Genomic DNA, 144179 nt, shown 5'->3' with positions numbered 1-144179 from the left:
GGAGCAGGACACCCCGAAGTGTCTGTGGCCGTGGATAAGCCCATGCCAGAGCAGGTATATCTCAAAGCATCTGTGGCCATGGTTATGTCTGTGCTGCAGCAGGTATACCTCTGAAGGGATTGTGGCCAAAGGATAAGTCCACACTGGAGAAGGTACATCTCGAAGTGACTGTGGCTGTGGATAAGTCCATGCTGCAGCAGGTACACCTTGAAGCATCAGTGGCTGTGCATGAGGTCATGCGGGAGCACCTCAAAGTGTGTGGCCATGGAGAAGCCCTCGACAGTGCAGGTACATTCCTGGAGGGACTGGAACTGTGGGTAAGGCCACGCTGGAGCAGATATATCTCTGGAGGCATTGTGGCCCATGGAGGAGGCCATTTTGGAAGAGGTGCACCTCGAAGTGACTGTGACCGTGGATAAGTCTATGCCATAGCAGATATACCCCTGGAGAGACTGTGGCTCATGGAAGGGACTGCAGTGTGTGGATAAGTCCAAGCTGGAGCAGGGGCAAGGGGAGGAGTTCATTGCAATGTTAAACCCTATGGTCCAGTCCAAAGGGCCCAGGGGTGGAGACTGTAATGGAAATACCTTTAAATTGTTGTAACCCATGATATGAGTTGCTTGTTATAGGAACTACTATAGCAGGAATCACCTGAACCAATGGAGGACAAGCCTTACAAGAAGCAGTGCAAATGCAGCAGTGACCTGATCTTAGTTGGCTTTGGTGCCCAGTAACTCCACGCAACACCCCACCTCTCCTGTCGTGAGTGACCACCATAAGAGATGGAGCCCAAAGTCATGGACTAAATGAATTCAGTGGACATTTCATGGACATTTGTGGACATTTCAGGGACATTTTACAGGGATGGTCTATGGACTAAGGGGACAATAATCTGTGTATTATATCAAAGATGGGAAGTGGGGGGTGGTCAATGAGGTTGTATTGGATAGTCTGGTACCTGAGCATAACATAAATGGTATGGAATAAGGGGTGGATACTGTCCTGGTTTCAGCCAGGGTAGAGTTAATTTTCTTCATAGAACCTAGTGTGAGGCTGTGTTTTGGATTTGGGATGAAAAAAATGTTGATAACATGCTGATGTTTTGAGCTGTTGCTAAGTAGTCAAGGAAAGTCCAGCTTCTCTTTCTGGCCTGCTAGCAAGAAGGCTGGGGGTGCACGGGAAGCTGGGAGGGGACACAGCTGGGACAGCTGACCCAAGCTGGCCAAAGAGATATTCCCTACCATATGACATCATGCTCAGTATATAAAGCTGGGACGAAGAAGAAGGAAGGGGTGGAGGGACATTCGGAGTGATGGCATCTGTCTTCCCAAGAAACCATTATGCATGATGGAGCCCTGCTTCCCTGGAGATGGCTGAACACCTGCCTGCCCATGGGAAGCAGTGAATGAATTCCTTGTTTTGCTCTGCTTGCATGCGTGGCTTTTGCTTTACCTATTAAACTGTCTTTATCTCAAACCATGAGTTTCCTCACTTTTACTCTTCCGAGTCTCTCCCCTGGCCCACCTTGGGGGAGTGAGCGAGCGAGCAGCTGCGTGGTGCTTAGTTGCTGGCTGGGGTTAAACCACAACAAAAGGTAAAGTCTTTAAACAAAAGCGACTATTAACCTTTTGTCTAAGATTGTATTTCCTGCTCTTTCCAGAAGGTTTAAAAAACATTTACTGGGAAATGTTAATTACAAGTAGAAGTAGCAAAATATTTGCACTTCAGAAGGAGGTTACAGTAAAACCTGTTTTAAATGATCAGGAGAAATGTCTTTTTCCTTACAAGATGTCACCTTTAAAGTAGACAGTGGGTAGTCTGTTAGAGGTGGACATCAGGATGGCATTTACTGTACTTCCATGCTTAGGGAAAGGAAATCAAATGAGGTAAGATAAAGACAGAAACATTATAAAGCCTTCTTTAAATGGAGCCTTAAAGACTTCCAGACCGCATATATTTGATATAAAATCAAATAGTTCTAAGTCCTGAGCAATTTACAAAAGGTAAAATTTAACTTCAGATTCAACTACTCCTGGTGCACTTAAGGCTGTGCAGTCTGAATAAAATGACCATTAGATGGTGGAGTTTGGGTCCTGAGAGGAGGGAACAAAGGAAATAGCAGGATCACAACCCTGGACTTCAGGAGAGCAGACCTTTGCCTGCTCATGGACTAGAAGCCCATGGGAGATGGTTCTAAAAAGATTGTGCTGGTTTGGGCTGGGATAGAGTTGATTTTCTTCACAGTAGCTAGTATGGGGCTATGTTTTCAATTTGTGCTGAAAACAGCGTTGATAATACAGGGATGTTTTCGTTGCTGCTGAGCAGTGCTTACACAGAGTCAAGGTCTTTTCTGATTCTCACACCAACCCACCAGCAAGTAGGCTGAGTGTGCACAAGAAGTTGGGAAGGGACACAGCTCAGACAGCTGACCCCAACTGACCAAAGGGATATTCCATACCAAGGACGTCATGCTCAGCATATAAAGCTAGGGGAAGAAGGAAGGGGGGGGCACACGTTCAGGGTTAAGGTGTTTTGTCTTCCCAAGTAACTGTTACGTGTGATGGAGCCCTGCTTTCCTGGAAATGGCTGAACACCTGCCTGCCGATGGGAAGTAGTGAATGAACTCCTTTTTTTTGCTCTGCTTGCATGCACAGCTTTTGCTTTGCCTATTAAACTGTCTTTATCTTAACCCACAAGTTTTCTCACTTTTACTCTTCTGATTCTCTCCCCCATCCCACCTTGGGGGAGTGAGCAAGTGGCTACATGGTGCTTAGTTGCTGTCTGGGGTTAAACCATGACACAGAAGCAGCAAAAAAAGAAAAAAAGCCATGTGCAAGCTACAGAAATCTCTTCCAAAATGATAAAGTGTGGATGAAAATAACTGATTATAGAATGGCAACCTCTATAGCCAAGCAAGAAAGATTAATTCCCTGTTGCCTGGCAGAGAACCTTATGTATTAATTAGAGGCATTTTGCAGTGTTGTATTGTAACAACTTTGTGTATCTATCTCAATATATCACTTTTATTTATTTATTTTTAATTCTCAGAGGATAGTGCTTATATACTGAGTAACAAATTTCCTTTGTGAGGCCATGCTGGTGGGACTGTATAATTAAATGCACCTGGACTATTAATGATCCCATTGTTTTTAATAGTCCTACAATCCTGAGGAAGAGAGCTGTGGGTGAATGGAGCATATGATCTACTGCACTAAACTGCTAATTTGATTTTCATTGTTACCTCAGGAAACTTTTACTAGAATGTAATAATGCTGTAGGGGGAGTGAGCGAGCAGCTGCGTGATGCTTAGTTGGCTGGGGTTAAACGAGGACACCCTGTCTTTGTACACTCAGATAGCGTCTCTGTATTCCTTCTGGGTGATCTGACCCTGCTTCTACCTCACGTATGATTCTTTATTATGTTTTACTTCTGTCAGGAGCTCCTAGTTTACTTCTACAAGCCTCCTACCACCTAGGCTAACTCCATCCCAGCCAAAACCAGCACACAGGTTTAGGAAAGCCAAAGCCCATCTAGAGTTGAATCAAGTGAGGGAGGTGAATAGCGACAAGACAGCCTTCTTACAAACATAGCAGCAGCAGAAGGAAGACAAGGGAAAGTATGGGCCTGCTGCTGAATGGGGCAGGGGTCCTGGTGACAATGTATATGGAAAAGGCTAGAGTACTTAATGCCTTCTTCATCTCAGTCTTTACTGGTAAGACTTGCTTCTGGAAATTGCAAGCCCCTGAGACCAGTGGGAAAGTCTGGAGCAAGGAAGATGTACCTTTGACAGAGCAGAATCAGATTAGGGAATATGTAAATGAATTGGACATACACAAGTCCATGGGACCTGATGGGATGTTTCTATGGGTGTTGGGGAATCTAGCCAATGTTACTGCGAGACCACCATTAATTATCTTTGAATGGTTGTGGTGTTTGGGGGAGGTGAATGTCACCCCTAGATTCCAGAAGAAGGAGCAGCTATAGGCCAGTCAGCCTCACCTCAATCCCTGGGAAAGTGACAGAGCAAATCCTCCTGCAAGCTGTTTTCAAATATATTATGGACAAGAAGGTGATTGGGAGTTATGAGCATGGATTTATGGAGAGAAAATCATGCCTGACCAACCTGATAGCCTACAATGAAATGACTGGCTCCATGAATGAGGGGAGAACAGCTGATAGTGTTTATCTTGACTTTAGCAAGGCTTTTGTGACTGCATCCCATAACATCCTCATAGACAAACTGATGAAGTGCAGACTAGATGATGGGCAATCAGGTGCAATGGCAGCCGGCTGAACTGCCCTGCTCAAAGGGTAGGGATCAGTGGCACAAAATCCAGCTGGTGATGAGTCAATAGTGGTGTACTCCAGGGTCAATACTGGGTCCAATGCATCTTCATTAATGGTCTGGCCAGCGGGGCAGAGTGCGACCTCAGCAGGTTTGCAGATGATATACAGAATTCAGAGAAGCGGCTGATACACCAGAGTGTACGTGCTACCATTCAGAGGGACCTCAAAAGACTGGAGAAATGACAGGCATCTCATCTTGTTGAGCAAAGGGAAATGCAAAGTCCTGTACCTGGGCAGAAATAATCCCATGCACCAGTACATGCTGGAGGCCAACTGGCTGGAAAGCCAGCTGGCAGAAAAGGACCTGGGAATCCTGTTGAACAAGTTTAACATGAGCAAGTAATTCACCCTTGTTGCAAAGGTGGCCAACAGCCCCCTGGGCTGCATTAGCAAGATCAGCAGCAGCAGATTGAGGATGGTGATCCTTGCCCTCTACTCAGCACTGGTGAAGCCACATCTGGAATGCTGTGTCCAGTGCTGAGCTCTTCAGCTCAGGAGGATTCTTATCAATGTGAATAAGTACCAGATGGAAGAGTATAAACAAGACAGCCAGACTCTTCTCAGTGGTGTCCAATGACAGGACGAGGCAATGGGCACAAACTGAAATATGGGAATATTAGATATTATATATTCAAAACCTGACTTGTTGTGGCCCTGAGTAACCTGCTCTAATTGACCTTGTTTTGAGCAGGGTGGGGTTGGACTGGGTGATCTCCAGAGGTCCCTTCCAGCCTCAGGTATTCTGTGATTCTGTGAGAATAAAAGGTGGTTTCCTGAACTGAGTACACTTATTCACTGGGCAATCACCAACCGTATAAAACTTAACAAGAGCAGGTGCCAGATTCTGCACCTGGGACAGGGTAATCCTGATTATACATACAAACTGAGCTCAAAACATCAGCACGTTATCAACATTTTCTCATCCCAAATCCAAAACATAGCCTCATGCTAGCTTCTGTGAAGAAAACCAGCTCTATCCTGGATGAAACCAGGACAAGGGGAAAAAAAAATAATGTCACAGCAATTGCAGCCAGAGAGAGGAGTGAGAATATGTGTGAGAGACAACTCTGCAGACACCAAGGTCAGTGAAGAAGGAGAGGGAGAAGGTGCTCCATGCACTGGAGCAGAGATTCCCCTACATCCCCTGGTGAAGACCATGGTGAGGCAGGATGTCCCCCTGCAACCCATAGAGGTCCATGGAGGAGCAGATATTCACCTGCAGCCCATGGAGGATCCCATGCCAGAGCAGGTGGATGCCCAAAGGAGGCTGTGATCCCAAGGGAAGCCCATGCTGGAGCAGGCTCCTAGCAGGACCTGTGGACCCATGGAGAAAGGAGCCCACGTTGGAGCAGGTTTGCTGGCAGGACTTGTGACCCTGTGGGGGACCCACACTGGAGCAGTCTGTTCCTGAAGGACTGCACCCCATGGAAGGGACCCAGGCTGAAGCAGTTTGTGAAGAACTGCAGCCCGTGGGAAGGACCCACATTGGAGAAGTTGGTGGAGGACTGTCTCACATGGGAGGGACCCCACGCTAGAGCAGGAGGTCTTCCACCTGAGGAGGAAGGAGAGAGTCCTGGTTTCAGCTGGGATAGAGTTAATTTTCTTCAAAGAAGTTAGTATGAGGCTATGTTTTGGATTTGGGATGAGAAAATGTTGATAACGTGCTGATGTTTTCAGTTGTTGCTAATCAGTCAAGGACAGTCCAGCTTATCATGCTGGCCTGCCAGCAAGAATGCTGGAGGTGCACGGGAAGCTGGGAGGGGACACAGCCAGGACAGCTGACCCAGGCTGGCCAAAGAGATATTCCATACCATGTGGTGTCATGCTCGGTATATCAAGCTGGGGGGAAGAAGAAGGAGTGGTGAGGGGGCACATGTTCAGAGTTATGGCATTTTGTCTTCCCAAGTAACTGTTACATGTGATGGAGCCCTGCTTTCCTGGAGATGGCTGAACACCTTCCTACTGATGGGAAGTAGCAAATTAATTCCTTGTTTTGCTTTGCTTGTGCGTCTTTTGCTTTACCTGTTAAATTGTCTTTGTCTCAATCCATGAGTTTTCTCACTGTTACTCTTCCAATTCTCTCCCCCATCCCACCGTGGGGGAGTGAGCGAGCGGCTGTGTGACGCTTAGTTGCTGGCTGGGGTTAAACCACGACAGAGCAGCAGAAACGACGTGTGATGAACTGATCGTAACCCACATTCCCTGTCCCCCTGTTCCGCTTGGGGGGAGGAGGTAGAGAAATTGGGAGTGAAGTTGAGTGCAGGAAGAAGGGAGGGGTGGGCAAAAGGTGTTTTAAGATTTGGGTTTAGATCTCATTACCCTACTCTGATTTTGATTGGCAATAAATTAAATTAATTTCCCCAAGTCTAGTCTGTTTTGTCCATGACGGTAGTTGCTGAGTGATCAGTCCCTGTCCTTATCTCGAACCACAAGCTTTTTGTTAAAGTGATAGAGCAGCTTTGGTGGACACCTGGCATCCAGCCAGGGGCAACCCACCACACCTGGTTAATGTTGTAGCAAACAATGTTTGGAATTGCTCAGTAAATCATATAAAGTAATACTTTGTATTGGCCCAGCAGCATATAGAATATCAAGCATATTATTGTCCACCTAAGTACAACTGTAAGATAGTCTACAAAGAGCTTTGTCTGAGAAACCTTTTGTGGGTACATGAAAATCTCAATGAATTTACATCACTGTGAGCAAAACCAGCTAATCTCAGAGATTTGTATCTGTCAAAGTATTTGCCTGTATGTCAAACTGCTTTTCCCACTCATCATAACATTTTTCTCAATCACCAGGTATTCTTTTTGTGGTGTTGTAGCACCTGTTACCTTGTAAAGTTTAAAATACTGCCATCATTTAACCATAGCTAGCACCTTTAGGTCTCATTAAAGCATTCAAGCTGTGTTTAGTATACTACTTTTAATTTTTTTAAGATGGTGAATTTATATATTTAACTTAATCTTTCAGTATATCAGTGATTAAAATGACATGTATCAATATGGTGAAAAGATCCAAATAAAATAAATAAAAATAAAGCCTTTTTCTTCCGAATGTTCTTCCACAAGCAATACTAAAGTGCCACGAAAAGCCAGTGTATTTGTATAGCTTTTGCTACGTAAGTTTGTTTCCATACATGATAACTTTACACCATTTGCCTTATCGTACAACCAGAATTCCAATGTTTTGCATAGGTGGGGGATGTAGAACACAGGAAACAAATGTGTCTTTTAAAACACAAATATTCCTTCTCTTGTGAATTAATTGAGAGGCATAATATTCAAATGCCAGTCTCCTACTCACAGTACACTGCCTGCTCAAGCCAACTTCTGATAATAATTTTATCAGTTTTTGACTAGACACGTGCCCCAGGTCAGGATATTTTTCTGGCTCTCATAATCAGTCAGGAATTTTAATCAATGTATAAATTCATGCAGAGATGCTTGCCAAGTTCTGCATGTGGCCAAAACCTCAGTTCTTGATAGTATGAACTGTTTCTCATCGAAGTAGGCATTTAACATGAAATCTGAAAACAACAGTATATGTTTTCCCTACATCTACAGTTGTTTCAGCAAATTTATTTTGTTTTTAATAAAGCCATGCATGGAAGTAGGACTTTTGAAATAGCTAATGCAATTCAGATACACACCGCAGTTCAACGTGAACTAACTTTCAAATACAGACAAAACAGAAAACATTAACTTTATAGTGTTTCACAGACAATAGACGTCATTCTAAACTCTTACAAACCCACAGCTCTTCCCAAATGCTAGAAATTACTTTTATACCCTTTCCATCTGATACATATATGTACTTTCTGGAAGGTTATTGATTACATGATTAGTTTAACTTTTAAAGATTCCTTTAGCCTAATAACTGTGTGATTATGTTTAACAACCTACTCTCATAGTCCTTAGGCCACACTTGCCTCAATGCTAACATTTCAGCTACATGTAAAGAGTTAAATCACAAGAAATGCGTGCGTGTAGAACCAAGAGGCCTCATGGAATTAAAACAAAGAAGAGTTAAGGAGTTAAGGACTGAGAGATTAATGAGTACAGAGAAGATATCTTATCCTTGAGAATAGAAACATCCTAGCAGGAGTGCTCAAACAAGGATGATAAGAAAGAATCACTTGGCTGAACAACAGAAGGAGCAAACATCCAAGGAGAAGAAACTATCTTCAGGACACCCGTGACCATAAAAGGGAAAAAGGAGTAGGGGGCTAACTCCCCAAACGACCACTGATGACCACCCGAGACCCCCGTGCATGCATAGTGTGGTTTTGCAACGCCAGCATTATGTAAATGTAGTAGATAGGCAGGGAGGTGAAGATTTCCTGGAAAATATGTGAACATTCATGTCTTTAACATATATAAAGGATGAACTTTTGTTTCAGGGCATGCACGTTAGGTGGAGCAATCCCCCATACATCCAGCGCTGCAATAAAGAATGCCTGCCTTCTAAAACTTCAAACTAATTGTTAGAGGGTTTTCTTGCTGACTTTTTGGTAAAACATCATCATACGTTTCAGATTTATCAGATAAGTGCTCTCTTTTTAGTATATACTGTAATTTTTTTTTCTAATGAGACTGTTGTGTAGTAGAGGAAAACATCTTACAGAACACAAACTCCTAATTCTGTGAAGTAATCTCTAATCCACCACACCTGTAACCTCAAAAATGAAATAAAAAGCGTTTAACACCACCTGTTTTTCACAAAGTATGAGACTGATTTCATATCCATACCCAGAAAAATTCTAGAAAGATTTTCCTAGCATAAAATTTCTCTAGTAGTGTTGTACATGTTTGTTTGGTTTTCCCCGGAAAAAAAACTTGTGTTTGAAATCTTAAAATCCTACCTACATTGAGACTAACAGATGAACACTGCATAATCAATGTTGGCAGTTGAAACCTGCTTCTAGATGGCAGTCAACTATATAACCCTGCATGGTAAACTGAAACAGCTGTGGGATTTTGGCATCTGCTTTCTATCTGGTTTATGGAAAACATGTGAAAAAAGCTAGGATTGTTGTATTTAGCATAGCAGTATCAATTATAAGAGTCACATTAGCAGCTATATGAGTGTGTTTTATAATAAAGTTTCCTTTTTCCCTATAAAAATTTTTAAATCAAAGATGGAGTAGCATTTCTCAGCTTTCAGTTCTTTTTGAACTTACTCCAAAATAAGATGAGGGATTTAGCTGACAACCAATAGCATCTAGGTAGTACTTTTATCTCTGGATCTCCAAGTGCATATTAACAAAGGAAAATTATCACGACCGTTTACAAATTGGGAAAATGTGCCCAAGCAGGTAAACATCTGAGAACTGATTCTGCATCCAATTATCATTTCAGGGCAGCATTTCTTCAGTCACTTATGAAATCTAGTATTTGTTTTCCAGACAACACTACTTGGATTACAGAAGCACTTCTTCAAAAGGGGTTTTTAGAAAATCATCTTTTAAGCTGTATAAAATTTTACATATTAATTTTTAACTTTATATTAAACTAAAACTTTTATTATGTACTTCTAAAACCAGTATGTGTAAATATGTATGTGTAGGAGAAGGAAAATAAAAAGTCAACAATCAGCTTTTTTAAAAAATATTTGTTTAATTGAGTGTCTGCTGACGGATCTGCTACGTGTTCTTTTTCTGGCAGGACATGCTATTGGAACTGTTCAGGTCCCTGCTATTTCTGGAGGAAAACCAGCATCTTTTTCCTTTGCTTTGACATTCATCCTGCTGTGAGTCACAGTATATAACTCTACATAAAAGGAGATGTTTTTAAATCTCAAAAATACCTATCTGAACAGGATAGTTCAAAGGAGTTGGATAGAAAATTCTGGAATCCACTGAGAAGAATTTCCTCTGCCTTCCAGCCACAGTTTGTAGGATCAGGGCAAGAAGTTTAAATACACTTAGGACACTGACACCAAAGTCTCATTCCTCTAAAGCCAAATAATTTCACATATAGTGGAGAAAACAAGGAAATGAGCCTTTCTATTTTTAGTGCTTGACTCCGGTGCACAAGCACAGTTCCAGTGTACCCATTAGATAAAAGATTTCCTTTTTTTGGTGCAATATTTGAATTACTGTCATCATACATATTGGTTTGGTAAACTGGAGTTAAGAGTGTATCATCTTCAGCTGGATAATATCACCTGGAACTGGAAAATCACAACAGTAGTGAGTTTTCGGTTTAGGGATATTGTTTTGAAGGATCATAATCCAGGTACTGTCACAGCTAAAGCGTCTGCTTTACTTTGCTCTCACATGCTGAATTAAAAAAAATATTTCTTTTGCCTTAAATTGGAAAAATAATATCAGTATTGCTCATATCAGTCAAACAAATTCTTTTTAGCCGACACATAGAAAAAAGATGAATAATGGCAGATTGCACACTTAAAAAAATCTGATCATGCATGTCTTGCTGCATTTCAAAATGAGGAGGTTTGGGCGCAATCACACTTTGCCAGTAGTTCTAGTTCCCAGACTTGTTCACGGCATCAGAATATAGGCTTCCACTGACAATAAAAGGATTAGAACATTTATAACTGTGAAGTTAGAAAATATACCAGAATATAACTCAGTGCGAATAAACATAACATTCCCTGGGAACTACCGACCTGTCAGCCTCACCTCTGTGCCTGGGAAGATCATGGAGCAGATCCTCCTAGAAGCTATGTTAAGGCACATGGAGGACAAGGAGGTGATTCAAGACAGCCAGCATGGCTTCACCAAGGACAAATCCTGCCTGACCAACCTAGTGGCCTTCTATGATGGAGTGACTACATTAGTGGACAAGGGAAGAGCTACGGATGTCGTCTCTCTGGACTTCTGTAAGGCCTTTGACATGGTCCCCCACTACATCCTTCTCTCTAAATCATAGAGATATGGATTTGATGTGTGGACTGTTGGGCAGATGAGGAACTGGTCGGACAGTCGCATCCACAAGGTAGTGGTCAATGGCTTAATGTCCAGACGGAGACTGGTGATGAGTGGTGTCCCTCAGGGGTCCGTACTGGGACCAGTATTGTTTAATATCTTCATCAAGGACACGGTCAGTGGCATTGAATGCACCCTCAGCAAGTTTGCAGACAACACCAGGCTGAGTGGTGCAGTTGACACACCTGAGGGACAGGATGCCATCCAGAGGGACCTAGACAAGCTTGAGGAATGGGCCTGTGTGAACCTCATGAGGTTCCACAAGGCCAAGTGCAGGGTCCTGCAGCTGGGTCAGGGCAACCCCCGGTATCAGTACAGGCTGGGGCATGAAGGGACTGAGAGCAGCCCTGCCGAGAAGGACTTGGGGGTACTGGTGGATGAAAAGCTGGACATGAGCCAGCCATGTGTGCTTGGAGCCCAGAAGGCCAACCGTATCCTGGGCTGCATCCAAAGAAGCATGGCCAGCAGGTCGAGGGAGGTGATTCTGCCCCTCTACTCCACTCTGGTGAGACCCCACCTGGAGTGCCGCATCCAGCTCTGGAGCCCTCAGCACAGGAAAGACATGGACCTGTTGGAGAGGGTCCAGAGGAGGGCCACAAAAACGATCAGAGGGATGGAACACCTCAAGTCAACTGTTCGTTGCTGGGAGCATGCAACTTGCAACTACTATCTGGGCTGAGCATAACTCTGTGTACTTTATATTGCTTTAGTATTAATAGTAGTTTTATTGTTTTATTAAATCTGTTTCTATTTCAGCCCATTTGAACCCATGAGTTTCCTTTTTTCCCCGATTTCCCTTTCTCGTCTGAGAGGGGGTTTTCAGGGGATAGAGCAAGTGCTTGCCTTTGGTCTGGAGGTGGGCTAAAACAAGACAAATGCTTATTTCATGTTTTTTCCTCTTTTAGGCCAATTTTTTTCTTTTTTTCTGTACTTAATTCTTGTCCTTAATACAAAACAGTATTTCAAATTACAGTATGGAAATGCAAGTCATGTTCTTGCAGACAATATCAGGAAAAGCAAACAGAAGGCGCCAGACAGCCAGAAATCAGGGAGTGCGACATAGGAGAGGGGCTGGACTGCAAGGAGTGGGGATGCCATACTTGAAACGAGGCTCTTATAGAAAATGGTAGAAGAGAGGGAACTCCTGGGAACCCTCTGAGTACCTGCGGCTGCCAAGTATGGACAAGGCAAGGGGAGCCACAAGGCTGCATGCCTAGGGAAGCTCTGGCAGCTTTTAGCAAGTGTGGACAGCTGCCCTTGATGCAGCATGCCTGAAGCCTTTGTGGCAGCTACCCCTGCTTTGGAGGGTGAAGCTCCCACCCTTTTATAGCTGGTGCTAGGGAGAGGTCTGTCTCAGAGCTTGGTGGATCAGAGGGAGTATCTGGGGCTTCTCCCAGACCGTTCCTGCAGGAGGTGCACTACTGTTGGAGAGCTGTGTTGCCAAGTGGAGAAGTTATGGAAGGCAGCAGGCTGCACAGCATCAGAGACAGGATCTCCTCAGATATCCTACAGCTTCACAGAATCCCAGAATCCCAGAATGGTAAGGATTGGAAGGGACCTCTGAAGATCATCTGGTCCAACCCCCCTGCCAAGGCAGGATCACCTAGGGCAGGTTGCACAGGAACGCATCCAGTTGGGTTTTGAAGGTCTCCAGAGAAGGAGACTCCACAACCTCTCTGGGCAGCCTGTTCCAGTGCTCCGTCACCCTCACAGTAAAGAAGTTTTTCCTCATGTTGAGGTGGAACTTCCTGTGCTGCAGTTTGTGCCCATTGCCCCTCGTCCTATCACTGGGCACTACTAAAAAGAGACTGGCTCCATCCTCCTGACAGCCACCCTTCAGATATTTATAGACATTGATAAGGTCCCCTCTCAGCCTTCTCTTTGCCAGATTGAACTGCCCCAGGTCTCTCAGCCTTTCCTCATACGAGAGATGTTCCAGTCCCTTAATCATCCTCATAGCCCTCCGTTGGACTCTCTCCAAAAGTTCCCTGTGTCTCTTGAACTGGGGAGCCCAGGACTGGACACAGTACTCCAGATGAGGCCTCACCAGCGCAGAGTAGAGGGGGAGGATAACCCCTCTCGACCTGCTGGTCACACTCTTCTTAATGCACCCCAGCATACCATTGGCCCTCTCGGCCACCAGGGCACATTGCTGTCCCATGGATAACTTATTGTCTACCAGGACTCCAAGGTCCTTCTCCATGGAGCTGCTTTCCAGCAGGTCAGCCCCTAACCTGTACTGGTGCATGGGGTTGTTCCTCCCCAGGTGCAGAACTCTACACTTGTCCTTGTTACATTTCACGAGGTTCCCCTCCGCCCAACTCTCCAGTCGGTCCAAATCCCGTTGAATGGCAGCACAGCCTCCTGGTGTATCAGCCACTCCTCCCAGTTTTGTATCATCAGCAAACTTGCTGAGGGTACATTCCAACCCTTCATCTAGGTCATTGATGAAGATGTTGAACAAAACCGGACCCAGTACTGATCCCTGGGGAACACCACTATCTACAGGCCTCCAACTGGACTCTGCACCGCTGACCACAAGACAGACCCTTTGAGTTCTGTTGCTTAGCCAGTTCTCGATCCATCTCACAGTCCACTCATCCAACCCATACTTCCTGAGCTTCACTATGAGGATGTTATGGGAGACAGTGTCAAAAGCCTTACTGAAGTCAAGGTAAACCACATCCACCGCTCTCCCTTCATCTACCCAGCTAGTCACTCCATCATAGAAGGCTATCAGATTGGTCAAGCATGATCTCCCCTTGGTGAACCCATGCTGACTACTGCTAACTTTCTTTTCATCCACGTGCCTAGAGATGGCCTCCAGAAGGAGCTGTTCCATCACCTTCCCAGGGTTGGAGGTGAGGCTGACCGGTCTATAATTTCCCGGGTCTTCCTTCTTGCCCTTTTTGAAGACTGGGATGACATTGGCTTTCCTCCAGTCCTCAGGCACCTCTCCCGTTCAAGAACCCTGGACCTCCAGCACAGTGCAGACCTGGGCAGAGCCTGTCACTAGCAGAACTGCAAGTGGAAAATCTGTGGAAGGTGACAGCTGGAAGCTGGTGTCTTCTGGCACCACATCATATAATGTTCCTGCTCCACCTGCGGTTCATTGCTCTCAAAGCTGAGGAAGACCTGGGGTGCTGTCCTGGTTTCAGCCAGGATAGAGCTGGTTTTCTTCACATACATTGATGACATCATCGTATGGGACAACACAGCAGAAGAAGTTTTCGAGAAAGGGAAGAAAATATTTCAAATCCTTCTGAAAGCTGGTTTTGCTATAAAACAAAGTAAGGTCAAAGGACCTGCACAAGAGATCCAGTCTTTAGGAATAAAATGGCAAGATGGACGTCGTCAGATCCCAACGGATGTGATCAACAAAATAACAGCTATGTCTCCACCAACTAGCAAAAAAGAAACACAAGCATTTCTGGGCATTGTGGGTTTCTGGAGAATGCATATTCCAAGTTACAGTCTGATTGTAAGCCCTCTTTATCAAGTGACCCGAAAGAAGAATGATTTTAAATGGGGCCCTGAGCAACGACAAGCCTTCGAACAAATCAAACAGGAGATAGTTCATGCCGTAGCCCTCGGGCCAGTCCGGGCAGGACAAGATGTTAAAAATGTGCTCTACATGGCAACCGGGGAGAATGGCCCTACCTAGAGTCTCTGGCAGAAGGCACCAGGAGAGACTCGAGGTCGACCTCTAGGGTTTTGGAGTCGAGGATATAGGGGATCTGAGTCCCACTATACTCCAACTGAAAAGGAGATATTGGCAGCATATGAAGGAGTCCGAGCTGCCTCAGAAGTGGTTGGTAGTGAAGCACAGCTCCTCCTGGCACCCCGACTGCCGGTGCTGGGCTGGATGTTCAAAGGGAGGGTCCCCTCTACACATCATGCGACTGATGCTACGTGGAGTAAGTGGGTCGCGCTTATTACACAGCGGGCTCGAATAGGAAATCTTAATCGCCCGGGAATCTTGGAAGTGATCGTGGACTGGCCAGAAGGCAAAGATTTTGGAGTATCACCAGAAGAGGAAGTGGTGCGTGCTGAAGAGGCTCCACCATATAATGAACTGCCAGAGAATGAAAGGCGATATGCCCTGTTTACTGATGGGTCCTGTCGTATTGTAGGCAAACATCGAAGGTGGAAAGCTGCTGTATGGAGCCCTATATGACGAGTTGCAGAAGTGGCTGAAGGACAAGGTGAATCAAGTCAGTTTGCAGAGGTGAAAGCCATCCAGCTGGCTTTAGATATTGCCGAACGAGAAAAATGGCCAATACTCTATCTTTATACTGACTCATGGATGGTGGCAAATGCTCTATGGGGGTGGCTACAGCAATGGAAGCAGAGCAACTGGCAGCGCAGAGGCAAGCCCATCTGGGCTGCTGAATTGTGGCAAGATATTGCTGCCCGACTAGAGAATCTCGTCATAAAAGTACGCCATGTAGATGCTCACGTACCTAAAGAGTCGGGCCACTGAAGAACATCAAAACAACCATCAGGTGGATGAGGCTGCTAAGATTGAAGTGGCTCAGGTGGATCTGGACTGGCAACATAAGGGTGAATTATTTATAGCTCAGTGGGCCCTTGACACCTCAGGCCATCAGGGAAGAGATGCAACATATAGATGGGCTCGGGATCGAGGGGTGGACCTGACCATGGATGCTATTGCACAGGTTATCCATGAATGTGAAACGTGTGCTGCGATCAAACAAGCCAAGCGGTTAAAGCCTCTCTGGTATGAAGGACGATGGTTGAAATATAAATATGGGGAGGCCTGGCAGATTGACTATATCACACTTACACAAACTCGCCAAGGCAAACGCTATGTGCTTCCCATGGTGGAAGCAACCACCGGATGGCTGGAAACATACCCTGTGCCCCATGCCACCGCCCGGAACACTATCCTGGGCCTTGAAAAGCAAGTTTTATGGCGACATGGCACCCCCGAAAGAATTGAGTCAGATAACGGGACTCATTTCCGAAACAACCTCATAGACACCTGGGCCAAAGAGCATGGCATTGAGTGGGTATATCACATCCCCTATCATGCACCAGCTTCTGGAAAAATTGAACGATACAACGGACTGTTAAAGACTACCCTGAGAGCAATGGGTGACGGGACATTCAAACATTGGGATAAACATTTAGCAAAAGGCACCTGGTTAGTCAACACTAGGGGATCTACTAATAGAGCCGGCCCTGCCCAATCAAAACTTTTACGTACTGTAGAAGGGGATAAAGTCCCTGTGGTGCATGTGAGAAATATGCTGGGGAAGACAGTCTGGGTTACTCCTGCCTCAGGCAAAAGCAAACCCGTTCCTGGCATTGCCTTTGCCCAGGGACCTGGGTGCACTTGGTGGGTAATGCGGAAGGATGGGGAAGTCCAATGTGTACCTCAAGGAGACTTGATTTTGGGTGAAAATAGTCAATGATTTGAATTGTATTATGTTAATTGTTACACAATACAGTATGACATTACTACTATGGTTGCTATCTACCATATACATATCAATGGTATTACAGTAAGAATCACCCAGACTGATGAAGAATGAGCTTCACTGAAACCGAGCAATGTGCAGCAGTGATGGAACCAGAACTGGCTTCAGCAGCTTGCGCCCACCAATTTCCTTGAGATTGACATCTTCGACCTGCAGATCATGGACATGGACCGTGCCAGATGACAATCCAACACCACATACCATCTCCCCTGCCCTGAGAGACTGCTATGATGGATGAAGCCCAGAGTCATGGACCAAATGAACTCCAAAGACATTTTGAAGTGATGGCCCATGGACTAAGAAAGTGATATCTGTGTGTATATATTAAAAGACAGGAAGAGTAATAATGAATAATTGGAATGTATTGAAAAGTACAGGACCCGGGCATGACGTAAATGGTATGGAATAAGGGGTGGATACTGTCCTGGTTTCAGCCAGGATAGAGCTGGTTTTCTTCACAGAAGCTAGTGTGAAACTGTTGATAATGTGCTGATGTTTTGGGTTGTTGCTAAGCAGTCAAGGACAGTCCAGCCTCTTGTGCTGGCCTGCTAGCAAGCAGGCTGGGGGTGCACGGGGAGCTGGGAGGGGACACAGCCGGGACAGCTGACCCAGACTGGCCAAAGAGATATTCCCTACCATACGATGACATGCCCAGTACATAAACTGGAGTTGGCCGGGGGGTGGAAATCGCTGCTCGGGGACGGGCTGTCGATCACGGGGTGGTGAGCAATTGCTGTATTGGGCATCACTTGTTCTTGTACATTCCCTTGTTGGTATTATCATTGTTGTCTCCTTCTTTCTTTCTGTCCTATTAAACCGTGTTTATCTCAATCCACGAGTTTTTTCCCATTTCTCTCCCCCGTCCCACTGGGTGAAGGGGGAGTGAGCGAGCAGCTGCGTGGTGCTTAGTTGCCGGCTGGGGCTAAACCACGACAGGTGCTTTCAAGCAAAGCATCTGGACAGACTGACCTGAGCCATGCCAGACACCTGGAGGAAGCAGTGAGTGATGTAGTGGGCATCTCCCAGCTGTTTGGCACAGAGGCACCCTCCTGCCAACCTCACCTTCTGGCTAGAGAAGCTTGATGTTTGCCGGGGGCCCAGATCCAGGACGCTGTGGAGAGACTGCCAAAGTTTGTCCAACCCTCTGACTATGACCCCTTGCTGTTCTTCCATGTGGGCACCAGCAATATCTCCAGGGCAAACAGGAGAGGATCTAACCCCTCCTAGTCTCTGGGGGGAATGGTCAGGGGTCCCAGGTGCTTTTCTCAGTCTTGCTAGAGAGGGGAGAGGGCATGAGGAGGAGGGGACTGATACTGAGCATCAACAATTGGTCAGCAACATAGGTTTGGTTTCTATCACCATAGGACCCTCTTTGAGGATCAATGTCTGCTTGGAGAAATGGGATCCACCTCACTAAGCACTGGTGGGGATGTAGCAACTCTTAATATTCACATAATTAAATAATCATATAATCTCTATGTTGCAGGTGAATTATTAAGAGTGTTATCATTGTGGGGTTAACTAAAAGGGTTTTATTAATGATTAAATGATGAAAAAAAGGTAATTAATTGATGGTTGAATGAAAATCGAATGGTGATTAAGCAATAATTGAATGATAATTAAACAGTGATTTTACAATGATTTAAATGATTATTTAGACAGTGATTAGACAATGATTTAGACAATGATTTAAGCAGCGGTCAAACACTCTACTATTTACCACATTTCAAATAATTAAGCTATAGCTGGATATATAAATGATGCTAGCATACAATATACTTTTTGTAAAATGTTGCTTACCTTGTTATAGATATCAGATGCCAGGTAAGGAGTTTCAGCCTTGAGGAGTAACCTTGAGAGGTGTCCCTGCTCAAGGGGGAGATTGCTGTGCAGCCTGCTGCTGTACAGGACAGCTCAATTGGAGGGGGGGGCTACAGATATTTATAGCATAAAGTGATTAACTCATAGTCAAACCCCCCTTTGGTGTATGTGCAGGTGTGCAGCTGTAGCAGTTTTAGTTTTGTCTAGTCCCAGCTCAGGCTGGTACTGTTAGCTCCTGATAAAATGTGGCCTAGACTCCTTGGCTTCTGAGAAGATATGGCCTAGCACAATTCTCAAGGTTTGCACAGCAAGGCTAATTTCAGTCAGGCCTACTTGTCGGTGATGCCTGAACCAAAATACTGTTCACTCAGAGTCGGTGCATCCATCACACTCTAGCCATCACTTTAAAAAATGTGACAAGTCTAGAAATTTAAAATCTTTTCACTATTGGAACATACATCTGTACAGAAATGGTGTGTGCACCTCCTCTGTGTAACCTGAAAGCCCTGACTACTGATTGAATAACATGGATAGTTGTGGAAAGCTTAATTTCTTAAACAAAGATGAACTGCAAATACAGCAATATTGTTGAAGGTATGCGAGGAATGAAGCTGAGGGTACTGTTTAGTCTCTGTGAGTAGTTAATGAGGCACAACCTTGAGGGAAGGAACAAGATAACCAAGGTGTGCTAGCTTTGTGGACCTACCACCTAGCACCCAACCCTGCGCAGATTTGGAATAAAAGCAAGTATTGACTCTGTGTGGTTTTTTTGGCACTCTGCACACCAGGTGGAAGAACCCATATTTGGGACAACAATATGATGTGAAATGTGATATGAAATTGATTTTTATCAGCTTCCAGTGGCTTTTTTTCTTATCTCACCATTATAAAAGCTTCCTCTCCCTGCCAGCAGTCATCAATAGTTTTCTTTAGTCTTCATAATTGTAAGAATCAGATGGAGTCATGTCACAGAAAATTAAATCATGTATTTTATTGCTTACTTGTTGAGGATGAATAAGAATGTGAATTAAAAACAGTGGGTTCCTAAGCCTAGAAGCGACTGCCTCATAGATATATAATGCTTTTAGCAGCTTGTTGAAGTAATACTTCTGTACATTGGAGATAATTCTGCTTAGTGAAACAGTAACATTTAGCATTTCAGGAACACTGTCAGTTCAAGTATAAAAAAATAAATTCTTAAAGAACCTTCACTGTTATATGGGCAAAGCAAGAACTACCTAATGACCTCTGCTGTGATAAGTATGCATCGATGCTTTAGTGGAACAGCACATTAGGTTTATTCACTCTTGACAAATGTGAACGTACTCTTAAACTTTCTCAACTGGAGTGAGATTATACAAGATGTCACTTAAAACACAATTCTGTGGAACAAATAAAGACAAACCCATTTTTTCCAAGATTGCCTCCTGTGGCATGAGATAAGGTTTTCTTTTTGGATGTTTACTTTCAAATCCAAGTTGTAAGGCAGAACTTGATGTTCATTTGGCATTAGCCAATCATTCGAGTAGCTCTTCACTTCCTTTACCACATAACCCTAGTAGATCTCATTAGAGCACTCCAAGACGCTCTTAATTTTAACCCTGCTCCTTGACTTAACCACCCCTCTCTGCTACTGAAATTTCTTAATTTGCATCAAAGACTACTCATCTCTTCAGGAGAGCAGCCACTGGCTGCCCTAGCTGATTTCATTGCAAGATTGGATTCTTCACAAAGGTATTCTGAATAACCTGGTCTTGCAATGAAATCTGCTAGAGCAGACCACCGGGCACTGAGATGCACAGAGCCAGAAACACAATAAGCCTTTACTAACAGATATTGATAGAGGACTAAGGTCTACAGAAACTATAGAAGAATAAAATCACGTTATGGAGAATTACCTCTAAGTTAAAGAAGTCAATTACACTCAGCTTTAAAGAGCATTAGTTTATTATCTGTTCTCTGTGTTACCTCAGAAACAGTCTAATTATATAAAAAAATTTGGAATGTTGAATAAATGCTGATCAGTAAAAACATTTCATAGCTGTTGACAATATTTCTAAACAAAACCAAAATAACCATAAAGGTTTGATTCTGTGTGTTGCTTATTGCTACATTTGTGTTCATAGAATGCTTTCAAGTATATACATATTTTTTTAACTCCAGTCCAAAAAAGAAATTAAAAAATATTTACATAATAAATATGTGGGAGACTTCATCTCTTCATTACATCAGTCGAACTGATTCTTTAATGGCCTATTAAGAGTAGAAAGAATTAACAGAGTTTGCATCAACTCATTGTCATGCTGAGTAACTTAGGCTGCTGATGGATTTTATTCTATTCAAAATGTAGTTTAAGATGCATTCAAAATGAAAAGTGCCAATATTGTCTCCTCCTGCTGAACCCTGTCTGGACGAGTTCAGGAGATGTCTTTCTCCCACTCTCTGCAAAATCATCTAGTTTCACATGTGTTTACCTGTACAAACAGACACTGAAGGAACAAACACATTTCAATCCACTGAAAACTCCAATATTTACTGAATAATCCATGTTTTATTAGATAGTTAATTTGCTAATTTACTGAAGACAAGCTTTGACCAAGTATTTATATTTTCTAAGTATGTAAATAGCCAGAGGATGTCTAAGGAAAACATTGTCCCAATACTTGTTGAAGATGGTCACTTGACAAACAGGGATGAAGAAAAAGCAGAGGCATTCAATGTGTTTTTTTCCTCAGTCTTTAATAATACTGACAGATCTTGGGCTGCTCAGTACTCTGTCAGAGGACCACGAGTGTGGGAACAGTGACTGAAATTGTAAGGGACCAGCTGTATCAGCTGAATGTTCACAAGTCCATGGGGCCTGATGGGATTCATCCCAGAGAACTGAAGGAGCTAGCGGATGTTATGGCAGGACCCCTCTCGATCATCTACCAAAGGTCTTGGGAGTCTGGGGAGGTCCCTGCTGACTTATTCCAATTTACAGGAGCGTGAGGGAAGACCTGGGAAACTACAGACCTGTTAGTCTAACCTCAGTTCCTGGAAAAACTGCGGAGATCATGCTGGGTACTATTGAAAGGCATTTAAAGAACAATGCAATCATCAGGCACAGTCAACATGGGTTCACAACAGCGAAAGTCCTGTTTAACTAATTTGATATCCTTCTATGACAAGGTTATCCACCTAGTGGATAAAGGGAAGGCAGTGGATGTAGTTTTTCTGGATTTTAGTAAGGCTTTTGATACTGTCCCTCACAGCATCCTTCTGGACAAGTTGTCCAACTGTGGGATGAGCGGGTTCATGGTGTGCTGGGTGAAGAACTGGCTGAATGGCAGGGCTCAAAGAGTTCTAGTGAATGGGGCTGCATCTGGCTGGTGACCAGTCACCAGTGATGTTCCTCAGGGCTCAATTGTAGGGCCAGTTCTGTTCAATATTTTTATCAACGATCTGGATGCAGGAGTTGAATACACCATTAGCAAGTTTGCTGATGATACCAAACTGGGAGGTACTGTTGACTCTTGCAAGGGACAAGAGGCCTTGCAGAGGGATCTAGGTAGATTGGAGCATTGGGCAATCATCAGTGGCATGAAATTTAACAAGAACAAATGCTGGATTCTGCACCGGGGATGGAGTAAATTAGCAACGGTATAAATTGGGAGAGGAGTGGCTGGAAAGCAGCCCTGCAGAAAGGGACCTGGGGGTGCTGGTTGACAGCAGGCTCAACATGAGTCAGCAGTGTGCCCTAGCAGCCAAGAGGGCAAACTGCATCCTGGGGTGCATCAAACACAATATAACCAGCCAGTCAAGAAAGGTGATTATCCTGCTGTATTCAGTGTTGGTGCAGCCTCACCTTGAGTACTGTGTGCAGTTCTGGGCCCCATAATTTAAGGCAGCTGTTAAGGTCCTTGAATGCATCCAGAGGAGGGCAACAAAGCTGGTGAAAGGGCTGGAAGGCATGTCCTATGAGGAGCAGCTAAGGACTCTGGGGTTCTCTAGTTTGGAGAAAAGGAGGCTGAGGGGTGATCTCATTGCTCTCTGCAGCTTCCTGAGGAGGGAAAGCGGAGAGGGAGGTGCTGATCTCTTCTCCTGGGTATCCAGTGACAGGATGCGTGGGAATGGTTCGAAGCTGCACCAGGGGAGGTTTAGACTTGACATTAGGAAGCATTTCTTCACCAAGAAGGTGGTAAAACACTGGAACAGGATTCCTAGAGAGGTGGTTGATGCCCCATGCCTGTCAGTGTTTAAGAGGCATTTGGACAATGCCCTTCATAACATGCTTTAATTTTTAGTCAGCCCTGAATTGGTAGGCAGTTGGACTAGATGATCGTTGTAGGTCCCTTCCAACTATTCTATTCTATTCTATTCTATTCTATTCTATTCTATTCTATTCTATTCTATTCTATTCTATTCTATTCTATTCTATTCATTTCCACAAGAAGTACTAAACTTCTTGCTATAAATCTCTACTCCTACAGTTCTACCAGAGCCAAACAGTTTTTGGTAGAATTTTCCTGTGGTGCGTAAATCTGAAAATTAAGTTTTAAACTTCTGTTACCATTAAAGCAAAATACAATACAATATAATTCCTCAGTGATACATTTAAATGTACTGCAAAATGTATAAAAAGTCAGCCCAAGATCAGTAAAGAATCAGTTCTGCTTTTTGGACTTTTCCCCTTCCAAAGATACAGGTTATGTAGAAGACCAAGTTAATTTAGGACTTGTCTGTATGCATTCCCTTTAAAAGGCAGTGTGAACATTTTGCATTTTCAATTAAAAAAATAGAAACTAAACAACAACAAAACATATCTTAGAAGGGGAACACCAAAGCCTGCCACTATATAGCTATGTTTCTCATTCTTTTCTTTCAATATTAACAGCACACAGAAAATAAGTGAATTTTATCAAAATACAGCACATTTCTGCTAATATAAAAAAAAAATAATTTCCTATGTAAATATTACCAAAAATCAACTAAAAAGAATTAAAATATACAAAGAGTTGCTAAAGGGTTTCAATTAAAATTATTAGAACTATACACAATACAATAAGCAATAGTTAACATCTTTGAAAGAAGTGCAATATTATTGGAGTTCACTTCTTTATGTACTGCCTGTTTATTACCACTAGCTATGTAAAATTCCTGTCTCTTCCAGCTCATTGTCCCAAAACTACAGGAGGCTGGTGTTTTTGCTAGCTTTATTAAAAGCATTTACTTTTGTACACATGGGTTGAAAAAAGCAACTTATACCTGTTTCAAACTACCAATTTATATGTAATTAAAAATGAACGGCAACAAATGAATATTGCTCTAATGACAGGCTAATCATTAGCCCTGATTAAAAACAGTTATTGGTCTTCTATGGCACTTTTCCCTGGTCCATAACAACTGCATATTAATTATCATTGCAGATTATGCAGTCTCTATTCAATTACAAAGGAGAAAGAGAAAAATAAAGTTAATGTTTCTGGTAAACAAAATTACCAAAAGCATAATTGGATATTTTATACAGTAATAAGGAACAAAGGTAGCCTGTGCTAAATCACTATTACATTAATATAGTTATAAACCCTTTAAAGACTCTGAAGTGTCTAGTTCACATTTAATGTTACCTGTAGGAACAGCCCTTTAAGAAACATCATTATGAACTGGTGGGTTGTAAGTACACCCTGCCTTTGCTCTCCATCTCACCACAGCAATTCTCTATCACTGTTCAAACTTTCACAAACTTGCTTTGGTTACCTAGCTCCATATGTATGGTTTTCTTTTTGATTAACAAGGCAACGAAAGGCCAAACAAAATTGAGATGACTTTCATAACCTTTCCTGCATCATTTACTTTGTGTTTAAATATATATTACAGGCAACAACCTTAAAAACTGGCCATTTCAGTTTCATTTTTAAAATCTATAAGGTTAAAATGGAGTACTTTATAAAAAGATAAGTATCACCATTTGCACAAAATTGGGTATTTCCATGGCAGAGAAAAACCTCTGGGCCCATTTCCACAGTACAGTTGAAAAAATTCCGTATGCAAGAAAACCCAACTAAACATGAATCACGTGGCAAATGAATATTCAATGACTACATTAAGAACAAATCCTGTAGAATATCACAAATTTGTAGTTATAGTCTTCCTAAAAAAAACACCATAAGCTTTTATTGCATTTTATATTGGTAGACATAACTCCAGAACTAAACACCTTTTCTTCTTTCTTGATTCTAGATTTAGATAGCAGATAGATAGTTGTTTCACCTAACCTTTATTCTGTCCAACCAGCACCACCTTCCATCCACCCATTCATCTATACAATGTGCACACAGCAAAACCAACGTTTCATATCTCCTGTCCATATCTACAGAAGTGGTTTCAGCATAACACATTAATATCTGGTGAATAAAAAGAAAGGCAATAAACAGCTACAGGACAGACAGTCCTGCCATCTGTCCATTGGCTACAACCAAGGCTTCACAAAGTCTCGCACAAAGTTTAGTAATGTGTATGAATTAACCAAAAATAAACCTACCATTGTACAAAAAACCAACACAGGTTTGTTCTTGGAGGAGTGATCCTTACATTGCTATAATGCTTAAAAACAAGTTTATTCACCATATGATTTTACAAAGTGATTTCTTGAATGTTCTATATTTTTCCCCCTTTAACCACAAGTTCAGGATTTAATTTCCTGTATAAATTTTGATCATAATTCTTTTCAAGTTCCTTTTGTGCATAAAAAGAGGCAAAATATTAAATTTCCCACAAGTCTTTCAGTGAATCTTGCTGGCTTTTCCCCTCAATCCACAGTATTTATAAAGAAACTTCTCGTACAATGATGAGTTCCACTGCATTCTGAAAAGTCTTTAGCAAAGATACTGCTTGTCCATGATCAATATTGATGAAGCTATATCCATTAGCCTGAAAAGAAAATTAAAAAAAAAATTAAACTTTAAAATGACAGTCTCATATTTCATGTTAGTTTAAGCTTGAACTAAGTTTAAAGTAATCAAATTTTATATGAATGCAGACAATAAAACACTGCAGATTTGCAGATTACATTGTTGATGCAAGATGAACATGTACCTATATGCTACAAGAAATTAAACTATTGTGTTAGCCTTGGAAGAATTTTGCCCCAAAGTTACTGAATATATTTGCAAATAACCAAAAGAGAAAGCTGAACTTTAAGCCATTAACATCAGACATCGAATTCACTAGCCTTAATACAGCCATGCCAAAAAAAGAAAATGCAATACAAATGATACACCCCAGTTTAAATACTAGAAACGGCATTTGTGATAAATTAAAACTATTGAAGCCTTTAACAAAAAAACATTAATGGCATTGGGAGCCATTTTAGTAGGACTTTACTCCCCTTTCTAGCACTCCAATTTCTTCCCACGCTTTGAGTATTCTCCTCTATGTTCCTCTGTATCTTCAAAAATCCAGTACCTTTAATTCCTTATGAAGTATGTATCTAGGGGAACTCTCACCTTTCATGTTAGGGGCTGATTTCACAAGAAGGAGAGCATGTTATTGTTCAGCAATTAAATCCAGAAAATTCAAACAGGCAATCTGGTAGGAACTGATCCAACTTACCACAAGGCCTGCTACTATAGCTTGGGAGTTGAGACAGCAGTAATAGGAAGTACAAAAGAACTTAGAATACTTGTTACTAACACTAATACAATTATATTGTGACACACTAATTCCACACCCCCACCAGTCTACTCCTTTGTGGAACACAGTTCAGACTGGATGTAATGAAAATTCCCATCCCCCTGCCATGTCTAGCAGTGGACCAGGTTGCTCTGAGAGGTTATGCAGTCTTTGTCCTTGGAAGTTTTCTAAGATCTTCCTGAATAAACCCCCGAGTAACCTGTTCCGACCTACTATGTGACCCTGCTTTGAGCAGGAGGTTGGACGTGAGACCTCCTGAGGTCATGCTCAGCTTGGATTTTCCTGTGACTCTAAGCACCAATGTCATTCTTGGGACAGGTTTGGCTTGGTAAACACAAGCAAGCTTAAGTGGCCTACAAAAGACAGGGAAAACATGGCTACGGTTCAACTTCTTAGGGTGTGTTACTGCAAATTCACATTCCGACTGGGTGGTAAAATCTTGCAGAATGACAGATTTGTCCAGTATAAACTGTTACTGCTTCCAGTTGTGCATCCCACCTTTCTCCATGAGCTACTGCCCCTTATATGGCAACAGAGAGAACTGATCGTGCAATCTGTGCCTTAGCTGTGCCATTTTAGAGTTGCAGCTGCTTATCCCATCACCAAACACTTGCTGTTGCTACCAGCTGAATCCTTTGTTGTAAAGGTAGTGATTTTTAAATCTGTCTAGGGTTGCAGAGAAAGTTTTACATATAGACTGTTCAGAGACCAAAAGTGGCAATAATCCTTCCAAATCATCATCTGTAAAGAATGTCCTAGTCATAACCTAATGCAACAATATCCTAAGACTTACATGCAATTATCTACCCACTAGTCACATAGAATATTTTTATTAGACATATGTATTAGACACACATTATAATATGCGTGTCTAATGCATGTTTTACAGAGATACCAGGGCAACCCCCAGTATCAATACAGGATGGGGGATGAAGGGACTGAGAGTAGCCCTGCCGAGAAGGACTTGGGGGTACTGGTGGATGAAAAGCTGGACATGATCTGGCAATGTGCGCTCACAGCCCAGAAGGCCAACCGTATCCTGGGCTGCATCCAAAGCAGCATGGCCAGCAGGTCAAGGGAGGTGATTCTGCCCCTCTCCTCTGCTCTGGTGAGACCCCACCCGGAGTTCTGCATCCAGCTCTGGAGCCCTCAGCACAGGAAAGACATGGACCTGTTGGAGAGGGTCCAGAGGAGGGCCACAATAATGATCAGAGGGATGGAACACCTCTCCTATGAGGAAAGGCTGAGAGAGTTGGGGTTGTTCAGCCTGGAGAATAGAAGGCTCCAGGGAGACCTTATTGCAGCCTTCCAGTACTTAAAGGGGGCTTATAAGAAAGATGGGGACAGTCTTTTTAGCAGGGCCTGTTGCCATAGGACAAGGGGTAATGGTTTTAAACTAAAAGAGGGTAGATTCAGACTAGATATAAGGAAGAAATGTTTCACAATGAGGGTGGTGAAACACTGGCACAGGTTGCCCAGAGAGGTGGTAGATGCCCCATCCCTGGAGACATTCAAGGTCAGTTTGAATGGAGCTCTGAGCAAGCTGATTTAGTTGAAGATGTCCCTGCTCATTGCAAAGGGGTTGGACTAGATGACCTTTAAAGGTCCCTTCCATCCCTATGGTCCTATCATTCGAATGTTGCAAAATCAAGCGTAGCAAAGTAATTTTGGGAGAGATGATATTCAGTCAAAAATTGCAGATATTGTCTAAGTGGCAACAAGACAGTAGGACTGTTGTTACATTGTTACTGGGATTATCATGACTATAAAGAATATGCTATTACACACAAAAAATGTTGTTAGTTATGAGAAATGAAACAGGCTATAATTTTCTAAGCATGCAAATGCAACTTCTTCAGCTCTTTTTCAAACTATGAATTCCTCATTAAACAAAAAGCAAAACCCAAATAGAGTGCTAGCATGACAAAAGGAAACTTCATTATAAATATCACACAGAGAAATTAAATTCCATAAATACAGGAATAAACCATTAAAACTAAAGTCACCCTTTCACACAAATTCCACTCTATAAATATGTAACAAATTTGCTGCCATTATTTTCAAAGGTTTAACATGCTTCTTGTTCCTGTATGGAGTGTTGGAGGGTTCCCCTCCTTCCTTAAAGTTGTCTACATCAGTAAGAGAACTGGGACTTAAAGCCAGCTTTCTTTTGCCCCAGTGAGGAAGAACAAGTACAGAACTATTTGCCACACTCAAAAACAAGTTATTGTTTAGTTGGAACAACTTGATCTTAAGTTTGGTGTTTTTTTCTGTGTGCTTGTTGGCTTTTTCTTTCATTGGAAGAACTATGCTGTGTGTTCAGTTTGGCTTTGTTTTAGAAAGTTCACACGAGGCTGTGGTTTAATTAAGATAATAGTGGGGGGGATTGTAGGTGGTTTGTTTTTTTTTTTTTTTAGAAAACAAATGCAGCAGAGTTGACTCTATAAGCATTCTCAAACTAGCAATGTGGTGAATAATTAATAATTTTTAACAAGCTCTGCAACTTTAAGGGTGGCTACAGCACTGTTCAAATATCCTCTTAGCCTGTTTCTCTAAGAAAGTAAGGCTTATATAATCCCTTTGTCCATTTCCTTGACCCCTTCCCAAATAACTTATGAGCCCATCAGACAAATTTCAATACAATAGATACAGTAGAGGTCTGAAAGGTACTGACTTCCTACAGAAAAGAACTACACAGCTGCAGCCCAGAAGCCATGGCTCCTGAAGCAATCTACTTGGCTTGCCTGCAGCAGATGGGGCAGCCAGGAGGCACATTCTGTGACAAGACAGATATCAGCCAGCCAAGAGGGAGCTTCTGCCAGCGCTTGTACATGTCCAGCCTGTCAGATTGGGGAGAGGCAGCAAAGACTGGCAAGAACTGCAGGATGGAGGGGGGTGTAAGAGTTGCAGCTGGGGAGAGTGGTTGTGGGGGTAACTGCTGGTGTTCAGACAGCGCATTATTCAGAAAATTGCATGTGAATAACCACAAGTTAAATAACTGAATGATAGTAAAGCCTAATGAAGACACTGATGTTCCATCTTGAATGACAAACATTAGGCCTGTTTTTTCTGTCTTTAAAAGTGTGAAAAATGTCCAGAATTTGAAAAATTATTCAGTCTGTATCACCTATCCTAATGTTAGGTGGAAGAAAACTAAAAGCATCATCCCAGAATATAAGAATGCTTCTAGAAAAGATACTGGCAATCTATATAAAAATTAAATATTCTTCTCTTAGAAAAGGTGCAAACTAAAAATGAACTGGTATATTACACAGGCTAGTTAATTAGATGACTACAGTACCTGAACTATTTTATCTCCAGGCTGCAACAACTTAGACGCTGGTCCTTCTGGTTGCACTCTGGTAACAAATATACCCTTGAAAAACAGAGGTGGAAAACATTTTTAACAACTTGTTTAATAAATATTGTGGTAGCATGAAACATGCAATTCAAAACATCTCAGTTTTCCATCCTAAGTAGAAGAGAATGTGATATTATTCTACAGATCTACTGGCTTTTGTGACTGCCTTCCTTTTCTGATGTTAAATCCAGGAGAATTACCTTTAAAAGAATACTGCAAGGCAAATTCTGATCTGCCTTTTTTTAATTTGGCAGATGTATGTGTCAAGATGAATTATCAACCACTAGAAATAAGGCTGTAGGCTAAATCATGTTCTCTTTTAAGAGGCTTCCTAAATGTAAACTCCATAATTCACTATCTCAAACCTGTTGACTGATATCTAGAACAGTGCAAGAAGCACTCAGACAGAATAATTCTCTGTGTTTTCATGTGACCACAGTGGTTGCCTACCACCTTGATTTTCCTTAATAATTTGTCTTCAATTTTCTCCCATCAAGCCCTGGAATTGAGTGGCTTGGGTTTGGGGGATATACATATTTTTTAATTTGGTAAAAACTAGGTAAAAAAAGTTAATCAGAAAGATTTTAAGATGCATTAGTATAAAATACTCACATCATCTTCAGGTCTGAATGGATTCCCTCTACCACCAACACCTCCTGATATACTAAATCCAAGTTCTGGATCCTTGTCAATTCTCACTTGAATCTAAATAGTTACAACCAAAGTTAGAACTGGCTGAAAATTTGCATCCAAAGCTATCGTAATGAAATTATTATTAAGGAATTCAGATGAACAAAAGTTTTTAAAAAGAAAAAAAACTAAAAACACCCCCAACATTTATCACAATTCAATCTGATATCATAATATTAATTCAGAAGAAGATTCCAATATAACAACATCTTGTATCACTGTACACAAGTTTTACTCCAATGTATATGGATAATCGCTATGAATATAATCACAGTAGTTGTCATGGTTTAACTGGGCAGGTAGCTAAAACAACCACACAGCCGTTCACTCATCCCCCCCGACCCCGCGGGACAGGTGAGGGAATCAGAAAAAAGGGAGAACTCATTGGTTGAGTTGAACTCATTGGAATCTCGGTTGGTGTGATATTGCCGCCGGTGCACTGTTGTGGTAGCGATCAGCACCTGTTGTTCTTTGACCCTCAGCAACCCCACAACAGAAGGGTCCTCTGAGAGACCAGGCAAGGTGGACAGCTGTTTAATTTCTTCCATCTCCAAGGCAGCTATACCAAAAGCCCACCGGTACCCTTTTGGGTCCTTGAAATACCCTCTCCTGAGGTAGTCTATGCCAAGGATACATGGAGCCTCTGGGCCAGTCACAATGGGGTGCTTTTGCCACTCATTGCTGTAGGGAGGAGGAGAGATTTTCTTCATATTGCTGGAGTTGGACAGCCAATTCATCCACCATTGGTCCGTCTCTGTCTTTCCAGATCATTACTGCCAATGAGTTGGCATACGACGATGGTGCACTCCATACAAACTTCTGCCACATGGATCATGTGCACCTGACTTCATCTGGATCTGTGTTGTCCGGGTTATTAAAAATCACCTCCATCACAGCTAATTCCCTCACGTACTGGATACCTCTCTCCATGGTGGTCCACTTGCCTGGGTGACATACAACACCTTCCTTGAAAGGATACCTTTCCTTCACGCCTGACAGGAGTCGTCTCCAGAGGCTGAGGGCTTGTGTCTTTTTTGTCAATGCCCCCTTCCCTAGGAAGGGACCCCAGCTGCTTGGCTTCCCTACCCTCTAATTCCAGGCTACTGGCCCCGTTATCCCAGCATCGGAGCATCCAGGTGACAATGTGCTCACCTGGACAACGGCCGAAGTCTTCTCGCATATGTCACAGCTCACTCAGGGACAGGGATCGGGTGGTTATCTCTGGTTCTGTCTCTTCCTCCTCTGGTTCTCGTGATGGCCCTTCTTCATCATCCTTCACTAAATGAGCTGACTTTCGTGTCAATTTCTTCTTGTGTATAGGGGCAACTGACACAGGCACGGGTTGGCTCTCTGGTTCATCTGCAGTGTCTGTCGCCAGGATCTGAGTGGCCACAGTGCCTGTCGCCGGGCTGGAGTAGCCGCAGTGCCTGTTGCAGGGGTTTGAGTAGCTACAGTGCCCCTTGCGGGGGTGGTATTTTTAAATAGTTGTTTAACATTAAACAAGACCTGAAACACATTCAGGAGCAGGAGCAAGAGGAACATGCTGGTTTGAACATCCCAAGGATATCCAAAATTCTCAAGAACTATTGTAACTAGCCTTGAGGAGAAGGGGAAGGTGAGGGAATGTGTCTCCCATGTAAATTTGCTCTCCAAGGAGAAAAGGTAAACAGTATGGTTATTAACAGTTTCCAAGAGATGGGTCACAAAGTACAGAGGTGACGGCAATGCTGAGTACAAATACCAGATTAGTGTCACGACCAGCCATTTTATCATATCATAAGCCACTGTTACAAAGTACAACACAATGATAAACTTGATCCAGTTCCCAGAGATGATAAACAGCACAACAGGGAACATATACAGCAAATAAGGTGTCAGATAACACACCCCTGAGAACAAGCACAAGAACTCCAAGAGAAATAAATCAACATTGTGACCAGTGACTATCAAATTAATATAATGAAAGCTTATAAGAAATTTGTTCTAAGAAACTCTGGTCAGATTTGTCATTATCTCAACCTGTCGTTCCACATGTTGGGCGCCAAAAAAGACTGTGGTGGTTTAACCCAGAAGGTAGCTAAAACAACCACACAGCCTTTGCTCACCCTTCCTGCCCTGCCCCCCAGCAGGATGCAGGAGAGAACTGGGGAAAAAAAAAGGTAGAACTCATGGATTGGGATAAAGACAGTTTAATAGACCAGAAAAAAAAGAATAATAATGATAATACTAATGATAAAAGAACGTACAATACAAGTGATGCACAGCACAATTGCTCACCACACGCTGACCGATGCCCAGTTAGTTCCTGAGCCACAGTGTCTCCCCGGCCAATTCCCCCAGTTTATATACTGAGCATAACGGCAGATGGTATGGAATATCCCTTTGGCCACTTTGGGTCAGCTGTCCTGGCTGTGTACCCTCCCAGCTTCACGTGCATCCCCCGCCTTCTCACTGGCAGGCCAGAGCATGAGAAGCTGAACAGTCCTTGACTGCTTAGTAACAACTAAAAACATCAGTACTTTATCAACATTATTTGCATTCCAAATCCAAAACGCAGCACTATACCAGCTATCAGGAAGAAAATTAACTCTATCCCAGCTGAAACCAGAACAGTAGTCCATGTAGGCTTTAAATTCAGAGATATTTAGATACTGTGTAAATGACTTTAATGCCCCCAGCAATATATTGTTTATATGAATATGAACACATTGCCGAGGGGAGCTGCTCTGGAGCTGGTTCGACCTGCTGCACAGCTAATCTTGGTGCACAGGGGGTTTCCTGAGGTGGGGAAACACCAGGGCAACGGAGACCCACCAGGAGCCAGCAGCTCTTGGGGGAAACGCTGACAAGGCCTGGGCATTGCCAGAGCAACAGCAACCCACCCCCACTTCCCTTGGAGTAGGGAAGTGATCGTGCCTCTGTACTCGGCACTGGTGAGGCTGCACCTTGAATACTGTGTTCAGTTTTGGGCCCCTCACTACAAGAAGGACACTGAGGTGCTGGAGCATGTCCAGAGAAGGGCAATGAAGCTGGTGAGGGGTCTGGAGAACAAGTCTTATGAGGAGCGGCTGAGGGAACAGGGGTTGTTCAGTCTGGAGAAGAGGAGGCTGAGGGGAGACCTCATCGCTCTCTACAACTACCTGAAAGGGGGTTGTGGTGAGGTGGGGGTTAGTCTCTTCTCCCAAGTAACGAGTGATAGGACAAGAGGAAATGGCCTCAAGTTGCACCAGGGAAGGTTTAGATTGGATATCAGGAAAAATTTCTTTACGGAGAGAGTGGTGAAGCATTGGAACAGGCTGCACAGGGAGGTGGTGGAGTCATCATCACTGGAAGTGTTCAAAAAACGTGTAAACATGGCACTTCGGGACATGGTTTAGTGGGCATGGTGGTGTTGGGTTAATGGTTGAACTTGATGATCTTAAAGGTCTTTTCCAACCTTAATGATTCTATGATTCTATGAAAACGCAGCCTGGGGAGTGCTAGGAACCAGGAGTATGGCCTATCAGTTCGAGTCGAAGGGCGTGAAGGGAGGGTGTAGTGGCCCCACCAACTCTAGAGGTGAGTTCAGTTGGTGGTCACCACCCTCTCAGGAGGAGCTTAGCTATGGTAGCCACTCAGCAGAAAGCCATGTCCTCTGCACTTGCCAGAATGGATGTGGCAACTCAGAGCTCCCATGAAAACATGCAGCCATCCAGGTCTCAGGCTGCAGAGAGTGACAGAGCCTCTCACTGATAACTGATGGCAGTAGTGAGAACAGCTGTGTGAGGTGTGACCAGGTGGGTGATCTGCTCAGTCTGGTGGCAGAGCTATGAGAGGAGGTAGAAAGACTGAGGAGCATCAAGGAGTCGGAGCAATAGATGGACTTGAGGAACCATGCTCTGCCTTCCCTGAGACAGAAGCAGGAACAGCCACCAGAAAAAAAAAACAAGATCAAGGGGGTCCTGTATCCTCCCCCTGCCAGGCTGAAGGCAGTAGTTTAAAGGAAAGAAGTGAATGGAGGCAAGTCCATGCTTGGGGCTGCAGGCAAACCCCCTCCTTGCCCACCTCGCCTCCCCAGGTGCCTCTGTAAAGCAGGTATGAGGCTCTGGACGTAGAAGGCCAGTCCATGGATGAAGTGGACAATGATCCAGATAAACCAGAAGTGTTGCCAAGGTCAGAAAGGCCAACCCCCTGTATCACGACCACCCCCACGAGGAAGAAAAGATGGGTTATAGTTGTAGGTGACTCCCTTCTGAGGGGAACTGAAGGTCCAATATGCCAGACAGACCCTCCTCTTAGGGAAGTCTGCTGCCTCCCTGGGGCCCGGGTTAAGGACATCACTAGGAAACTTCCTAGCCTGGTGTGGCCCTCAGACTGTTACCCACTACTGCTCTTCCATGTGGGTGGAGACGAAGCTGCAACTCATAGTCCAAAAGTGATTAAAAGAGACTTCAGGGCCTTGAGATGGTTGGTAAGCGAATCTGGAGCACAGGTTATTTTTTCCTCCCTCCTTCCAGTTGTGAGTAGCAACATAGGGAGGAACAGACAGGCCCAGTCTATTAATGCATGGCTCTGTGACTGTGCCACAGCCACAATTTTGTTTGGTTTTTTTTGACAATGGGAGGGCCTACATGGCACTTGGCTTGCTGGCATCAGATGGGATTCACCTTTCTCAAAGGGGGAAGAGGGTCTTCATTCGCAAGCTAGCGGGGCTTACTGACAGGGCTTTAAACTAGACTTGAAGGGGGAGGGGGATAATATCAGGCTCACCCATGACAAGCTGTGGAATGACATGCTGTCGTGGTTTAGCCCCAGCCGGCAACTAAGCACCACGCAGCCGCTTGCTCACTCCCCCACGGTGGGACGGGGGAGAGAATCGGAAGAGTAAAAGTGAGGAAACTCATGGTTTGAGATAAAGACAGTTTAATAGGCAAAGTAAAAGCCACGCACGCAAGCAAAGCAAAACAATGAATCCATTCACCACTCCCCATGGGCAGGCAGGTGTTCACCCATCTCCAGGGAAGCAGGGCTGCATCACGCGTAATGGTTTCTTGGGAAGACAGACGCCATAACTCCGAACGTCCCTCCAATCCTTCCTTCTTCTTTGTCCTAGCTTTATATACTGAGCATGACATCATATGGTAGGGAATATCTCTTTGGCCAGCCTGGGTCAGCTGTCCCAGCTGTGTCCCCTCCCAGCTTCCCATGCACCCCCAGCCTTCTTGCTAGCAGGCCAGCACGAGAAGCTGGACTTTCCTTGACTGCTTAGCAACAACTCAAAACATCAGCATGTTATCAACATTTTCTCATCCTAAATCCAAAACACAGCCTCACACTAGCTTCTGTGGAGAAAATTAACTCTACCCTGGCTGAAACCAGGACACATGCCAAGGTTAGAGTGATGGGGTGCTATTGAGGCCCCTCAGCCTGTTGCAGCAGAGAAAGACATCAAAGGAACAAAATGGGGTTCCTCTAAGAGGGTGACATGGCCAACAGCCCAGCTGAAGTGCCTCTACACCAATGCATGCAGCATGGGTAAGAAACAGGAGGAGCTGGAAGCCACTGTGCTGATAGAAAGCTACGACTGGGTTTCCATTACTGAAACTTGGTGGGAAGAATCCCATGACTGGAGTGCAGCTATCAATGGCAACAGGTTGTTCAGAAGGGACAGGTGAGGAAGGAAGGGCGGAGGTGTTACCCTCTATATCAAGAAATGGATAGAGTGCGAAGAGCTGTCTCTGAATAATAGCCATGAGCAGGTTGAAAGCATATGAGTAAGAATCAGGGACGGAGGAAACAAAGGGAACCTTGTGGCTGGTGTCTACTACAGGCCGCCCGATCAAGGGGAGTCTAGTGATGAAGCCTTCTTACTCCAGCTACAGGAGGCATCGCGCTCGCAGGCTCGCTTCCTGCTGGGGTACTTCAACCATCCTAACATTTGCTGGAAAACTAGCACGGCGAGCTGTAGGCAATCCAGGAGACTCCTGGAATGCATGGAGGATAACTTCTTAGGCCAGGTAATAGACAGCCCTACCAGACGGGATGCCATACTGGACCTGTTGGTCACCAACGCAAGTGAGCTAATTGGTGATGTCAAGATTGGAGGCAGCCTGGGCTGCAGTGATCATGCTCTGGTGGAGTTAGCAGTCCTGAGCGATATGGGGCAGGTGAAGTGTCAAGTCAGGACTCTGAAGTTTAGGAAAGCAAACTTCCAGCTCTTCAGGGAGTTAGTCAATAGGAGCCCCTGGGAAACTGCCCTCAGGGACAAGGGAGCAAAACAGAGCTGGCAGGTCTTTAAGGACACTTTCCATAGAGTGCAAGAGCTCTCTATCCACAGGTGTAAGAAATCAGGAAAGGAAGGCAAGAAACCAGCATGGCTGAGTGGAGACCTGCTGGGCAAAGCAAAGGGCAAGAAAGAAATGCACAGGCAGTGGAAGCAGGGACAGGTATGGGATGAGTACAGGGACGCTGCCTGGTTGTTTACGGATGGGGGTCAGGAAGGCCAAGGAGTGGCTGGAGCTAAACTTGGCAAGGGATGCAAAGAATGGTGAGAGACGTCACCAGGAAACTCCCTGGTCTCGTTCAGCCCACTGATTACTACCCGCTGTTGGTCATACAGGTTGGCAACGATGAGGTTGCGCTAAGAAGCCCAAAAGTGATTAAAAGGGATGTCAGAGCACTAGGGTGACTTATCGATGGAGCGGGAGCACAGGTAGTGTTTTCATCAATCCCTTCAGTGACAGGGAGGAACGCTGAAAGGAATAGGAAAGCACACCTGGTCAACACATGGCTCAGGGGCTGGTGCTGTCGGCAGAATTTTGGGTTTTTTGACCATGGGGCAGTTTACATGGCACCGGGCCTGCTGGCAGCAGATGGAGTGCAACTGTCTCCAAGGGGCAAAAGGATTTTAGCTTACAAGTTGGCAGGCCTCATCGAGAGGGCTTTAAACTAGATGCGAAGGGGGAAGGGGATAAAACCAGGCTCACTAGAGATGAGCCTAGGGGTGGCATGCTGGAGTTGGGGGTGAAATCGATAGCCCAGCTCAAGTGCATCTACACCAATGCACGCAGCATGGGCACCAAACAGGAGGAGCTGGAAGCCATTGTGCAGCGGGACACCTATGACTTAGTCGCCACCACAGAAACATGGTGGGATGACTCTCATGACTGGAGTGCTGCAATGGATGGCTATAAGCTCTTCCAAAGGGATAGGCAAGGAAGGAGAGGCAGTGGGGTGGCTCTGTATGTTAGGGAGTGTTTTGATTGTATAGAAATCAACAATTGTGAAGACCAAGTCGAGTGCTTATGGGTAAGGATGAGAGGGAAGGCCAATGAGGCAGATGATAGATAGATATCCTACTGGGAGTCTGTTATAGACCACCCAACCAGGATGAAGAGGCAGATGAAACATTCTATAAGCGACTGGCAGAAGTCTCACAATCGCTAGCCCTTGTTCTTGTAGGGGACTTCAATCTACCGGACATCTGCTGGAAGTATAACACAGCAGAGAGGAAACAGTCTAGGAGGCTCCTGGAGTGTGTGGAGGATAACTTCCTGACACAGCTGGTAAGTGAGCATACCAGGGGAGGTGCCTTGCTGGACCTGCTGTTTACGAACAGAGAAGGACTGGTGGGAGATGTGGTGGTCGGAGGCCGTCTTGAGCTTAGCGACCATGACATGAAAGAATTATCGATTCTTGGTGAAGTAAGGAGGGGGGTCAGCAAAACTGCTGCCATGGACTTCCGGGGGGCAGACTTCGGCCTGTTCAGGACACTGGTTGAGAGAGTCCCTTGGGAGACCATCCTGAAGGGCAAAAAGGGTCCAGGAAGGCTGGACAGTCTTCAAGAAGGAAATCTTAAAGGCGCAGGAGTAGGCGGTCCCCATGTGCCGTAAGAAGAGCTGGCAGGGAAGGCGACCGGACAGGGAGCTTTTGCTGGGACTCAGGGAAAAGAGGAGAGTTTATCACCTTTGGAAGAAGGGGAAGGCAACTCAAGAAGAGTACAAGGATCTCGTTAGGTCAAGCAGGGACAAAATTAGAAAGGCAAAAGCCCAGCTAGAACTCAGTCTGGCCACGGTCGTAAAGGATAACAAAAAATGTTTTTACAAATATATTAACAACAAGAAGAGAGGCAAGGAGAATCTCCATCCCTTACTGGATGATTCTGATCATTCTTAATGATTCTGTGATTCTGTGTGAATAACAGGAAGGCCTTCTACAGGTATGTCATCCAGAAAAGGAAGGTCAAAGAAAGCGTACTCCCCTTGATGAGCAAGACTGGCAGACGGGTAACAACAGATGAGGAGAAGGCTGAGGTACTCAGTGACTTCTTTGCCTCAGTCTTCATTTCTCTTCCCACACCTCTCTAGGGGATGGACTGCAAGATGGGGACTGGAGGACGAAAGTCCCTCCCACTGTAAGAGATCACGTTCGAGAGCAGCTGAGGAACCTGAACATACACAAGTCTATGGAACCTGATGAGGTGAATCCCAGAGTCCTGAGGGAATTGGCTGATGTAGTTGCCAAACCAGTCTCCATGATATTTGAAAACTCATAGCAGTCAGGTGAAATCCCTGGAGACCAGAAAAAGGGTAACACTGCACCCATTTAAAAAAAGGTAGCAAGGAGGACCCTGGGAACTACTGACCTGTCAGCCTCACCTCTGTGCCTGGTAAGATCATGGAGCAGATCCTCTTAGAAGCTATGCTAAGGCAGACAGGGAGGTGATTCGAGACAGCCAGCATGGCTTCACCAAGGACAAGTCTGGCCTGACCAACCTAGTGGCCTTCTATGATGGAGTGACTACATTAGTGGACAAGGGAAGAGCTACGGATGTCGTCTATCTGGAATTCTGTAAGGCCATTGACATGGTTCCCCCCAACATACTTCTCTCTGAATTGTAGAGATATGGATCCTATGGGTGGACTGTTGGGTTGATGAGGAACTGGTTGGATGGCCACATCCAGAGAGTAATGGTCAACAGCTCAATGGATGATGTCCAGATGGAGACTGGTGATGAGCAGTGTCCCTCAGGGGTCCATACTGGGACCAGTACTGTTTAATATCTTCATCAATGACATGGTCAGTGGCATTGAATGCACTCTGGGACCAGTACTGTTTAATATCTTCATCAATGACATGGTCAGTGGCATTGAATGCACTCTCAGCAAGTTTGCAGACGACACCAAGCTGAGTGGTGCGGTTGACACGGCTGAGGGATAGGGTGCCATCCAGAGCGACCTGGACAAGCTTGAGGAATGGGCCTGTGTGAACCTCATGAGGTTCCACAAGGCCAAGTGCAGGGTCCTGCACCTGGGTCGGGGCAACCCCCACTATCAATACAGGCTGGGGGATGAAGGCATTGAGAGCAGCCCTGCTGAGAAGGACTTGGGGGTACTGGTGGATGAAAAGCTGGACATGAGCCGGCAATGTGCGCTCGCAGCCCAGAAGGCCAACCGTATCCTAGGCTGCATCCAAAGCAGCATGGCCAGCAGTTTCAGGGAGGTGATTCTGCCCCTCTACTCCACTCTGGTGAGACCCCACCTGGAGTACTGAGTCCAGCTCTGGAGCCCTCAGCACAGGAAAGACATGGACCTGTTGGAGCAGGTCCAGAGGAGGGCCACAGAAATGATCAGAGGGATGGAACACCTCTCCTATGAGGAAAGGCTGAGAGAGTTGGGGTTGGTCAGCCTGGAGAAGAGAAGGCTACAGGGAGACCTTATTGCAGCCTTCCAGTATTTAAAAGGGGCTTATAAGAAAGATGGGGACAGTCTTTTTAGCAGGGCCTGTTGCCATAGGACAAGGGGTAATGCTTTTAAACTAAAAGAGGGTAGATTCAGACTAGATATAAGGAAGAAATGTTTCACAATGAGGGTGGTGAAACACTGGCACAGGTTGCCCAGAGAGGTGGTAGATGCCCCATCTCTGGAGACATTCAAGGTCAGGTTAGATGGGGCTCTGAGCAACTTGATCTAGTGGAAGATGTCCCTGCTCACTGCAGGGTGGTTGGACTAGATTACCTTTAAAGGTCCCTTCCATCCCAAAGATTCTATGATTCTATGATATGAAAGAACTTGTTCTTCCTGTTTCTTTGCTACTTCTAGATAAATATTAAAAATCAAACTTAGTTCCTACTTTCACTTTAATTTCTACATAGCCAACACTGTCTCCCCTTTCTCCTGACAGAAGAGTTGACCAGTAAACTTATTTTACACAAAAAGTGGGTATTCCTATTTTAGCACAGAATGAAAACATAGCGCTCAGTATTTTCTCAAAAAATGGAACAATACAGAGGAAACATCCTATGTCCAAGAACAGAAAATTAGTTGCCCACAATGAAAGAGCCATTAAATCGTATAAGAATTTCTTACTTACATCTGTCTATCATAAATAAAACAGATAATTTTCAGGCATGCCATCAGATGCTTACACTTTTTTAAATCCTGGTTTCTGTTTAGGGCTGCACACTTCTACATTCTGGATAGCAGTGAATAGATGCAAAGTACTCTAAGTTGTACTGCTACTTTGTATTTTTTTTCAGTTACTACATCAATAATTAGTTGGTGATCAACAAATGTAGTCAAGAAATAAATTTCTATCTCAGTATAAAGATGCAAGCATAAGTTTCTGGTACATTCTGTTTAGAAACTACCGCATTTCTGTTTAAAAATGTTCACATTAAAAGGAAAAAGAGCTCAGAACTAGAAGGAATGTGTGATTTGAGTAATAGAACCACACTGAGATAACATTGTCTTCTGCTGGAGATAAATTCCTATGATTTATGTTACCATCTGCAGAGAAACAGTAATAAACGAAAAAAATATAACAATTCACTGCCACTGTCAGACAGATGTCATATATTCAATTTAGATTTTATCCTTACCTCTTGCTTTGCGAAATCATGGCTTTGTCTCGGGGAACACTGAAACTGGGTATAGGGAGGTTGGTGGACAACTTTCAACATCAGATAATCAATTAATTGTTCTCTAGACATACGTCTTGGTACTGATGATTGAGGAGGGAGATGATGGACTTGGCTGTAGTTTGCTTGAGGTCTTTGAGGCTGGCATATTTGTCCATTTGTCAAAGGTATCTGAATAAAAACATGAATACTCAATGTCATACATTTTATAAGCAGCAATCCTCACTTCCTCCTTTATTATTTCAGTATTTCTCATGCTTGACTGCTTTTAATTCTAGGAACATTACTAAAACTACTCTTCTGAATCATGTACAGTTGCACTCAATTTTCATTGTATTCATCAGCTCTGACCACCTGAGGAAAAAAATCTGAAAAACAAAAACTTACTTTGAGTGCTAATCTACTAGAACAGACTAGACAAGGTCTTTGCTTTTAGCATTTGCTTCACTGAGTTATCTCAATCATTTTCTGGCAGTGCAACTGACAGTATTGACACTTGGTTGATATCATTATAGTTTGCACTTTTATTGCATAAATTCAGAGATTTTTCTAACAATTCCCAGTAGATCATACACAAAATAAGAATCTCACACAGCTAGCAGACAGAAATGATATGCTCTCTGAGCATCTTTTGGTGACTACTTCGCAAGAAAACCTGAGCAAATTCACATACAAGCTCAAGATTTTAATATGAAAACTACAATGATATTTCCAATAAATGTTGTTATTTTGTTAAAACATGTCACTGATTTGATAGGTATAATGATGACAAACAGCAGTAAGGTACACAACTGTAAAGACATACAGTGCATTCAAACCATTTCACTAAGAACGATGCTGGAGATGACAACATTTCTTACTGAAGCCTCAGTTACTCTTCAGCTCTGCAGCTCTTTGTTGAGATGGGCAGCCTTTTCCCTCCCCGCCTGTATGCCTCATGCTCTTACCCAGCCTAAGTAGTCACTCATCCATCTGTATGATTCCCACATTCAAAAAATTATAGTCTTGAGTTACAGATTTTTCTGCCTACCACCATTATCCCACTAGCTATAGGATACAAGGATATTAAAATACTCTATTTCTCAATATTATAAATAACCGGTGTGCAATTTTCAATCTTTAACCATGGTATGTGAATGGATACATATCAGAATCTGTTAAGATGTGTTTTTTATGCCAAAATGATTCTGAGAAATGGTAATGTGTGTGCGTAATTTTTTTTAGGTTATTTACAGATCAGATGTATTAAATTTACACTATTTTCTACTGCCTTTTCTGAAAATCTAAAGCATGACAGGAAAACTATTTTTTGTCACATTGCCAGAGGTAGAATTTACATAGGCAACATGTCTCAACAACTATGCAAATTCCCAATATCCAATGTCTGTAGAACTGCAACTGAAATTACTGAAGTCATAAAAAGAGATTGCTGAATCGTAACAACTTACAAGCATCTGTTTAGTTTCATTGTAGTAAGTCCTGCCTGTATAGATGGTCCTTAGAGATGAATACAGAATGTCTCCTACAAATTCTAGTTTATCATCAGAATTCCATCACATATTTCAAGTTTGTTCTTTAAAAGGTTTAATCAGCTTCAATTTGCTTTCCTGAAATCATCTGCCATATTCCAATTTCCACTTGCAATTATGTCTTTTGCTGCAAATTTCTTCTTTCAAAGCCCCTGCTGAAGAAAAATGAAAACTATCCCCCTTCATATAGTTAACTATTTTGTCTTCCAAAAAGAGGATGCTATTTCAGTTACACCACCTTCAATACCTGGTTGAAAGTCAAATCCTGTTTTACATTTTAAAGAAGCCCCAGTTCCAACTGCTATCCCAGCATATGTTTCTACAAATAATAATAAATATAACTTATCCATGGTGTCATGTAGATAATTACCTGCATAGCTATTTTCTTCATGCTGTCCGGAGAAATATCTTTGAGACTAAGCGTGGCAGGTGAGTAATTCTGCTGTCCTGAAATGAATACCTCATCCTGGCATTGGTCTCCTGGAGTAGAAGCCTGGTGATGCTTTAAACAGGATGAAGCAGTAAAGAATGTCTTCATATTATCCAAATTAAAAAATTCTCATAAGCAGCTCAGAATAAAACATTTTAAGGCCTTTATAATTTGATTAGCTAGTACATTGTTTATGTAGAAAAATCTTACTAGCCAAGACACCACAACCACAAAATATTGCTGGATATTTAAAAAAACTAGCAACTGCAGAGGTGTCTTTGATCACCAATACATTGATAAGAAAAGCCAACAAATGCTAAAGACTGCCTATTCAAGGATTAACATAGTTAAAAGAAGTCTTCTGTTGACTTTATCCTGCTCACTATGGATACCATAACATCACTCAGGATGCTCAGAGTTAAGGAGTTGTTTCCTCACGTTTTCTTACAAACTAAAATATTAATTTTCTTGTATGCCTAAAGTATCTTACAGTACAGTTTACATCATCAGAATTTGTTTGGGGGAGGAAAAAGCATAATAAAAATTTGTTCAAATCAACCTAGGTTAAATTCAGAATGGTAATCTCTTATTCACATATGTACAACGAAACCAGACAGTTTTACATATGTTCAACCATCTACAAAAGACAATTAGAAAACACAACTTCATGACATTAAATTGAAAAGCCTTGCAACAAGGTTAAAGCATATGAAGTGAAGGCAAAGTCTTTGATTTAATGTCTATTTTAAAAAATCCAGAACATAAATTATATTCTTTTTATTGAAAGCATTGTCTGTATATAAAAGGATAACTCTATCAGTTTAAGGACACCTCTCACAGTTTATTCTTTCCCCTTCTATATATTGCAATAGCCTCCTGGAGGTACTCACTTGAACAATGTGCGCACCAGAACCTCTTCCGCCTGTAACATTGAAGGCAACACTACCCTGGCTGCCATGCAGATCCCTAGAGCTGCCATAGTGAAAGCTGCTAACTGCAGCATAATTGGAATTAAAGGACCTAGACAGCATGCTCTGAATAAAGAGGGGACAGATTTAACACAAATTAGTGCAGCATGCATAAACCACAAGACATGTTATACATAGACTAATACAAACATATTCCACTATCATGCAAGATAAAAAACATGCAAGAGCAGTGCCACTGTGATGTATAAAACAACTCAGTGACCCCTATTTAACTTTATTTACTGTAAATCAGCATGCAATCAGCAGTTTACATGCAGAATTACATGTAAATAAAGTAATTAAAATGTTTATGCATCTGGAAAAACAACAAAGGTGAACAGCTTATCAAAATTTCTAGGTTTTCATTACATCTGCAATATATAAAATATGTTGTAGGAAGAGAAGCTGGCAGTCAAGATACACACCTGTGGAAACCCATCTAATTACCAGTTATTATTTTGTCTCATTTTTTCCCCCTATTACTGGCACAGTACAAATAAAAATTTACACAGAGACAGAGATGTGACTGTTTGACTGGATTTTCTTGCTATTACAATGCTGTCAACATCCACAATGCATTCCGATAACACTTCATTCAAGAATGTGAACGAGCCTCATTTAAAGAAAAACAGGCTGGTAAGAAACCTTGGAGCCCATCCCTGTGCCATTGTAGGCAATCAAACAGGTAACAGTAGCTCAAGGACAGAAGTGATAGTGGTTTGGTTTTGAGCTTCATTACCTTGCAAACCTGACCTCTGCAATACTGGCAAGGGTAATAGAAAGCAAGCAGTAGACATTACCATCTTTCCAGCACGGACTTTTGTAGTTATAAGAACAAAACACAATAAAAATACTGAACAAAAGAAGAAAAGGAAAATCCCCCATGTGCCACCTGAGAAATGAAACAAACCTATCTTAAAACAGTGACAAAGACCCATGAAAAAATATGATCGTAGTAAAAGATATACCACAAAGCATCAAAACCCAGCAAATCCAAAGTTGTTTTTTTAAGTTTCTAATTTTTCCAAGTAAAAAAAGTTCAAAATATATATCATTTGACTAAGATACTGCAACAACTCTTATATGAAATAAATACATTTTGGTGTTTGTCTGTTGACTATACATACTAATCTGATTTTGAAAATAGTCACTAGTCCTCAGGCAGACATTTGCTCTTTCATACTAGCTTTATCTTGTGAAACTAAAACTAGTTTAATAATCAAAGTCATATGCCTTTTCATATTCATACTCTCAAGATGCTCTGGTAGCACAATCATTTGAAACCCCTTTGGAAAATAGTATTTACTGATAATACTTGGCTTTTCTTGGCCAAGGCTCTTGGATAACCTATCACTCAATGGCACAGTGAGCTTTCTTCACGCTCCTCTTCTACACCTATCCTGTTCTCTAGTCAATGAATTTTTCAAGCTTTCAGACAAGTTTCCAGAAGCTTTTCCCCTCTTGGGAGGGGAAAATTGTACTTGGCATTCAAGTCTCTCTTTCCTAAACATTCTATCTGAGCTTACTTGCTCCTCTAAGTTTCAGTCCAAACACCCAGATGAAACTGAACCAGTTTTCCTTAGCTCCTTAGTGTCTCAAAGCATCTTCCTACAACTCTTCTCAAAATATTCTATATAATTAGCCAGGTGGCCTTTTCCCCACTTGTACAAGCAACTCCCTGAAGTCTCCTTACAGGAAGCTCCTCTCAGAGGCTCCTATATCTCTACATCTTCTGTAAATGGCAAAAAGACAAATAAAAATAGAAGGAATGCATGGTGAGACTAGAAAGTTATCTTCTGAAAGTGTCTCTAGCAGACCATCTTACTATAAAGATCTCTAGATCCATTAGATTCACTCTTCTCTTAGAAGGACCCAAAGAGGTGGTCCATAGTGACAATCAAGGGTAGGTCTGCAATAGGAGGTAGAACTTTCCTACAATTTGTAGAGGCATGAACTTGTCCATCAGGAATTAAGATTTCAGTTAACTCAGTTTAGCGAGCTTCAAGGTGATTACATAGCCTGAGAGTAGTTTTATTCAAGGGTTTATAAAACCTCTTTTCTTGGTAGAGACTTTTTCCAAAGTACAAAAATTGATTGTGCAGTTGATGTAGGGAAGACATGAGAAGTACTGCAAACACCATTTTTCTCCTTCTCTATATTGGGCACAGTGTCTCAACACTAAATTAGAAGGAACCCACAAGTACAAACTGTACAGACAAAATACTATTTTAAATTACATGGAGTTTTAAGAAAGCTTTAGTTCAACACAAGAAGATATTCCCAGTGACAAATCTAGGAAGTATTCCTCTTCTACCTATTTTTAGCTGGCAAGAGAGAAACTGAGGCATTTGGAGAGTGAATGGTATCCCTCTTAATTTTGCTTCTCAACACAAGCATGATGAAGTTTGTACATTTCCTAGGAAGATTTCTGAAGATTGCTGCACCAGAGAAGACACTTGCAGAAATATAAATATGCAGATGACATATAAACCCCCCTGATTTTAATTCCAATTTATTAAAATAAATTAAATATGGAATAAATGTACAGTCTAAACTTCAGATTAAATAGGAATGTTAATTCCATGTACCAACTGCATTCTCTACCTGATTTGCTACAGTGTCTTAGGGCATAATGGCCTGCAAAATAATAATTCAAATATTTGAGGCTTGAGAAATCTCATTTCAGCTACTCTAAACTAATATACACTAACCAATATACATGCCATGTTCCATTATATTTTTGTGAAAGCTAAGTTTACTAGAAATGAGTTATTCAACTGTGAAGAACACATATTAAAAGCTACAATATATCAAGAAAAAAATGGATATGTATAAAGTAAAAAAGTATTTGGCATATAAATCAGGATTTGTAGTCAAAATCAGCCTCTAAAAGAATCACTTTAGATGCAGGCAGCTAGTAGCGTAGTTTTGGGGTTTATTTACATTCTTTTTGAACACTAAGAATCAGAACATATTCTCTATTTTGCAGCTTACAAGAGAATTAACATTTCAGATTTCAAAAGGGTGTCTTCCAGGTATTGAAGTACCTTAATGCATTTACTTAGGTGCAAGACAATAGTGGAATTTACCTAGAAGAATTTTTACTGAATAATATTGTCATAATTTTAAGACTGGCTGGAGTCTCTCATGGCAATCCATTAAATTTTGTGTCATGGTTTAACACCAGCCAGCAATTAAGCACCACACAGCCGCTCGCTCACTCCCCCCCTCCCCCAGTGGGACGGGGAGAGAATTCGGGAAACACTCGTGGGTTGAGATAAAAACAGTTTAATAGGACAGCAAGAGAGAAGGAAACAACAACGATGATGATGATGATGATAATAATAATACCGACAAAGGAATGTACAAGAACAAGTGATGCCCAATACAGCAATTGCTCACCACCCAGTGATCGACAGCCCGTCCCTGAGCAGCGATTCCCGCCCCCCGGCTAACTCCAGTTTATGTACTGGGCATGACGTCGTATGGTAGGGAATATCTCTTTGGCCAGTCTGGGTCAGCTGTTCTGGCTGTGTCCCCTCCCAGCTTCCTGTGCACCTCCTCACTGGCAGAGCATGAGAATCTGAAAAGTCCTTGACTTAGTACAAGCACTACAACTACTTAGCCACAACTAAAACTTCAGTGTGTTATCAACATCGTTCTCATACCAACTCCAAAGCACAGCACTATACCAGCTATCAGGAAGGAAAAAAACAACTCCATCCCAGCCGAAATCAGGACATTTTGGTATAGAAAGGAACTCATAAAATTCAAATATCTGCAGGGAACAAGACTCTACATTCTACTTATCTTAGAATAGCCTTAACTGGTAACTTAACTTCTAAGCTTAAGTATTAGCCTTTTAAAAAATTTATTTATTTTACAGTACTTAGAATCTATTGCCAGCTAAAGGTGGACATAAATAACCCTTTGAGGCTATATTAAATGTCTAGAAATCCCTTCACTTTTCATTCCCACCTTGACTATTTAAAATTATTTAGTTAAATTTGATTGGAAAAAGTTTGCTCAAAGTATTCTGGAACACTTGAAATGCTTAAAATTGATTCTTAAAGCCTTTCTGAACAAAAGCATGCAAGCTAAAAAAGCTTTGTTTGAAATCTTATAGAATTCTAGTAAGATACCAGTTTATCCCAAAGAAGAGGAACTTAAACACTATGAAATTATTCATAGGAAAAAAAATTATTATGCTTCTGATCCTGAAAAAAAAAAGTATCTTCAGTAAGTGACAGCATTCCTATTAAAGAGTTACATATGGAGAATTACATATAATTTAAATTCTACTGTCATAAAATGTTTGGAGTCAGAACTTTTGATGTTTACATTAAAAATGCACAAGAATTTTATTCCTTTTGAAGTGCAATGTATTGATTTCTGAACTCCACAAAATAACATTATAACACATTGATGGTTCAGTAGTCCATTAAAAATGGAGAAACAAAATAAAACTGAAATAAAAATTTAAAACTGACAGCTACTGAATGGATAGCATTCCTGTAATTTATCAACGTCAAAATATTCTTCAGGCTATGATCTTACAAACACTTAAGCACTTAATTTTATGTGTGCACAGGCCCACTGAAGTTACTTCCCTTGACGTATTTAAACAAGCTTAACTTGGAAAGAATCTGAGGTCATATCAACTGAAATATTTTTCTAAATTAGGTATGTAGAGAAAAAAAAACAACTCAGGAAAAAAATTCAAACTTTGATTAAAACTGCACTTCTATATCAATACTGAAACACTTGGGACTTTTTTTTTTAATAAGGCACCATACACTGGCAACTTTGAGAATAAACCCACCTATTTTAATTTCTGAAATGGAAAGTAGGAATCTCTTCTCTGAAACTCTGCTATTCTAGATAAATAGTAGATAAAGTAGATAAAAAATAGAATACTTAATTCCAGATGAAATTATAATTGAAAGCACACACACACCTGATGAACTCCCAAGAGTTCCACAACAACAAAAAAAGAAAATATACATATGTAAGGAAAGGATAGAATCAGGCCCAGCAACTGTTTCTGCCAGCCTAGCACATACATAGAAACACAATAGATATTTGCAGATAACCATTGCAGATATTTATTATTGCAGTTTACGGATAAGAAATTCTTCTACCACACAATAAAATGTGTGTGACTAGTGTTTTACACAGACAGTATTAGTTTAAATTCCTAAATGAAAACTTTCAACAAGACTACTATAGAATGCTACCGTGACATATCAGGTAGTAAAATTGGAAAGTCACACTCCAAAAGAAAATATGTTGAAATATATCACTGTTCTTAAAAACTCACCTGTACACTAAATTTATAAGGTCGGGGGGTAGGGCAGAATTGATTGCATACTTTCCAACAGCTTACATATATAACCACTAGAGACCAGCTTGACATTTAAAGAAGCCCTTTTCTCTACCTCACAATAAAATATGCTTTGTATCAGGTAAGCAAATAGTTTCTCCTGAATATATGCAAAATTTGTATTTACAAATAGTCTCACAAACTGTTTTCACCTTCCTTCAAGCAGATGGATAATTTTAGTTGATCAGAGTATGCCCCCTTACATCTTGTCAAAGGTTACAAATGCTGGTTACTTGGCTAGAATCCATTGTTAATAAATTTTGATGGACTTAAAACTATCCTGTATCTCTCCTCATGCAAATTAAACTCTTGAAAGGTTTTTTTCCACCTGTATCAGGGAAAAAGGGCTAATAAAAAACCCAAGAACTAGCTTCTCCAATTTTGGCCAATAAGCACACACTGTTTATTTTGTGGGTTCACATACCACACACACACACAAGTTACTAAATTTTATAAAAACAAAACCAAACAAGTACTTCATGAGTTTCACCAAAAAAAAAGAAAGAACCAACCAAACCAACCCCAAAAAACCCACTATACACTCTTTCCTAAGAAGCACAGCATAGAAATAATAAATATGATTAAATTCAATAACAGACTCCAAAGAGTCATAGCAAAGGTAATACTGTTAACCTATACTGTTGTGTATAACCACAGGCAATAAGATATGAATTAAATAATAATCATAAGGCTTAATTTTGTATACCTGTTTTTGTCAGTGTTGTATCTTATGTTTTAAAAAAACTGTCATTTTAAATCCATGAAAGCTTTGTCAAAGCAATTTCCAGTAAATGCTTGTTCCTTAAATAAGTTCTGTAATTACTGAAAATATTTTTCAGACTTCAAAACATTTCAGAAGTCTGGTTTATAGATTAAGCCCCCCCCAGCTAATTTACAGACAGAAATATCTGAAACCATTATTTTAAAAGAACAAATAAATATCCAGTGAATCCCTAGATTTTCCACATTATCATATTTGCCAGCTGCCATATAGGATCATATCTACATTTTTCACAGTTCAGATTTTTTTTTTTAAAGTCAGTCATATCCCAGAGAATATAAAGTAGACAATTATATACACATTCACTTTTAAACCCATAAACAAGTCTCAGATTGCTAAGTAAAAGCTACTTTAAAACTCTTTAAGGCCAGAACAAAAGAAATACACATATACAAAACAGACTTCTAAAGATCTGTTAAATTAGATGCACAGCTAAGAACTCAATAACAGCTATTCCATATCATTCTAGTAGGAAACAAAAATTAAAGTTTACATATAAAGCATGATAGAAAGTATGGACAGATATAAAAGGAATCAAGTCAGGCAAACAATTTCACTTCAGTCAAGGTGACTACACTGCTACAGTACCTGAAGAGTTCTCACTGCTGTATTAAACACCGTTCCATGTCAAATGTAGATGATATAGGAAGGAGCTATAAACAAATTACATTAGCAGTACGCTTAAGTTTTGTTTCCCTCTTCATTCAAGTATTACTGGGATTTTTACTTCTCTATTGTTTCATGTAAGATTTGATATGTGCATCCAGGAGAACAGAAGATCAAAGAATGCATAATTAGGGTTTGAACATGGTGAGGTTTGTGATCGCCTCGTGGGAAAAAGGGTTCCCACACTACAGCACAGTACTGTGAAAGTCTTAAAATATTTTCTGTTGTAATAACAGGATTAGGGATCAGAAGAACAGGTGTGGCTGTTGCATAGGCCTCTTTAAAGACAAACAAAACCCATCCTTTTCTATCAACAGAAGTTATGCAACTTCAAACAAAAAAAATCAAACCCATCCCTCCAAATACTTGGATTAACAAACAAAAATCATAGTTAAAAGTAATTTTTTCAAACATCTCCAATTAAATTTCTTTAGCTATCAAGGATATGGAAATATTTAGCATAATAATCACAAACCAAACTATGTTCTTTCAAAAGAAAAAGAAAATCCACCTAGCTGTAATAATCAAAATGTATTTTGGCTGCTTTAGAATCATAGAATAGTTTGGGTTGGAAGGGACCTTTAAAGGTCATCTAGTCCAACCGCCCTGCAGTGATCTCTTCAACTCGATCAGGTTGCTCAGAGCCCTGTCAAACCTGACCTTGAATGTTTCCAGGGATGGGGCATCTACCACCTCTCTGGGCAACATGTGCCAATGTTTCACCACCCTCATTGTGAAAGATTTCTTCCTTATGTCTAGTCTAAATCTGCCCTCTTTTAGTTTAAAACCATTACCCCTTGTCCTATCGTTACAGGCCCTGCTAAAAAGTCTGTCCCCATCTTTCTTATAAGCCCCCTTTAAGCACTGAAATGCTCCAATCAGGTCTCCCCAGAGCCTTCTCTTCTCCAGGCTGAACAACCCCAACTCTCTCAGCCTGTCCTCATAGGAGAGGTGTTCCATCCCTCTGATCATTTTTGCGGCCCTCCTCTGGACCCTCTCCAACAGGTCCATGTCTTTCCTGTGCTGAGGGCTCCAGAGCTGGACACAGTACTCCAGGTGGGGTCTCACCAGAACAGAGTAGAGGGGCAGAAGCACCTCCCTTGACCTGCTGGCCACGCTTCTTTGGATGCAGCCCAGGATACGGTTGGCCTTCTGGACTATGAGAGCACATTGCCAGCTCCTGTCCAGCTTTTCATCCACCAGCACTCCCAAGTCCTTCTCAGCAGGGCTGCTCTCAATGCCTTCATCCCCCAGCCTGTATTGATACCGGGGGTTGCCCCGACCCAGGTGCAGGACCCTGCACTTGGCCTTGTTGAACCTCATGAGGTTCACATGGGCCCACTCCTTGAGCTTGTCCAGGTCCCTCTGGATGGCATCCCATCCCTCAGGCATGTCAACTGCACCACTTCCCCACAGGATCAGGTAATGATATTCTGCCCAATATTTAGTGATGATATTTTAAATTGGTTTAGCTGGACAGCATAGATTACATTCTTCCAGTCTCAAATTCTTTGAAGAAATGTAATTGTTCAGGTCTACATATTAGCTCAAATCTTTGATAACATTTACAGCATATAAAGAATCCTTTTCAGCATCTCTATTTATATCAAAACCTCCTATGATTTCCTGAAACGAACAAGATTTTTAAGTGTTTTCATCTCACAGCAATAAATATTCATTCAACAATCTGTCAAATATCCAGCTTCAAAAGACAATGGCTTGGAGGCAAATATATGTTAATTATGGTGCTTGAACTGTTCAGCAACTGAAGCTGTAGACCTATACTTCCAAATAGATTTTACTGATTTTCTTTTCCCTGTTCTTAAAGTGAAGAAGTAGGGAAAAAGGCAAAACAGAAAGATCAAGAAGTGTAAGGGAATATTTTAGTATAATATGAATACAATGCTATAACAACAATAAAAATTACCTGGCCTAAAAGAGCTGGCCTTGCAGTCCAGCAGGTCAATATGACATTATTTAATGAATTCTAAATTAATTGGACTAAGCTGGCAAGTATGATGTAAAAACAACAGGGACTTTTTTTTTTTTCTTTGGGGGAAAAGTTCATTTACAGTCTACCATTTGATTGTTTCTCACATATTCATCACAAACATGTTTATCCTTTTTAAGGCAGTATCAGAAGTACATTTTCACTAGTAATTAAAAGCAGTTCAAAACACAGATTATTTAACTTATTCCATATCCAGATAACAGAAAGGTAGAAAAGTTTAAAAATTAGTATTTTTACCTTTTCTAGCTTTTTAGCCTCAATATGTCGCAGCACCTGTTCCCTCCAGTCATGAGGGACTTTACTTTTTCCTGAAGGGTCTAATAAAGAGTGGTCGGAATTAACCCTTGGGTTTGATCTCTTTGAAGGGCTAGTCCATGAGTAATTAAAGTCACTAACTGACATAGTTCTTTCTGGTATTTCGTTCACCGATGACTGAGCACTCTGTGGTCGGGGTACATTTGGACCATCAATACTATATGTCCTGGCAGAAAGAGGTCTCTCTTGCCCAGACATTATTGATGGAGCTCTTCCCACTGAATGTAAGTCTCTGTATGTTAAACAGTCCCCTTCAGGAACCTGGGCCTGCCTTGAAGGTCCAGTATCTCCAACATTTACAGAAGCTGTAGAGGATACACTGCTCTGCCTTTGAAGAGTGTGTCTGGTTGCTCCAGGGAGTGGTCTATCATTTGGTGGAATAGCCCACACATCTATGTGTCTCCCAGTCATCTGTTGTTGAGCATTATACACAGTGCTGGCTCGGACATTGTTATGATTGCATAAATTCATATTGGCAGGATGTTTTACGTAGCTGGGGATTTCTGTGCTATCAGACCTAAGCAGACGTGAGGGAGGTAAGCTGCCTTGTTCTACTTGGATGTTTTGTTTCTGGGGCCACAAGGTGTCTTTCATTGTTGCAGTGCTGCTGTACTGAATATTATACTGGGGAGTGCAGAACATCTGTGCACCACTTGTCACTGATTCTCTCACTACATTAGCACCTTCAGGATTGTGATTTGAGTCAAACTTGAACACAGTTTTTGTAGAAGATACTAAATCAGATGACAATGACGGCCCAGGAAAAACCTGCAGAGGCTGATCATACAGAAGAGTAGCAGATTTACTTCGGACTATGTTTTCTCCATCTGCACTACCAGATGCTGATTTTACCACTGAGTTTGTCTGTTGAGATCTATTCTCATTGACAATATCATAGATTTTCAGACCAATGTCCATACTGGTGATGCTGTGAGATTTCATCATAGGACCACTTCTTCGTGGGGACAAATCTTCAGTGCTCCTTGAAACAGACAGCTCAGCAGAAGAATCACCATCAACTGTAGTGCTTCTTGTTAGTTCGTCTTTACTGGGAGACTGTACTGCTTCCTCAGGATGTCCATTTACTTTATTTATAGGATATTTATTCCCATTTTCCAAGTACTCACTCTCTTTTTTCATATTGTTATTCAAAAAGCCCTTTACTGAAACTATTTCCTGTGTTTGTAACCTTTCTACAGGAACTGACACTGTCTCTTCACTAACCAGTTTACTGATATTCATGTTTATTTGGTCTGATTTGTGAGACTCCTCCGTAGGAGTGCTTATATCAACACCTTTTCTTATCAGGCCTAATCTTTCTTCAATGCTTAATTCACGTTCAGACAAATTTGTAAGCTTCTCTTGCACATTTATTGTTTCTTCTACTGTAATGCTCAATCCATCTCCCTTTTGCAAAAGATTATTCAAATTTTCTTCTTCTTGCCTGGAAAAAAAGATGTCTCTTAAAAGAAGTTCCAAAATGAACCAACATATTCCTTTAAGAACTGTTTCAGAAAAATTAATCATTAAAATGCAACACAGTCATACTGTACACACAATACAAGACCAATATACAACCAAATTTATGATTTGCTATCCTACCATTACAAAAATATACTATACAGATGGCTCATTTTGGCAACTCTTGTTTGTGTCATCAATTACGTGATTCTGATTTCAGAACTTGAATTAAATTTAACAGGAATTATTAAAGACAGTTTAAAAGTGTGAAAAAGTACAAAGCAACAACTACTCAGTTTTTTTTATCAAATACTTTCAAGTTCCATGACAATTTTGGACAAATGTCTTGTTTCTATTGGCAAATTTAAAAAAAAAAAAAAGAGCACCTTTTAACTGGAACCACAAAAAAACAACCTGTAAGTCCATTCTTTATAAGTTTCTAGATGCTTTTTATAATTAAGTTAGTAATCAAATTTATCTATCTTCAACATTATGCAAATAAAAACACAGAGCTTTTAAAATGGTGTATTGAAAGTATTTTGCAGGGATAACAAATTATTAAGGATGAAATTATTATACCGTATTAATAGGACATATGGGAACCATGTCTAAAATTGGCCTCTGAATTTTATTGTTCTCCTGATTTTTTGTTGGTTTTGGGTTTGGTGTTTTTTTTGTTTTTTGTTTTTTAAGAGAACTATTCCATTATTTAACATTATTTCAAAACATTGAAATTTAAATTATTTCATGAGTGATAAAGGAATCATTAATGAATTAAAGGAACGCACATGTAATACGAAATATTAAGTAACATTCTTCTATTATATTTACTCAGTGGCATACAGTATTTTACAAACCTGATCTTGGATAAAACAGCAGCATGTATTTCTTTGTCTGGAGAACAGAGAGAAATATCTTGGCTACTATCAGTATTTAAGGAAACAGAATCTGACATTCGAGAAGGAGAGGAACAGTTGCTGTTATTTTGATTGCTATTGTGGGTAGCTTCATCTGATAAGGAATCAGCATCTTTTGAATCATCTGAAATAAAAATTTGCAATTTAGTTAAATGGCTATTAAACAGATGTCTGTAATGTATGTATGTTAGTGTTTAGAAATTGTATCTTGTTCTTCAGTAATACTTATTACTGGAAACTAACATATATTACTGGAAACTAACATATAAGCTAACACCTTTGCAAACTTTGTATAAACTTAAAAAAGACTGTTGGCAATATTTCCTATTTTTAAAATATTTGTCTCAATATAAACAGCCCTCACTTGTTAATGAAATTTAACTTGTTGCTTTATTCCAAGTTTCCTTGGCATAAGCTAGTGCACTACATTATGTAATATTTCCCAAAAATATCTATCAAATCGTATTTCTTTTTTTGCAATGGTTCCTAAGTTTTGAATTACATGAGTCTATTGGCCCTTATGAATATGAAGTACACTGCTTCACATGCAGGATTTTGAAAGTGTACACAGTTCCTGCTTTTGAACATTCTGTCATTGTTAAACAGCTATTTATTAGACCAAAAAGTCTGGAAGGACCTGGATCACTGGATGAGCTCTATATAGTTTTATAAATGTAAAAAACACGAAAGAAAAATGTTCTTCTGCAGAGTTGGAACCAATGCATTCCCATGCTTTGCAGATCACTTAGGACAACATTTTCAGAGTCATTTACACCTGTGCACATTTATTCTTGCATAATGCATGCGTACTTACATCCTACATCCATATAAAAATCATTTATCTGCGGGACTTCAAGCCAGCCATAATTTTGACATGGGCAAACTTAAGTGTACAAATACATTTAAATTTTTACTTCAAGACACAGTTACAGGTGCCAAAAGCATAAATTTTGTGAAACTAATTTCTTTCTCCAGAGACAAGAAAGAAGTTTTGACTTAATACTTTAGCCAGGCATAAAAACCCAAATATGGCATTGATAAACATCAGTCTTTTCACCTGCATGTGATACTCAGCAGACTCTTTTTGCTACCCTCCATGTGGTTTTCCTTAATCCTCACTAAATCTTACCCTTTTACATGTAATGGCCAGAAAAGCCTTTTGTCCTGGAAAGTACTGGACTAGGATATCATATGAAGCAAAATACAGTTTGCTCGTCAACTGTTAAATTTTGTTTTCTCTGAATCCTAGGTCATTCCTTACTCTTAATGAAATGGTTACCCAGATTGAAATTATCTTTCAGAGAATATAAAACTTAGTTAACAAAAACTATGTTCCAAAGTTTCCTGTGAGAGGAAAGAAAAAAAAAAAAGAATAAAGTGACTCTGTAGAAGGAGTTGTCACAAGAGAAGTTTATTCTTAAACCTTAGGAGGAGAGCACAGCTTCTCTGAGAAATTTAAACAAGTGATATTGCTGCCAAAAGCAGCAATAGTCCACAAAATCGGGGGAATGGGAGGAATATGGAATATTTCCAAGGTAAATACCACTTTCTGCAATCCTTTTCTTAAACATATCAAGAGTGTGTTCAAGCTAACGGTCCCCCAAAACACAAGCATCTCCTTTCGCCCTCTACTTTTATACTAATGACAAGAATCAGGAAAATTAGGATGTGAACACAGCTTTACCACACACTCAAGTATTTTTTTCTGCTTTCATTACTTAACTAGAGAATTGACCGTCTATCTTAAAACAAAAAATCTACTTTTACATAATTCAATTGGAAAAAACTAGCCATTTTGAGTCATGAAATTATCAGAATTGCACACCACTTCTATGTTTTTTTTTATGGTATCTAACCTTTTTTGTTATTGCTAAGAGCTACCACTTTTGGTTGATTTATGGAGGTTTCTATCAGTGGTCGTCGCACTTCTGCCATTTTCATCTCTTCATCAGAGGAGAGTTCTTCTGATTCCTGCTAAAGGAAAACCAGCTTCATTATGCTGTGCATTTTAAAAACTGCTTAAAAGGTTAAGTAAATGCTATCTATCTAAACTGTCACCCACTGAACAATAAAGGGGAAAAAGATAAACAAGCAACATAACAGGCATAACATATCAATTGTGTAGTGCATTTGTACTGCAAGTCAACTCAACTTAGTAATATTTGCCAATGAATTATCTTTAAGAAGCAGCATAGGCAGACTTGCATTGTCACCGATTAACAGTCAAACTGGTATTAACTTCAAGTGCAAGAACCTACTCGGAGCAAGCAGATGCAGTCTCTGTTCCGCCACTGGAGAGAACCTCCAGCTGAGTCCGAGTCAGAAAGTTATCACTGAACCAGCGAACACTACAAACTGAGTAGACGGGTATTGGTTCGGCAGAAAAGTGCTCAAACTGAAACAGCTATGGAGTAGCATTACAAAGACAGTCTTAGGAATGGAGAGCCATGCTGTGAGAAAAGACTGAAAGACCTTGGCTTGGCTAGTCTAGCAAAACAAAGAGCAAGTGTAGCTTCGATTGAAACCTTTAAGCATACATTGGCAGTAAATTCTAAAAGGAACAGAAGTTATTTATCTTCAAGAATGTGGTGGGTTGACCCTGTCTGGACACCAGGTGCCCACCAAAGCTGCTCCATAACTCCCCTTCACAGATGGACAGGGGAGGGAAAATGTAACTGCTGCACTGATGGGCTGCATCCAAAGCAGCATGGCCAGCAGGTCGAGGGAGGTGATTCTGCCCCTCTACTCCACTCTGGTGAGACCCCACCTGGAGTACTGAGTCCAGCTCTGGAGCCCTCAGCACAGGAAAGACATGGACCTATTGGAGAGGGTCCAGAGGAGGGCCACAAAAATCATCAGAGGGATGGAACATCTCTCCTATGAAGAAAGGCTGAGAGAGTTGGGGTTGTTCAGCCTGGAGAAGAGAAGGCTCTGGGGAGACCTGATTGCAGCCTTCCAGTACTTGAAGGGGGCTTATAAGAAAGATGGGGACAGACTTTTTAGCAGGGCCTGTAACGATAGGACAAGGGGTAATGGTTTTAAACTAAAAGAGGGCAGATCCAGACTAGATATAAGGAAGAAACTTTTCATAATGAGGATGGTGAAACACTGGCACAGGTTGCCCAGAGAGGGGGTAGATGCCCCATCCCTGGAAAAGTTCAAGGTCAGGTTGGACGGGGCTCTGAGCAACCTGATCTAATTGAAGATGTCCCTGCTCATTGCAAGGGGGTTTGACTAGATGACCCTAAAACGTCCCTTCCAACCCAAACTATTCTATGATTGTATGATTCTATGATTCTAACAAAAAGCTTGTGGGTCAAGATAAGGACAGGGAGACATCATTCACCAATTACCGTCATGGGCAAAACAGACTCGACTCGGGGAACTTAGTTTAATTTATTGCCAATAAAATCAGAGTAGGATAATGAGAAAATAAAAACTAATCTTAAAACACCTTCCCCCCACCCCTCCCTTGTTCCTGGGCTCAACTTCATTCCAGATTTTTCTACCTCCTCCCCCTGAGCAGAACAGGGGGACAGGGAACGGGGGTTGCAGTCAGTTCATCACACATTGTTTCTGCCACACCTTCCTCCTCAGGGAGAACTCATCACACTTTTCCCCTGCTCCAGCGTGGGGTCCCTCCCATGACAGACAGTCCTCCATTAACTTCTCCAATGTGAGTCCTTCCCACAGGCTGCAGTTCATCAACTGCTCCAGCCTGGGTCCCTTCCATGGGGTGCAGTCCTTCAGGAATAGACTGCTCCAGCATGGGTCCCCCACAGGGTCACAAGTCCTGCCAGCAAACATGCTCCACCATGGGCTCCTCTCTTCATGGTTCCACAGGTCCTGCCAGGAGCCTGCTCCAGTGCGGGCTTCCCACAGGGTCACAGCCTCCTTCAGGAGCATCCACCTGCTCTGGCGTGGGGTCCTCCACAGGCTGCAGGTGGATATCTGCTCCACCATGGAGCTCCATGGGCTGCAGGGGCACAGCCTGCCTCACCATGTGCTTCACCAGGAGCTGCAGGGGAATCTTTGCCCTGGTGCCTGGATCGCCCCCTCCTTCTTCACTGACCTTGCTGTCTGCAGAGTTTTTTCTCTCACATATTCTCACTCCTCTCTCCGGCTGCAGAATTGCCATGTTGTTTGGGTTTTTTTTCCCCTTCTTAAATGTGTTATCACATAGGCGCTAGCAGGGTCGTTGATTGGCTTGGCCTTGGCCAGCGGCAGGTCTGTCTTGGAGCCAGCTGGCAATGTCCCTATTGGACATGGGGGAAGCTTCTAGCAGCTTCTTTCAGAAGCCACCCCTGCAGCCTCCCCACTACCAAAACCTTGCCATGTAAACCCAATACAAGAACAACAACAGCAGAGGAATAAAATGATGCTGAATACATTTCAGCTAGAAATCACTAGTTCCTAACTATAAGATGGAGTTCTGCACTTATCAAAGAGATTAACTGATAAAGCTGCTGCAAGAGCAGCCATGCAAATGATTCAGTATCCTACTGCCAGGCCTATATCCCTATAATCTTCAAAAAACAATTGTTTTCAGTAGTATTTTGAAGGGAAAAAGCCTTCTTTCCCTAAAGTAGAAACTTCTTTCTAGTAAGCATGCTTCCTTTTTCAAATGCTACAAAAATCTATGTCACAGATTGCAAAAATAGTCTGTCAATGTCCACTTTTTCTTACAAGTTTCAGAACATTTAATGTGTAGAACCTACTGGAGCACCAGCTTTCTCATGATACTGCCTACCTGGCCAGTTCTTTGGACTGAAGGAAGGACAAACCTGACTGAGATGTAGCAAACAATGTATGATAGCCTTCATTAAAAAAACCCATCTGTTTCTCTGGAATCAGAACAAACCACCTCTTCACTGTCTCTACAACATTGCCTTTCCCCTTGGATGTAACATACAACAAATGTAATCAATGTTGAAATGAAAAAAACCACAGAAACTTATATGCATGCAAAGTTTGGATATCTGGATTCAACTGCAACAGAGTTACCAGCAGGTTATTACATGGAAGTAAGGAATTCGGTATCCCTGATTGACTACACACTGTTGCCTCATTTACTTACTGGCATACAGCCATCTTCAAAGAACTGCTGTCTCTATTGTTAGACAACTAACATAGTTTTCTGAAATTACGTATTTAAACTAAAGAAAAATGTCAAAACCAATATTTTCAGAAAGGATGTAGAAGCAGGAACACGTCAGTGGACAAAGAGCCAGCAACAGCCACAACTGCTTGTCACAAAGCCTCTTCAGCAAAACCATGATATACACACGTTCCACTGCTTACACAACACAGGCAAAAATAATCTGTTCGTGAAATTATGAAAAAAGCATTTTACAGGTTGTGATTGGCAACTAATGAAGTGACAAGTTCCCAAATTTGTCATAAGTCTGAAACACATTCTAAATAAAAAATTACTACATGGTGTTTTTCAGAGGTGTACAAAGAGTTCAGAAGTTAAAAATCTCTGACTCTTTATAAGGAGTAGATACAATTCAGTCATATTCATGACAGTTCACAGAATCACAGAATCACAGAATCACAGAATGGTAGGGGTTGGTCATTGGTTCATCTAGGTCATTGATGAAGATGTTGAACAAAACCGGACCCAGTACTGATCCCTGGGGAACACCACTAGCTACAGGCCTCCAACTGGACTCTGCACCGCTGACCACAAGACAGACCCTTTGAGTTCTGTTGCTTAGCCAGTTCTCGATCCATCTCACAGTCCACTCATCCAACCCATACTTCCTGAGCTTCACTATGAGGATGTTATGGGAGACAGTGTCAAAAGCCTTACTGAAGTCAAGGTAAACCACATCCACCGCTCTCCCTTCATCTACCCAGCTAGTCACTCCTAGCAGATTGGTCAAGCATGATCTCCCCTTGGTGAACCCATGCTGACTACTCCTGATAACTTTCTTTTCATCCACGTGCCTAGAGATGGCCTCCAGAAGGAGCTGTTCCATCACCTTCCCAGGGTTGGAGGTGAGGCTGACCGGTCTATAATTTCCCGGGTCTTCCTTCTTGCCCTTTTTGAAGACTGGGGTGACATTGGCTTTCCTCCAGTCCTCAGGCACCTCTCCTGTTCTCCATGATTTTTCAAAAATGATGGAGAGAGGTGTTGCAACAACACCAGCCAGCTCCCTCAGCACTCGCGGGTGCATCCCATCAGGGCCCATGGATTTGTGATATTTGTAATAAATACAGAGGAATACTTTTTTTTAAACCCACCTTTTGCTTTTCATTCCAAATGAATGGACACAGTCACTTAGATATACAAGTTTTTGATTGCTCACACTAATCAGATATACTGACATTTCAGTGACAATTATAATCAATTATTTACTGAACAATTGACAATCAAGCAAAAACTGGAAAATCCTGTCTAAGTACAAGTCTTTTCACAGTTTGATACTTAGGTCAACTCTTAATTGAGTTTGCTTTATTTTTCTTTAAATGTATACATCTTTCATTATGAACTTTTTATTAGCTATTTCAACTTTTACTTAATATAGTCTGAAGTGAGGAAAATATTGCATTACAAACCATCTGTACTTACAGCACTTATGGATAGCAATTTTCTATTGTCAACATAAATTTTAATCTCTCAGAGTAACAAATTCAGTACAACACCAGCACAATTCTTTGACTGCTATGATGTTCATCACAGTGCCATACCTCGAGCGTGTCTTCATGGTTGACAATTGTTTTTGTGTTCTGCAAGGTTTCGACAAGTGCAGTCATCTGTGAATTTGCAGTTCTGTGCTCAGCTTCTGGTTCAGTAGGCTTCTGCACAGAGCTTCCTGTTGAATATTGTTTTCTCTCATCTTTTTTGTTCTTTATTGAAGCAGTTTCTGAAGTCTACAGGATTAAGAACATTATCAGAAAAAACATCCTGAAAGGTTTTCAGTAACATATGATAGAGTTAACATTATATATTTTAGGAAACTATGGAATGGAAAAATCTGAGCTTTGAAATGATAAAGTATGAAATGCACCAGGTAGAGAGAAATCTCTGCAGATTACTGAAGTACAGTCCCTACCCTTTGCCAATCAGTTTGACTCTCCTCCTTATTGGGGTCAATTTGTACCATTAAATTTACAGTTAAATAAAAAAAAGCCAAGAATATCTACAGTGAGACATGTCAGCACCAAACAGTAGTCCTATCACGCTACATCAACCTGTTAGCAACTCCTGTGCCGACTTGCTACAATTGCCTTCCCAACTAATCATGCAAAATCTTCAGTCACGAGGGCAGTGGCAAGATCCTTAGAGATTATAATGATTTTCATTGTGAAGTCTGGTGGATAAAGGAGGATCAGAGGATGACAAAGATGCCATCCTCCAGAAAACAAAGAAGCCAGCTTCTTAACACATCCATAGTTTGTATTTGCCTGAGAATCAAGTCACTTTGTTCTTAGTGTCAGAGGAAAACTGCTAGTGCAAAACAGACATTTATTACAGACCTCTTTAGACGGTGAAAAGGTAAGTAAGTTCTGTTGTTTGACCTTTTTTCTTGCTAAAGCATTAGTGTTGAGAAAGAAGAGAATTAAAAGGAATCAATGACACTCTAGATCTTTGGAAGTTCTTGCAAAGTCAGAAGAGAATATTATATAATATTATATCTAACCTTTACCCCCATATCTTTTATAGAAATTGTCTGGCCTTCTCGTTTTGACTCCTTGGCAATATCTTCAGTAGATTCTTCATCCTTTAGCCTATGTACAATTGTCTGGACTGTTTTAACCATATTCTTCAGTTCATCAGGATACGGAGTTGGATATCTCTTCAGGTTGCCTTCCTGTGTAACAAAAAGCAATAAAGTTCTGAAATAGGACAAAACACTCAGAAGAGCAATCCAGGATCGCCACTTTGCTGTTCATTTTTTTGGGAAGAAATTTGTCCATTGATTGCAAGCAGGAAGAATTATTACAACTGTAATTTACTTAAAGAAAAATCAGGATTAATCATTGTTTCCCCACAGCACCATCAGTCCAGTAGTCTCCTAGTTATGCCCTACATTGCCTTACATCAGCTGAGACTTTTCCCCTTGTACTCCACTTTAAATGATTGGGGGCGGGGGGGAAGTGTTTCATCCTGTTAGATACTCTTAAACTAACAACTGAGACTTGATTTCTTCAGCAGAGTAAGGAAAAGGATGGGATTCGGGTGTAGGGGAGGAGAAGAGGGAGCAAAGCCCCAGGTATTAAAAAATAAATTCAATACTAACCCGAGATGGTGCTTCTCTCTCATCTTTGTCTTCATCACACTCAAATGCCACCTGAGCACGCTGTTTCCTCTGTTCCTCCCACAAAGATGGATTGAAACTTTCATTATCAGATATGAACATAACTAAATAACAATAATAAAAAAACTCTTGTAAGAATAGGATACATTACACAAAATAAAAATCCTCTTTTTCTCTTTCTTGGATGGGATTGGTGTCTTTTTGTATGTGTTCTTAAAAGAGATTAGCAGCACCATAAATTGACAACTAGCAGCGCTGCTACTGCTTTATGAACTTGGCTGTATTTTCATAATAGTAAAATCCCTATCTGTAAAATAAAAAAAATTTTCATACACACAACTGTACACTAGTCTGAACACTTGCAGTTGCAAATTTTCAGAACTCTGCTGCAATGTATTTTTATTCATATAGGTGTATAAATATGAAAATATATATTTCATATATTAAAAAGTAAATTACTTATATAGATTTATATAGCTTGACTTCAGTGAGGTGGCCTCATTAAGCATGTATAAAAGCATTCACTTGATTTCACTTAATGAAAATATTTTTAAAAAGGAAGACTAAAAATGACTTACTGAGAAAAACCTGCATTATTACTAATCCTGAAAAAAACAAAAGCACCTAAAACTTAAGGTAAACACATGATTTTACAGAAGTTATATAAATGACAGAAGCCTTACCAAGTATTACTTGCTTAAATTTACAAGAGAGAAAAAACCCCAAACTTTTGGTTACCCACTGTCTCTTATTCTAGCATGTCCCATGCCTTGTGTTACATTAGCCAGGTTCTACTTTAGCATGCCAAATAGTCTAATAAATCTGTCACCACCACCCCAGCAAACCTATATACTTCACTAGCAATGCCAAGACTGTTCATATTAACTATATCTGAAATAAAAAAATGCTTAATTATAAGGCTCACCAAGTGCATTGGAATATTTGTTACACTGCGTTTCTTGGGTAAATTTACAATTTTAACACATCTGAAAAATATTCTAATAGACTTCACTATCGCTGAAACAGTTCCTGGCACAAAAAAAGAACTTTCTAAAGAATTTTGGGAATTTTAATTTTTAAAAAGGTTATCTATGAAACTTTAAACTTTCTGTTTGGAATGACTGACTCAGACGAAGGTATTCTGTCAACTTAAGCCAAACAAGCAGCCCTTTCCTCATCTACAGAAAGAAACCTCACCACTGGGGTAAAATATAGTTCAAATGGAGAGAATGTTTTCAGGAACTATCTTCAGCTTCACTGACAATCTCCAAATGATTTTATAATTCTCACATTCTATTAGAGGTATTGCACATGTGTTATCAGCATTAGAAGGCGCTAAAAGTGATGTACAATTTACTGGTTTTTGCAGATATTTTTGATTACTCAGTGTACTAGACTTATGTGCCATGTAACAGAAAATGTTGCCACTTGTCAGTTTTCAATTATTCCCATTGATACCTGCCCTCCCATTTCTGTTAAAGAAGCACAAGCTTTTTCCTTTTGCCTGTGGGGGAAGGAAAGTGAAGAAATATAGAGACTTTACTCTCTTTCCCTAACTCCTGATGGGGTTGCTCATGGAATGTTACTTATTTTCCTAAATATTTCACAAGTCTGCAGAAATAACTTTTTGGCGAGGTCTTAATGTTCTGGGCCTAACCTTTTATAAAACAGTTTGAATGAAATATGAGCAAAATGCATTTTTCCTGGACTGATTTTTTTTTCTTCTTTTAAAATAAAATACAGAATGCTATGTACTTTTCAAAAAATACATACTCAGTAATGGATGAAACATTTTGTCTAACATTTTGTTAAAGTAGTCAGTCTGAAGCAGACACCTAGCAAGGAGAATTTCAACCCAAACCATTAAGCTCTGCTGGAATGAAACAGGATGTCACACTGGAAAATGGCAACCATCAAAGAATGTGATCCCACCAGTCCATTCTTCACCTCGCTCACATCCCATCTTCACCTGGATCACATTTTTAAGTTACTGTTCTCATTCTTCAGATGTAACTCCTCATCACTTACAAGTTTACTTCAAACTTGTATCTAAGTATTATCTAGTGAAAATCATGTTAGCTGGACTGCCTTCCCATTATTATTTTCAAAAGTGAGCATTCTGACAGGGTATTTCAGAAATTCTTACCATCCTCGGTCCTTGGTTGCTGGGGGAACATGTAATTAGTAAGCACTGTTTTCTGTGTGTCAGGGTCAGCTTCTTTTTGAAGAGGGATAAGTGGTTTAGACTAAGAAGCAAATGAAAGAAGGGTATGTTATGAGAATATATATGTGTAAAAAGTAAATATGGTCTACATATTACAGAGCATGCCTGTCCCATTACTTTGCAGATTACTTTGCCTTGTATTAAACCATTTCTCCTCTGAATAATTTTCACAAAATGAAGTTATTAACATGCCTGTCTGACAACTGGCTTTGAATGAGAACTGAAACTCAGTAACAGCTTGAAGAGAAGAGCAAACACTACATATTCTAAGAGTAACCCAGTTTCTTGCTAGGACTTATTACTGTCCCAAAGGAGGCTGATCTGGAATACACAGATATATTTAGCCATTTAAAGCTGTGGACAATCATATATAGAGAAAAATTTGTATTAAATTTTTTATATTGACAGCAGATTGAATATCCCCCACCCCTTACAAAAAAGGGCAGAGGATTCTTGAAATTACTGTATTGGTAAAAGTGCTTTCATTATGCTACACCTGGGGTTAGTGGATTTCTGGCAGCCCTGTACACCTTAATGCCGTTCAGGAAATCGGCATAGTACAGAGGGCTTCAATACATAGGAAAGATATAAGCCACAAGCACATGAGTTGCTTCTCAATAGCTTGAAACTTGGATAGTCACAGAGTTCAAAGGTGGGACAAAAAACCTATCACAAGGCATGCTAAGTTTCCCCAATGGTATATCTGTGGAAGAAACAGTGCGCTATGCATTCAAGTACTAGCTTATCAAGCACTACCTTTCCTGTGTAAACAAGTCAAAATTAAGAAAAAACAAACCCCTCAAAAACATCTGTTAAATCACATTTCCTAATGGCACAGAATTTTGCCGGAAATACGAAAGTCTCCAAAGTCAGGTAGGCTCAGTATTGTTTGTTTTAGGAGAACCAACACAGTAATAATGTCAAGGAATTATTGATGTATATACACAGTACCACGTCTCATTATTTAACAGATGACTCTGTACTTGTCAATTCCATTAGGAATAAAGTCAACATCATTAATTTTTAAAAACTTAACCTGATTGTCTGATAGCCACACAGCAGTGAGCTGTTGCAGTTTTGTAAAGGTAAATGGCAAATTCTTCAGTCTGTAAATCACAAGAAGAGTTTATGTAAGTACATTTATCAATACTTTTAAGAAACAATGCTGCATTAGCCTGTAAAATGCTTTAAAAAAAGACATTTACAGATATAGTTAAATGAATAAACTATTGACAGTTGAAAGGCAACGGCTTTTATTTTAGATTCAAAGCTATACCAGAATGAAAAAAACCCACAACACATTTCCGCCCAGTTTAGCAAGCAGATTAAAAAAATGAAACAATGTAACTTGAATTTAACTCAGTTCAGTGACTTGAATACAATTTTGAAGACAATCATTGGCATTGTGTGTAAATCAACTATCCAACTTATAATCAAGGCTATTTTCATACTTTAATCTGAATCCTCATAAATTTTATCTTTCAATACACATGCACTGCAATTAAAAAAAAGTGCTACACCTGAAAAAAAAGTGCTGGTTTTCCCAAGAAACATGTATGGGAACAGGGCTGCCCTGGTAAATGAAAGCTGTGGCATTGATGGATAAATCAGGCTATAGATGGAGTACAGAGAAGCTGGATGGGCAGAACAGGATGGAGAGCTCAGACTTATCTCTCCTAATACATTGAAATTCAACAAATTGGCAATTCCCAAAAGATAAATGTTTTGTCAGTTTTTAATGACCGGCTCTAATAAAACATGACTCTCTTTTTTCCCCCCTTCTCCAGCATACTCAAGTTTTTTTACAATATACTGTGATACGGTTTTGTGTCCTCCATATGCAATACAGGAAGCTATTAATTTTTAAGTAAGAATCAAAGTTTTATGAAAATAATCAAACTAATTTCCTAGAAAAATACATGCTCACAATCATCAATGTTTTGAAGCTGTGCTTCAATGCATGTGCTTAAGTCATTCAAATAAATGCAGCTTAATACAATGGAACTGCAAGATCCACAATACAACAATAATACATTAAATACATGCATCTCAGTTTCTAAGCTGTGGGTGAGATAAGGAAAGATAGCATAATATATTCATAACAATGCCTCTACTTACATTTGGGGGATAGACATCAGTTACAATATACTATATGCAATGTTATTGCATTTTACACAACTTCTATTTGAATTAATGTATTCACAAACCTATTGTCACTCAGATTGATGACTTTTAATTTCTGCATATCACCAATTTCTTCAGGGAGAAATTCAAGCTTATTAGAATGCAGAAACAAAACTGTTAAATGCTTCCAGTTTCCAATCTGAAAAAAAAAAAAAAAGGAATTAATTCATCTTTACAACTCTACATACACAAATCTTTACTTTTTAAAAACAATTATTATTACATCTATTTTTGCTTGTGAAGTACAACTAGATTTATTCTTACATATTAAACCTTCTTTTAGTTTCAACAAATTTCTACTTCTTGCTTAAAAAAAATTCAGAATTTCATTATTTGAAAGTTTGTATATTTGTATACACCTGCCTTTAAAAACATAGAAAATCTACTCAAGAATTATTAACTTATCCAAATGTTGTACAGACTATATAGTTTAAGACAGATACATAAAAATTTTACAGTTTTGTAACTAAATACATACCTCTGATGGGAGCTGTGTTAAAAAGTTATGGTCTGCAGCAAATGTCCTTATGTTAGAGAGTTGCCCAACAGATGAAGGCAATGTTTCAATCTCATTGAAACTACAGTCCAGTTCTTCTACTGATAGTAACCTGAAGGGAAAAAAAAAAAAAAAAAAGAAAAAAGAATTACTCCTCCATGCAGGTTAATTCATCCAACATTAATTGAATACTTTAACTTTAAATGAAGTTAATAGCACTATCAATCACAAATCTCAAATTAAATTCAAAATATGACTCTGAAACCCAAGGGAATTCAAATCCAAGAGAAATCCTTTACTAATTGCCTAAATTGTGTTTGGGTTTTGGGGTTTTTTTTGTTTGTTGATTGGCAGGTTCCTTTTTGGTTTTGTTTTTTAAAATCTCCTTTACACTGTCCTCATAAGAGAGCTTTCAGCAAAAACAGGAGGGGTTAGCAACATCAAAAGTTTGTGTACTACATGAAAACATGCTAGTGCAAGGCACTGAAAACATCCAGAGTAGGACAGATCATAGACAAACAGGAGCTGAGTGCAGTTTCTGAACAAGAAAAGAATTTAATGAGCTAGAGACAGTGAACCGAAGACTTTGGCAGCAAAGTATTTTGTAAATTATGACAACAAAACATAACCTACATTAATTATAATAGAACAGAAATTGGAACAAATACCTTTCATTTGTATAGCACTTAATTCTGAACCAATTATTTTTGCTGTCATTTGTGAGTTTTAAAATAAATTGCTGAACACCAAATTATACATTAAAAAATCCTGCTGATTAACAGGTGAAAATTCTCCTTATAGTATAAAAAAGATAAATGTGTGTGTTCAGATTCACTTTTTACAAGCTTTTTGATACTGGTTCAATCATTTGCAATATTTACCACAGCTATGTTACTGCCAAAAAAACCCTACTTTCAGACAGCTGACCGCCTTTTTAAACATCTTGTTTTCTTTCACATTCAATTTTTCTTTTATAAATTGGTGGCTGCATTAATGAGTGAGGAACATAGGTCTTTTGATATTAAATAATAAGAACATATATTCTGTGAACTAGAAGTAAGATATGAAAGCACTTGCTTTCAATTTTAAGATGTTAATATATAGAAAAAATTAAATCAAGTAGGTATAAAAAACATTCAGAAGAGGAGCCACTGTTACAGAAAAGTGTGCAGCAAGGCAAAGCAACCTTTTATTCAGGTGAAATACCTACCCTCCTATGGAGTCTGGCAAATAAATTAATTGGTTTTCATCAATTTTAAGTGTTGTTACCTTCTTCAGGGAACCTGTAGTAAAATGAACAAGTAAATCAAAAAGGGCATTTGAGTTCATTAATTTTAGTTTTAATTTTAAATTAAGGGGAAAAAAACCTCTATGAGCAAGCAACCACATCTTCTGCATTCCCTGGCATGCCTATGGTGCTATATATCTACTAAGGAAATAAGCAGACAAGCTTACAGAACTTGTTTGCCAGCTTACAATGGGCCAGCCATGGGGGGGATCTTTTTACTCTGTTACAGTCAACAGTTTCTCATCCATTTACAAACTACTGTATAAAGTCAAGAATTCTCCAAAACAAATATAAATGTTATTTATTCAGCTACACATTACAGCTTTATCCAAAACAGGAACTTTAAATCAATTGAAACTTAGATCTAAAATGCCATTTGTCTATTTTCAAGTGTTCTGTGTCTAAACTATAAGCTTTTAAGAACATGAATTAATTGAAAATACAAACCAATAGACTCCGGCAGTTGCTGAAGTGAATTACTGGATAACAGTAGGTCTTGTAGGTTTTCACAACCTGAAATACCTTCTTCAACTATTTCAATGTTGTTTTTAGAAACATCCAAGTAGGTCAGTTGTTTCAAAGTTCCTATGAACTAAAAGCAAGAGAAAATAATGCATTCTAGGATGTGCAAGTTCAAAACAAAAAAAATCCATCAGATTTGACAACAAACTGTCTCTCAAGTGTAATGCCACAGGAAAAGAGAAAACCTATTTATAGTGCTGCAATGCAATTTTATGCAAAATATCCAAACTTTATAATGAAATATTTTGTGCAGATATGCACAGTTGATGTTTTTCCACACACAGACACACCACAGTTATTCTGCAGTGTCTAAAGACAGTCTGCTGTAAATTCAACTGTTTGATCGGTTATCGTGAATCAAGTGACTGAAGCTTTAGAACAGACTTCAGAGAGATGTACACAGTGTAACATAAGGACATAATTAAGGCTCCAGTAAAGTCTTTTAATGCTTATTTTTGCCTTTTGTGTAAAACTGCATCCTATTTAACCTCAAAACCAACAACAATGAATCCCTAATTGTACTAAACTGAAAAAATAAGCCAAAATATAAGCTTGTATTACATTTCCATATGAACCAAGAATAAGCTTAAAGATTTGTGCACACTACTAAAATCTTCACAGGGAAGATGCAGTCACTTTCACAAATATAGTTTTACTTTTACTCTAGAGTAGAAAGGTTTAATACATCCACTCAACTCTTCTTCAAAGAAGAATTAGCTGAAGTGAGGAAAGACAGTAGAGGCTACTGATCAGGCAAGAAACCCTCACATCAGAAGATTGCTAGTGATTTTAAGTCTGAAAACAGACCAGCTGCTTCCCAAATTTCAAATACTAGTTTACTTGATTATAAATACGGGTTCATAAGTTCTGCAATAATAGGTCATCCTGGACCTCATGTAATTCTAAGAGATGTCAGGAAAACCTGTTTTTAGTCAACAGAACATTTTCTCAGGAACTGGCTATACTCCGTGTATACACGGCAAAAAAGTCTTTACAGTCATTGCTTGTTTTACAGCTGTGACCAGTAAAAATTCACACAACATATTTATCCCGTAAATTCCTGCTTGCTAACACAAAATAATTCCTTTTTGGAAGGACCAGTCAACCCTAAATTTCATCCAGGATTTGATGCAATATTTTTACTCCTTTCCTAAATTGGAACACAATTTTTTGATGAGAGGATTATAACTTTCAATGAAAGAAAAGCATTGTACCCAAATCTCATTATCAGTGACAATTTCTAAGGAGACTAGCCAAGCTTTTAAGTGGCATTTAGCCTTTTGGCTTTAAGTAACATTAAAATTATACAGCAACTTTAACATATATGATAGCTGACAAAGCAAATACCACTGCAAATTAAAATACTAAATGTTTAACACAGAAAAAGGATTTACCCCTGGAATAAGTGTTAGTCTATTACCATCCATCCAAAATTCCTTTAACCCACTCAGTTGTTCAAGTACTTCAGGCTGTAAAGGAAACAGTTTTTTAAAAACTTCATACAAAAATAGTGAAAGGCAAAAACAACTTCAGTGATTCATCTATTGCAACTTTAAGTAATGTCTTATAGCTGTTATATACACTGTTTCATTGGGTCATCAAATAAAACCCAGATAATTCACTTTTAAAAATGTAAATATATACTAGATATACAAAAATCTTTTAAGATTACAGAACTAAATAATCCTTACAGAAAGTGTTAACTTTTTTTTATACAGAAAGTATTATTTTTCAACTGGAGCACACAATAAATAAATCTTATGTGTATAATTCCCCCTCTCACGGAGGTCTAAGAACCCTTAAATTCCATCAACTCAGAAGAGCTGTTTGAAATGGGAAACAAATTTTAATTTTCTTGCAGCAAACAAAGGGTGCATCTGCCTGATACAAGCAAACCACTCTATCCATAAAGTGAAGTGCAGGATATGCTCCCACTACAACTTAATGTTAGAAGTATCTTATGTATCAGGGAAAGACCATGTCTTGGTAAACATCCATCATGCATATGCTTTCCTATTTAAACTTCTCTCCTGAGAAAGTAATACAAAACAGGTGCTACTGCACCTTAACAACTACAACCAAGTTCGGTTAAATGCAGAATTCAATTTTGTTGTATTGTAAGTATACAGTATTCCTGCATAAATTGCAGTCCTGGCTCCCAATAATTAATTTTCCAACAGAAAAATCTTAACTGAAGACTACCTTTCAGACATATCTTTACCTAAAAAGCAGTTTCAAACCTTTATATGCTTTTACCAAAAGATCTTAATGAAATAAGATACCAGTAGTTGACACTTCTAGATAAAAGTCTGGTAGAGATGAAGCAATCTGCCAAAAATATACCCAAAACAGGTAATTTTACAGCCTATACTTAGTTCCAGGCTGTTATGGCTTAATGTGGGCCTGAGCATGTTACTTTAAGGCTCCCACATGAATATCTACAGTGTAATGAGAATATGGCAGTAACAGTAATGGCAGTAACAGTAATGGCTAGAAGTGTAATACTAAAGAACAGTTCATTAAATATACTTCCCTATCTGCCAAACCATATAGCTAGGCAAGTGTTCAGCTCCACATGATCTGTGGCTAATGAAGTACCCTACTGGTGGCACACAGAGGCTTGACTTTGTTATACAGCAGGTCAGTATGTTCCACTATACTTTCAATTCCCTTATACAGGAAAGTACTTGTAGAAGCGTAGGGATGTTAAGCGATTGTAAATAGAAAATGTATTTGTCTGACATCATGAACAGGAAACAAGCTGATCCATGTTGAAGGAAAAATCTGAGCACCTCAACTGTAAATACTATTTTGAATAATATTCAAACTTATAATTAATATCGTTTCCTTTGGATCTAAAAAGTTTGTACACACTAACAAAAATAGGTTATGCACAGCTTATACAGAACTTGCAACATTAAATACATGATGACCAATAAGTGTTTAGAATTTATTATAAGTCAAATGATTCTGTTTATGATTCAAACACATATTACCATTAACATTTTACCAGTAATGTAGCCACACTACACCACAGTGTTTTATTTTCAAATTGAGGTTTCAGCCAGGATAGAGTTAATTTTCTTCATAGAAGCTAGCTTGAGGCTATGTTTTGGATTTGGGATGAGAAAATGTTGATAACATGCTGATGTTTTCAGTTGTTGCTAAGCAGTCAAGGACAGCCCAGCTTCTCATGCTGGCCTGCTAGCAAGAAGGCTGGGGGTGCACGGGAAGCTGGGAGGGAACACAGCCAGGACAGCTGACCCAGGCTGGCCAAAGAGATATTCCCTACCATATGACGTCATGCTCAGTATATAAAGCTGGGATGAAGAAGAAGGAAGGGGTGGAGGGACATTTGGAGTTATGGCATCTGTCTTCCCAAGAAACCGTTACGTGTGATGCAGCCCTGCTTCCCTGGAGATGGCTGAACCCCTGCCTGCCCATGGGGAGTGGTGAATGAATTCCTTGTTTTGCTTTGCTTGCGTGCACGACTTTTGCTTTGCCTATTAAACTGTCTTTATCTCAAACCATGAGTTTCCTCACTTTTACTCTTCCGATTCTCTCCCCCATCCCACCGTGGGGGAGTGAGCAAGTGGCTGCATGGTGCTTAGTTGCCGGCTGGGGCTAAACCACGACAAACACATACTCATATTCATAAGAATATGCACATAATTTTTATAACAGGCTCTATAAAGTAGTATAAGGTATACATAATATTTACTCAATAGCAAAACTCTTAAAGCTGATTTTTACATTTCATATTGATTAGAAATACATTAAAGGATAAAGAGATTTATAAAAGGTACAAAGCCCTGTTACTTGGGCAAAACTCACCACTTCTGTGAATTCATTACTTCCCAAGTCCAGTCTCTCCAGCTGAGTCAGTCTGGACATGGTTCTGCACAGGAAGAGGATTAATAAGAAATTAGATTTAAGAAAATACCAGTTACATCCAATCTTCCTGTATTCATACAAATATATTATTTTAATCAGTATTAAGTAGCGATGCTGTTCTGTTACTGGACTGATATCTAAATAAGGTCAAATTTTCACACACTGTTCAACAAGACACACATTAATGATCACGCTGACTGTGACTGTCACACAAAGAGTACACTGCAACGCATCTACAGATTAGTTTACACAAAAGACCACTAGAGTAATCCTTATGATAAAGAGTAACTCTGAAGTTACTCTTCTTTTGAGTGCCTTTCACCTACAGTCCTTTGAATGCTTTTCACCTCCAGTCATAATCAGCTGGTTAACTACATGTTTTCCTCCCAAAGAAAGACCACTGCCTAATGATTAGATAAAACAGAAAAGACCACTTGTTGAATCACAGTAACCACCAACACCTTTCTCCCTCTCCAGGCTGCTGACAAAGTTGCTTCTGTATGATATGGTCTGGAATCCTAATTATTCCTCTAGTCCTACAACAAATCAGATTACTAGATTTGATTTCATGAGACGTCAATACTCTTCAAGCCAATTAAAATCCATTCTTTCAAGCTGTGTTTTGGCAAAATTTTTCCTCCATTTAAGTTTACTTTGGGGACCCCATAGAGAACATCTACCACTGCATATGGTTGTCTACACGATCAGTCAACAGCAGTACTAAAAGTAAGTTTAAGTGATTATTAATATTATTCATGAAATAATCTCCAAAAAGGATTACACTCAACATCTATCTATAGACTTGCTTTTCATTACGTTATAGTAATCATGCTAGAGACAAACTAGGAATTTAGCATAAATAAGTAAAGACATGATCAAGACAAAAGCAGAAGTCATTTTTATTGTACTGCACAGACAGTATACACAGACTTTAGGGAAAAACCTTTAATTCACATTCCCACTGTCTCAAAGAAGAAGAAAAATTAAAAAATACATGAGAAGGCTATCTCCAGAAGAATCCGAGAAACGTTTTCCCTCATTTTTTGAAGCTCATAAACAGGATGAACAATAAGGCAACTGCTAAAATTCATTTTCCAAATTCTAACATAAATTATTTAAGTCCCTCTGAAATACTGGCAAGCTGAATTTCTCAAAGCTTTATGAGATTGTGCAAATACCAATTTTAGTGACATATACTGTGAATAAACTTGCCCCAGTGCGTCTTCCTGAAGCACAGCTCACTCAAAGGATCTAGTGTATCATCCTGCAGCTTTCAAAACTCTGTGGGCAACACCATAATCTATTTTTATTGATGGCTTCAATTTAAAAAGGTTTTCCATTTCTTCTGTTTTCAAGCTATGCTAGCTAGACTGTGGGCTACTAGAGAGAGCAGTCCAAAACTCTTCTGACAATCTAAATTTCAGCCTCAAAAAGCAGATTAAAGGAGATCACAGCTATGTGGGATTGAATTTGACAAATTAGTTTTAATACAGATAAATGAATATTTGGAAAAAATAAAAGGCTTATTTTAACATTTTTATAGTCCTTTCATTTCAACAGTTTTTAGACAGTGCCTTGATTTTTATTTGAACTGGATTTTCATTTTTAAAATAAACACAAATTTTAAAAATGAAGAAAAGACCAGGTACATCAACAAAATTTAAAAACTTCAATCTGATGTGAGTGAATTTTGATGAGGCTGAATTGAAACAAAGTTGGCTGGGGCTTTTTACTGAAGTTTGAGATAAAAGGATTTTTTTCTTTCAGTTCAACATGAATGGTTTGGTAAAAAGAGGGGGGGGGGGGAAATCAATCTCCCAAACCAATAAACTCCAAGGTCTGAGTGATTTTTTTCCCCCCTTCCTCCTGTACACCATTCAACTCTGAGGCCAAACTGTTTACACAGCTAACACCAGATTCACAGAATCTAAGCTGCCAATTTACACCAGATAGATACAGAAATTACGCTCCAAACAAACCCAAGATCTAGGTGATCCTTCCCCTTCCTATCCTGCTAGTGCTACATCCTCAATGGCTTTAAGGCAACCCAAAGTTGCCATTCTTGCCTCAGTCTTCACTGTCTTATTTACAAAAAACAACCCCAAAAACCAACAAACTTTTTCCACCAAGGGCCTTACCATTTGGAACCAGAACAAATATCTGCAAATCTCTCTCAAGGATCAAAAATCTCAAGGATTTTTTTTTTTCCAAAATGTCTCTAATCTAGCAAACATAGCCACTCAACTGTAACATATACAAAATGTGTTTGCAAGACCAGGGCCTCAGTTATTTTCCTCCCCATCCCCACTGCCTGCCTAATTTATAGCACTTTCAGCTATTTTATGACAAAGTTTTAGGAAACTAATATCTCTTTGCTTTTCCGTATTGTTTATAGAGCAACTATACCTTCAGACAAAATGCAAACAAAGCTTCTCATACACTGAAATTGTTAAAGTAGCAGGAAAATTCAATACTAAAGGAAGAGGAATACAGGACTGGAAACAAAAATTTACTAGATCACTGAGTTACACCTATTTCTCCCTCTGCCACAGCATCATGTAATCCCTTTCATAAACTGAAAAATCTGTTTCATAATTCATATTGTTGAACTCGCTGTCAAATCAATCCAACACTAACAGAACAGGTAGTCTAAATTATGCCTCAGATTCTGATGTAAGAGTCAACTTCACTAAGGGTAACACCACCACTTGCTTCAAGTAGCATACAATTCAAGAGGTGTGAGTGATAGGCAAGATAGGACCCTGAATCATAGTAATTATCCCTTCAAATAACTTGCTCCTTTCTAAAAAAGTTACTCTATTGACAATTAGACGACAGAAGCTTTTAATAAAAAAAAACAAACACAAACCTTTTTATATTTGCATTAGACCATTTCCCAACTTTCAGCTACCTATCAGATAAATGTCTCTAAACTAGTCTCTGCATATCTTTGCTTTCCTTTCAGTAGAAATATTTTTATTGAGCTGGTTTGCATTATAATACTGACAGTTTTGCAGTCTCTGGCTGTGGATAAGATCCAAGCAAAATGATGAATTTGGCACAAAGCAAGGTTGATTTAGTGTGTTGACATTAATTACCCATTTTGATTAACAGTCTTTCAAGTGCTTTATGCTTTAGTTTTAAAAATTACATGCATGTTTAATTCAGAAAGAGGGATAGCTGATTTTGTAGAAGTTAATCCAAATACATCTCTCATTACAAATATGAAAAGTAGCAGCTATAAGTATGAAAATATTAAAAAGGAGAATGACAGGGAAAATATTTGTATTCTATAGCAAAAATATTAGCACATACTGTTACATCTTATTAGCTTAAAAAAAACAACCTTTGGATTTTCTACACTGTTTAAAGCTGTAAATCATGTTCCTTTTAAAACACATACTCAGGTTTGGGAAACTGTGTAAGTTCGAATTTCCCATCGGCTTCTGTTCTGACATAATAGTTAAAGGCAGGCCACAGACACCTTTGTTGGCCAGGTCAACTGCTGCACAGTTGTGCTATCCTGAAAGGCAGATTCACCTCTTGCATACTATGGACACCACAATAAATTTTTCTTTCCAGTGTACATCATACATAAACAATATATTTTCTCAGTGCCTCACTGTAGCAAAATGCATATTAATGTGTTTAAATTAATAAATAAAAAAGTAGTCTCAAAAGCTTTACTCTCCCCTAATTGAACCACAAGAATACCAGAAGAGAATAATAAAGGTGACAGCTCAGCATGTACTGTATGTAGATCATTATGGAGGTGCTGCAGAGGACATCATCATGACAGCTGTTGTTTAGTTTTTCAGCAAGGATGAAACCCTGAAAACACTGAAGTCTACAAAAAAAATCCCAGCAACTTCAACAGAAGTGTTTGGCTTAAATAAATTACAGTATTTGTTTAAGTGTCTCTTATCACTACAAGAGACCTCCATAAACTACTCTTTTTAAAATATCACATGTAATTCATGCTATTAGTGTTAATTACGGCAATTAAGGTCAGAGTAATTTTATAAACAAAATATGCATTAGCTATAAATTTTAATTATAGCTACTGTTCCTCAGTTGGGAATAACTTAATTTATAGAGCTACTACCCCAAATTACATGTCCTCTAATTTTTTCTATGGAAAATTAGCAATAGCAGAAAGAGCAAAGAAGGATAGAGAGTATTTATATCACATGAATGAGTAGAATGTTTCACACTTGGAAGATTTAAAGTCATGCTTTCTGATGCTATACATTTCATTCCAGATGCTAGTTTTGGCATTTTTATACACCACAGTACGGTATCTAGGCACATAAAAAGGGAATTCCAATGGAATGTACCCCTTGTTCATGTCTTAGGCACATAGGTAGCTAGTCACTAGAAAAGCTGGCTGTTGTACTTAAAGGGCTGGCAACTCACACTTCAGCCTACTGCATGCAAGTCTGCTAGCATATGAGCTGGACAGAATGAATGTTCAAATGTTACCACCTCCTCTTCTCCACCGAAACATCTGAAACCAGTACTTCTTTTTACCAATGTCTGTTGCCAGAGGAGGACCCCTTTCATTGCACATCACAACATATTCAGGACTCTACAACTAGTTATTCACATCCCATCTTTGGGATCTCTGTTTCTCTCTTCATTGTCCTTTTATACCTCTGTTAACCCACTTAGACCTCCAGGGTCCAAGTCAGAAAATTCAGAGCATTGCTCTAGCTCATAGAAACAGCAGGAAATACACCACCATCAACCTGGGATGGTTTGATGAAGCAAGTGAGAGTTGCAAGGCAGGGCTTAGAAAGGTGCTAGAGTTTGAGAGATAAGTACAATTGCATTTACTGTTAAAACAAATGCTATAACAATTTCCATAACTATTTTATAATTACAGAAAAACACAGCTGACTAATATGCTTCCATTATGTTAAACAAACCTGTTGCATTATAGAATACATACTGCATAACAGACTCTGTGCAACACAGTAAGGAGTTTTTACTTTCTTCAGCAGTGAAATATATTAAACAGAAAAAAAAATTGTTCACATCACGTGAATCTCATTCCCTCAGTCATTCTGAGCAAGCATCTCAAACTCCACATTTGATTTCGAGATAATGCCCAAGTTTCAGGCACTTGGCCATCAGAATAGTATCCAAATGGGCATCTGGGCACCAATACAATGCTATGTGCAAAAAGCATCAGACACCTCAGAATGATCATCTTGGAGTGCCCACATGCTTACTTAAAAGCTTGACAGGTGGATCAGAAATCCAGAGCTGGAGAGGGACAGAAAAAATTCAGAAATCTCTGAATAGGCAAATATCTGAATAGGAAGACCAGTGACTCTGGAGAGAAATATAATTTCAGCAGTATGAAGGGAAAGTTCCTTGTGAGAACTTAGTCCAGTTACACAGCTACACATTTTAAGCTGTGATCTACTTTTTGATATGCACTACATTATTAGTATAACTACAGAAAAAACCCTCCAAAGTATTTTAAATAAATTTCATACATACTTACTTTGGCAATATTTTTAACTGGTTTTCTCTAAGTTCCAATATCTGGAGTTTAGTTAATCTGTAACAGAAATGCGTAACAAATTATCACATTATACTGTATTTTATGACAAAAGAAATCTCAGAATTTATTTACATTGATAAACTTCAAAAAAGATCTACAAGTTTGAAACATTTTTTTGTGTAAGAATACAAGTATGTTTTGTATAGCAATCTGCATGTCATTTTAAATTAATTTATTGATTGCGGTTTGGTTTTGATAAAGCAGCAAACAAACTGGATCTTGCCTGCTTTTCTGCATCTGCTTGAACACAGTTCCTCTCCTTCATGCCATAGATTTTAAAGCACTTCATTAGATTCATTATGGGTATATGTTATCATCATATACAGAAGTACACAGGAAGTAAAAGAAGAAAGGCAGGATCAGTCCACACAAGTTAAGATGCTGAATTTCTAATACTGGTGATGTATCAAACCATTTCATATAAAAAGCCTCATCACAGGAATACCTGTGGTCTTCCACATGGCAAAAACAACCTTTAAATTAATCTTGTATTTCCTTCCATATTCTCTTTCTAGTCAGCTTCTTAATCCATTTTGATATTTCTATTAGAAGGCAGTTTAACGTTTCTTTCACTAAATCCTTGGTTGCAAGATAAATAACCTCTAGATCCCAAACTCAACTGCTTGGCCAAGCTAAGTTCAAAGTAGTCTTGACATTCAAGCAACGTACCTTTCCCAGTGGAATTTTTTGCACTAGGACACAAGTGACAAGACTATCTCTTTGTTAAATGAAATGCAGAAAGTTTGGTTTAAATACAGACAGGGTTGTAAAAAGAAGATGTCACCCACCAACAACCCTAATACAACACAAAACAGTAAGTTTGCAGATGACACCAAGTGGTGTGGGAGTGTTGATCTGCTGCAGGGTAGGAGGGCTCTTCAGAGGGAACTGGACAGGCTGGATTGATGGGCAGAGGTCAACTGTATGAGGTTTAATAAGGCCAAGTGCAGGGTCTTGCACTTCGGCCACAACAACCCCATGCAACGCCACAGGCTTGGGGAGGAGTGGCTGGAGAGCTGTCCGGCTGAAAAGGACCTGGGGGTGCTGGCTGACAGCCGGCTGAATATGAGCCGGCAGTGTGCCCAGGTGGCCAAGAAGGCCAACAGCATCCTGGCCTGTATCAGAAATAGTGTGGTCAGTAGGAGTAGGGAAGAGATCGTGCCCCTGTACTCGGCACTGGTGAGGCCACACCTCGAATACTATGTTCAGTTTTGGGCCCGTCACTACAAGAAGGACGTTGAATTGCTGGAGAATGTCCGGAGAAGGGCAATGAAGCTGGTGAGGGGTCTGGAGAACAAGTCTTATGGGGAGTGGCTGAGGGAACTGGGGTTGTTTAGTCTGGAGAACAGGAGGCTAAGGGGAGACCTTATCGCTCTCTACAACTACCTGAAAGGGGGTTGTGGTGAGGTGGGTGTTGGTCTCTTCTCCCAAGTAACTAGTGATAGGACTAGAGGAAATGGCCTCAAGTTGCACCAGGGGAGGTTTAGACTAGATATTAGGAAAAATTTCTTCACTGAGTGGTCAAGCATTGGAACAGGCTGCCCAGGGAGGTGGTGGAGTCACCATCACTGGAAGTGTTCAAAAAATGTGTAGACGTGGCACTTCAGGATACGGTTTAATGGGCATGGTGGTGTTGGGTTGATGGTTGGACTTGATGATCTTAAAGGTCTTTTCCAACCTTAATGATTCTGTGATTCTGTGACCTAATTGTTGACGTCAAGATTGGAGGCAGCCTGGGCTGCAGTGATCATGCTCTGGTGGAGTTAGTAGTCCTGAGGGATATGGGGCAGGTGAAGAGTCAAGTCAGGACCCTGAAGTTTAGGAAAGCAAACTTCCAGCTCTTCAGGGAGTTAGTTAATAGGACCCCCTGGGAAACTGCCCTCAGGGACAAGGGAGCAGAACAGACCTGTCACATCTTTAAGGATGCTTTCCATAGAGTGCAAGAGCTCTCTATCCACAGGTGTAAGAAATCAGGAAAGGAAGGCAAGAGACCAGCATGGCTGAGTGGAGACCTGCTGGGCAAAGTAAAGGGCAAGAAGGAAATGCACAGGCAGTGGAAGCAGGGACAGGTATCCTGGGAAGAGTACAGGGATGCTGCCTGGTTGTGTACGGATGAGGTCAGGAAGGCCAAGGTGTGGCTGGAGCTGAGCTTGTCAAGAGACACAAAGAATTCAAAGAGCTTCTACAGGTATGTCATCCAGAAAAGGAAGGTCAAAGAAAGCATACGCCCCTTGATGAGTAAGACTGGCAGACTGCTAACAACAGATGAGGAGAAGGCTGAGGTGTCGAACGACTTCTTTGCCTCAGTTTTCACTGGCAGTCTCTCTTCTCACACCTCTCGTAGGGGATGGACTGCAAGACTGGAGGAGCAAAGTCCCTCCCACTGTAAGAGAAGATCAGGTTCGAGACCACCTGAGGAACCTGAACATGCACAACTCTATGGGACCTGATGAGATGCATCCCAGAGTCCTGAGGGGATTGGCTGATGTAGTTGCCAAGCCACTCTCCATGATATTTGAAAAGTCCTGGCAGTCAGGTGAAGTCCCTGGGGACATGAAAAAGGGAAACATTGCACCCATTTTAAAAAAGGGGTAGCAAGGAGGACCCTGGGAACTACCGACCTGTCAGCCTCACCTCTGTGCCTGGGAAGATCATAGAATAGATCCTCCTAGAAGCTATGCTAAGGCGGACAGGGAGGTGATTTGAGACAGCCAGCATGGCTTCACCAAGGACAAGTCCTGCCTGACCAACCTAGTGGCCTTCTATGATGGAGTGACCACATCAGTGGACAAGGGAAGAGCTATGGATGTCGTCTCTCTGGACTTCTGTATGGCCTTTGACACAGTGCCCCATAACATCCTTCTCTCTAAATTAGAGAGATATGGATTTGATGGGTGGACTGTTGGATGGATGAGGAATTGGTTGGATGGTCACACCCAGAGGGTAATGGTCAACGGTTCAATGTCCAGATGGAGATCGGTGACAAGTGGTGTCCCTCAGGGTTCCGTGCTGGGACCAGTACTGTTTAATATCTTCATTAATGACATAGTGGGATCGAATGCACCCTCAGCAAATTTGCAGACAACACCAGGCTGAGTGGTGCGGTTCACACGCCTGAGGGATGGGATGCCATGCAGAGGGACCTGGACAAGCTCGAGGAATGGGCCCATGTGAACCTCATGAGGTTCCACAAGGCCAAGTGCAGGGTCCTGCACCTGGGTTGGGGTAACCCCCGGTATCAATACAGGCTGGGGCATGAAGGGACTGAGAGCAGCCCTGCTGAGAAGGACTCGGGGGTACTGGTGGATGAAAAGCTGGACATGAGCTGGCAATGTGCGTTCGCAGCCCAGAAGGCCAACCGTATCCTGGGCTGCATCAAAAGAAGCATGGCCAGCAGGTCAAGGGAGGTGATTCTGCCCTTCTGCTCTGGTGAGACCCCACCTGGAGTACTGCATTCAGCTCTGGAGCCCTCAGCACAGGAAAGACATGGACCTGTTGGAGAGGGTCCAGAGGAGGGCCACAATAATGATCAGAGGGATGGAACACCTCTCCTATGAGGAAAGGCTGAGAGAGTTGGGGTTGTTCAGTCTGGAGAAGAGAAGGCTCCAAGGAGACCTGATTGCAGCATTTCAGTGCTTAAAGGGGACTTATAAGAAAGATGGGAACAGACTTTTTAGCAGGGCCTGTAGCGATAGGACAAGGGGCAATGGTTTTAAACTAAAAGAGGGTAGATTTAGACTAGACATAAGGAAGAAATTTTTCACAATGAGGGTGGTGAAACACTGGAACAGGTTGCCCAGAGATGTGGTAGATGCCCCGTCCCTGGAAACATTCAAGGTCAGGTTGAATGGAGCTCTGAGCAAGATGATTTAGTTGAAGATTTCCCTGTTCTTTGCAGAGGGGTTAGACTAGATTACCTTTAAAGGTCCCTTCCAACTCAAAGATTCTGTGATTCTAATAAGATACCAATTCTTCACATTAAGAAGCAATTTTTCCCCACCATCACCTTTCTGATGCATCCCACAATTACAAATACCTGCTCAGCTTCTTACTCTTTTGTAGCAGGGCTCTTTGTAAACACTGGTCTAAGAACAAAGTAGCACATTCAATCAACTCCAAAGCCCTTTATTTTGAGAAGGTTTCAACATTCAAACACTGCATTAGGCTCCAGTTGGTCTTTTGCTTTGACAGGGAAAATAGCTACACAGTTTGTAGTTTTGCTTCACAACATGTGTATGCAGTCAAATTTCTCTGTTGAAAGCAGTAGAAGCAAACCTCCATTCATATGCTGAACTATATATATGCATGCCCACAGTTCATTGACTTTAGACAGAACTCACTGTGCTATGCTTTTAGTAAGCTAATTCTGGCAACTTAAAGACTGCCTTTGGTGACAGAAAGATTCATAGCTTTGTGACCTTGTTTCATGTTCTAAGCTCTCTAGCTAACCCTAAGAGATTGGACATGGAATAGCTAAGTCCTTATGTGTAGAGCTACACAGAGGCTACTAGGGAAACATTTTCAACCTCTCCTGGCTGGGAGATACAGGCTGCATCTAAACTAGCAATTTTCTTGCAGTAATTGATGAGAATTATTGGCTGGAAGCAGTTGTCACTTCTTCTGTTATGACTGGGAGGGTTAATTCAAGTTTAATATTGTAGTACACATCAAATACTCAGCCTAGCTGCTCTTTAAATTGCTGGTGTAAACACCCATGCTAAGCATCTGAATTGCTGTAATGGAACTGAAAAACTAGGGTTTAATTCAGAGAGGAAATATGGACAGAGAATTAGTCCACCTATACTAAAGGAAAAGTAAAAGTCTTAGTGACAGAATGTATATTTCCTCTGCCATTCTATCACAAAGATTTTTTATACTCATATGGAAACATTTCATTTCTCAGCTGTAAAAACCCATAACCACAGAAATATTTACACATGACCTAAACACAAAGCTATAAGGGAATATTATTCAACTTTTAAGTATACCTGGTGTAATGGTCTCAACAAAATTATTGTTACAGGACTGTTATTTTATGTAACCAACTTAGCTGGCTTTTAAAATGTAGCTCAACTTTTATTTAAAACAAAATCTCTCCATGAACACTTTGCCAGGATAAGATCAATATTCTTTGTAAATCTTATATCTTTAACTATACAATCTGTGAAATTGTAGAAGAAATATATAGCAGGTATACTTAGAAACTTGCTGTTCAACAGCAGTCATTCCTTGAAAAGCTAAAAGTATTTGAGAGAGAGATGTTCTTTATTTTTCACCTCCCTTGCAGTTTTGCTAATGCAGAAATATTTTTTTTTTTAAATCATAGCTAAAATATAAAGGCAAGAGGACTGAAATACATGCATTCTATAGCAGGTTGCGTTTTGCAAAAGTTTCAGCAAAATTGCATATCTTTAACTAAATTAAGTCCCAAATTTGATCATCATTGTACATTTATGGAAAAAGATATCCCAAAGTAGATACTGCTAAAAATATCTACTACTGCAAACTGTTGAGAAACAAGATTAAAAGTAAATTCATTGCCACATCACAGTAAAAAGTTTCTGGAAGCAATATCCCACTATAGACAACATTCTCAAAGTTTTTAAAATTACACTGAAGATCAACTCTTTGCTTTGCTTAAACCCTCATAAGTAAATAATGTTTCCTTTTTAAAGTTCTGTCTCAACATTAGCATGCAGTGAGCTTCAAGTTTAGAATGCTCTGCTTATATGTTTGTATATTTAAATGCAAATATACATGATTGTCCTGGTTTCGGCTGGGATAGAGGTAATTTTCTTCATAGTAGCTGGTATACTACTGTCTTTTGGATTTAGGATGAGAATAATGTTGATAACACACTGATGTTTTAGTTGTTGCTAAGCAATGCTTAAACTAAGTCAAGGACTTTTCAGCTTCTCATACTGCCCTGCCATCAAGGAGGCTGGGGGTGCACAAGAAGCTGGGAGGGGACACAGCTAGGACAGCTGACCCAGACTGGCCAAAGGGATATTCCATACCATATGACATCATGCTGAACAATAAAACTGGGAGGAGTTGGCTGGGGGGTGGTAGCCGCTGCTCGGGAACTGGCTGGGCATTGGTTGACGGGTGGTGAGCAATTGCATTGTGCATCACTTCTTTTGTATATTTTTTTAAACATTATTATTATTATTTTCCCTTCCTTTTCTGTCCTATTAAATTGTCTTTATCTCAACCCACGAGTATTCTCACTTTTACTCTTCCAGTTCTCTCCCCAATCCCACTGGGGGAAAGTGAGCAAGCAGCTGTGTGGTGCTTAGTTGCCAGTTGGGGTTAAACCATGACAATGATGTATTTAGATACAACAGATATGGTTTTCTTAGGTAAGCATAAGCAATTCTCAGACTTCTGTGCACTGGCATAAAAGCTAATTCTATGATCTGGTCCAATATTAATGCATTCAAATTAGAATTTGGGAAAAAAACCCCATACTTTATCACCTCAGAATTTCAAAGGAACTGGCACATTTAATCAAAAGTCTGGTGATTTTTAATAAGTCTAACAGGTTAGACTGGTACAACATCACTGAAGGAAAGCAAGTATGTAATGCTCATAAAGAAGGGGAAAAAAGGTTGCATAACCTTGACCTCAATATTATGCAAAGCTTTATCACAAATTTTGAAGGAGAGAATAAAACATAGAGTTAAATGTAATAAAATGCTGCATGGATATACTAGAAGTAGTTTGCATTACACAAAGTTCTCTTTCCTAAGCATCAGGCTGAATATTACTGACAGAGGTGCTCAAAGACCCATTTTGGGGCTATCCTATTCAATAGTTTTTAACACCAATCTTAAAGGATAGGAAAAATGTTTAAGTTGGCTGATGCTACAAAAGACAGTCACAGACAATACAGTGAATTATTAGGACACTGTAGCGGGGGAAAAACTGTACAACCTTAAGGACTGAAAAAAATAGAAAAGGGACAATGTGCCACAGTACTAAGTCAAGTATTTCTGATTTCCTTGCAGAGTCATCAGTTATTTCTAACTGAGCTGTCCAATGCATTAGTCAGTCATATGGGAAATGACACTAGGCAGCTGCAAAAAGGGCTAGTGGAACACTAGATTGTAACCATAGACATTTCCAAGAGAAACAAGAAGATAAACATGACATTGTACAAGCCATGAAGAGATCTCAATTTGAATTCTAAATATAGCTACATATGCTGTCATCCTCTGTCAAAAAAAAAAAAAAGAACTCAAAGTAGCTCCAAGATCTATTAATATAACCAGGCACAAAGGAAACCTGCCATACCAGAGGGAAACAATTTTGTTTAGTCTAACAAAATAAAAGAGGTATATGGGAACACTATAAAAACAGCAGGTGAGAGAATGGTGGACAACACTTATGAAGACAGCAATTAAACTATGGAACAAATTAATATAAACAGTCAGAGAGAAACTGATGTGGGAAACCAGGTTTCTAACCTGAACTGGTAGAACCTGACACATGGAGCAGAAAAATCTAGCTACCTTTAATATAGCATTGGCTTAGTTATTATGAGGCATTTTTGCCTATAGTTGCCAGTAAAACTAGGCAAATGAACTCATGTGTTCCCATGTAAAGAAGAGTAATAGCTATAAAGCCATATACAAAACAACTGATGCACCAAATTGAAAGAAGTTGAAGGCTTGTCCTGGATGGGAATAACTAACAATGCTCTAAATATCTCAAAAGTTTCTGCCAGAGCTTTTTCTCATATTCCAAAGTACAAGTTGTATATCAGACCAGTTGCACTAGCAAGTATTCATACCTAGTTATAAAGCTGTGGGATGGCAGAGCAGTCTGATCACTTACAGAACAGAAGTAATCAATGTCAAAGGGATCTGAACCTTACTTTGAAATGACCGTGTTACCAAATTAATTGTGTTCTAATTTATTTGATCTAAACATTATCTTCCTATAGAATAGTATTTATTCTGTGCAATACTGTGCAATTAAGCAGGTAAATTTATATAAATACTTTGGATTAATTTAAAAACAACTGATGAGAAAAGTCTTAATTTCAGTTTCATTCTCCTGGCTACAACCTAGGATCCTGCAAGTCACTAATTATATTTTAAAAACCAAGGCTGAATTCTTCATAACTATTAAAGAGAAACACAACACTGGAGAACTTGCTTTCAAGTTGCCTTCAGTAACCAATTTATTCTTAAGCAGTTAGTAATTAATGACTTCACCATTTACCTAGCCATTAAGCATTACAGAAGAGGACAGTGATGAAGAAAAAATAATTAATAAGATTTTTTAAAACTACATGTAAGATTAACTTCTTAGAAGACCAACTGTATGTATTGGGTTTGGCTGAGATGGAGTTAATTTTCCCCATAGCAGCCCTCATAGTGCTATGCTTTGTATTGGTAGCTAGAAAGGTGTTGATAACACACCAGTGTTTTGGCTACTGCTGAGCAGTGCTCACACAGCATCAAGGCTGTCTCTCCAACATTTCCCCTCAACCCCAAAGGCCAGTAGGCTGGGGGTGGGCAAGATCTTGGGAGGGGGCATACCCAGGACAGCTAACCCAAACTGACGAAAGAGATATTCCATACTATATGATCTCATGCTCAGCAATAGAAGCTAAGAGAAAGGAGAAGGAAGAGGATGGGGGCATTGGTTATTGAGGCATCTGTCTTCTGAAGCAACTGCCATGCGTACTGAGGCCCTACTTCCTGGGAAGTGGTTGGATATCACCTACTGACAGGAAGTAGAGAATAAATCTTTTGTTTTCCTTTGCTTTTTCTTTATTAAACTGCCTTTACCTTGACGCACAAGTTCTTTCCCACCTTATTTCCCCCCTCCCCCGGTCCTGCTGAAGAGGGAAGTGATAGAGTGATGTGGTGGGCACCTGTCAGCCAGCCAAAGTCAACCCACCACAATCCTTTTTGACACCCAACGTGGGGCACGAGACAACAGCAGTTTTGTATTAAGCATGCTATAACTACAGTAGTTATTAAGTGTTATATTGGATTTGTGTGGCAAGGTTGTGGTAGTGGGGGGCTGCAGGGGTGGCTTCTGAAAGAAGCTGCTAGAAGCTACCCCTATGTCCAATAAAGCCAATGCCAGCCGGCTCCAAGACGGACCTGCCGCTGGCCAAGGCTGAGCCAATCAACGACCCTGGTAGCGCCTCTGGGATAACGTATTTAAGAAGGGGAGAAAAAACCCAAATGACACAGCAATTTCGCAGCCAGAGAGAGGAGTGAGAATATGTGAAACAACTCTGCAGACACCAAGGTCAGTGAAGAAGGAGGGGGAGAAGGTGCCCCAGGTGCTGGAGCAGAGATTCTCCTGCAGCCCATGGTGAAGACCACAGTGAGACAGGCTGTCCCCCTGCAGCCCATGGAGCTCCATGGTGGAGCAGATATCCTCCTGCAGCCCATGGAGGACTCCATGCTGGAGCAGGTGGATGCCTGAAGGAGGCTGTGACCCCAAGGGAAGCCCATGCTGGAGCAAGCTCCTGGCAGGACCTGTGGACCCGTGGAGAGAGGAGCCCATGTTGGAGCAGGTTTGCTGGCAGGACTTGTGACCCCGTGGGAGACCCATGCTGGAGCAATCTGTTCCTGAAGGACTGCACCCCATGGAAGGGACCCAGGCTGGAGCAGTTGGTGAAGAACTGCAGCCTGTGGGAAGGACTCACGTTGGAGAAGTTCGTGGAGGGCAGTCTCCTATAGGAGGGACCCCATGCTGGAGCAAGGGAAGAGTGTGAGGAGTCGTCCCTCTGAGGAGGAAGAAGCAGCAGAGACAATCTGTGATGAACTGATCACAACCCCCATTCCCCATCCCCCTGTGACACTGGGGGGAGAGAAAATGGGGAGTGAAGTTGAGCCCAGGAAGAAGGGAGGGGTGGGGGGAAGGTCTTTTAAGATTTGGTTTTAGTTCTCTTTACTGTGATTTTGATTGGCAATAAATTAAACTAAGTTCCCCAAGTTGAGTCTGTTTTGCCCATGACAGTAATTGGTGAATGATGTCTCCCTGTCCTTATCTCAACCCACAAGCTTCTCGTTATACTTTCTCTCTCCTGTCCAGCTGAGAAGGGGAGTGATAGAGAAGCTTTGGTGGGCACCTGGCATCTAGCCAAGGTCAACCCACCGCAAGTGGCAAGCTTCTTTGCAGGTCATGGAGTTTGTTGGCTGCCCTGCTTATCTCTTTTCTGCTGAGCTTGGGAACATGTTAGTACAAACAATGGCTTTGTACTCTGCCCTGGCTTTGATGGCCTCACTGTGCTGGGGGAGCTATCTTGTGGACAGGATGAGGGAACACATCTCCTCCCTACCTGGGATTGATGTGGGTGGTTTTATTACACAGGCTCCCGAGGTCCTTATTCACCCTTATGTGAGCTGTTTAATACTACTAATTAACACTGTTGGCATACTGTGGAGCTTGTGGAATCTAGTCTCATCCTGGTGTAAGAGAAGACAACTCTTCCATGAGGCGATACTGAAATGTGCCCTGAGGTGGCCGGTCCCTGCATGGCAGGGTATGTATGTGGAGGATTTGGGCAGGTGCCTAGGGTGGTTATCACCTCCCATAGGTGGATTTTACACCTGAGCAGGCAAGCATCCCTGGCAAACTGACACACCACCTGATAGAAGGGTGCCTTGCCTACCCCAATGAAAACCAACAGCTTCTAGCACTGTCCTGGGGCCTGGCCTGTGCCTATCGAGACACAGTTTGGTACTGATAGTACCAAACTGTGATCAGAGGACTGTGGTAACCACAGGAAGGGACCCAAACTACCTCTGAGAATACCTTGACTGAGATGATGATGCAAACTACATCTGAGGACATGACAGTAGAGATAGGGACCCAAACTGCATCTGAGGACACCATGGTTGAGATAGGGATCTAAACAACAACAACAACTACAGTAATTGCTCCAGTAGTGAAAAAGAAACAGTGGATAAGGAGGTCCATATCACTGAGGAAGGGTTTGATCAAGAAGACAGTCCTTGAGAAGAGAAACAGGAGGAAGGAATGAGAGAAATCAGACAGGAGGCGGAAACTACCTAGTCCCTGATTTCGAAAGAACTCTGAGACATGTGGAAAGATTACATCTGCCAGCCAGGTGATGCTGGGATAGCAGGGCCAACAGTCAGGAATTGGAAGGTAAGGGAGCCCAATAGCTGGGATCCCTTGCTAGAAACCTGGGAATTGAGAGAGAAATTGGATAAGAGGCAGCAATTTGCAGTCTGGAGACAGTTCCTCTCAAGTGTGAGGGCAAGATATCCATTCAAGGAAGATCTTGTGAACTCCCCAGGAAAGTGGACTACTGTGGACGAAGACATCCAGTACCTGAGAGAATTAGCGGTGCTGGAAGTCATCTACAGTGACCTAGACAACGTTAAGGTCTCCAAAGATCCAGATTATGTCCTGTGCATATGGGCCATATGGAGGAAGGGGGGTCCAAAATGCCCCAGCATTATATTCTAACAGCTTGGCAGGGATGTATTGCCCAGATATGGATACAACAACTGTGGAGGGAGCGCCAGCTTGGCTCCAAAACTTGGCTCCTAAACTTTGAAGAAAATCTCTGTCCGTCCTCATCCCTATGGGCCAGCGCCTTGGCTGGGGCACCCCACAGAGTCAGTCCCGGTCAGAGGGAAAGGGAACCCCAGGCACATGCCACTTGGCGCACTCTGGTTCTTCCCGCGTGACCAGGGGGAGGACATGAGGAAGTGGGATGGTGAGCCCACCTTTAAGCTGGAAGCCTGTGTATGCGAACTGAGAGGGAAGGACAGCTGTTAAGAAGGGGCCACCCAAGAAGGCTCTCAGTTTAGTCGGTGTAGAGGCACAAGAAGGCAATCAGCGATCTCCCAGACACAGAAATACTGAAATCACCTCCCTTGATCCTGGTGTGGGACTTCTGGTCTGGCACTGCAAAGGCCAAACAGTGAATACTCTGAGCAGGAACAGGAATAGAGGGTCCCTGACTTCAGCCAGGAGGAAGAAAGGGATGACCGGGTATACTGGACTGTGTGGATTCTATGGCCTGGCACATCAGATCCACAGAAGTACAAGGCTTTGGTAGACACTGGTGCACAGTGTATGCTGGTGCCATCAGGGTATAGAGGCACGGAACCCACCTGGATCTCTGGAGTGACAGGGGGATGCCAAGAATTGTCTGTATTGGAGGCTGAGGTGAGCTTAACAGGGGACAAGTGGGAAAAGCACCCCATTGTGACCGGCCCAGAGGCTCCTTGTACCCTTGGCATAGACTACCTCAGGAGAGGGTACTTCAAGGACCCAAAAGGGTACCGACGGGCTTTTGGTGTAGCCACCATTAACACAGAGAAGATCAAACAGCTATCATCAACCCTGCCTGGCCTCTCAGAAGATCCCTTCATTGTAGGATTACTGATAGTTGAAGAACAGCAGGTACCAATTGCTACCAGGATGGTGCACCAGTGGCAATATCGCACCAACAGAGACTCCCTGGCTCCCATCCATGAGCTGATTCATCAACTGGAGAGCCAAGGACTGATCAGGAAGACTCACTCACCTTTCAATAGTCCCATATGGCCAGTGCAAAAGTCTGACAGAGGGTGGATGTTAACAGTAGACTATCGTGGCCTGAACAAAGTCACAACACCACTGAGTGCTGCTGTACCAGACATGCTAGAACTTCAATATGAACTGGAGTCAAAGGCAGCCAAGCGGTATGCGACAACTAATACTGCCAATGCATTTTTCTCAATCCCTTTGGCAGCAGAGTGCAGGCCACAGTTTGCTTTCATGTGGAGGGGTGTCCAATACACCTGGAATCAACTGCCCCAGGGGTGGAAGCACAGCCTCACCATTTTTCATGGACTAATCCACACTGCACTGGAAAAGGGTGATGCCCCTGAACATCTACAATACATCGACGACATCATCATGTGGGAAAACAAGGCAGAAGAAGTGTTTGGGAAGGGAAAAAGTGTGATTCAGATTCTTCTGAAAGCTGGTTTCACCATAAGAAACAGCAAGGTCAAGGGACCTGCACAGGACATTCAGTTCTTGGGAGTGAAATGGCAGGATGGACACCATCATGTCCCTATGGATGTGATCAACAAGATAGCAACTATGGCTCCATCAGCTAACAAGAAAAAAACAAGCTTTCCTAGGCCTTGTGGGGTTCCAGAGAATACATATCCCAGGTTATAGTCAGCTTGTGAACCCTCTCTATTGAGTAACCCAAAAGAAGAACTATTTTGAGTGGGGCCTTGAGCAACAATAAGCCTTTGAGCAGATCAAACAGGAAATAGCTCATGCAGTGGCTCTTGGCCCTGTCCAGACAGAACCAGCTGTGCAAAATGTACTCCACACTGCAGCTGGGGAGCATGGTCTCACCTGGAGCCTTTGGCAGAAAACGTCAGGAGAAACCCAGGGTCGACCTCTAGGGTTTTGTAGCCAAGGGTACCGAGGATGAGAAGCCCACTATACCCTTACTGAAAAAGAGATACTAGCAGCATATGAGGGAGTTCGAGCTGCTTCAGAAGTTGTTGGTACAGAAGCATATCTCCTCTTGGCACCATGATTGCCTGTGCTACGCTGGATGTTCAAAGGAAACATCCCCTCTACACATCACGCAACCAGCGCTACATGGAGTAAGTGGGTAGCGTTGATCATGCAACAAGCTCAACTGGGGAAACCCAACCGCCCAGGAATCCTGGAAGAGATCATGGACTGGCCAGAAGGCAGGGACTTTGGAGCATTGCCTGAGGAGGTGGCTCATGCCCAAGAAGCACCACCATATAATGAGTTATCAGAAGATGAAAGGTGTTATGCGCTGTTTACTGATGGATCCTGTCATCTGTTAGGAAATCATCGGAAGTGGAAAGCTGCTGTGTGGAGTCCCACACGACAAGTCGTTGAGGCTACTGAAGAAGAAGGTGAGACGAGTCAGTTTGCAGAAGTGAAAGCCATCCAGCTAGCCCTAGAGAATGCTGAACAAGAAAGGTGGTCAGTGCTCTATCTCTATACTGACTCCTGGATGGTGGCTAATGCCCTACGGGGGTGGCTACAGCAGTGGAAGAAGACCAATTGGCAGCGCAGGGGTAAACCCATCTGGGCTGCTGCATTGTGGCAGGACATTGCTGCCTGGGTAGAAAACATGGCTCTAAAAGTACGTCATGTAGATGCTCATATGCCCAAAAGCCACACCAATGAAGAACATGGAAACAATCAACAGGTAGACGAGGCTGCCAAAATTGAAGCAGCTCAGGTGGACCTGGACTGGGAGCATAAGGGTGAGCTATTTGTAGCTCGATGGGCCCACAAGACATTGGGACATCTAGGAGAGGTGCAACACACAGGTGGGCTCGTGATCGAGGGGAGGACCTGACCATGGAGGCCATCACACAGGTCACCCATGAATGTGAAACATGTGCCACAATCAAGCGAGCCACCCGAGTAAAGTCTCCCTGGAATAGAGGGCAGTGGTTGGGTTCTTCCTTTTAGCAATATTATCCTTTCACTTTTGCTCCCAAGATTTAATCCATTTTAAAGAGGTAGGGGTTTAGTATTTGTCTCTTATTTAAGCTGTTACATGCACCAATTTTGCTTAGTCAGCACACCATAAATATGCTGTCTCTCAAAGATTCCTGACAAGGCACTCGAGAAATATAGATGTGCATGAAGGAATCTGTGCATCCAGGAGAGGACAAATGTAACTACAGATGTCATTATTTCCTCCACTCCAGTTACTAAATGATAATGAAGCCATATTTCAGAAATACTAGTCTCCCATACTTATCAGACTTGTGTTGTAGAAGCAGCAAGTATGTAAATGAGTTTTATTTCTTGGGTCTGTATAAGCATTCTGTCTGTCCTTCAAAAGTCCAGTAAAAAAAAGGTGATAAAGATTTGGGGTTTTTTTGTAACTAATTGTATTGGGTCTGGCAGAGATGGAGTTAATTTTCCCCATAGCAGCCCTTGGTGCTGTGCTTTGGTACTGGTAGCTAGAACAATGTTGATAACACACCAGTGTTTTGGCTACTGCTGGGCAGTGCTGGCACAGCATCAAGGCTGTCTCTCCAACATTTTCCCCCATCAGTAGGCTGGGGGTGGGCAAGATCTTGGGAGGGGACACAGCCAGGACAGCTGACCCAAACCGACCAAAGGGATATTCCATACCTTATGACATCAGCTCAGCAATAAAAGCTAAGAGAAAGGAGGAGTGGGGGGCATTCGTTATTACAATGTTTGTTTTCCGGAGCAACCGCTACAGCTACTGAAGCCCTGCTTCCCGGGAAGTGTCTGAACATCATCTGCTGATGGGAAGTAGAGAATAAATCTTTTGTTTTCTTTTGCTTCTGTGTGCAGCCTTTGCTTTCTGCTTATTAAAGTGCCTTTATCTTGACCCATATGTTTGGGGGTTGGTTTTTTTTCTTTCCATCCTAATTTTTTTCCCCCTGTCCTGCTGAGGAGGGGAGTGACAGAGTGGCTTGGTAGCACCTGGCATCCAGCCAAGGTCAACCCACCACACTAATATGTACCTTCTTCCACAGTTCTTCAGTTCACACTTTGCTTAAGAAGCAGCAGAAACTGCTCTGCATAAATTTAAAACTAAATATATATAGTAAGTTTCAAATTCAACTTACCTGCCAAAGTTGGCTGGCAAAAACTCAAGAAAAGCATCATTCAGGTACAGCTGTGTTAGGTTTAACAGTTGGGAAAATCCATCTGGAAGCCTATATAGAAATAAAATAATGTAGTGCCTTTGTTTCAATTATATTCAAGGCACTAAGTCTCATTTTTCTTAAACAACAGTATAGTATTGAAGTCCTACATATTGATAACATTAAAATTAAGGTGGTACTAGAATTGCTACAAAATTACACTAGATACCTGTTCACTATAAAAATAATTTTGAAACTAATCTTAAGTATTGAGGACAATATCTACAGGCAATAAAAACTACAAACAACAAATGTAGTCTTGCTATGTGTTTGTGATCTTCTGATACCTAATGTGGAGGAGGCATTCATTAGAGAAGATAAATTGAAACCTATGCAACACCTTTTTTCCCCCAGAAGAGTTACCTCGCGCAAAGTTTATATCTCTGGCAGTGATACTTCTGGGAAATTAATTTTGTCACTACAGAACGTGACAGGGAAATCTTCTCATAAAAGCTGAGTTTGATAAAACAGTGGTACAGGCTTTAGAGTAAAATTAATTATTGTTATTAAGAAACAAAACTGCGTATTTCTCTAACTTCACAGAGAAGTGATGGACTTAAAGCTGAGAAAGCCACATGGTATAACATAGCAATGGTCACATAGCCTATTAGCTTGGGCAAAATATTTTACTGACATAGCTATACTGTATCGCAGTGCAATGAGGTTAATGAAGATACTTCTCAGGTAACTCTGCTCCTTGCCTCCAAAGGTTGGCTCGTGAAAAGTTGTCTGGGGTATGTTTGAGACTCAGCAGTGTTTGCATAAAATACAAAACATGACAAAAATGACAAACTTACTTTGAAATTGGATTTACACTGGCCTCAACAACTGCCAAGACTTTACAATTTTTTATATTTTCTGGAAACTCCTGTATGCCTGCAAGATACAGGGAGAGGTAGGGAAACATTCATTTAGCAACCAGTGGACTAGTTCTCCAATATTTCATTTTAGATACAGTTTTCATTAAAAAACACTCTTATGCAATATCAATTCTGATTCTTTTACTATTTATTCCTAAAGCTTTTCATATTGCCACTTAGCAGGCAGCTCAAACAGCATTATAGACACACAGTGCACTAACAATTCGTACTGCTCATTACCAAATATTAAAATACTTGTACTTTGTAATGTACTTAAGATCAGGCTCTCAGTCTCAATTATATTTTTTTTAAAAGGCATTCATACACGTGGTAGAACAAAGTTTCCAACAGGATTTGTTTGTCAAATGCATGGCTTGTATGACATCCAGGTTAAATGGTAAGGCTTCAAATCCTAAAGTAGGTTTACAGCGCTCGTGGTTCTGAACAGATCTCCCAAAATGTGAGATATGCTTCGTGTTAGCTTCAAATTATTTGTAGAGAAGGAGAAAAAATGCTACACATACATTTATGTCTGAAAATTAAAACAATAAGGAATCTCCCCATCTTCGAAGGTTATCTCCAAAAATGCCAGAGTGAATTTGCAACCCACATATCTGCCAAAATTTGTATTTGTCAGAAGCTGACAAAACAGACCTTGAAAACAGAAGACAGGTATCATCTGCCATGTCAGTAAGAAACCATTCTGCTGCCCAAGACTTTCACCTCAATCTTTACTATATGACAAAACCAAATAAAGCCATGGTTACCACATCTGCATTTGCTTTTGCAATATACCACTACATTGTTCTTATATCCTGGGACAGCTGTTTTTGTTTTAAATAAACTCATCTTAAGTATAACAAACATTCATACTGCAATCTTTCCACTTGGATTAAGAATAAGCTACTTTTTTTCAAGAAAAACCCATATGCTAGTAAAACAAAGTTAGTATAAAACAACTGGTTTTTTAGGTAACAAATCTTAGCTATTTGTCTTTCAATTACTGCATGCAATTATGTCTGCTCTAAAAGAGTGCTTTATCAGGTGTGTGGAGTGCAGCCTGAACTCAGGGAATAAGAGCACTAAGAAGGAATTACGTGCATACTCTCTTTTAGTCCTGAGAGAGTGAAATTTCATGCTGCTCCAAGAACATTAACACTCTTACAGTCCAGCTGCAGAGAGAAAGACAAGGGCAGTGTGTCTTCTAATTCAGATTAGCAGGTGGAACTTGGTTTTGTCTCTCCATGTGTGTGTTCTTGTGCTGGTTTTGGCTGGGATAGAGTTAATTGTCTTCATAGCAGCTAGTATGTTTTGTATTTGTGCTGGAAACAGTGCTGATTGATAACACAGCGGTGTTTTCATTATTGTTGAGCAGTGCTTACAGAGTCAAGGCCTTCTCTGCCTCTTGTACCACCCCACCAGCAAGTAGGCTGGGGGTGCACAGGAAGTTGGGAGGGGACACAGCTGGGACAGCTGACCCAGGCTGGCCAAAGAGATATTCCATACCATATGAAATCACGCTCAGCATATAAAGCTGAGGGAAGAAGAAGGAAAGGGGGGGATGTTTGGAGTTTATGGCGCTTTGTCTTCCCAAGTAACCGTTATGTATGATGGAGCCCTGAATTCCTGGAGATGGCTGAACACCTGCCTGCCCATGGGAAGTGGTGAATGAATTCCTTGTTTTGCTTTGCTTGTGTGCATGGCTTTTGCTTTACTTATTAAACTGTCTTTATCTCAACCCAAGAATTTTCCCACTTTTACCCTTCTGATTCTCTCCCCCATCCCACCGTGAGTGGAGTGAGCGAGCATCTGCATGGTGCTTAGTTGCTGGCTGGGGTTATGAAAACATGAAAGTTCTGAGAATACCAAGCAGAAAAAAACGTGGTGAAGCATCAGCTACTAAGTAATGTTTTTACTTACATAAGAATTTACACAATTTCTGATGCTAGCTTAGACTTTGGTTCTTTCTGTGTTTGTGCAGTAAGAAGTCTGAACCAGTATATTGCGACATGAGAGGTGACAATACCACCTGACAAGAAAAGTAGCCACAAAATACATACTTTCACATTAAGTCAATCGGTGATGTTGAGGGGGAAAGTCACTATGCTGACTTTTCTATAAATTCAACTTGAGTAGAAACTGCAATTCTGCCAAAGTAGCCTTTACATCTTTCTTGACAGGAACCTGTTTGTCATACCAAATGGCTGAAACACTTTTAATTCATACCAAGTGTACTCTGGAAGCCATTGTGCAGTGGGACAACTATGATGCATGTTGCCATCACAGAAACATGGTGGGACGCTTCTCATGACTGGAGTGCTGCAATGGATGGCTATAAGCCCTTCCGAAGGGATAGGCAAGGAAGGACAGGCGGTGGGGTGGCTCTGTATGTTAGGGAGAGTTTTGTTTGTATAGAAATCAACGATTGTAAAGACCAAGTAGAGTGCTTATGGGTAAGGATGAGGGGGAAGGCCAATGAGGCAGATATCTTGCTGGGAGTCTGTTACAGACCACCCAACCAGGACGAAGAGACAGATGAGACATTCTATAAGCGACTGGCAGAAGATTTTGCTGGGACTCAGGGAAAAGAGGAGAGTTTATCATCTCTGGAAGAAGGGGCAGGCAACTCACGAAGAGTACAAGGATCTCATTAGGTCAAGCAGGGACAAAATTAGAAAGGCAAAAGCCCAGCTAGAGCTCAGTCTGGCCACAGTTGCAAAGGATAATAAAAGATGCTTCTACAAATATATTAACAACAAAAAGAGAGGCAAGGAGAATCTCCATCCCTTACTGGATATGGCAGGGAACACTGTCTCTAAGGACGAGGACAAGGTTGAGGTACTTAATGCCTTCTTTGCCTCAGTCTTTAATAGCCAGTCCAGGTATCTGCAGGGTATTCAGCCCCCTGAACTGGAAGATGGGAATGGAGAGCACAATAACCCGCCCATAATCCAGGAGGAAGCACTTAAGGACATGTTAAACCACCTGGACACCCACAAGTCCATGGGGCCTGATGGAATCCACCCAAGAGTACTGAGAGAGCTGGTGGAGGAGCTTGCCAAGCCACTCTCCATCATTTATCAGCAGTCCTGGTTAACAGGGGAGGTCCCAGAAGACTGGAGGCTTGACAATGTGACACTCATCTACAAGAAATGCCGGAAGGAGGATCCTGGGAACTACAGGCCTGTCAGCCTGACCTCCGTACCGGGGAAGATTATGGAGTGGTTCATCTTGAGGGCGCTCACAGGGCATGTGCAGGACAACCAAGGGATCAGGCCCAGCCAGCATGAGTTCATGAAAAGCAGGTCCTGCTTGACCAACCTGATCTCCTTCTATGACCAGGTGACCCGCCTAGTGGATGAGGGAAAGACTGTGGACGTTGTCTACCTGGACTTTACTAAAGCCTTTGACAGCGTCTCCCACAGCATTCTCCTGGAGAAACTAGCGGCTCGTGGCTTGGATGGGTTTACTCTTCGCTGGGTGAGGAACTGGCTGGATGGCCAAGCCCAGAGAGTTGTGGTGAACGGCGTTAAATCTGGCTGGCGGCCGGTCACAAGCGGTGTTCCCCAGGGCTCGGTTCTGGGGCTGGTCTTGTTCAATATCTTTATTGATGATCTGGATGAGGGGATCGAGTGCTCCCTCAGTAAGTTTGCAGATGACACCAAGCTGGGGGGGACTGTTGATCTGCTGGAGGGTAGGAGGGCTCTGCAGAGGGATCTGGACAGGCTGGATCGATGGGCAGAGGTCAACTGTATGAGGTTTAATAAGGCCAAGTGCCAGGTCCTGCACTTGGGTCACAACAACCCCATGCAACGCTACAGGCTTGGGGAGGAGTGGCTGGAGAGCTGCCCGGCGGAAAGGGACCTGGGGGTGCTGGTTGACAGCCGGCTGAATACGAGCCGGCAGTGTGCCCAGGTGGCTAAGAAGGCCAACAGCGTCCTGGCCTGTATCAGAAATAGTGTGGCCAGCAGGAGGAGGGAAGTGATTGTGCCCCTGTACTCGTCACTGGTGAGGCCGCACCTTGAATACTGTGTTCAGTTTTGGGCCCGTCACTACAAGAAGGATGCTGAGGTGCTGGAGCGTGTCCAGAGAAGGGCAACGAAGCTGGTGAGGGGTCTGGAGCACAAGTCTTACGCGGAGCATCTGAGGGAACTGGGGTTGTTTAGTCTGGAGAAGAGGAGGCTGAGGGGAGACCTTATTGCTCTGTACAACTACCTGAAAGGGGGTTGTGGCGATGAGGGTGTTGGTCTCTTCTCCCAACTAACTAGTGATAGGACGAGAGGAAATGGCCTCAAGTTGCGCCAGGGGAGGCTTAGATTGGATATTAGGAAAAATTTTTTCACCAAGAGGGTGGTCAAGCATTGGAACAGGCTGCCCAGGGAGGTGGTGGAGTCGCCATCTCTGGAAGTGTTCAAAAAACGTGTGGATGTGGCGCTTCAGGACATGGTTTAGGGGACATGGTGGTGCTGGATTAATGGGTGGACTTGATGATCTTGAAGGTCCTTTCCAACCTTAGTGATTCTATGATTCTGTGATTCTGTTATTGAGAGGTGAAAGGCAAGAAAAGCACACTAAGCCACACAGTTAAGCCAGGTGTTTAAATATTTCTAAATATCATGGATCCTTTTGGGAAACAGCTTGTTGAACTTAAGGAGAATTAAATATAGAAGTGGAGGGGGCTAGGAGGAACTGAATCATCAACTGTAATATAGGCCAAGATTTCTGACACTTCTGGTTTACTACCATGTGTGTGCATGTATATGCACATGTGTAAATAAATATATAGCTTTATATATATGGCTTTAGCCATGTAAATTTTACTGGGGCTGTGAGTGGGGTCAAAGCAGGAGGAGAAGGTAGGGGTTACTGATTCAATTCACTATCACTCTCACACTGCAGAATCAAAACTAAAAAGATAATACTTGTAATGCAATAAAGCTTCATTTCTGGAAAGCAGCAGTGATATTTTTCAAGTCCAAAGGTAGGTTTAAAGAAAATTAGAAAAGTACCGTAGAAAGGCTAAAAATATACCTTACCTATTGTTGTCATATAGTATTTGTATTAAAAGAAACACATTTCCAAGAAATTTAAATATATATTATCTTAATTCCAGTTGTAGCAAAAAACCTCTTTCACCATACAAGAATATCCAAACATGCAGCTGGAAAGCATCTACCATGACACAGAATCCTGAACCATGGCAGATGCAGAAAAATCTAGCACATAAGAGGCCTGTATAGATGAAGCTATGGACAATTTGTATGAAGTGGTCTTCCATTGTCTAAAAAGTACGTCAAGACCCCTTTATTGCTGATGATATAACTTTGCCTTGTTAAAATCTACTGGGCCTTGGCTTGGTCCTTGGATGAAAGATTGCTCTGGTCCAACATGTTAAAACTCATTTTTTTAATATTAATATTAATATTAATTTCCACTGCCTGTGTCAAGAATTTATTGAAACACAGAAGACTTAAGTCTGTGATAACTACCTAGAAAACAAAACATAGAGCACATCTGCTAGAGAGAAGAAAGTCAATGTAAACTTAATCTCAAAAGAACAGACAAATAAAATATTAGCTATCCAAATACAGACATGTTAAATCAGCATTCTTTTGTATAGAGGACTCTACAGTAGTCTCTTTGACTATGCCTTAGGCAAGAGGCAGCAACAGTTTTAACAACAAATTAGCAACAGAAATGGAACTGATGAGAAAGCTAACAATGAAGGAGCCCTTTAATTTTGCTTATTAGAGCCAGGACTGTTACAGTATACACAGTCTTTACCAACCTCACTCAACACTTCAGTACACATAAGTGGCAGCCATCATTTAGAAGAGCAGTAAATTGGGAATGACAGCATGAAATACACCTAATGTTTGTAGTACAGATTCAGAAGATGATAGAAAAAAAATTAGGAGACTGCTCCTCTCTACCAGATGATAGGAAGTTGCATTTACTAACTGGCTATACAACAACCTTCAGACATTCACCTTTCCTCAGCTATATCCTTCCTGCATGCTAGAAACATGCAGATACTGTTGGATTAGTATTCTTTCAGTTCTCTCACCAAGAAAGCAAATTCAAAAAGCAAGTAAGAAATAGAGAAGGCAGAGAAACACTGGAGAAAGAAGGACAAAGGGCTGTAAAGAGGACTTTATAAGAGGAGCTGTTCTTCTTTCTCTGCTTTCCATCTATCCTTAGTGTCCTGAATCTTCTTCTGTTAAGAAAGCTCAGCAAATCTCGAGGATCTCTGTGACCACATCTTTCCACAGTCCTTTTGTAAGACTGTGCTAATTAATCCATTTGACAGCCACCCCCTCCCCTCCATGAGCATCTGATCAAATGAACATTGTAAACTGAGATCCACATTCCTTTCTAAACTTCCTTTTCCTTTAGCGTCTTTTACTGCTTCCTTTATACGCTGATACTCAAGGATTATAAAAGAGTGTCCTGTTTTTGGCTGAGATAGAGTTAATTTTCTTTCTAGTAGCTGGTATACTGCTGTGTTTTGAATTTAGTATGAGAATAATGTTGATAACACAGGGATATTTTAGTTGTTGCTAAGTAGTGCTTATATTAGTCAAGGACTTTTTGGCTTCTCATGCCCTGTCAGGGAGAAGCTGGGAAGGGATGCAGACATAACATCTGACCCAAACCAGCCAAAGGGATATTCCATACCATATGACATCATGCTCAATATATGAACTGGGGGGAGTTGGCCGGGGGCACTGCGGTTCAGGAACTGGATGGGCATCGGTCAGTGGGTGGTGAGCAATTCTACTGTGCATCACTTATTTTGTATATTCTTTTATCATCATCATCATCATTATTATTATTATTTTCTCTTCCCTTGCTGTCCTATTAAACTGTCTTTATCTCAACCCACGAGTTTTACCTTTTTTTTTTTTTTTCCTTCAGGACATGGTTTAGGGAACATGGTGGCGCTGGATTAATGGGTGGACTTGATGATCTTGAAGGTCCTTTCCAACCTTGTGATTCTGTGATTCTGTGATTCTATTTTAGTTGTATGTTAGCCTTCTGATCTGTTTAAATTGATAACGCCTCCTCATCACTTTCTCTAACGACAATAACTTCCGCTGCCAAATTATCAGAGGTGATGCAGGGCAGAGAAAGCAAGAGGACAGTCACAGGAGTTTAGTGTTGTTTTTGTGGGGTTTTGGTTTGCTTTTTTATTCTTTGTATACACATGTACTGGCACAACTGGGATACTCCAGCAAGCCCATGAGAGTCTTCCAAGCGTTCATCCTCAAACCATTTGGAAGAGCTTCAATTTTTAGAGTAAGGTATCTCTATGTCTGCTCTAGCTACGCTCCTTACACAATGTAAAAGAGTTTGAGTAGCAAGAGAGGTTCATAAATGCCTTTTATGCGGGGGGGGGAGAAAGGATAGACAATAATGTTGCTTCTTGAAGACATGACTGACACACTAATTTCCATAAACCTAAACATGCAAGGGCAGGGTAAAATTGCAAAATGTGGAACACTAGGAAGGTTGCAGGCAGCAGTTTTGTTCATAATGCTGTCTTGGACAATTGCCAAGATCCAGGTGGTTCTCAACTATGTCTAATTCACGGCTGGAGTGTTGTCAAGTCCCCAGAGTAACCTGAAACTAAAGTGTAACAAACACGTAAAGCTACCTTGCTTTTTTCCCCCATCCCCTACCACCCTGGGATGCAAATTGTTGTCTGTCCAGTCACTTTTGGTTGATATGCAATGACTGTCACTCAGAGCACATCCCTTTACAAAAAATAAAGGTACATTCTGTCTTTACATGCAAATGCACATCTAAAAAAACCATAATTACTTCTACAATGTCTTTTCTGTGTTACAAAAATTTCTTTAAGTCCAGGAATATATTTGCATTAAACTTATTTCAGAATTTCAAATATGTACACTCAAATTCCACAATCAAGCAAGACCTTAACTGCATTGAAATTCCATTCTGTTCACATCCTCTCTTACATATAGAGATAAAATTTTATTCTGTAGAGATAGATCCTATTCAGTATCTTTCGTAAGACAGACAATATATTTAAGATAAAAATACTATAAACACTTGAATAAAGAACCTTAATAAAATAGCTGCCTACATTTAGGATAAATTTATGACCTCTGTATGATGATGCATTATAGTAAAGCTACAGACTCAGGAGTCAGCAGCAGATCAATTATCATGGATGATACAAAACAAAGTGTCCACTGTCTGCCTGCCTGCCCCCTGCATAAGGAGAGAAATAGAAAATTTACAGCAAGTTATTTTTGTATTCAGGATCTTCCTCTCTTCTCCTTGTGGAAAATAAAACTTGCATCTGTCTCCCTATTAACTATGAATAATTCTCAATTCATTGACAAACCATACTCCTAAATGCACCAGATGGGCAACATAAGACTAGATATTCTCCTGAATTGTCGTTCTCCAACTCCCCAATTTCTGGCACACAGTGTACTAAAGTTAATTTACCAAATCAACAGATGATTTTAAAACACTGAAGAAAACATATTTGATCTAAATTTGCATCTGTTAACAAAACTCTTTAAAATTACTTAAATTTTATAGGCAGTTATGCGGGGGGGGTGGGGGGGTGGTGTTTCTTTTCTTGGTTTTAGTTTGTGTATTTTTCCATTAAGATTCCCTGCAATACAGACTGACTAATTGACGTGTTTAAATTTGCTGTAACATCGCAGTGAAAGAGAACCACTCTAATATCTAAGAGACTATTAAAGATATCTTTATTTCTATAACACCATGTTTCTTTCGGTCTTAACTAATTTTCTAATATTGTTATTTAATCCTCCAAAGGCCTGAATAATATAGAAATTAAAAATTCAGTCTTTTTCTTTCACCACCTGTGAGCAGGGAAAAATAGACCATCTCACTGCTTCCCACTATGCTAGCTCCACAGGCACAAGTCCATTTCCAAGGCTTCCAGGGAAGTCTGATTTCCCTGGCAGTCACCTCATCATATGCTTCAGCTTTTCGAATCACTTGTTTCTAGTAACCCATAAAGCTAACTCTTCTGTCCATTTATGAACGTCATCATACACTGTACATGCATGCTTTCCCCTTCTTCAAAGAGGAAGTAAAAATATTTCCATGACAAGCCTCCACATTTCCCTACATGCAGACTAAGGCTGGCATCCCAGAACCACGAGGAAATGACTGCCCCCTTGTTGTGGTTTAACCCCAGCCGGCAACTAAGCACCACGTAGCCATCTCGCTCACTCCTCCTCCCCGCCCCGGTGGGATAAGGAGCAGAATCGAGGGGGAAAAAAAGGAAAAAAAAGGTAAAACACGTGAGTTGAGATAAAGACAGTTTAATTAATTAAAATTTAATTAATTAAAATTTAAAATTAAAAACTTAATTAATCGTCATTTTGCAGAATGTGTTTTCACTATGTCTTTCGGACTTAGAATAATCAGCATTTCTGTGGTTTTGTTTTTTTAGTGCAAGAAAGCAATTTGCAAAAGTTGTTGGATAGGAAATAGCACGTTACCTTAGTGGGCAATTTAAGCACAGATGGGTTTGGAAGATAAATTTTTCACATGACTCCAAGCCACCTCGAATACACTTTGCAGACTCTAAGAACAGAAGTTTGAATATTTTTTGTGGGTAAATAATGTGAACTGCGTTTGCAAAAAGAATATTTACTGCATTACACAAAGATTAATACTGAAAACATCAAAATAACTCAAACAGAGGCCCTTCCTGCCAGTTGAACTTTAGAAAATGAGACTTGAGTAAGTGCTCCAGGCATGGGTGACCTGATGTCTTAATCCAGCTGCCATTTGTTAGTAGAAAACAAAAATCTTCACTTGTCATGATTATCCCTCTCTGGTTCTGAGAAAGTTGTATTTAGAACTCATCTTTCACCAGTGTCACAGATGCCTGTATTCCTGGATCTCGCAAAGTGAAACATTTTTACTTTTCCTTATTCTGGAGGAAGAAAAACATACAGAAATCCCACAAGTATAGAAATCATTGCTTCTGGTGGCTACAAACACGTACTTTACACATATATGAGATCCACTACCTGGGAAAAGCTTACATCTCTATTAAATCTGAAGTGAATGTTTAGCATCTCTCCTTCATAAACCCAAAGGAGATGATACCTCTGCTAGAGGATATATACCAACATACTTTGCAAAGGCAGGTAAACAGAAAGTCATTACACATTTTTCCTTTTGATGTTGCCAGCAACTTCTCCTGGGGTCATTTTAAATTCATTACTCATAAAGTTATAATCGTGTTGCTTTTTCCCCAAGAGGTTTTGTTAGAATGAGTAGATTTTGCTCAGTGCTTACTGTAAGCGCACAGGTGAAATGAACACTTGCTCAGGAAATAAGCAGGCTTTGATGAGAAGGGAAATGGTGAAGGAGCATAAGCAGTATCTAAGCTGTGCTTCTGCCTGACATTAAACAACACATATTCAACGTTTCATGACAAACTGATACACAGCAGAAAGTTACTGAACAAAATCTTCCTGTCTGAGAAACTTGCCAGGGTCACTGTTGTGCCAGAAGTTGCATGGTAGAGATTTTAAGAAGTCGTATCATGATATCGTGTCATTGGCAGATATTTTAAGTAGTAATGAAAAGTGATGTTTCACAGTGAGTTTTGTCACCCTAAAAATTGCCTCTCCTGCAATGTGCTGGTAAATATTGATACCTAGTCACCTTAAGCGTCATTTTTGCTTATGGGTCAGAAAAGAGGAATTATTTTGCCATCGTTGGGAACAGCCACAGCCAAGCCAGCACAGGCATGTCACTCGCCCTGGTACCCTGCCCACCAGACCAAGAGAAACTTCCTTCCTCTTTGTGCCTTGGATCTGCATTACCAGGACATTTGCACCAGAATTAGTGCCTCACGTTTGTTTGGCCAGGGCATCCCACAGGGTCATGCCTTCAGCTAGTTGGAAGTGATGGCTGCCACTGTCTCGTGGCTCTGTAGATACCTGTTTCCCCAGATGATTAGACTGTTTCAGTGCTCTCTTCCCACAGTCTGACAGACATTTAGTGCTTCTGTCAAATTTGTTTAGATGCCTATTAACAAGAAGGGAGTTTTGGGATCTTTTTTCTACCTGTATGCCATAGCACTGCCAGTCTGTCACCACATTTCTGCTGAAAGTGAGGTAAGGTCCCAGGTGCCAAGATGACCTGGCCTGAGCAATGTGGTGTGCTGGGAGGGATGCTTGGCAACTTTCCCAAGAGAAAAGTTCACATCCAGTAACCACCTCATTGGAGGGGGGTTGAACTAGAGGACCCCACACCAGAGCAGGTGGATGCTCCCAAAGGAGGCTGTGACCCCATGGGAAGCCTGTGCTAGAGCAAGCTCCTGGCAGGATCTGTGGACCCATGGAGAGAGGAGTCCACATTGGAGCAGGTTTGCTGGCAGGACTTGTGACCGTGTGGGGGACCCACGCTGGATCAGTCTGTTCCTGAAGGACCGCACCCCATGGAAGGGACCCAGGCTGGAGCAGTTGGTGAAGAACTGCAGCCTGTGGGAAGGACTCACGTTGGAGAGGTTTGTGGAGGACTGTCTCCCATGGGAGGGACCCCACGCTGGATCAGGGGAAGAGTATGAGGAGTCCTCCCCCTGAGGAGGAAGGAGCAGCAGAGACAATCTGTGATGAACTGACCACAACCTCCATTCCCTGTCCCCCTGTGCCACTCAGGGGGGAGGAGGTAGAAAATCGGGAGTGAAGTTGAGCCTGGGAAGAAGGGAGGGGTAGGGGGGATGGTGTTTTAAGATTAGTTTTTATTTTCTCATTATCCTATTCTGATTTTATTGGCAATAAATTAAACTAAGTTCCCCAAGTCGAGTCTGTTTTGCCTGTGACAGTAATTGGTGAACTCTCCTTGTCCTTATCTTAACCCACAAGCTTTTCGTTACATTTTCTCTCCCCTGTCCAGCTAAGGGGAGTGATAGAGCAGCTTTGGTGGGCACCTGGCATCTAGCCAAGGTCAACCCACCACACCGAGCCATGGTCGGGTGACTCTGCCAACTCCCCCCAGTTTATATACTGAGCATGACGTTATATGGTATGGAATATCCCCTTGGCCAGTCTGGGTCAGCTGTCCTGGCTATGCCCCCTCCCAGCTTCCTGTGCACCTCCCCTCTGACAGAGCATGGGAAGCTGAAAAGTCCTTGACTTTGTAAGCACTACAACTACTTAGCAACAACTAAAACATCATTGTGTTATCAACATTATTCTCATACTAAATACAGAACACAGCACTATACCAGCTACTAGGAAGAAAATTATCTCTATCCCAGCTGAAATCAGGACACCCCTAAAGGTTAATAAACCCTGAAAGAGACAAATTTAGTGATGAAGAGAATTGTGGGGTTTCTCGGTGTTTGGTTTGGGTTTTTTACTGTACAACTGCTGATAGATAAATAACTTAGCTACAGAGGATTAAAAAAAAAAAAGACATTTTCCTTTAGCTTCATAAATAAAACACTTCTTTTTCTACGTAGGCCTTAAATTATGTTGCAACTTCTCTTTAGGATGTAATCCAGTAGGACTGGGAGAAAAAGCATTCTCTTACAATGCAGGATGTAATTTCTAGTATAGGAACACAGTTTATTTATTTTACCATTTGTTCAAGAATAATTTAATCTTTGTGACTGGGATAGCATCAAGCTTCAGGTAAAAGCTCCAAAGCTGAAGCATACCTGGAAAGAAGTAATGGAACACCCTTGATATTAAGGGCTCACAGTAGCCTTGGGAATCAAATTAAAATGCCATAAAAGGACAACTCACTACCAAACAACTACAGAATTTATTGCCTTTAGTCTTGGCAAGAGGCAGAGTTAAAACTAACTCTATTCCATGCTTGCTGCACACATAGCAGCAGTTTGATATTTTAGGCTACATCTATGCCATGACCTCTTCAGCAGCCATGAATGATATATTCCCAACCAAACAGCTGTACAGACTTCTGTATGCTCCAGAACATACAACCGTTACAGGCTTGTACTCTGTAATTCAGCACATGCCTTGAAATATCCATCACTTCATGCAAAGACTAGATATATTGACAGGAGTCAAATGAAGACTACTGAATAAAATCTCCACCCTGTCACAAAAGGTGCTGGACACTGGGAGCATACAGGGAAACATGCGTGTCTCCTGGCTTTTCTGTACTTTACTAAATCTTCCGTAGGATTCTGCTTTTGGCCACTGTTGGAGACAGAACACTAGACTAGGTGAATCTTTGTTCTGATTAAATGCGATTAAATATTATTAATTATCCACATCTGCACATCTGTCATGCCTCTATTATACAGTTTTATATATTATATATGTTAAATTAGACATTTAAATCTGAAATGAAAAAATTTTATGAGCTGTTAAAACATTAAGATTGCTTTCTTAAACTAACACCTTTTATGTAAAGCACCTGCTATATTGAAGAATTTCTGCAATTTTGATTTTTCATCTAAATGTCAAAACAAATATTATGCATATGTGTGTGTAGTTCTACTTGGGAAGCTGGATGCTCTCCTGTGCAACAGGTCTCCCTCTGTCCTGTGTGAGCTAGCTGCAGAGTCAGACTGTGCAATTAATGAGGTACCCTGACCACATTTTAAAATTTAAGCTTCATTCATTTTTCTATCAGCTCTTCAGAAAATTAAATATTTCTCTTTAGTCGATACATTCCCTTATGCCTGTGCCATAAACAGCTCAACTATCTTATATGAAAACCCTATCATATTTCATATGTATTGGTATCTGAAAATTAAAGTCTAACTATCTTTTTAAAATGCAACCTTTATAACTAAATGCATATTTGATCTAAAAGCATCTGTACTCCATGCTTCAGCTCCATCTATATCAGAAGAAAACACTCATGGTATATTAATATTACAAGAAAAATACAGGAACTATCACTTTAATTTGCCACAACTGCAGGAATCTGAAAAACACACTCTATTTTAGAATTTAGCATCTCTCATCATCCTTCACTAAGATTGGTGATTAATCCCCTGCAATTTTTTTTTTTAATAAATTAAGACAAAGCAACCCCTGTGCTTCCCACAAAGTCCATTGCTTCCACACTGTATTCAATATCTAACAAAGAAAAAGGAAGAATCAGAGATGTTTAATCAGTTTTGCTAGCCTTGGAAAACTAGCAAAGCCCCTTGTATTTGGCTCTATTATAGAGGAACACCACAACAATCATGGACAGTGAGAAACTGAGCTGTAAATTCTTACCAAGAGAAAAGGGAGACACAAGGGAAGAGAATAGGCTTGCAGTTATCAAGAAAAAAAAAAATGTTCTGTGGTTGCAACAGTAGATAGCTAAACAGAAAAGGCATTTAAGCCAACAAACTGAAGTCTCAAATATTACCAAATGTATTAGGAGCCAGAATAAACAACACTATTTCTTACTTTGCCCAACAGGGACCCTGATTTGGTATGGTGGGGTTTTTTTTTTTAATTTTACAGAGCTTTCAGGAATAGTGGGAGACAAGATGTCCCAAGTAAATAAGCATGTGATCTCAGGACTATTTTTGATGTGCAACGCTAGGCAGAGAAGCTATCCAAACTGTGATAAGATTGAGAACAGGCACATGATAATAGTTTAAATAAGTTTGTGACCTATCGTTTCTCTGAAAAGTGTTAAAAACAAAACAAAACAACCCCTAGATAACAGAGCTTCAGTTTACTGAGATAGCATATCATTCAGCTATTGCCTCCTTAAATTCTTTATATGCCTCAGAGGAACAAGTGCTCTTTAAGCAACTCTTTGAAAGCTTAGCTAAATGTTACGCTATTTTGGACTGACAACTAACTCTCTAGCTGGTAAGTGACCAGCTGCCTGTCTATGTACATAAGCTAAGGAATTTGCCAGCACTAGAACTCAAAACCTTCAATTTGAACTCAAAACCTTCAACTGAAAACCTTCAAAAAACTTTCAATTCTTCTGCATTGTGAACTTGTGTTGGAAACAGTTAATCCTTTTAACAGTTCAGTCTAGGACAAAAAGATGATTCTTTCTCTGTTGTGTGTCACTATGAAAGTTTAAGGCCAATGTTCTTTAAGACAGACTATTAATCCACTTGTTCCAGAAACAGAGCAGTGACAATCAGGTCAATTTATCACACTAAATGTTGTGTTCATTAGGCAGAAATAATAAAGTAACAATTTAAGTATAGATTGGGCTACAATGGAAAATGAAGGAGAAATGCCAACACCTCAACAACTGGAATACTTTTTTAATAAAGCAGAACTTAGTTTTGTGGAGTCATAAAAAAACCAATGACTTTGATATGATAAAATCTTTGGCATATTTATATAATCCTTATTTTCAAATAAGATTTCAAGTAAAGGTCCTCTAACTTCACTTTGAATTAGTAAGACAAGACTATTATATCCTCATCAATTAGCATGAATGAATTCCCTCACCCACCCACCCAAATAAGCCATGCAAACAAGTCTGATGACAATATAAGTTATTTCCTCACAATTGCATGTATCTGCCAACTTGCCAAAAAATCACCATTAATAGACCCCTTGCATACAATACTTGGCTGAAAACATTTCATGATTTATAAAAGGCTGACTTACACAGAATGATAGATTTTTAACAAGTCACAAGTGAACCAATCATTGTCCATAGTCACTACTTCTCCCTATGCAACAGAGGTTACCATCTGACAGCACAGCAGCCAAGTACTACTACAATTTTCAGACAGCTCATTAAAATAAACTGAAAACAGTTTTTTTTATTAAACCAAATAGAACAGAGAATCCAGCAAAATTTTACAAATTCTTGTGCAAACTCTCTTCAGTATAGTGAAATATGAGGAAAGGCACTAAACGTAATAAATTTGAGCATATGCATTTTTGAAAGAATATAGAAATATCTTCACCTCAAAGTACAAACCAATTTGATAGAAATAATTATAAACAAATATCACAGATCATAAAAGAGTATCTTTTATGTTAAGCAGTGATTTAGAGTACTAATTTAAAATTTACTAGCTACGCAGCTTCTAGAAATTATACTTTCACTCGTATCTTTGAAGAGTTAACGGTGATTTGCCTTTTAGCTACCCCAATATAAGTGACTTACCATTCTTGCTGACATCCAGTTCCCTGAGATTAATGAGATTTGCAATGGATGCTGGCAATGTGGTTAGATCATTGTCTGGCAAACTCAGCTTGTGCAGAGACTGACAGTTAAAAAGTTGCTGTTGAAACAAAGAAAAAAGTGAATGCGACTTTTTCTTAGTTTCCTCTATATAGCTTTTATTTTTAATCCCTTTAAACTTCTGACCTTATGGCTTGAAAGCCAGACTATTTAAAGTCTTTGGCTACAAAAACTTTATTTAACTAGTTTTATTGAAAATTGACTAAGTTTATGATGCTTAGGAAAGCAAAAAACTGCAAATGGTCACAACGAGCCAGCAACTATGCTTCACACTTCCTAGAAATTCCTTCCAGTATCTCAGAAATGGTGACCTGTAGTTACACATAGCCCTGCAAACATCACAAAATATTTTCCATAATAAACATGTCATGTGATACCCCAGAAGTAATTAATTTCTTCAAAAAAGAAAAAAAAAAGAAAAAGAAAATAAGATACAGTTTTAAAAGTCAGATAGTTCTGGAAGACAGAATTTGATCTTCTCTAAAAGTTTAAATTTTATTACATTATATATTATTATATATATTTTGGGATTTTCCCCCTTCCATGCTTCCAAGCTCAAGTACACCAAAATCCAACAAAATTATGATAACTAGTGAAAGTTTGATCTAAGGATATAACAAACTGTATAATCTCTCCTGTATATGTATTGTATCAAATATTAGCTCAGAGTCAGATCTCTTCCTATATGCAAGGTACCTTGAGATTCTTACCAAGAGCTTTACAAATTGACAAAATATGGCAAGTAATATTACTGGAACAGAAGAAAAAAAATCCTCAAATGATCCTCAAAGCTTACAGATAGTAAAAAATAAATATCTGTAAGAAAGTGGATGAAAAGGTTCGTGTGAACAATTTACGATGAAATATTCTTTTCCCAAGATTTTTGGATAAGATCATTCATAAATACCTGGGCTTAGTGTTCTTTTCTTACGGAATTCTGAGAAAAGATCAAACAAAATGAGGAAATCATCTATGACTGGAAAAAAAAAAAAAATCATCCCAATCAATGTCCTGGCAATGGGTTTAGTTCAACTGAAATTTCTTGGGTCTTTCTCAATTACGAGGCCATTATTTCAACCACAAACCACTGAACAAGTACATCCATCTAATGTTTGCATATACCACCCCAGAACAAAAGCACACAAATTAGCAGGATGGACAGCTCAAGGAAGGAGCTTTAACTTGCCTACTGATGTTTCCAGTTCCTGAAATGTGCACCTGTTAGAACTAGTTAATATCACTACGGCTTTGAAGAGTTAAAATAAACTTAGCATATTAGATAGGAATAAGAACTTTGATGAGGTCATTGGTTTTGGAGCCATTCCTTTATTTTACTACTTCAAGCAAGAAAATATACTTAAAACTCATCCCTGAAAACAACAATCTGGACTCCTGGAATCATTAGAAATTTCCCCGATTAGTCAGGTGAAAACAAATGCAGCACAAGGAACTGCAAGATCCCTAAAGAAAACTGGCAGGGGGGAGCGGGAGGGCAGGTCTGTAGGATGTTGACTTTGTAGTTGTTCCTTCTGTTGTTGTTCTGTTTTAATGTGTCCTGGTTTCAGCCAGAATAGAGCTGGTTTTCTTCACAGAAGCTAGTGTGAGGCTGTGTTTTGGATTTAGGATGAGAAAATGTTGATAACATGCTGATGTTTTGAGCTGTTGCTAAGTAGTCAAGGACAGTCCAGCTTCTTGTGCTGGCCTGCTAGCAAGAAGGCTGGGGGTGCATGGGAAGCTGGGAGGGGACACAGCCAGGACAGCTGACCCAGACTGGCCAAAGAGATATTCCCTACCATACGACGTCATGCCCAGTACATAAACTGGAGTTGGCCGGGGGGGCGGAAATTGCTGCTCGGGGACGGGCTATCGATCGCCGGATGGTGAGCAATTGCTGCATTGGGCATCACTTGTTCTTGTACATTCCTTTGTCGGTATTATTATTGTTGTTATCATTGTTGTTTCCTTCTCTCTTGCTGTCCTCTCAAACTGTTTTTATCTCAACCCATGAGGTTTTTTCCCAATTCTCTCCCCTGTCCCGCTGGGGGAGGGGGGAGTGAGCGAGCAGCTCTGTGGTGCTTAGTTGCCAGCTGGGGCTAAACCACGACATAATGTTTGCATATTCATTGATTAAGTAGATCATCATTACTGGTGGCAAACATGAGAAGCTCTATTTTACTACATGTCATGGTTTAGCCCCAGACAGAAACTAAGCACCATACAGCTGTTCGCTTGCTGCCCGCCCCACCCCCAGGTGGGATGGGGATGAGAATCAGAAAAAAAACACCTCACAGGTTGAGATAAAAACAATTTAATAAGACAGCAAAGGAAGAGGAAACAATAATGACAAAAATATTACTGCCAAAGGAATATACAAAAACAAGTGATGCACAATGCAACAACTGCTCACCACACGGTGATCGATAGCCCATCCCTAAGCAGCGACTACCACCCCCTGTCCAACTCCAGTTTATATACTGAACATGACATTATATGGTATGGAATATCCTTTTGGCCAGTCAGCTGTCCTAGCTATGCCTCATCCGAGCTTCTTGTGCACCTCCCCACTGGCAGAGCATGTGAAGCTGAAAAGTCCTTGACTGAGTATAAGCACTACAACTACTTAGCCACAACTAAAACCATCAGTGTGTTATCAACATTATTCTCATATTAAATACAAAACACAGCACTATACCAGCTATTAGGAAGAAAATTAACTCCATCCCAGACAAAACCAGGACAGTATTCATCCCTTATTCTATGCCATCTACATCATGCCCAGGTCCTACACTTTCCAATACATTCCAATTAATTATCACCACTTTTCCTGTCTTTTGATATATACGCACAGAGATATCATTCCCTTAGTCGATGTGCCATGCCTCTAAAATGTCCATTCAGTTCATTTGGTGCATAACTTTGGGCTCCATGTGTCATAACGGTCTCTCAGGGCAGGAGAGATGGTGTGTGCTATTGGATTGTTGCATGCTACATCTGGAGCTTGTAGCTGGTATATCTGGCATGGTCCATGCCCACGGTCTGCAGGATGCAGATGTTGATCTCAAGGAAGTTGTTGGGTGCAAGCTGCTGAAACCAGTTCTGGTTCCATCACCACTGCACTTTGATCTGTTTCATTAAAATTCATTCCTCATTAATCTGGGTGATTCTTACTGTAGTAGTGTTGATATGGCATATAACCATCATAGTATTGATGACATAAATTATTGTGTAGCAATTAACATCATACAATTCAAATCACTGGCTATTCTCTCCCAAAATCAAAACCCCTTGAGGTACACATCGGAATTCCCCATCCCCCTGCATCACCCACCAAGTACACCCAGGTCGCTGAGCAAAAGCAATCCCACGGATGGGTTCTGCATTTGCCTGAGGCAGGAGTAACCCAGACTGTCTTCCCCAGCATATTTTTTACATGCACCACAGGGACTTTATCCCCTTCTACAGTACGTAAAAGTTTTGATTGGGCAGGGCCAGCTCGATTGGTAGATCCCCTAGTGTTGACCAACCAGGTGGCTTTTGCTAAATGTGTATCCCAATGTTTGAATGTCCCGTCACCCATTGCTCTCAGGGTAGTCTTTAACAGTCCACTACATCGTTCAATTTTCCCAGAAGCTGGTGCACGATAGGGGATGTGATATACCCACTCAATGCCGTGCTCTTTGGCCCAGATGTCTATGAGGTTGTGTGGAGTAATCGCTGAGGGGTACTTTGGAAATTTACCCTCTAAGAACAGCCTTGAAACCAGGTGGAACGTAGCACTCATGTACAACGGGTCTGTGCCATGGAGACTCCCTGAACGGCCTTGGATGTTGGCAACATCAGGGGCGCCTGGTGTGCTGACTCTGGGAGAGATTACATGGAGGGTGGAGCGGAGTGGAGACCTCGCGGCCACGCTCTGTGAACAGGGGAGTTTAAGGATGCACAGTATGTACATTGATAAGCTGCGCTTGCAATGTCCTGGGCCAAGGACCTGTCAACTTTGATGAAGTGCTGTACTTGGAGTGAACTTTGCTAATTATAATATCATTATAATACTAAAACGCACACCCCTCTCAAAAGTTACCACCCTCCCAAGGTGCGACCCCTCCTCAATGAGTGTGCGCACTGAATTTTTCCTAGTCTGTACCTTTAAACGCGAAGCGAGAGAATTCTGCACCAATCCTGATAAAGGTATGTATGACTAGAGTCACTCAAGCTCCACCTGCAAAGTAAAATACTATAAAATAGTGTTTTAAGAGCTGGATGTTAGGGAAGATACCATCGTCGTGTACTATTCTAACTTCTGGGATCAGTCGACGGGCTGAGCCTCTCTTCCCCCCAATCGGGACGCCGTTGAGTAAGATTCGAACACTTGGTCATATCAAGTGCCTCCCCGGGAAACTTAGAAATCTCTATAGAGTCACTTTACATCTTTTAACGTGTTTATAGCCAAGTAGTGTTACTCATATTTTTGGTATTTGCACGTGCTTTGCAGATAGCGAATTTATCACCGGCAATCCAAAGAACCTGTATATCTGTTGCTTCAATAAATCGCACTATTGATTGACTCAGCCGTGTGTGTGTTGTCCCTGAACGCGACCGTACCTCTGAGTGCGGCCGTGTTAGTTCAGGAGGTGTCCGGCTGAGCAGGTAGTGTGATGTTAGTAGTGCATCCGGACCCGTGATAGTCCAACAAAGGTGTTGGGCGCAACCGGACTACTAACACTGACTTTGGGCATCATTCAGAACCTAAGCTCAGCCGCCCCCAGTCCCTCTGATATCTGAGGATCGACTGGAAAGCAAGGGGGTTTAGTTTCTGTCAAATTGCTCTGCCTCTTAACGCAACAGGTTGTTTCGGAAATGAGTCCCACTGTCTGACTCAATTCTTTCGGGGGTGCCATGTCGCCATAAGACTTGCTTTTCAAGGCCCAGGATAGTGTTGCGGGCGGTGGCATGGGGCACAGGGTATGTTTCCAGCCATCCGGTGGTTGCTTCCACCATGGTAAGCACATAGCGCTTGCCTTGGCGAGTTTGTGGAAGTGTGATATAGTCAATCTGCCAGGCCTCCCCATATTTATATTTCAACCATCATCCTTCATACCAGAGGGGCTTTAACCGCTTGGCTTGTTTGATCGCAGCACACGTTTCACATTCATGGATAACCTGTGCAATAGCGTCCATGGTCAGGTCCACCCCTCGATCCCGAGCCCATCTATATGTTGCATCTCTTCCCTGATGGCCTGAGGTGTCATGGGCCCACTGAGCTATAAATAATTCACCCTTATGTTGCCAGTCCAGATCCACCTGAGCCACTTCAATCTTAGCAGCCTGATCCACCTGGTGGTTGTTTTCATGTTCTTCGGTGGCCCGACTCTTGGGTACGTGAGCATCTACATGGCGTACTTTTATGACTAGATTCTCTAATCGGGCAGCAATATCTTGCCACAATTCAGCAGCCCAGATGGGCTTGCCTCTGCGTTGCCAGTTGCTCTGCTTCCATTGCTGTAGCCACCCCCATAGAGCATTTGCCACCATCCATGAGTCAGTATAAAGATAGAGTATTGGCCATTTTTCTCGTTCAGCCATATCTAAAGCCAGCTGGATGGCTTTCACCTCCGCAAACTGACTTGATTCACCTTGTCCTTCAGCAGCTTCTGCGACTCATCGTATAGGGCTCCATACAGCAGCTTTCCACCTTCGATGTTTGCCTACAATACGACAGGACCCATCAGTAAACAGGGCATATTCCTGTGCAGGCCCCTTGACCTTATTTTGTTTTACGGAAAAAACGGCTTTCAGAAGGATTGGGATTACTTTCTTCCCGTTCGCAAAAGCTTCTTCTGCTGTGTTGCCTCAGACAGTGATGTCATCAACGTATTGCAGGTGTTCCGGAGCCTCACCCTGTTCCATTGCAGTTTGGATTCATCCGGGCCAAATGGTAGGGCTGTGTTTCCACCCCTGGGGAAGTCGGTTCCAGGTGTATTGGACACCCCTCCAAGTGAAAGCAAACCGTGGCCTGCACTCTGCCCCCAAAGGGATTGAGAAAAATGCCTTAGCAATATCAGTGGTCGCATACCACATGGCTGCCTTTGACTCCAGTTCATATTGAAGTTCTAGCATGTCCGGCACAGAAGCACTCAGCAGCAGTGTGACTTCATTCAGGCCACGATAGTCTCTGCTCTCCATTAGACTTTCGCACTGGCCATATAGGGCTGTTAAAGGGTGAGCGAGTCTTGCTGATCACTCCTTGGCTCTCCAGCCCACGAATCAGCTCATGGATGGGGATCAGGGAGTCTCTGTTGGTGCGATATTGCCGCCGGTGCACTGTCATGGTAGTGATGGGCACCTGTTGTTCTTCGACCCTGAGCAACCCCACCACAGAAGGGTCCTCTGAGAGACCAGGCAAGGTGGACAGCTGTTTAATTTCTTCCATCTCCAAGGCAGCTATACCAAAAGCCCACCGGTACCCTTTTGGGTCCTTGAAATACTCTCTCCTGAGGTAGTCTATGCCCAGGATGCACGGAGCCTCTGGGCCAGTCACAATGGGGTGCTTCTGCCACTCCTTCCCAGTTAGGCTCACTTCGGCCTCCAGTACAGTCATCTGTTGGGATCCCCCTGTCACTCCAGAAATGCAGATGGGGTCTGCCCCTTTATAGCTTGATGGCATTAGGGTACACTGTGCACCAGTGTCCACTAGACATCCTGTAGGTCTGATGTGCCAGGCCATCGAATCCACACAGTCCAGTCAACTCTGTTGTCCCTTTCCTGTACCTGGCTGGAGGCAGCGCCCCTCTAGTCCTGGTCATAGTATTCATTACTTACTTCTAAAACCATCAGTGTGTTATCAATCAACATTATTCTCCTACTAAATCCAAAACACAGCACTATACCAGCTATTAGGAAGAAAATTAACTCTTTCCCAGCCGAAACCAGAACACGACAGAGTTCTAATTTCTTCCAAATAGCAAATTTCTCAGCTCAAATGCACACCATAGCACTTGGGATAAACAGGGCACCTTTTCAGCTGTGATTTAGCACACAAGACAAAAGCATTTCAAATGCCTAGTCACTTTTGAAACTGAGACTATGTCCTGGTTTCGGCTGGCATAGTGCTGTGATTTGGATTTGGTATGAGGATAATGTTGATATATTAATATCAACAAAATACTGATAACAGAACCATCAGAATGACTACTGATGGTTTTGATTGTTGCTAAGTAGTTGTATTGTTTCCGATGCTCTGCCAGTGGGGAGGTGCACAAGAAGCTGGGAGAGGGCATAGCCAGGACAGATGAACCAGACTGGCCAAAGAGATATTCCCTACCATATAACGTCATGCTCAGTATATAAAACTGGAGTTGGTTGGGGGGCGGGAATCACTGCTTGGGGACAGGCTATCAATCACCAGGTGGTGAGCAATTGCTGCACTGTGCATCACTTGTTCTTGTACATTCCATTATTATTATTATTATTATTTTCTCCTTGCTACCCTATTAAACTGTTTTTATCTCAACCCACAAGTTTTTTTCTGATTATCTGTCATGTCCCACCTGGGGGGGAAGTGAGCAAGCAGCTGCGTGGTGCTTAATTGCTGGCTGGGGCTAAACTACAACAGACTGCAACACCAGCATCTCAGATAAAGTGAAGACCTTCTCGACCACCATCTTTCTCCCCATTGCAGTTTGCTCATGCTGCATCCTCGGCCAGTAAACTTAATGGAGTAGGTATACTATAAGAAGCAATTTTTGAAGTACACTGGGGTTTTTACAAGATTGGGGGCAATTAAAGAAAACAAAAAAACAAAATACAAAAAAACCCCAACCACAGGTCAACCTCATGGCTGAAACAGCAAGACAGCCCAGTAACAGTTGTGCTGTGGTATACAAAGGGCAAAAAATTGCAAAAGAGGAATAAGAACACACCACCAGCGTCCAAGAGAAGAGGGGAAGAGTGGAAATTTCTTAATCGGACTTCAGAAATCTGGAGACAGTACCACACCCTTCATCTGAGAGGATGGCTTAATTAGAAGCCTTTTTCAGAGTTGAAAGACTAAGTAAACTTGGGTTAGGCAAAAGGCATACACAGCTTGAAACTCTGGCTTCAAATCATAGAATCACAGGGTTGGAAGGGACCTTTAAAGGTCATCTAGTCCAACCCCCCTGCAATGAGCAGGGACGTCTTCAAGTAGATCAGGTTGCTCAGAGCCCTGTCAAACCTGACCTTGAATGTTTCCAGGGATGGGGCATCTACCACCTCTCTGGGCAACCCGTGCCAGTGTTTCACCACCCTCATTGTGAAAAATTTCTTCCTTATGTCTAGTCTAAATCTGCCCTCTTTTAGTTTAAAACCATTACCCCTTGTCCTATTGCTACAGGCCCTGCTAAAAAGTCTGTCCCCATCTTTCTTAGAAGCCCCCTTTAAGTACTGAAAGGCTGCAATAAGGTCTCCCTGGAGCCTTCTCTCCTCCAGGCTGAACAACCCCAACTCTCTCAGCCTTTCCTCATAGGAGAGGTGTTCCATCCCTCTGATCATTATTGTGGCCCTCCTCTGGACCCTCTCCAATAGGTTCGTGTCTTTCCTGTGCTGAGGGCTCCAGAGCTGGATGCAGTACTCCAGGTGGGGTCTCATCAGAGCAGAGGAGAGGGGCAGAAGCACCTCCCTTGACCTGCTGGCCATGCTGCTTTGGATGCAGCCCAGGATACGGTTGGCCTTCTGGGCTGCGAGCGCACATTGCCGGCTCACATCCAGCTTTTCATCCACCAGTACCCCCAAGGCCTTCTCGGCAGGGTTGCTCTCAATGCTTTCATCCCCCAGCCTGTACTGATACTGTGGGTTACCCCAACCCAGGTGCAGGACCCTGCACTTGGCCTTGTTGAACCTCATGAGGTTCACATGGGCCCATCCCTCAAGCTTGTCCAGGTCCCTCTGGATGGCATCCCATCCCTCAGGTGTGTCAACTGCACCACTCAGCTTGGTGTCATCTGCAAACTTGCTGAGGGTGCACTGAATCCCACTGTCTATGAACTTGAAGAAGATATTAAAGAGTACTGGTCCCAGCACGGACCCCTGAGGGACACCACTCGTCACCGATCTCCATCTGGACATTGAACCATTGACCATTATCCTCTGGGTGTGACCATCCAACCAATTCCTCATCCACCCAACAGTCCACCCATCAAATCAATATCTCTCCAATTTAGAGAAAAGGATGTTGTGGGGGGACCGTGTTAAAGGCCTTACAGAAGTCCAGAGAGACGACATCCATAGCTCTTCCCTCGTCCACTGATGTGGTCACTCCATCACAGAAGGCCACCTGGTTGGTCAGGCAGGACTTGTCCTTGGTGGAACCGTGCTGGCTGTCTCGAATCACCTCCCTGCCCTCCATGTGCCTTAACATAGCTTCTAGGAGGATCTATTCTATGATCTTCCCAGGCACAGAGGTGAGGCTGACAGGTCGGTAGTTCCCAGGGTCCTCCTTGCTACATTTTTTTAAAAATGGGTGCAGAGATCACTTTGTACTTCCCAAAAGTCTCACTGGCACAAATTTTCATTCTTTTCTCTAGTATACTGTTAATTCCGTGTGCAGTTTGTGCTCAGATTTCAGAACAAACAACAAATATTAATTTCTATAATAAACATGGTAATCGAAGTGGCATTCCAGCTCTCTAGTTTTTGAACTTAAGTAATTTTAGATACTTCATAAAGTCTCTTCAGTCACGTACCAAAGAAGAAAGCAAGACTTTAAATGAATAGGTACCTTGGACTGTCTTCTGTGTGCACAATGATCTGAAGAAGACATTAATCTTGCTTCTTCTAACCTTCATGTGTTATCACATTCAAAATAATGCAGCAATTTGTTGAATACATTTAGTCAATTTGAGCAGACACTGCCACAGAAATTAAGTAGCCTGGTAGGTACCTCTCTTGGCTGGATCAGTTGTTTAAGCAGTTTCATCCCAATTCAGTACAGCAAACTATTCATGCTGGAACACATAAACATTTCTTCTATCAGGGTTGCTTCTTCTGGGACCAACATTTACTTAAAAGTGTTTGGCAAACTGCAGCCTAAAAGCTGAACCATCAAGCTAGACACTATCAGCTTCTATAAATGCTGATGAAGCAACTGAGTTAATAAATGTAACTAAAAGGAAAACCTCTCAACATACCTTTGGAAGCTCATCGATTTGATTAGCATCTAAATAGAGCTCTTCCAAGGTCTTTTCAAAAGTAAAAATTTCCTTAGGCACCTGTTCCAGGCTGCAGTGAGAATAATCAAGCGTAGTGACTGTTTCCTCTTCTCCACGCAAACAGCGGCATGGCACCAGTCGCACAAACAAATTCCGCTTTGTTGTCATTTTCAGGCACTGTAAAACACAAATTGGTCGTTTAAAAACCAGCAAGACAACTTCAGAAATACTTATGTGGGCAGCTTCTCAAACTTCCCCTGGCTGCTAAATACTTAAAAAATAAAGAAGCATATATGTGTGTGTGTGTGTGTGTGTATACACATATATGAAAGAGAGGGAAGAGAGAGATAATTTTTTTTGTTTTTTAAACACAACAGATCTGTAGTGGTATTAAGTGTGATTTAAACACCTACAGATCCCAAAGGATGAAGTAAAAATTTAGCCTGTAAACTGGTCACCCAACACAGTCCTACACTGCAGAGAAGCAGAAAATTTTGAAACAGCAGTTCTGAAGTGTCAATTGCATTTTTACAACATAGCTTATCTTTACCTTTACAAAGGTTATTTTTGCTTATGATATTTTTGCTTAATATAACAAAATCCACCCTTTACGAAGCATTAAAATTTAGCTATAGGAGATCTAAATATTTTTTTTGTGATGAATAAGATTAAATTCATGTACCTTAATTTCAAATCCCTCATTTAAAGACAGAATACAACACAAAGAACCAGCACGGTTTCTACCAACTCTTTTATCTGCAGTTTAAAAGGAAAGGTTTCCAAGTGCACAGATAAAGAAGTTCCTTCACTTTTTGCCATTCCGTTCAGTTTGGAAAACTTGCTGTGCACGCTAGAACTAATGAAACTTCACCTTGCTATGGAAATGTATCTTCCTCTAAACTCAATCATTGCTACAACAGTCCCCTCTACTCTCCCATGGCTTCTGTAATATTCCTCCTCAGCAGGAGAGACCAAACCTAAACGGTGCAAACTGGCTAGCTGGTTACTGACCACGTATGCCAGCCACGTCCTGCCTCCTTTCTCCTCAGCAAGAGCACAAGTTTAGGTATCTTTAATTAGCAACCAATTTTCACAAAATTCAGAAACAATCATCTTCAAAATGTTGCCTCAAGTTTCAAATTTGGCTGAAATCAAATAATAGGCTCAGTTTTTCAGGAAGGACCAACATGTGCAGACAGACAACACGATCATGTAAGCTTCATTTCCTCAGGAAATTGGTCTAAAAAACCATATTTTTCCAAAACAACACTGAATATTTATTTTCTTAGTCAAACTGCCAACACTCCAAATTAAAACATGCTTTTTTTTAAACCCGGGGTTTTTTTAATTGCAGAAATTATATTCCAACTTCTGGATTGGTGACAGGAAACTTTCTTCTCCCAGTGCAAAAAAAGTCTTTCAGACACATTTAGCAGACTCCACCATACACAGAGTATGTTAGGAATACAAGGAAAAAATAAAACACTGTGGCCACTGTGCTATATGAAGTCACAGGCTGCGAGACCCCTCTTCTCACTAAGACATGAAAAAAGATCATGCACTTGGATTTTTATATATGAGCAGCTAGCTTGCCAAGTACTTCACAGTATGTTTAATTTATACAACAGGTCAATGGGCTGCTGTACTTTAGTGTTTTCACTAAACAGAAGTACATCTTACTACTCAGGCTGGATACAGTCAGATTCCATATCCATCAATTAAAAGGATGGAAGAAAACTCTTCATTAGATTGTGGGATGTCAAGACTTCCTTTTTAACAATGCATTAATGTTGCTAGGATGTTATTACAGTGTTGGTTAAGCATCAAAACACTTAACACTTTCCATAAAACTCCATCTCTGTTATTTAAATAAAAAGTGATCTAAAAATACAAATATTTAAATGTATTGCAACGCAAAGCATTTAGAGACTGCAAATTCCATGCTGGGGATTTCCACAGAATTGAAAGTCAACATAAGAGAGAGCATAACCTCCTCTACCTTCTTCAAAAGGAACAGGTTCCAGCATGGCATCCTCCAGCCTCCCACAGCCACGTGCCAAAGATGCTACTGAAGCTGACGTACTCACTGAGTCAGAGCTACCCATGCCTTCTCCAAGCCTCAGAGGCCACACGTGAAGACACAAGAGGAATTCCACTGCCAACATTTACAAACAAAAAATGCTTTAACAAAAACAAATATTGACTCATCTTGTTCTATCTTTTCAGTGATCTGCAGAGCCATGAAAAAACACACCACTTCAAAAAGAAGCACCAACAGCAGTCTCTTCAAACAGTAGTAAACAAAAGAAGATATGCCTTGGAAACAACAAAGACTGGAAGCAGAGATTCTACATGTGAGCTGATGTACTGGTTTTGGCTGGGATAGAGTTAATTTTCAGGGATGTTTTAGCTATTGCTGAGCAGTGCTTACACAGAGTCAAGGCCTTTTCTGCCTCTCATACCACCCCACCAGCGAGTAGGCTGGGGGTACACAAGAAGCTGGGAGGGGACACAGCCAGGACATCTGACCCCAACTAGTCAAAGGGATATTCCATACCATATGACCTCATGCTGGGGGAAGAAGAAAGAAGGGGGGGATGTTGGAATGATGGCATTTGTCTTCCCAAGTAACCGTTATGCATGATGGAGCCCTGCTTTCCTGGAGATGGCTGAACACCTGCCTGCCGATGGGAAGCGGTGAATGAATTCCTTATTTTGCTTTGCTTGCATGGCTTTTGCTTTACCCATTAAGCTGTCTTTATATCAACCCATGAGTTTTCTCACTTTTACTCTTCTGATTCTCTCCCCCATCCCACCGGGGCAGGGGGGAGTGAGTGAGCGGCTGTGTGGTGCTTAGTTGCTGGCTAGGGTTAAAGCATGACAAGGGGTATTATGGCACTTCTTGTTCAAGACGGCCAAAACATCAAATGTAAAAAAATAAAAAATAAATAATCAGCTCTTCAATTTTGAAATTGAGGGTTCTCTGCTTCCAGAGACATATTTCCCCTTCCTCAACTGCTCAAACAGCAGACGAAGCATCTACTACCAGCCTCTGACTCAATTATAGCCATTAGCCCTCCTCTGTTACAAGCAGTGGTTAACACTTGCTAAAAACAGTAAAGTAACAACTGGAGAATACCATGTAATTAATACAATATCCAGAAAAATTATTGGAGAATCTGGAATTATAGTACTTGCTTTGCCCTATCAGATCTACATTGCAACAACAGTGAACTGTATCTATTAAGTGTTGAAACATCTTCACTGAATGAAATAAAAATCACTGGAAGCAGAAAAGCAAAGCATCAGTTTGGAAGACCATGATCATATTAAAGAAAGTGAGATCAACAGCAAGCTTGGATACACACTAAATATTAATCCAGAAGAGAGCATCATCCAGTAAAACATCACTCCTTCCTGATAACTCTTCAATGATTCCCTGCACACTCCCATCATCCAAGTACCTGACAGCCCAACAGCACCCACAGATCTGCTGGAACCCCACAGGACATTTTTGTTTAATCATATGTGTAGCTATGTTTTAATGAGTATTAAAAAACCACAAAAAAAAAATCCCCCCACACACCCCCAAGCATCCCATTTCTTTGAAAATTCTTAACTCATGATTGTTACAAGTAGAATCTAAATTCACAGTAACTTTGTTCCTAATCCCTTAATTTGCTCTAAATGTATTAGTTCCACTGTATCATTAGTCCCTTAAATTTCCTGTCTGATGCTAACAGGATGGGACTGCTCACGCTTTAAGCTGGTGAAAGCACTTTCAAAAGAGTGTTTACCATTTATATCAGCAGCACAGCTGAAAATGAAACCAGCTATCAGATGTTTATACAGAAAGGCAAGAACAATTAGGCACAAAACTATCTGGTCAGGTTCTTTTTAGCCCACTCTATCTACAAACAAGTTCAGAATTATGGAATTATGGAGCTGAGTATGTGTAAACACAGGAAAGGCAAAGATGGCGGGGGGGGGCATGTAACCTAACAAACACAAAGAGATTTATTTGGCCAACTGACAGAAGTCCCAACATATTCCTGCTGAAACAGAGAATTATGAAGAAATAAAATCTGTTGCTTATTAAGAAACTTATTTAATCCACTATAAACCCCAAAATAATTGATTACTACTTCTACATTAAAAAAATTAATAAGAAATGAAGCTTCCTGTACTGGAAATATAAAAGAACCAGTCTGTCTTCAGAGATGTTAAGTTTTTTGCTCTTCCTAAAGCAGCAACATACACCACAGAAGGTACCCAGATACAGGCTATTTGGCTTGCTGTTAAAAGAGGCTATATTGTGAAAACTCCCGGCACAATTTAAATTAATCCCTTCCAGCTAACGACAGCACTAGTCCTCATGAATTTGGGGAAACAGTAAGCACCTTAGTACTTTAAGGAACACAAAACATCCTTGGCTCTTACAAGAAAGAAAGAACACATTTCTTACAAATTCTTCACAAATATCTTGTTCTCTTTAGGAAAGTATGACTCAAACCTGACAGCCCCTGACAATGAGCTGAAATGTGAAAAGACAGTGTGTACTGTGAAGAGACTGCTTCTTTGCAAGTGGCACTGGCATTCTCTGGCTGTGGTGTCAAAACCTCATTTGGTGACAATGCCAAGTTAGGTACTTTCACCTCCTCCTCCCTCCCATCCAAGCTATTTCTGCCTGTCTCTTCTAGAAGAAAAAAGGAAAAATTACAAAATTGGATTTGTTATGTCATTTATTTCACTGAATGAGACTGGCAAACACTCAGGTCAATACAAAACAATGAACCACAGTGCTGCACTCTGGGAGAGAGAACAAGCAGTAGGAAATAAAAAATGTTTTTCTGAACCATTTCACCATTTTAATGTGAAGATATAGTCTGAGTCCTCCCAATATGAAAACAATGCTCAACTGTATCCATGCCTACATGTCCTCACACAGGCAGGGAACACCAAAAACTACAACATACTTCCTCACAGCATTCAGAACAAATGAAATAAAAGGCATTACTCATGAAACAACAATGAGGAATGGTAACAACAGGAGGAGGAACATGCTAGTAAATACAGTAAATGATCAATTATTAAATGCAAAAATACGAAGGATGCTTACCACATTTTTTGAGAAAATAAAGGGAATAGAGAAGGCAGAGATCTGCTTTGCTTTTACTGATTCAACAGCCACTAAGATGCAAGCAAAACCAGTGATATTCTACTCCTATCTCAATGAAATACAAAAGCTGGTAACAAAACTCCAAGTTTCTCTTGGAGTTAACTATTTCCCAAGTTCTCAATGTGTATATATATATATAAAAAAAAAACCAACCCCACACACACCAAAAAAAAAACCCCACCCACCCACCTCCAAGGGCCAGGGCAGCAAAATAATTTCAAGCAACTCTCAGAGTATCAACGCCAGGTATGAATTCTGGAGACATTTACTGAAATCGTCTGCTGCTTGTATTCTATGAAGTTAATTCCAATCAGACTTCTATTTACTATTTCTGGTGGGTTGACCTTGGCTAGAGGCCAGGTGCCCACCAAAGCTGTACTATCGCTCCCCCTCATCACCTGGACAGGGGAGAGAAAAATATAATGAGAAGCCATGACATTGAAGTTTCAGTATTTCAACACTGATGTTTTCAAACGGCTACAGAATCACAGAATCATAGAATAGTTTGGGTTGTAAGGGATATTTAAAGGTCATCTAGTCCAACCCCCCTGCAATGAACAGGGACACCTTCAAGTAGACCAGGTTGCTCAGAGCCCTGTCCAACCTAACCCCGAAAGTTTCCAGCGATGGGGCGACTACCACCTCTCTGGGGAACCTGTGTCAGTGTTTCACCATCCTCACTGTGAAACATTTCTTCTTTATGTCTAGTCTAAATCTGCCCTCTTTTAATTTAAAACCATTACCCCTTGTCCTATTGCTACAGGCCCTGCTAAAAAGCCTGTCCCCATCTTTCTTAGAAGCCCCCTTTAAGCACTGGAAGGCTGCAAAAAGGTCTCCCTGGAGCCTTCTCCTCTCCAGGCTGAACAACCTCAACTCCCTCAGCCTGTCCTCATAGGAGAGGTGTTCCATTCCTCCGATCTTTTTTGTGGCCCCAGTCTTGGACCCACTCCAACAGATATATGTTTTTCCTGTGCTGAGGGCTCCAGAGCTGGATGCAGTACTCCAGGTGGGGTCTCATCAGAGCAGAGGAGAGGGGCAGAAGCACCTCCCTTGACCTGCTGGCCACGCTTCTCTGGATGTAGCCCAGGATACAGTTGGCCTTCTGGGCTGCGAGTGCACATTTCCAGCTCATGTCCAGCTTTTCATCCACCAGTATACCCAAGTCCTTCTCGGCAGGGCTGCTCTCAATGCTTCATCCCCCAGCCTGCACTGATACCAGGGGTTGCCCCGACCCAGGTGCAGCACCCTGCACTTGTCCTTGTGGAACCTCATGAGGTTCACACAGGCCCATTCCTTGAGCTTGTCCAGGTCCCTCTGGATGGCACCCCGTCCCTCAGGTGTGTCAACAAGCTGAAGCTTGGTCTCACCTGCAAACTTTCTGAGGGTGCACTCATTCCCATTTTCTATGTCATTCCCAGGCACAGAGGTCAGTAGTTCCCAGGGTCCTCCTTGCTACCTTTTTTAAAAATGGGTGCAATGTTTCCCTTTTTCCAGTCACCAGCAGGGACTTCACCTGACTGCCAGGACTCTTCAAATACCATAGGGAGTGGCTTGGCAACTACATCAGACAATTCCTTCAGGACTCTGGGATGCATCTCATCAGGTCCCATAGACTTGTGCATGTTCGGGTTCCTCAGGTGGTCTCAAACCTGATCTTCTCTTACAGTGGGAGGGACTTTGCTCCTCCAGTCCCCATCTTGCAGTCCATCCCCTCGAGAGGTGTGGGAAGAGAGACTGCCAGTGAAGACTGAGGCAAAGAAGTCGCTGAGTACCTCAGCCTTCTCCTTGTGTGTTGCTACCCGTCTGCCAGTCTTGCTCATCAAGGGGGGTACACTGTCTTTGACCTTCCTTTTCTGGCTGACACACCTGTTGAAGCCCTTCTTCTTATTCTTTGCATTCCTTGCCAAGTTCAGCTCCAGCCACACCTTGACCCTCCTGATCCCATCCCTTCACAACCTGGCAGCATCCCTGTACTCCTCCCAGGATACCTGTCCCTGCTTCCACTGCCTGGGCATTTCCTTCTTGCCCTTTAGATTGACCAGCAGGTCTCAACTCAGCCATGCCAGCAGAATCCTTTACAGAATTCCTTTATATTATGGAACTGACATGTTTGGGGTTTTATGTTTCTTACTTTAGAATTAATACATAACCAGGAATATGAAATATTTATCCCAATAGGATACTGAAATGAACTCCGTCCCCCACTAGCCACCATATCCCTATTTTTTTTTAAACATGCAGTACAAATAATCATGGCTACTGTACAGCTAGTAATCACAGTTATTTGATACAGCTAGCTGTACCAAGCTACTTCAGAACTGCTTTGCTTTCAGAATTCACTAGTTTCTACATTAAATAAATTAATTTTCTTTCATTGTTGATGTGAAAAAGATCCATGGAAACAAACAAGACAAGTTCCTGACTTTCTAGACAAAGGAAACAATGAAAATTAAATACACAGAGCAACCAGACTAAGAGATGGTAAGCCTCTAGATGAGGTATAAAACCATATTAAACTGCTTATACTTCTGGTTTAGTCCTTTGAGGAATTATGTCTGGATCTACTGTACGAGTAAGTGCTGTGTATCACAAACTGTCAACAACTATTCAAGTAGAAAGGAAGAGATACTGTCTTAATTCCTTCAGTTATAACATAGTCAAAAGAGATGAACCAACATAGGGGAAGGGAAGAGGCAATGCTAGTCATTTGTCCATAGGAACCACAAACCTTAGGGAGCAGTAAGCAGAGCTGAGGCAGTGTGGCAACAACACAGTTTCTTAGCTCATCAGAGAATGCCAAAGCACACAAAGCCTAAAGCCCTGCAGACTACACAAAAGGCTGGAAAAAAGCGAGCATGTGTACATGCTTCTATCTCTAAGTTATGCACTGTTTGTAGCAATGCCAGATAAAACATGCAGAAGATTTTGTATGTTTTTGTTTTGGATTTGAGCTGAAAACAGTGTTGATAATATAGAGATGTTTTTGTTATTGCTGAGCAGTGCTTACACAGAGTCAAGGCCTTTTCTGCTTCTCATACCACTCCACCAGCAAGTAGGCTGGGGGTGCACAAGAAGTTGGGAGGGGACACAGCCAGGACAGCTGACCCCAACTAGTCAAAGGGATATTCCCTACCATATCACAGAATCACACAGAATCACTAGGTTGGAAAGGACCTTCAAGATCATCAAGTCCAACCATTAATCCAGCGCCACTATGTTCCCTAAACCATGTCCCAAAGTGCCACAACCACACGTTTTTTGAACACTTCCAGAGATGGCGACTCCACCACCTCCCTGGGCAGCCTGTTCCAATGCCTGACCACCCTCTCAGTGAAGAAATTTTTCCTAATATCCAGTCTAAACCTCCCCTGGCGCAACTTGAGGCCATTTCCTCTTGTCCTATCACTAGTTACTTGGGAGAAGAGGCCAACACCCTCGTCGCCACAACCCCCTTTCAGGTAGTTGTAGAGAGTGATAAGGTCTCCCCTCGGCCTCCTCTTCTCTAGACTGAACAACCCCAGTTCCCTCAGCCGCTCCTCATAAGACTTGTGCTCCAGACCCCTCACCAGCTTCGTTGCCCTTCTCTGGACACGCTCAAGCACCTCAGCATCCTTCTTGTAGTGAGGGGCCCAAAAGTGAACACAGGATTCAAGGTGCAACCTCACCAGTGTCGAGTACAGGGGCACGATCACTTCCCTACTCCTGCTGGCCACACTGTTTCTGATACAGGCCAGGATGCTGTTGGCCTTCTTGGCCACCTGGGCACACTGCCGGCTCATATTCAGCCGGCTGTCAACCAGCACCCCCAGGTCCCTTTCCGCCAGGCAGCTCTCCAGCCACTCCTCCCCAAGCCTGTAGCGTTGCATGGGGTTGTTGTGGCCGAAGTGCAAGACCCTGCACTTGGCCTTATTAAACCTCATACAATTGACCTCTGCCCATCGATCCAGCCTGTCCAGATCCCTCTGCAGAGCCCTCCTACCCTCCAGCAGATCAACACTCCCACCCAACTTGGTGTCATCTGCAAACTTACTGAGGGAGCACTCGATCCCCTCATCCAGATCATCTATAAAGATATTGAACAAGACCAGCCCCAGAACCAAGCCCTGGGGAACACCGCTTGTGACCGGCCACCAGCCAGATTTAACACCGTTCACCACAACTCTCTGGGCTCGGCCATCCAGCCAGTTCCTCACCCAGCGAAGAGTAAACCCGTCTAAGCCACGAGCCGCCAGTTTCTCCAGGAGAATGCTGTGGGAGACGCTGTCAAAGGCTTTATTAAAGTCCAGGTAGACAACGTCCACAGCCTTTCCCTCATCCACTAGGCAGGTCACCTGGTCATAGAAGGAGATCAGGTTGGTCAAGCAGGACCTGCCTTTCATGAACCCATGCTGGCTGGGCCCGATCCCTTGGTTGTCCTGCACATGCCCTGTGAGCACTCTCAAGACCAACCGCTCCATAATCTTCCCCGGTACGGAGGTCAGGCTGACAGGCCTGTAGTTCTCAGGATCCTCCCTCTGGCCTTTCTTGTTGATGGGCGTCACATTGGCAAGCCTCCAGTCATCTGGGACCTCCCCTGTTAACCAGGACTGCTGATAAATGATGGAGAGTGGCTTGGCAAGCTCCTTCGCCAGCTCTCTCAGTACTCTTGGGTGTATCCCATCAGGCCCCATAGACTTGTGGGTGTCCAGGTGGCATAGCAGGTCCTTTAACTGCTTCCTCCTGGATTATGAGGAGTTTATTCTGCTCTCCATCCCTGTCTTCCAGCTCAGGGGGCTGAATACCCTTTGGATACCTGGACTGGCTATTAAATACTGAGGCAAAGAAGGCATTAAGTACCTCAGCCTTGTCCTCGTCCTTGGAGACAATGTTCCCTGCCATATCCAGTAGGGGATGGAGATTCTCCTTGGCTCTCTTTTTGTTGTTAATATATTTGTTATCCTTTACGACTGTGGCCATGCTCAGTATATAAAGCTGGGGAAAGAAGAAGGGGTGGATGTTCAGTGATGCTGGTTGTCTTCACAAAAAAACATTACACTTGATGGAGCCCTGCTTTCCTGGAGATGGCTGAACACCTGCCTGCCAATGGGAAGTGGTGAATGAATTCCTTGCTTAGCTTTGCTTGCATGCGCGGCTTTTGCTTTACCTATTAAACTGTCTTTATCTCAAACCACAAGTTTTCTCACTTTTACCCTTCTGATTGTCTCCTCCATCCCACTGTGGGGGAGTGAGCGAGCGGCTGTGTGGTGTTTAGTTGCTGGCTGGGGGTAAACCACGACAGTCCTAAACCGGTATTTTATAGTAAGTCTCAAAATTACAGTCACTGAAGTGTCAATATTTATTAGCATTTCCACAATCTGAGTAACTCTATTAATAAAATTGGAGCAGATGGAAGCTGCTGTCATATGTTGTTGGGTTTTTTTTGGTGTGGACACACAACTACTCCTCCATAGAAATTCATACAGAAGTTCTGAAGACAAGATTTTTTATTGGTCATTCTTTTTATTCATGAGAAATACTTGCCTCTATAAGTCCTTACAATATGGGCGAAAGCAACTTAGCATCATCTGTACTGGTATAACTTAATAAAGAAAAAGGCTGATTCTGAACACATGTTGCTTTTCCAGAGCTTTGAACAGAATATTTAATTTTATTTGGCTTCTTAATACTTTTGATATTCTTAAATATGCTCTCTAGCTAAATAATGTTAACATACCAATAAGAGAGAAATCACATGATACAATGTTCACCTGGGCTTTAGACCAGCAAACCAGAAAAGAGAACAGTAAGATGCCCAACAAGCATTCAAAGCATTTTTTTCAAGCATTTTTTATCCATGTTTTTTGAAAACATGCTTATACTCCTTTTTAAAATAATTTTTTTTAGTTCTTAGGAAAGATAAAATGCTAAAGCTCCACAAGTCAAAACATTTAATAATAGATATTAAGCTTTAAAGCAGACACTTATTTTCCTGCAACTTAGTTTCCCATATATTCCCCTTTCTATATATGCACAAAATTACATGTAAATACATATCATTCACTTGGCTCTTCAACAGATATTTATAAATAAAAATCTGCCTTCAGAAGAACATGAAAGATGATGCAGAGTAAAATTCAAGTGCTTTGGAGGCAATTATTACAACATATGAATAAATAAAAGGATTTATATTTGAATATATTGTGCAGCCGGTTCAGAGGAAATAAAAGTAATGTACTTACCACTGTGTTACTTTTTTCTCCCTGCTCCTTCTTCCCTGAGCTGTCAAAGCCAACATTCTGTTTAAGACAAAGGTACAAAAATTTTAGTCAACCCTATCCCTATTAGATAGGAATAAACTGATATTTTATTGCATTGGGTATTTATTTTGCTTTCAGAGTTTTGGGTTAGTCCTTTTTTTTAATTCATCACACCCACACGTTGTGTATCATCTTTTATTAGACATTTAAATACTTAAGGAGGGACATATCTAATGTTATTTGCGCAGTACTTAAGAAATATGGCACCATGTCTTATAGGGACCATGGGAGTGTATAAAATGCTGGTGACACCCAACACTCACACTTCTGTAGGCAAGGAGTGATTGGCTAAATATTGCATTAAGCAGATGATGACTCACTAACACAGATAGCCTGTTAACTTAGTATGAGGAAGATAGACAAGTAAATATGACTACCAAGCATGAGAAAGAGAAGCACAGGGAATAAGAACCTTTGGCAAAGATTTTGGGCACAATATTTAACTGTATACTGAACTTTCCAATAGAAACTTGTGAAACTTAATCAAACGAGTCCCAGGATAAGTCATTCACCTGAATGACCCAAAGATTTTCACAGAGTGTGCATTCCTGTCCTAAAATACGAATGACCTGAGATTCAAGTCCTCTTGGACAACATTTAAGTGTATGTTTCCAACATCACAGATGAATAACCTATTACTTATACCCCATTAATTAGAACTATAAAGGTGGTATATTTCCCTCCATTTAAAACCTACTCAGGTATACACTGAATAGACCTCCTGTATCAGGCAGACACTTTGTCATTTACGCCACAGCTTATGCACAAAATTGGATCCTAGAGCTGTTTCAGCTTAATAAAATACAGAAGGCTGTGGATAAATGCTACAGCAGAAACCTAGCCATCAACAGAATTCAGACTGAAAAATTTACAGACTCTGTGAATGCTCTTGGCACTCTAAATGCATGAATTTGTCTTGTGCCTGTGGCCTTTTATTGCTACTGGCTAGTCCAGGAGATTCTGCACCACAGTTTGAGCTGCTAATCATCTGAGGCTTTATATTTGAATTTATCAAATTAAGCATAAAATATACTGGACTCAATTGTTAGAACCAATAACCACCTAGAGGTTGTCAGAAATTAGGTTAGAAAATAGGTATTAGGAACTTGATGAATTTTTTCTATTTCCCATCTTTCAGAAACACAATTTTATAGCATAACAGAGATTTCAGATTAAAATTGTTTAAAAAATAGCAACTGTCTGCTGTTAGTTTCTGCTATAATTGTATACTTAATTATAGATCTCACTCTACCAGCCAAGTCATTGTTAGGGTATGTAAATTCCCAAGTTCTCTTTCCTTCCAGGGCAGAGGTGAGCAGTGCTAATTGAGCAACACTGAAATCTATTTTTAGATTTAATTTTCCCCACACACATGTACAGGCATAACTTTCCAATTAACAGTTGCTATTATGAACCTTTTACTTCCTTCTACATTTATTTTGTTTCTCACTGTGTTACAAAGTTGAATGAGGAGACATCACTGACCAGTTTGATTACAGATACAATTAGCAATCTGGGAACTTACGAAATTGCTAAAAATTCATAGCTACAAATGAAGATAACCTCTGCTGTGCTCTGAACATACAAAACGATACAAAAAATATTAGGGTCTTATTGCTTTTTTGGGTGGGTTTAAAGAAAAAAAAAGTCAGATACTTTTTTATAGCTTCGACTGTCAATTGTGCACATCAATTCACTGTCATAACAGCATATTATTAACTCACCCCATATGCCTATTATGAAGATCAATTCTTGAATGTCAGTGTTCTCTATAAACAATAACAAAGGAAGAAACCAGGAGGAACAATAAACTTCTGTATTCAAAGTGGGAATTAGATAGTAGAGCAGGAACAAAGCAGAGGTGAATTTTTATAAATGCACTGATTTGAAGTAGAGATATACCCTCAAGGCAAGTGTCCTGTACTAAAACTTTTTAGTAAGCTGTGAACAACATAACAGGTGTCTTACTGGAAGCTGACATTTCCTGTTTGAACCGATATTAAATTTATAGCTAACAGCAACAGATACTCATTGTGACTAACCGTATACAACATCATAGCAAAATGTATTTTTACTCTATTACACTTCACACAGGCATGTGCCATCTGCTGCTGAGGTATGCTCCATTTCGCTGTGACATTAACACATTACTCTTGAAAAGACTAATGCTGCTGTTTAATCTTATGGTTTGAGCCAATTTATAAACACTAAGCCTTGGCTTGCTGTCAGATCTCTTCGCTACCTGCCTGAGAATCAGCGATGATGAAGAGAGCAGATTGTCACTTTTTACCATATAATTTAAAGCTATCCAAACCCCTATTGCAAAGCTAATTTACATTCTGCAAATACTGTTCTAGAAGCAATTGGTTTTACAGATGGAATGGAGCTATACAATCCACTTGGATTTTTACTATGTAACAGGATTACAATCCTCTTCTAACACACAAAAACAATCCAGGACCACAAGCCACCTGAACCAAAAAGGCAAACAGTTCATTAGGGTAATAAAGATTTCTATTGTTTAAAATCGCAAAGATGCAAGGCAATTAATCCCCAGTTCGCAAGAAAGTTTAAGGAAATTAATATGCTGAATTCAACTGATTGGAAAATGGTCCTAGTCTTTTCTGTTAAAAAGAAAAAAAAAACACAAAAAAAACCCCAAAAATACCACACCACACTAAACCACTCTACAGATTGAACTTGGAAGTAACCAATGCAGAGATAGCTTTTGAATCTGAAAAAAAACCCCACACCACCACAATTGTTATTTAAAACCCTGAACAGAAGGTGTCAGTGTCCAGAAAAGAACAGGAACCAGGTTTGCTGTGATCCCTCTGTTAATGAGGTTCTAGCAAGGGTTGGTTTGCCTCAATTCTTAATGGCTGTTTATTAAACTTGATCTAAACTAACACAGAAGTTTAACATAAAGAAACTGCTGTTCGTGCATAGTCTGCAAATCACCAGTAGGTTTGTCCTCATTCCCAATTTCTCATTCATTGAGGGGTCATCTTGGAGAAATACACTGCCTGGAGGAACATGCTCTTCAGATATTAACAGAAGTGCTACCAAAATGCATGCCCTGAAATGCATTTTGAAGATTATATTCATGCATCTTCCAAAACCCTTTTTACAGCACTTGCCCATTCCAGTTCACAGTATCTTCCAGTAATACATGAAATGGATTATTAGACCTGATAGACAAACAATGGGGTTTTTTTATTTTATACATACAGCTCCATTCTCAACCCCATGCAATGCTACAGGCTTGGGGAGGAGTGGCTGGAAAGTTGCCCAGCAGAAAGGTGTTGGTTGACAGCCGGCTGAACATGAGCCGGCAGTGTGCCCAGGTGGCCAAGAAGGCCAACAGCATCCTGGCCTGTATCAGAAATAGTGTGGCCAGCAGGAGGAGGGAAGTGATCGTGCCCCTGTACTTGGCACTGGTGAGGCCACACCTTGAATCCTGTGTTCACTTTTGGGCCCCTCACTACAAGAAGGATGCTGAGGAGCTGGAGCGCGTCCAAAGAAGGGCAACAAAGCTGGTGAGGGGGCTGGAGCACAAATCTTATGAGGAGCAGCTGAGGGAACTGGGGTTGTTCAGTCTGGAGAAGAGGAGGCTGAGGGGAGACCTTATCGCTCTCTACAACTACCTGAAAGGGGGTTGTGTTGAGGTGGGTGTTGGTCTCTTCTCCCAAGTAACTAGCGATAGGACGAGAGGAAATGGCCTCAAGTTGCACCAAGGGAGGTTTAGACTAGATATTAGGAAAAATTTCCTTACTAAAAGAATGGCCAGGCATTGGAACAGGCTGCCCAGGGAGGTGGTGGAGTCACCATCACTGGAGGTGTTCAAAAAACGTGTAGACGTGACACTTCTGGACATGATTTAGTGGGCATGGCGGTGCTAGGTTGACAGTTGGACTTGATGATCTTAGAGGTCCTGTCCAACCTTAATGATTCTATGATTCTGTAGCTTGTCCATACCTCTGCTGCACTACAAGGAACACCAGGTTGATGGAACAACAGGTTCCCAAAGCGCATTGTCAAGATAAAAACCATCTTGTGCTGACTGGATTAACTTTCATAGCTGAGCCACCTGAGATACACTCGAGCAGGAACTTCGTGCCAGAACTTGTCAACAGAACTAGGAAGGGGGAGATTTGGGCCAAAGTTTATTGCTACAAGGAGAAATGAATCAGCAAGTCAAGAGGGCTCACAGAGTAAATATACAAACCAGAGCTTGGAACATGTCCAAAAAGTACTGAAATAAAGGAGCCACAAGAATACTGAAGGAATGGGATACAGCAGCCCCTCTTTAGTCACTGTTGTTTGCTTTATTCAGGTGGAAGTTTTGAAGGCAAGACAATGAAACAGGATTCTCCTTGACCAACTCTAATTACACAGGGCTTCAAAAGTGCATCCTTGAATAAAGCACAGTCAGAAGACCAAATACACAGTATTACTCCACTGCAGAAGAAGCTGCAGTACTCTGTACAATTGAATATTTCAGGGACTTGTCAAATTCATCTATTAGGCAGAGTACGGATTATAAAAAGTAAAAAAAAGAAATCTGACAAATTTTAACATTTAACAGTTGGTCTTAAAGTTCCTTTCATATACTTCCGCTATACACAACTAAGAACTCATTTATGGTCTGTATGTTCACCATGTATTTCAGTACCTGTAGATACACATTCATATATTACCTTCGTGCTAGACCTAAGCATTTAGCAGTACAGTAATTGTGTATTTAGCAGCATGACAAATTATAGCACCTTTTCCAGAAATCTATTCATTATTACACTTTGAGAAGCTGGAGAACACGCACTCAATTGGTATTAAGAAGCCTCTATGCAAGAGAATCACAAAACATCAGAAATGCTTACTAGGTCTCTTATGATACCTACAGTAAATACTTCATCATAACATAGATCATCACAGAATCATTGGGTTGGAACGGACCTTTAAAGGTCATCTAGTCCAACGGCCCTGCAATGAGCAGGGACATCTTCAAGTAGATCAGGTTGCTCAGAGCCCTGTCAAACCTGACCTTAAATGTTTCCAGGGATGGGGCATCTACCACCTCTCTGGGCAACCTGTGTCAGTGTTTCACCACCCTCATTGTGAAAAATTTCTTCCTTACATCGAGTCAAAATCTGCCCTCTTTTAGTTTAAAACCATTACCCCTTGTCCTATTGCAATAGGTCTTGTTTAAAAAGTCTGCCCCCTTTAAATACTGGAAAGTTGCAATAAGGTCTCCCCAGAGCCTTCTCTTCTCCAGGCTGAACAAGCCCAACTCTCTCAGCCTGTCCTCATAGGAGAGGTGTTCCATCCCTCTGATCATTTTTGCGGCCCTCCTCTGGACTCGCTCCAACAGGTCCATGTCTTTCCTGTGCTGAGGGCTCCAGAGCTGGATACAGTACTCCAGGTGGGGTCTCACCAGAGCAGAGGAGAGGGGCAGAATCACCTCCCTGAAACTCCTGGACACGCTTCTTTCGATGCACCCCAGGATACGGTTGGCCTGCTGGGCTGCGAGCACGCATTGCCGGCTCATGTCCAGCTTCTCATCCACCAGTACCCCCAAGGCCTTCTTGGCAGGGCTGCTCTCAATCCCTTTATTCCCCAGCCTGTACTGATACCGGGGGTTGCCCTGACCCAGCTGCAAGGACCCTGCACTTGGCCTTGTGGAACATCATGATGTTCACATGGGCCCATTCCTTGAGCTTGTCCAGGTCCCTCTGGATGGCATCCCATCCCTCAGGCGTGTCAACTGCACCACTCATCTTGCTGTCATCTGCAAACTTGCTGAGGGTGCACTCAATCCCACTGTCTATGAACTTGAAGAAGATATTAAAGAGTACTGGTCCCAGCACGGACCCCTGAGGGAAACCCACTTGTCACCGATCTGCATCTGGACATCAAGCTGTTGACCACTACCCTCTGGATGCGACCATCCAGCCAATTCCTTATCCACAGAGTAGTCCACCCATCAAATCCATATCTCTCCAATTTAGAGAGAAGGATGTTGTGGGGGACTGTGTCAAAGGCCTTACAGAAGTCCCGATAGACAACATCCATAGCTCTTCCCTTGTCCACTGATGTGGTCACTCCATTACAGAAGGCCACCTGGTTGGTCAGGCAGGACTTGCCCTTGGTGAAACCGTGCTGGCTGTCTCGGATCACCTCCCTGTTCTCCATGTGCCTTAGCATAGCTTCTAGGAGGATCTGTTTCATTGTCTTCCCAGGCACAGAGGCGAGGCTGACAGGTCAGTAGTTCCTAGGGTCTTCCTTGCTACTCTTTTTAAAAATGGGTGCAATGTTTCCAGGGACTTCACCTGACTGCCACGACTTTTCAAATACCATGAGGAGTGGCTTGGCAACTACATCAGACAATTCCCTCAGGACTCTGGGATGCATCTCATCAGGTCCCATAGACTTGTGCGTGTTCAGGTTCCTCAGGTGGTCTCAAACCTGATCTTCTCTTACAGTGGGAGGGACTTTGCCCCTCCAGACGCCATCTTGCAGTCCATCCCCTCGAGAGGTGTGGAAAGACACACTGCCAACATGCTTTACAATTCAATTCTTCAAGATCTGCTTGAAGCCAACAAGCATACCACAAAGCCAACATTTGCTTCCTAATCCTGTTCCTAAGCCTGTCCTAGTAGAAATTTTCCTCCCCCAATAAAGGCTCATTAATCAAGTCTGCCAGTGAACCAAGTTAGGAGTGAACAAGGGACTAGATATAAAAATAAGAGCAAACTACCCCAAAGAAACAAAAAATAAACTACAGACTAACCATTCCATTTGAGCTATTTTCATAAGACCTAACACAAGCATTTCAATACCAAAACAAGCAGATCCACAATGAAACTAGGATTATAAAACAAGATTCTTATTCAACTGTATTGAGTCTGGCTGAGACAGAGTTAATTTTCCCCATAGCAGCCCTCATAGTGCTGTGCTTTGCACTGCTATCAAGAATGGTGTTGGTAACACACCAGTGTTTTGGCTACTGCTGGGCAGTGCTCACACAGCATCAAGGCTGTCTCTCCAACATTTCCCCCCCACCAGTAGGCTGGGGGTAGGCAAGATCTTGGGAGGGGACATAACCAGGACAGCTGACCCAAACTGGCCAAAGGGATATTCCATACCATATGACCTCATGCTCAACAATAAAAGCTAAGAGAAAGGAGGAGAAGGGGGAAGCATTAGTTTTCTGATGTTTGTCTTCCGGAGCAACCGCTATGCATACTGAAGCCCTGCTTCCTGGGAAATGGCTGAACATCACCTGCTGACGGTAAGTAGAGTTTAATCTACTTTTTTCCTTTGCTTCCACCTGCTACCTTTGCTTTCTGCTTATTAAACTGCCTTTATCTTGACCCATGTGTTTGGTGAGGGTTTTTTCCATCCTAATTTCTCCCCCCTGTCCTGCTGAGGAGGGGAGTGATAGAGTGGCTTGGTGGCACCTGGCATCCAGCCAAGGTCAACCCACCACATCAACATAAAATTATTCTCAACAAATAGGTGTATCAGTCTATTCTCTTATGCACATTAGGGAATGTTATTGAACAATATGAATATCATAAAGAAAAGGACCTGCTCTTAATCCAAGCTGTACACTTTTGCTTGAACTCACTGCTTCATTATAGTTAGCTTAACAGTAAATAGGACAGTAACAGCTTATTAAAAATCTCAGCCTTTCCACATGATAAAATCTTTTGTGATGATTACATCACAGTACCACTCACTACTCATAAAAATGTAAAAGAAATCTCAGAAGTTTAATAGAGAAAAACAGCACTTCATCAAATTTTCTGTAACCAAGGATCTATAGAAACAATACTTCTAAAGTTCTCACACAGTATATCAAGTACTTTTAATAAGTGCTGCAATGGATGGCTATAAGCTCTTCAGAAGGGATAGGCATGGAAGGAGAGGCGGTGGGGTGGCTCTGTATATTAGGGAGTGTTGCGATTGTACAGAGCTCAACGATTGTGATGACAAGGTTGAGTGCTTATGGATAAGGATGAGGGAGAAGGTCAATAAGGCAGATATCCTGCTGGGTGTCTGTTATACACCACCCAACCAGGATGAAGAGGCAGATGAAGCATTCTACAAGTGACTGGCAGAAGTCTCACAACCACTAGCCCTTGTTCTCGTGGGGGATTTCAACTTACTGGACATCTGCTACAAATACAACACAGCAGAGAAGAAACAGTCTAGGAGGTTCCTGGAGTGTGTGGAAGATAACTTCCTGACACAGCTGGTATGTGAGCCTACCAGGGGACGTGCCCTGCTTGACCTGCTGTTTACAAACAGAGAAGGACTGGTGGGAGATGGGGTCAGAGGCCACCTTGGGCTTAGTGACCATGACATGATAGGATTCTCGATTCTTGGTGAAGTAAGGAGGGGGGTCAGCAAAACCACTACCATGGACTTCCAGAGGGCAGACTTCGGCCTGTTCAGAACACTGGTTGAGAGTCCCTTGGGAGACCGTCCTGAAGTGCAAAAGGGTCCAGGAAGGCTGGACATTCTTCAAGAAGGAAATCTTAAAGGCACAGGAGCAGGCTGTCCCCAGGTGCTGTAAGATGAGCTGGCAGGGAAGATGACGGGCCTGGCTGAACAGGGAGCTTTTGCTAGGACTCAGGAAATAAAGGAGAGTTTATCACCTTTGGAAGAGGGGGAAGGCAACTCAAGAAGAGTACAAGGATCTCATTAGGTCAAGCAGAGACAAAATTAGAAAGGCAAAAGCCCAGCTAGAACTCAATCTGTCCACGGTCGTAAAGGATAACAAAAAACGTTTTTACAAATATATTAAGAACAAAAAGAGAGCCAAGGAGAATCTAAATCCTTTATTGGACACAGGGCAGGGGGAACACTGTCACCAAGATGAGGAAAAGGCTGAAGTACTTAATGCTGCCTTTGCCTCAGTCTTTTAATAGCCAGACCAGTTATCCTCAGAGTATTCAGCTCCCTGAGCTGGAAGACAGGGATGGAGAGCAGAATAAACTTCCCATAATCCAGGAGGAAGCAGTTAAGGACTTGCTATGCCACCTGGACACCCACAAGTCTATGGGGCCTGATGGGATACACCCAGGAGTGCTTGAGGGAGCTGGCAGAGGAGCTGGCCAAGCCACTCTCCATCATTTATCAGCAGTCGTGGTTAACAGGGGAGGTCCCAGAAGACTGGAGGCTTGCCAATGTGACACACATCTACAAGAAAGGCCGGAAGGAGGATCCTGGGAACTACAGGCCTGCCAGCCTGACCTCTGTACCGGGGAAGATTATGGAGCGGTTGGTCTTGAGAGTGCTCACAGGGCATGTGCAGGACAACCAAGGGATCAGGCCCAGCCAGCATGGGTTCATGAAAGGCAGGTCCTGCTTGACCAACCTGATCTCCTTCTATGACCAGGTGACCTGCCTAGTGGATGAGGGAAAGGCTGTGGACGTTGTCTACCTGGACTTTAATAAAGCCTTTGACAGCGTCTCCCACAGCATTCTCCTGGAGAAACTGGCGGCTCGTGGCTTAGACGGGTTTACTCTTCGCTGGGTGAGGAACTGGCTGGACGGCCGAGCCCAGAGAGTTGTGGTGAACGGCGTTAAATCTGGCTGGCGGCCGGTCACAAGCGGTG

At 41.5% G+C, this 144179-nt stretch overlaps 1 protein-coding gene across 1 annotated transcript; it reads right to left on the bottom strand.

Moving 5' to 3' along the window:
- Positions 1-25384: 25384 nt before the first annotated feature.
- LOC309415051 (erbin-like) lies at positions 25385-123255 on the bottom strand. Its single transcript, XM_082012442.1, is given in 25 exon segments — positions 25385-25536; positions 29600-29674; positions 30272-30364; positions 41208-41417; positions 43146-43277; positions 44096-44239; positions 53252-54773; positions 55648-55877; positions 57562-57681; positions 62404-62586; positions 63357-63527; positions 63957-64078; positions 66121-66220; positions 67235-67304; positions 68406-68521; positions 68861-68990; positions 70089-70161; positions 70614-70758; positions 72083-72157; positions 74523-74586; positions 80095-80151; positions 95775-95864; positions 96650-96728; positions 112817-112934; positions 123058-123255. Coding segments are annotated over 25 exon segments (4416 nt in total). The 5' UTR covers positions 123247-123255; the 3' UTR covers positions 25385-25428.
- Positions 123256-144179: the final 20924 nt, after the last annotated feature.

This window comes from Phaethon aethereus, assembly GCF_964289735.1.
Source record: "Phaethon aethereus genome assembly, chromosome: W".
In the NCBI taxonomy this organism is placed as follows: domain Eukaryota; kingdom Metazoa; phylum Chordata; class Aves; order Phaethontiformes; family Phaethontidae; genus Phaethon; species Phaethon aethereus.
This window is presented reverse-complemented; position numbering and strand designations above follow the sequence as displayed.